The 104,060-nt window shown below is 39.6% G+C and overlaps 9 protein-coding genes, 1 long non-coding RNA gene and 1 pseudogene across 11 annotated transcripts; 5 read left to right on the top strand and 6 right to left on the bottom strand.

The window, feature by feature from the left end:
* Positions 1-4,734: 4,734 nt before the first annotated feature.
* On the bottom strand, positions 4,735-5,646 carry LOC6041000 (antigen 5 like allergen Cul n 1). Its single transcript, XM_038265230.1, has 3 exons — positions 5,614-5,646; positions 5,039-5,545; positions 4,735-4,980 (listed from the first exon to the last, which is right to left on the bottom strand). Exons 2-3 carry the CDS (start codon positions 5,455-5,457, stop codon positions 4,740-4,742), a joined length of 660 nt encoding a protein of 219 aa, XP_038121158.1. The 5' UTR covers positions 5,458-5,545; positions 5,614-5,646; the 3' UTR covers positions 4,735-4,739.
* Positions 5,647-25,501: 19,855 nt separating this feature from the next.
* On the bottom strand, positions 25,502-27,618 carry LOC6041002 (annotated as a pseudogene).
* Positions 27,619-29,415: 1,797 nt separating this feature from the next.
* Positions 29,416-31,536, bottom strand: LOC6041003 (myrosinase 1). Its single transcript, XM_038259009.1, has 5 exons — positions 31,438-31,536; positions 31,178-31,376; positions 30,646-31,123; positions 30,494-30,588; positions 29,416-30,436 (listed from the first exon to the last, which is right to left on the bottom strand). Exons 1-5 carry the CDS (start codon positions 31,485-31,487, stop codon positions 29,654-29,656), a joined length of 1,605 nt encoding a protein of 534 aa, XP_038114937.1. The 5' UTR covers positions 31,488-31,536; the 3' UTR covers positions 29,416-29,653.
* Positions 31,537-31,630: 94 nt separating this feature from the next.
* Positions 31,631-33,596, bottom strand: LOC119768650 (myrosinase 1-like). The gene is made up of 5 exons (XM_038259010.1): positions 33,493-33,596; positions 33,230-33,428; positions 32,701-33,178; positions 32,546-32,640; positions 31,631-32,489 (listed from the first exon to the last, which is right to left on the bottom strand). Exons 1-5 carry the CDS (start codon positions 33,531-33,533, stop codon positions 31,701-31,703), a joined length of 1,602 nt encoding a protein of 533 aa, XP_038114938.1. The 5' UTR covers positions 33,534-33,596; the 3' UTR covers positions 31,631-31,700.
* Positions 33,597-43,857: 10,261 nt separating this feature from the next.
* On the top strand, positions 43,858-45,700 carry LOC6041004 (myrosinase 1). Its single transcript, XM_001850267.2, has 4 exons — positions 43,858-43,945; positions 44,004-44,202; positions 44,260-44,832; positions 44,891-45,700. Exons 1-4 carry the CDS (start codon positions 43,905-43,907, stop codon positions 45,680-45,682), a joined length of 1,605 nt encoding a protein of 534 aa, XP_001850319.2. The 5' UTR covers positions 43,858-43,904; the 3' UTR covers positions 45,683-45,700.
* Positions 45,701-46,337: 637 nt separating this feature from the next.
* On the top strand, positions 46,338-48,321 carry LOC6041005 (lactase-like protein). Of its 2 annotated transcripts, XM_038259011.1 has the most exons (4): positions 46,338-46,470; positions 46,525-46,713; positions 46,769-47,341; positions 47,398-48,320. In XM_038259011.1, exons 3-4 carry the CDS (start codon positions 46,787-46,789, stop codon positions 48,181-48,183), a joined length of 1,341 nt encoding a protein of 446 aa, XP_038114939.1. In that variant the 5' UTR covers positions 46,338-46,470; positions 46,525-46,713; positions 46,769-46,786; the 3' UTR covers positions 48,184-48,320. The 2 variants fall into 2 exon arrangements, with proteins under 2 accessions (XP_038114939.1, XP_001850320.2); XM_001850268.2 differs by lacking the exon at positions 46,338-46,470 and having other exon boundaries at positions 46,526-46,713; positions 47,398-48,321.
* A 1,884-nt stretch (positions 48,322-50,205) lies between these two features.
* On the bottom strand, positions 50,206-74,006 carry LOC6041006 (myrosinase 1). Its single transcript, XM_001850269.2, has 6 exons — positions 73,537-74,006; positions 52,164-52,401; positions 51,463-52,035; positions 51,081-51,392; positions 50,680-50,918; positions 50,206-50,622 (listed from the first exon to the last, which is right to left on the bottom strand). The coding sequence occupies exons 1-6, from the start codon at positions 73,638-73,640 to the stop codon at positions 50,376-50,378; spliced, it is 1,713 nt and encodes a 570-aa protein (XP_001850321.1). The 5' UTR covers positions 73,641-74,006; the 3' UTR covers positions 50,206-50,375.
* On the top strand, positions 55,884-59,223 carry LOC119768652. The gene is made up of 2 exons (XM_038259013.1): positions 55,884-56,857; positions 57,911-59,223. Exons 1-2 carry the CDS (start codon positions 56,208-56,210, stop codon positions 58,044-58,046), a joined length of 786 nt encoding a protein of 261 aa, XP_038114941.1. The 5' UTR covers positions 55,884-56,207; the 3' UTR covers positions 58,047-59,223.
* LOC119768653 lies at positions 56,972-57,687 on the bottom strand. The gene is made up of 2 exons (XM_038259014.1): positions 57,536-57,687; positions 56,972-57,480 (listed from the first exon to the last, which is right to left on the bottom strand). Exon 2 carries the CDS (start codon positions 57,398-57,400, stop codon positions 57,077-57,079), a length of 324 nt encoding a protein of 107 aa, XP_038114942.1. The 5' UTR covers positions 57,401-57,480; positions 57,536-57,687; the 3' UTR covers positions 56,972-57,076.
* Positions 62,996-66,392, top strand: LOC119768651. Its single transcript, XM_038259012.1, has 2 exons — positions 62,996-63,687; positions 65,071-66,392. The coding sequence occupies exons 1-2, from the start codon at positions 63,129-63,131 to the stop codon at positions 65,685-65,687; spliced, it is 1,176 nt and encodes a 391-aa protein (XP_038114940.1). The 5' UTR covers positions 62,996-63,128; the 3' UTR covers positions 65,688-66,392.
* A 12,561-nt stretch (positions 74,007-86,567) lies between the features above and the next one.
* On the top strand, positions 86,568-87,285 carry LOC119770271. Its single transcript, XR_005278743.1, has 3 exons — positions 86,568-86,657; positions 86,735-86,846; positions 86,924-87,285. It is a non-coding gene; the product is annotated as an uncharacterized LOC119770271 (long non-coding RNA).
* Positions 87,286-104,060: the final 16,775 nt, after the last annotated feature.

Genomic DNA, 104,060 nt, shown 5'->3' with positions numbered 1-104,060 from the left:
TTTATTCTGCAAACTCTTTTTCTCTGGTCCGCAACGAACATTCACACCCAGGAAATTATGAGCAAACATTTCACATTACGTGACTGAAAAGTTGGCCCTTTGTGATGTCTGGACAAGATTTTCGGGGTTTTTTGTGTTCGGTCTGATCTGATTCACAATCTTTCCTTAAAATAACTGCAGACGTGTCAATATAGTGCACCATTCGACCGCACGCCATCTATCGTCGTCGCAGGGACACAAAGAAAAGTTTCGTTTTTGGAAAATAGACTAGACAAATAAAGTACCTCCGCACGTCAGTTCCACGAGAAAGGAAATTCGAGCTCGTAAAGAAGCAAAACTTCAATAATTGTCTTCTGGTCGGGGAGGGTCATCTCGTGTCTGCTGGCTTCACGATGGCAATGTGCGCATTCGAATTCGATTGTTTGTGGACGGAATAATTTTCCGGTCAGTTGGGTTTATCGATTGTTTGGCATTTATTCCGGAGCACGCGAGCGAGCTGCGGTTTTGGTCAGCGTCCGTCTGCACATCTTAAACTGCTGGGAATGGCTTCTTCTGGACTGGTTTACTAGCTTAGTGCTTGCAATGAATTGGCATATTAACTACTTTTTGGAATGTAGTCCTCAGACACGAAAGTAATGCTAAACGTGTTGAACGTTTTGTTATTCTACGAACTTTATTAAAATAGAAGTTTATGCAACAAGTTGCAAAAAGAAGATTTTTTCAGCACGAGTCGTACATTTATCCAACGAGGTTCACCGAGTTGGATAAATACGAAGAGTGCTGAAAAAATCAAGTTTAGCAACGAGTTCCATACAACATTTTTTGCAATTCCAAAAACACACACTGAGTGAAATTTTATGTCAAATTTTCATGTATTTTGTCAATAAATCGTTTAAATCAAAAAAATGTTGAAAAGTGTTACTTTTCGAAACAAGTGCTGAAAAGTTCAACTTTTCAGCACACATTTGAGTGCTGAAAAGTAGAACTTTTTAGCATTTATTTTGAAAAGGCTTTTTTGTCGTTCAAGAACGACAGGAAAAGTAAATAGTTTCACGACGGAATTGCAAAAAGGTTTTTTTCACGTAAAAGTTGATAGGATTGTAATAGTAGTTATGCAACAAGTTGCAAAAAGAGGATTTTTCAGCACGAGTCGTACACTTATCCAACGAGGTTCACCGAATTGGATAAATACGAAGAGTGCTGAAAAAATCAAGTTTTGCAACAAGTTCCATACAACATTTTTTGCAATTCCAAAAAATACACAATGAGTGAAATTTTAGGTGAAATTTTCATGTATTTTGTCAATAAATCGTTTAAATCAAAAAAATGTTGAAAAGTGTTAGTTTTCGAAACTAGTGCTGAAAAGTTCATCTTTTCAGCACCCATTTCAGTGCTGAAAAGTAGAACTTTTCAGCATTTATTCTGAAAAGTGTTGCTATTCGATGCTGTTATTTTTGGTACAGAAAAGTAGGCTATTTTGTCGTTCAAGAATGTCAGGAAAAGTAAATAGTTTCACGACGGAATTGCAAAAAGGTTTTTTTCACGTAAAAGTTGATAGGATTGTAGTTTAGTTGTTTTTAGTTTTTAGTTTTTAGTTTTTAGTTTTTAGTTTTTAGTTTTTAGTTTTTAGTTTTTAGTTTTTAGTTTTTAGTTTTTAGTTTTTAGTTTTTAGTTTTTAGTTTTTAGTTTTTAGTTTTTAGTTTTTAGTTTTTAGTTTTTAGTTTTTAGTTTTTAGTTTTTAGTTTTTAGTTTTTAGTTTTTAGTTTTTAGTTTTTAGTTTTTAGTTTTTAGTTTTTAGTTTTTAGTTTTTAGTTTTTAGTTTTTAGTTTTTAGTTTTTAGTTTTTAGTTTTTAGTTTTTAGTTTTTAGTTTTTAGTTTTTAGTTTTTAGTTTATTTTTAGTTTTTAGTTTTTAGTTTTAGTTTTTAGTTTTTAGTTTTTAGTTTTTAGTTTTTAGTTTTTAGTTTTTAGTTTTAGTTTTTAGTTTTTAGTTTTTAGTTTTTAGTTTTTAGTTTTTAGTTTTTAGTTTTTAGTTTTTAGTTTTTAGTTTTTAGTTTTTAGTTTTTAGTTTTTAGTTTTTAGTTTTTAGTTTTTAGTTTTTAGTTTTTAGTTTTTAGTTTTTAGTTTTTAGTTTTTAGTTTTTAGTTTTTAGTTTTTAGTTTTTAGTTTTTAGTTTTTAGTTTTTAGTTTTTAGTTTTTAGTTTTTAGTTTTTAGTTTTTAGTTTTTAGTTTTTAGTTTTTAGTTTTTAGTTTTTAGTTTTTAGTTTTAGTTTTTAGTTTTTAGTTTTTAGTTTTTAGTTTTTAGTTTTTAGTTTTTAGTTTTTAGTTTTTAGTTTTTAGTTTTTAGTTTTTAGTTTTTAGTTTTTAGTTTTTAGTTTTTAGTTTTAGTTTTTAGTTTTTAGTTTTTAGTTTTTAGTTTTTAGTTTTTAGTTTTTAGTTTTTAGTTTTTAGTTTTTAGTTTTTAGTTTTTAGTTTTTAGTTTTTAGTTTTTAGTTTTTAGTTTTTAGTTTTTAGTTTTTAGTTTTTAGTTTTTAGTTTTTAGTTTTTAGTTTTTAGTTTTTAGTTTTTAGTTTTTAGTTTTTAGTTTTTAGTTTTAGTTTTTAGTTTTTAGTTTTTAGTTTTTAGTTTTTAGTTTTAGTTTTTAGTTTTTAGTTTTTAGTTTTTAGTTTTTAGTTTTTAGTTTTTAGTTTTTAGTTTTTAGTTTTTAGTTTTTAGTTTTTAGTTTTAGTTTTTAGTTTTTAGTTTTTAGTTTTTAGTTTTTAGTTTTTAGTTTTAGTTTTTAGTTTTTAGTTTTTAGTTTTTAGTTTTTAGTTTTTAGTTTTTAGTTTTTAGTTTTTAGTTTTTAGTTTTTAGTTTTTAGTTTTTAGTTTTAGTTTTTAGTTTTAGTTTTTAGTTTTTAGTTTTTAGTTTTTAGTTTTTAGTTTTTAGTTTTTAGTTTTTAGTTTTTAGTTTTTAGTTTTTAGTTTTTAGTTTTTAGTTTTTAGTTTTAGTTTTTAGTTTTTAGTTTTTAGTTTTTAGTTTTTAGTTTTTAGTTTTTAGTTTTTAGTTTTTAGTTTTTAGTTTTTAGTTTTTAGTTTTTAGTTTTAGTTTTTAGTTTTTAGTTTTTAGTTTTAGTTTTTAGTTTTTAGTTTTTAGTTTTAGTTTTTAGTTTTTAGTTTTTAGTTTTTAGTTTTTAGTTTTTAGTTTTTAGTTTTTAGTTTTTAGTTTTTAGTTTTTAGTTTTTAGTTTTTAGTTTTTAGTTTTTAGTTTTTAGTTTTTAGTTTTTAGTTTTTAGTTTTTAGTTTTTAGTTTTTAGTTTTTAGTTTTTAGTTTTTAGTTTTTAGTTTTTAGTTTTTAGTTTTTAGTTTTTAGTTTTTAGTTTTTAGTTTTTAGTTTTTAGTTTTTAGTTTTTAGTTTTTAGTTTTTAGTTTTTAGTTTTTAGTTTTAGTTTTTAGTTTTTAGTTTTTAGTTTTAGTTTTTAGTTTTTAGTTTTTAGTTTTAGTTTTTAGTTTTTAGTTTTTAGTTTTTAGTTTTTAGTTTTTAGTTTTTAGTTTTTAGTTTTTAGTTTTAGTTTTTAGTTTTTAGTTTTTAGTTTTAGTTTTTAGTTTTTAGTTTTTAGTTTTTAGTTTTTAGTTTTTAGTTTTAGTTTTTAGTTTTTAGTTTTTAGTTTTTAGTTTTTAGTTTTTAGTTTTTAGTTTTTAGTTTTTAGTTTTTAGTTTTTAGTTTTTAGTTTTTAGTTTTTAGTTTTTAGTTTTTAGTTTTTAGTTTTTAGTTTTTAGTTTTTAGTTTTTAGTTTTTAGTTTTTAGTTTTTAGTTTTTAGTTTTTAGTTTTTAGTTTTTAGTTTTAGTTTTTAGTTTTTAGTTTTTAGTTTTTAGTTTTTAGTTTTTAGTTTTTAGTTTTTAGTTTTTAGTTTTTAGTTTTTAGTTTTTAGTTTTTAGTTTTTAGTTTTTAGTTTTTAGTTTTTAGTTTTTAGTTTTTAGTTTTTAGTTTTTAGTTTTTAGTTTTAGTTTTTAGTTTTTAGTTTTTAGTTTTTAGTTTTTAGTTTTTAGTTTTTAGTTTTTAGTTTTTAGTTTTTAGTTTTTAGTTTTTAGTTTTTAGTTTTTAGTTTTTAGTTTTTAGTTTTTAGTTTTTAGTTTTTAGTTTTTAGTTTTTAGTTTTTAGTTTTTAGTTTTTAGTTTTTAGTTTTTAGTTTTTAGTTTTTAGTTTTTAGTTTTTAGTTTTTAGTTTTTAGTTTTTAGTTTTTAGTTTTTAGTTTTTAGTTTTTAGTTTTTAGTTTTTAGTTTTTAGTTTTTAGTTTTTAGTTTTTAGTTTTTAGTTTTTAGTTTTTAGTTTTTAGTTTTTAGTTTTTAGTTTTTAGTTTTTAGTTTTTAGTTTTTAGTTTTTAGTTTTTAGTTTTTAGTTTTTAGTTTTTAGTTTTTAGTTTTTAGTTTTTAGTTTTTAGTTTTTAGTTTTTAGAGAGTTTTTAGAGATTTTTCTAGCCAAAAAAGCAATCAAAGCTTGAGGATAAACTTCTTCTTGTCAACAAAATTTGGCACAAACACATATTACGAGTTTCACATATTGGTGCTTATCCGTCTTTCAGAGAAGGATATCAAATTTCCGATGGCACCTTACTTTGCATTTCCCGAGCTTGCAGTTTAGCTTTCCAAAAGTCGAAGAAATGTGTATTTGAACAGCAAAGTTTATTGAAAATCAAAAGTACATGACGGCAGCAAAATTGCATTCTTACGTCGAGGCACAAAAACTGTTTGCGGAAATTCTTCACGGCTTCGATGCAATCTTCTCGCCCACCTTGCAGAGGGCCGGATACTTTCTGTTGCACTTGAGTTGGCAACGGGAACACGGCTTACCTTTTACGTAAATCGGCTGGTCCACGATGTTGATGAAGGAATAATTGCACACCAGGTAGTAATGGATGGCCCGGTCGGAGAAACGAACCATGGCACAACCCACCTTCCACGTCCTGTCGCTAACGAGCTGCGTAAAGTGGCCAATGTCCGGGCTGAAATGGGAAGTCGTTATTGCCCACCCCCAGGAATGGCAAAATGGCGCCCACAAACCCTTTGTATTTCGCCGGAAAACGGTCAATAATCGCCTGATTTGCGTCTTTGTGCTCGGCGAACCAGCCCCGCACGAATTCCTGCAGCATCTGATTAACTCGAACCGAGCGCCAACGGCCAAACAGCGACTTCATGGCCAAATTCTGGCCGGCCCACCGAAACTGGGCCGTACTGCGACACTTGTCATGCTCGAACCGGCACAACCGGGCATTACAGCCGGCCACAAACTGCAACTGGCCGTCCCAGGTTAGGGTGGGCATGCGACTTGCCGAAGAATACCCCGGAGGTCTCCGCTGGCCACCTGAGCACGGAGTCGGTTGTGTTCGTGCAGGAGAACCCGTTTCATGGAGTTTCGCATGGGAATCACTTTTGGTTTCTTGCCGGAACAGGATGGACCAAATTTGAGAGGGGCATTGCATGCGATGTGAGTTGTTCCACGCGAGCAAAGGTCTTTTCGGCAGTAATCGATGGTTGGGGTGCTCAGCAGGACCAACGAGATGCAGAGTACTGGGGAGGAATGAGGGTAGATTATGATACTGTTATCCCTAATGATGACATGTTTCGGAAATATTTACAAACGAAGGCTCCTACTGATGCAAACATTTTCAAAACTTTCTAAATTAATGTTATATCTCTGCTTACTGTGCTCTAATTTTCCTAATCTTCCGAGACTCAAAAAAAATGATTTGTTTATTCAACTCGCCAGCCAAAATAAATATTTGCAAAAAGTGATACACAGTTAAAAAATTATGGCAAGCCATTTCGAATGCAAACCTCTCACAGGTTCAATTTCGCGTTGATTAATCCTACTTACACCTTTGGCGAGCACATGTCTTATTTTGCATACATATTGAAAACAACCATGAATTAAACATGCTCAGACAGTTTTCCGCGCGGAGTTCCTGTCTCGCCACAATCCACAAAGCTCACAAATGAGGAAAGTTGTCAGACATTTCCCGAGAAACGCAAAAGAACGGAAACAGGCGTTATCACTTCGTATGTAGAAACCTGCCATCCGTGGCTTTTCTCTGACACCGGGCTTCGCTCAGAACAAAGCTGACGTTATCCAACTGTGGCTAATGATAAAGCCACGAACATGTTCCTAGAAACATGGTTGTACCTCATTGAGTGTGGGTGTGTGGAGTTCAGCATGCTTACCTTAACATGAACTCTACTGTTTTGTGCAAAGTTAGTCTTTTAAGAGAGAAAATACCATCTCTGCGTTACGAAATGGAGCATTCTAGATAACAAATTCTAGTGAACAAAGCAGTCACCAACTTTGGACATCTCGTTTGTCTGACTGTCAACTGTTTGATGATTTATGGTTTTAATTTGTAGACAATCCCATTTAATTCGGGACGCCCATAAAATTAATCTGCTGAGCGTTGGAAATTAATTCCGTCCAATAGCTGCTGCAGCGCGCTCATTCCAGCCGAATGAAGCAATAAACGAATCCATTTCTCAGATTTCGAAAAAAATGCAACCGTTCAGTCTCCAAAAGCTCACCCAGGACAATTTCTTTAAATCATGAACAATCAAACACTGTTGGTCCACCCCCAGGGCTCGGGAGTCCGGGGTTCCGTTTTCCAATTTTCCCATTATGGCCCATTTAGCACAGTTTATGGCAATCTGATGTCGTCTCATTCCACGGCGACCGGCCACTTGTGCCACGCCAAACGGAATCGTATTTCTGTCTCCTGGTCGATGCCGGCCGAAAAACCGGAAACCTCCAAACCTAGCCCAGCTCAGTTGTCGTCGTCGCGCGCTGTCCTTTAATTGGGCTGCTCTAGCCAAAGTGCCATTTTATCGCCATTTCTCCTGAGATCTGTTCTTTGGCAAAACGCAAATCAGAACGTTGTTTAAATTGCAATCTTTAAGATAACTTCATATGAAATCAAATCAAACCATCCACATTAACGACCCCCGGGTCTTTTGTGGTCTCTATTGCAAGTTTCTGCTCGAACCTAGAAGGCCAAAGGCTTGAATGGGGAGAGCACCTAAACCTCTTTCTACTCCAAGGAACCTTCCACCCCAGTGTTTGAACTGACGACCTTTGGATTGCGAGTCCAACCGCCGCCAGCGATTCCACCGGAGTAGGCTTGGTTTGGTGTGTTGTTTGTGCTTATGGCATGGAGATGACTCCTACACCTGGAATGACTTAACGGCCTAACAACAACCAAGGCCGGGACCGACATTTTACTTCCTCATCCGATCGAAGGTTGGAGCAGATGGGAATCGAACCCAGAATCATCCGCTTACAAAGCGAACAGCGTAACCATTCGGCCATGCACCTTCATATGAAATTGCTACTGAATTATTTTCATCAAAATCTAAAAGTAAATAATTTGATAGGATGTTAGGTCGTAGCGTTGTAGTCCGGAAAAGATTCTTTGAAATATTTACTTTACTGTCATTGTTTAGCGACGAAATGTCATACTTTCCATCACCAAAAATAACAGTGCTGAAATGTTGATTAAAGCACTCCTTTGAGCGCTGAAAATTTTAAATTTTCACCGAAATTATTTACTGAACACTAAAATAACAAATCAATTACTTGCAGTTTACGATTTTTCTAGAGAACTGCTGCTGATGATGAAATTAGGTACCGCAGAGAGAAGACACAACTGCATCGACACACACACACACGGCTGTTGGCGTGACAAAGACCAAAAAACCCAGCGAGAAAGTGAAGGAAACCGTGCCCGGAAAGGACAGCCGGATTCCTTGTGCTGGTGGACATCAGCCACAGCATGCAGTCGTCGGTCGGACGTCTAGACTGGGTATGAAGAAGAAACAGGTTGGTTTTTATTTCCGTCGCATCACGGTGTGAAACTATGTTATGTGCAACGCGGCACGTGTAGGTGTTGAGCATACACACACACACAAATACATATTTATAAAGCGGAAGGAACTGGTGCGAATACAAGAAGCACTGGCAGTTAGCTTCTGCTAGTTTGACTGCCTGCCGGAACTTTATGCTATTAGAAAGACATGCTTCTGCTCTGGGAGAAGGCAAACGGATGGAGAAATAAATAGCGGAAAATACGCTAAAGTTCAAGACCAACGGTTCCCCGGGGAGTGCAATATGTACCGAGTCGAATAATACAAAGCGCATTCAATGGCGCTATTTTGAAATAGCTCAGTTCTATGATTTCAAGCGGTAAACTGAAAAAATGTATTGAAAAAAAGTTATTATGACTATTTTAAACTTATACCGAGATTTAAATAGCTTTTTTAATTCCACCCCATTTCCCTTGCAATTTTAGTAGGTATGTTCAGCGCCGTACACTGAAAAAAACAATTCTCGAAATCGTGAATTAAATTCACGAATGCGAGAACCACGAAGGAATATATTCACGTTTATGGTGCAAATGCACCATACTCATGAATAAATTCCTTCGTGGTTCTCACATTCGTGAACTTAATTCATGATTACGAGAATTGATTTTTTTCTGTGACCTAGGGCAAAAAGTTAAAAGAGTTCTAGAAGAGCTTCTCAAAATAATACACGTTAAAGTTTAGACCGTTTTATAATAAAGTTTAAGTCACTCCTTCCAGACTAAAAAAATGTCCAACTATATGTTATATTCACGTTAATTTAGCTGTGAATCACAATCAGCAAAATTTTGAAAAAATATGGTCATATTTTGAAGAATTATTTTAAAATTAAAACATATACCTTTCTTTTGAAATTGTCACATGCCCGAGTTAAAAAAATGGCCTCTGAAATATTTTTTGCTCGATTTCCTCTTTAATAATCAATTTTGTGCAATGAAATTTGCATACTTTTTTTTCATAATACTAGAGTTTTGAAATTGTAAAACTGCTGTAAATTTTCACCAATAAGACCAACATTATTTCTAGAGTATTTTTTTTATAAGGTCCAATAAACCAAATTTTCATTTTTTTGCTTTTTGGGTGTTTTTGATACCGCATTGAGTCAGGGGTATTAAAAAATACCCGAAAAGCAAATACTGAAAATTTGGTTTATTGGACATTTAAAAAAAAACTCCAAATTTGTATAGAGGATGACGATTCTCGAGATTTTCAATTTCCCGGGAATCGAGAGTTGAATTCGGCAATTTCCCGGGAATTCCCGGGACCCAGGAGTTTTTTTTAAATATGCCAATAGTGTCAATAATGTATAAAAAAAAGTTATAACTGTGTTTCTTTTCAATCCATTCAGTTACAATTTATTCATACTTATTCAATGAAACGTTAACTAGAAGCCTCATTTTTTTTTTTTTGAACAATGATCTACCATTCCTTTTTTTTTTTTTTTGAATCTGAAAATACAAGATCGTTGCTTGAGCTTTTAGGGAATCAAAATTGTATTTTAAAATGTTTACGAATCTTAATTCGCACTGAACCACTCAAAACAGCAATTTAAAGTTGTTTTTTTCCTTTTCAAGGTCAACTGTAAATATTCATTGAAGAAATAGTAATCAGGAAAACCCGAATATTCATATTTGGCGGACCTTAGCTTTGCAAAGATTGCCAGAAGATTTTTCTTCCAAAATATAATTTTATATTGAGGTTGAAGCGAAACACATAATGACTTGTTGACATCAAAATAGTAGTTTATGCAACAAGTTGCAAAAAGAGGATTTTTTCAGCTCGAGTCGTACATTTATCCAACGAGGTTCACCGAGTTGGATAAATACGAAGAGTGCTGAAAAAATCAAGTTTTGCAACGAGTTCCATACAACATTTTTTGCAATTCCAAAAACACACACACTGAGTGTAATTTTATGTCGAATTTTCATGTATTTTGTCAATAAATCGTTTAAATCAAAAAAATGTTGAAAAGTGTTACTTTTCGAAACAAGTGCTGAAAAGTTTAACTTTTCAGCATCCATTTGAGTGCTGAAAAGTAGAACTTTTCAGCATTTATTTTGAAATGTGTTGCTATTCGATTCTGTTATTTTTGGTACAGAAAAGTAGGCTATTTCGTCGTTCAAAAATGACAGGAAAAGTAAGTAGTTTCACGACGGAATTGCAAAAAATTAAATTACCTTAGTAAAAATTAAAAAAAAACAAGATTATGTGGATTGCTATGCTTGAAGAAGATATGGAAATTATACTTATCTTGAAAAGGCTTTTCCCTCTTAAAAATAATAAATAAACATTACAATTCCTTTCTGGGGTCTAACTGCTAAGTATTCTTTAAGGTATGTTTTGGGGTCCACATTATTTTGATCAAGTTATAAATAAGAGATGCATTTGGTTTATTCGAACTTGAACATCTTACGTTGAACATGAAATGTTCTAAATAATTTTGAATTTTACAAACATTTTTCTGATAAGTTTATATAATTTTGCTTCAATATTTAAAAAATTAAAATTTCCCGGGAGTCTCGACCAAATTTCCCGGGAATCAAGAGGTCTAAAAATTGTCGATTTCCCGGGAATTTTTTCCCGGGAATTCCCGCTCGTCCCCCTCTATTTACGATTGATGATTTTAAAGACACGAAAATAATTCTTCGTGTTTCTTAGAATTATTGGTGGTAATGAAAATATGTTTTTGCTCTTTAATGTTTTGACTCATTTTGAAATATTTTTTATATCTTAAAAATTTTTGCAGCGGTTTTTATTTCCAATATGATCAATTTGGTTTTTAAAGCTTTTTTCCAGTAAAATTTTATCACTGAAAAGCTGTTCTGAAAAATATCCTTATCCACTTATGAAAAATCATTTTTAATCAAAATCTTCAAAACACAATATTTTAATTAGAAGTGAAATCAGCCAAAACTTAAAGAAATTTTAATTTAGTATCTTTTTGCAATATTTTTGCAAGGATGACAAGAATAAAATTCAAAGAATTTTTAAATGTGAAATAAAATCATTCAACAAAATAAAAAGGCAAAATCCAAAAAAAAAACTTTGAATCGGCAACATTTTATGTCAAAAGTAAAACAAACAACAAAATGTTTTTTTTTTAATATCTAAAAGATTGATCTAAAGACTATTTTTAAAATTTTGACACTCAATTTATTTATTGAGTTTTTCATTATGAGCCGGCCGAGTATAGAACTATTTTGAAAAGCCGTCACGGGCCGGATGGAATGGCTTCACGGGCTGGATCCGGCCCGCGGGCCGGACTTTGGGCAGGCCTGCTTTAAGTGTTGCATAAGTTAATGCAATAACACTGACCAACAAAATCTCGCGCTGGTGAAGAACAGTATAGCTTCAGTTCCTTGCGAATGTCCTATTTTCTTAACTCCTCTTTGGCTTGGTTTCGTCATCATGATCATGACAACTGTAGCCAAGCTGGTGGCTTGTAAACCTTTGACCAGCCAGGGTAATAGTCGATACGGCTAAAAGAAAGGGGCAGTGCGTGGCCGAATGGTTACGCTGTCCGCTTTGTAAGCGGATGATTCTGGGTTCGATTCCCATCTGCTGCAACCTTCCATCGGATGAGGAAGTAAAATGTCGGTCCCGGCCTTGGTTGTTAGGCCGTTAAGTCATTCCAGGTATAGGAGTTGTCTCCATGCCATAAGTCCAAACAACACACCAAACCGAGCCTACTCTGGTGGAATCGCTGGCGGCGGTTGAACTCGCAATCCAAAGGTCGTCAGTTCAAACACTGGGGTGGAAGGTTCCTTGGAGTAAAAGAGGTTTGGGTGCTCTCCCCATTCAAGCCTTCGGACTCCTAGGTTCGAGCAGAAACTTGCAATAGAGACCACAAAAGACCCGGGGGTCGTTAATGTGGATGGTTTGATTTTTTGCGTCAATATGGGAAAGGGAAGTAACTTTTTTTTTGTAGACGGTATTGTTTTGATTCGCAGCATGTTGAGACAACTGTTGTGGATGTTCCGGAATCATCGTAGAAAGGGATTTCTCTTCTGTCCATTTTCAGGCTACCACCTTTCTTCTGATTTTATTTTGTTTCACTGATTTTCTAACACTACACGGCTTCTGTTTATTAGGGGCTTGGGCTACCCTTGGTTTTGCGCTTTAGAATGGATTTAGACCAACTATAAAGCAAGGGTCTTATGAATGATGTCAAATAACATCACCACACCGAAAACAACGTTTGAATTGCTTGTATTTTTTTGTTTATGAGCAAAAATTAGACTTTCTTTTCATTATCGCACAAATTGTTAATTTTGAGTTTCTTAAATATGCTTTCTGAAAAGTGAGATAGGTTCAAAATGTGTGATCAATGCTTAAAATGTTACTGGGAGCTATTCTCAATGTTAACAAGCAAAAGTTCCCATGCCCCTCATAGTTAGCGTCCCTGGATACTGCTGTAACAAACTGTCTTTCTTGAACTATTGATTCATAACAAAGTATATTTCAATGAACATGCTCTAAAACTTTTCCAAATAAAGTATGGTGCTACGGTGTTTACTAATGTTATCCAGGTTTTTAAGCGAAGATGGCGCTCAAATTGTGAACGTCCGAAATGTCAGAATCACTCAGTAGCACCAACATTAGAAAAAAAATGTGGCTGTCATGCCATGGCACACTTTTTTTGTAATGTTGGTACCACTGCATGACTTTGACATTTCGGGCGTTCACAATTCGAACGCCATCTTCGTTTAAAAATCTGGATTGAAAAAAAGAATGCAATTGGAAATGGACCTGTCGGAAAACGATAAATTTCAAATACAAAATATTATATCTGAATTGAGGAGTGAATGGAGTAATCGTTTCTCACGATTGATTGCAGTTTTGCTGCCTGCGCTCTCAGCTCAATTCAATCGATACAATTAAGACGTTTCAAATGACTGATTACTCTCTTCGCTAAAGTTTTACTGCACCAGCTGCACCATGCTGAATAAAGAGCACTTTTCTTCTACCAGAGTTTTCCCGCAAGTCAGCAAAAGCGAAACAAGACAAACAAACTTCCTCCCCGTTTTCACCTCCCAAGTCTTGGCTCGAGACGATAAAGAAAGCAAAATAGAATAAAATTTTCCCGTAAAGTTGTGCACTGCATCCTGCTCCATGAGTTGCTGCTTCTGTTGCAGCACTGCCTTGTCGTCGTCGATGTCGTGTCGAGGGATTATGGGTTGATTTTACGACGAAGGTGTCCGCCGCCGGTTTCCCTTGAACTTCAGCTTGGTCGGTTTTCCTTGTTCCCATGCATGTCAGCGTGGAAGTGAAGTGAAAGGGACCTATTTAATGTGCTTCCCGTGCAGCAGAGATGCTTTCTTGTTTCCTTTCTTTGTGAAAGGCAACCCCAACCAACAGCTTTCACATAAATCGTGAGCCACATGGATGTGTGCGAGAGAGCGGGTTTATTCCAGTTTATCGAAAGGAGATGAGTATTTGAACTAAGTTATCAGCTTAAGCTGTTTGGCTAGCAGGAGCTGCTGCCACCTCGCCGGAAAGACACAGGATGGCAGTAAATCTAGCCATAATATAAATTTGATGCAGTCTGCTTGCACACTGTTTTGGCCTTTGTGTCACACCAGAACGTCAGGATTATTATGAGTAAAAGTTTTATTGCTCCCGAGCGCAGGCAATGAATCTCAAAAGTGGAAGCTTTTAACGTGTGAGCCATTGAGCTTTTTGAGTTATGATCTAGGAGGCAATATTTTGTTTGTTTACTCAGCAGTCAAAAACAATCCGCTGTTTAAAAATCGGCTCTAACAGGAAGAAAGTATCGGCCATTTGGCGGCCATGTTTGTTTTAGAAAAACATTCAAATCTTGATTCAGAATGTTTCAATCAAAAAATGGGTTTCTTTGTGTTGTTTATAGAAGCAAAGAAGCTATTTTATTGCAGATTTTGGCAGCTGTACATACAAAATTTGGTGATTTTTTAATTTAAAAAAATCAATTTCAATCAGCATCTTTGAAGACATTCAGAAGTATGAACCAAAATTTTGTCGACGAGTAATTATTTTGTTTAACAGTGCCGTTGCAAATACTATTCAGGAGTAGGTGTGGCTGACTGGTTACGGTTTTCGCTTTGTAAGCGAATGGTTCTTGGTTCGATTCCCATCTACTGGAAGGAAGTTAGGAACACAGAAATTTAAAATGATGAATATGAACGAAAAATCCAAGTCGCATGAGGCGGGGTTCGATCCCCCGTCTTTTGGATTGGTAAGCATAAATGCTAACCACTAAGCCATGACTTCTTGGTGAACTTGGACTGGAATTGGGGAGAATACAGTTACAAAGAGCGAGTTGTGGCGCTATAACCATGGCAAATAGTGTCCAGGGCATTCGTGGAAAAACAATGTGCCATCCCAGAGGGTCCCGGAGTACCAAACCTTCCTAGCATGGCGCTCCCAACAAATACAACCAAAATCTTGGAGCGTATAGTGGTGTGTCCCCACGCTTCTTCCTCCCCTGTCGATTCAGAATTGTGTTGTTGGTCGAACACTCCGCGCTCAAACTCAACTCCTCAAATTTAAAATAATTTACAGAATCACATTTTTTCGTGAACCTATTTTTTCTAAAGAGTCTTCGTCAATCAATCAAATCAATCAAAAGATTCCTTGAATGGTTACAGATTTTCGAATATTTACGTACCATTTTTGTATGAACAACGTACCATTTTTGTATGGTGATAGGGAAGACCCCCACAAAGTTTGAGCCAAATAAAAAATTATGAGTAAATGAGTATCCATTTCCGGGTTTGGTAGAATGTATTCTCTTAACATTGTATTTTTTTATTCGCCAGCTTTAATAAAAATGATGCTACCAAATATCCCCCCCGGGACCGTGGTGTAGGGGTAAGCGTGATTGCCTCTCACCCAGTCGGCTTGGGTTCGATCCCAGACGGTCCCGGTGGCATTTTTCGAGACGAGATTTGTCTGATCACGCCTTCCGTCGGAAGGGAAGTAAATGTTGGTCCCGGACTAACCTACAAAGGTTAGGTCGTTAGCTCAGTGCAGGTGTAGGAGTCGTCTCCCTGGGTCCTGTCTCGGTGGAGTCGCTGGTAGGCAGTTGGACTAACAATCCAAAGGTCGTCAGTTGGAATCCCGGGGTAGATGGAAGCTAAGGTGTAAAAAGAGGTTTGCAATTGCCTCAACAATCAAGCCTTCGGACACCTAGTTTCGAGTAGGAATCTCGCAATCGAGAACGCCAAGGCAATGCTGTAGAGCGAATAATTTGATTTGATTTTTTTTTTTGCTGCCAAATATCCAGTTTTAGAATCATCTTGAAGTTATTCGGAACAAACTTGAGAAACGAGTTCTGTAACACCAAGTTTTTCTCTGTAATGGCAAGAAAATTGAGCTAGTTTAAACCCCTCTACTAACCACCATCATTATTTTCCTCAAATTGTTTCGTTTGATGCGTTAAACGAGTCTCAAATTGTTCTTCCATTAGGCTATCGGACGCTCATCAGCAACTGCACATCAGTTCGACCATAATCACAGGATTCAAAAGCTGTGCAATCCATTTCACTTCAAAGCTGCCGCCACCAGACCAGACGAATTCCATCGTTGAGCATAAAATTCACGCGGATTTTCACGGGATCAGACAGAGCCCTTCCATTTGGACAATTGTTTTCACAATCTCGCGCGATGTTGGCAGAATAGTTTTTCTCGCTGTCTGGTGCACTTTAACACCCACTCATACTGCTTCTGCACAATAGAGAAAAAGTGCATTGTTTGAGCCGCGTCTGACGAGCACAAACAATGTACAAAACAAGCGTTTAACTTGTAGTTTAGAGGTGCACCATTATTTCTTTAAGTGCATATTTATGTGTACAAGTTGTTCCTAGGAAAAGCTCGCTGGGAATATTCTGTTTGTTTTTCACTTCTTCCTTTCTTAACTTTCCCACAACCCTTGAAGGCCACTGAGGAAAATCCCCCCGGCGGGGCAGTAGACAATACACACAAAGGACCAACCCTCACACCATCAACCAGAACGATGAGGTGGTGGCACCACCACCGGCAGAACAAAATGCCGACAGCGGATGCACATTTCAGCCTGAGGAAACCGACCAGCGCCACAAAGAGTGGGGGAGAGAGAGAGCGAAAGGAAAAGTTTGACTCGAAGATTGCGCTCCAGGAAACGGATCTTTGTATACAGAAAAGGCACCTATTGTCATCGGCATCGTCTATTCTTGACACATTGAAAGTTTTTCATAGCTTGAAAAAAAAATATTTGCGGGTATTTTCCAAATTAAACCGCATTATGATGACAACAGAAATTGTACCTGGGTAATTGGGTACTAAAGCCCTATGTCAATTTTTATGTACAATGGTAAAAAACACGATTAAAAACCATTTCTGTTCACTTTTTTTTTCATTTTAATGCAAAAAAAAAATTGACAAGACAACATTTTTTCGATGGATCAACTATGGTCCCCTTGGAACGAGCTGTCAAGTAGGAACTTTTCTGTCAAGAAGGACCGCGGGGTTAATTTTTCAAAATTGATTTAAAAATACATTTTAAACTCTTTGTGGTCGTACAAAGGGTCATTGTACTCAAAAAAATAAGCTTTATCGCTGTAAACAATAATATCAGCAATCTAAGCTTCATTTTAGGACCCAATTCTCTACCAACTCACACGAAATCGGGAAAAGTTGCCCCGACCCTTCTTCGATTTGCGTGAAACTTTGTCCTAAGGGGTAACTTTTGTCCCTGATCACGAATCCGAGGTCCGTTTTTTGATATCTCGTGACGGAGGGGCGGTACGACCCCTTCCATTTTTGAACATGCGAAAAAAGAGGTGTTTTTCAATAATTTGCAGCCTGAAACGGTGACGAGATAGAAATTTGGTGTCAAAGGGACTTTTATGTAAAACTAGACGCCCGAGTTGATGGCGTACTCAGAATTCCGAAAAAATGTATTTTTCATCGACAAAAACACTAAAAAAGTTTTAAAAATTCTCCCATTTTCCGTTACTCGACTGTAAAAAGTTTTGGAACATGTTATTTTATGGGAAATTTAATGTTCTTTTCGAATCTACATTGAAGGAAGGGTCAATTTTTTCATTTAGAACAAAATTTTTCATTTTAAAATATCGTGTTTTTTCTAACTTTGCAGGGTTATTTTTAAGAGTGTAACAATGTTCTACAAAGTTGTAAAGCAGACAATTACAAAAAAATTAATATATAGACATAAGGGGTTTGCTTATAAACATCACGAGTTATCGCGATTTTACGAAAAAAAGTTTTGAAATATTAGTTTATGCAACAAGTTGCAAAAAGAGGATTTTTTCAGCACGAGTCGTACATTTATCCAACGAGGTTCACATACAACATTTTTTGCAATTCCAAAAAACACACACTGAGTGAAATTTTATGTCAAATGTTCATGTATTTTGTCAATAAATCGTTTAAATCAAAAAATGTTGAAAAGTGTTACTTTTCGAAACAAGTGCTAAAAAGTTCAACTTTTCAGCACCCATTTGAGTGCTGAAAAGTAGAACTTTTCGACATTCATTTTGAAAAGTGTTGCTATTCGATTCTGTTATTTTTGGTACAGAAAAGTAGGCTATTTCGTCGTTCAAGAATGACAGGAAAAGTAAATAGAGCAACTCTCTACGAAATCGGCCGATTTCGACCATTTTTATTTTTTGTATTTTTTTATTTGACTCAAACTTTGTGGGGGCCTTCCCTATGACCAAATATGCTATTTTGTGTCATTGGTTCACCCATACAAGTCTCCATACAATTTTGGCAGCTGTCCATACAAAAATGGTATGTAAATATTCAAACAGCTGTAACTTTTGAGTGAATTTTCTGATCAATTTGGTGTCTTCGGCAAAGTTGTAGGTATTGTTGAGGACTATTGAGAAAAAAATAGGTACACGGAAAAAAAATTGAAGATTTTTTCATCAACTTTTTTTTCACTAAAACTCAATTTCCCAAAATACGTATTTTTTGATTTTCGAGATTTTTTTATATGTTTTAGGGGACAAAAATCCGCAACTTTTGAGCCATAGAGAAACATGGTCAAAAAATCTACCGCCGAGTTATGAATATTTGAAAAAAATAGTGATTTTTGGAAAAAAATCGAAGTTTCATGCAAAAACAAGTTTTACATTATTTTTTAATGCAAAACTGAATTTGCAATCGAAAAAAAAAAGTTGATAAAAAAATCAACTTGGAAAAAATAATAAACATTAATTTTACCTACCACAAGCGAACAATTATTAAAAAATAATTTCAGGAAGTTGGCTAAAAGAATATTTATCCCCGCAAAGCAATTTTTCCATAAGCATCGTCCGTGGCCATCTTACTAGTGGAGAGTTTTTCGCCACTCGCATTCAAAAACCAAAACATTTAAATCTAACGTGTTTTTCACTTCAAAATCAAAGGAAATGTCAAATGGGGCAAATCGATATGAAATTCATTTGAATCTGAAGTGAATAGCAGGTGAAACAAGAATGAATGATTATTCGCTTATGATCAGCTGGTTTCAAATGATTTTCAAGTCCATTTGATATGTAAAACATGTGCGGGTCAAAGGAAAAGCAAGTGATTTTATTGTGTAGATTTTTGGAGACTCTCACGTGGAAAAACACTTGAGATTGCTATGTTGGTTTCTTTCAGTGTAGAACATTGTTACACTCTAAAAAATAACCCTGCAAAGTTAGAAAAAAACGAAATTTAAAAATGAAAAATTTTGTTCTAAATGAAAAAATGACCCTTCTGGGTCAATGTAGATTCGAAAAGTACATTAAATTGGGTACTAAAGCCAGCAAATTTTTTTTTGTCAAGACAACATTTTTTCGATGGATCAACTATGGTCCCCTTGGAAAGAGCTGTCAAGTAGGAGCTTTTCTGTCAAGAAGGACCGCGGGGTTAATTTTTCAAAATTGATTCAAAAATCCATTTTTAACTCTTTGTGGTCGTGCAATGGGTCATTGTACTCAGAAAAAAAGCTTTATCGCTGTAAACAATAATATCAGCAATCTAAGCTTCATTTTAGGACCCAATTTCCCATAAAATAACATGTTCCAAAAAATTTTACAGTCGAGTAGCGGAAAATGGGAGAATTTTTAAAACTTTTTTAGTGTTTTTTTCGATGAAAAATACGTTTTTTGGGAATTCTGAGTACGCCATCAAATCGGGCGTCTAATTTTACATAAAAGTCCCTTTGACACCAAATTTCTATCTCATCACCGTTTCAGTCTGCAAATTATTGAAAAACACCTCTTTTTTCGCATGTTCAAAAATGGAAGGGGTCGTACCGCCCCTCCGTCACGAGATATCAAAAAACGGACCTCGGATTCATGATCAGGGACAAAAGTTACCCCATAGGAAAAAGTTTCACGCAAATCGAAGAGGGGTCAGGGCAACTGCTGTGTGAGTTGGCGGAGAATTACCCACCTACATTATTTATAAAATTTACAATATTATCCAATTCCTTACACTGCAAATTCTGATGTTCATTTTCAGTTAACATTTACTGAAAACTGCACTACTGAATTTTTCTGTTTGTTTTTACTATAGTAAAATCAGTAGAGCAGATTTCAGTAAATTAAACTGAATTCAGTAATGAGAGTTTGGTACACCAAATTAAATTAAACTGTTACATTTACTGAAATCTGCACTACTGAAATTGTTAGTAAATGAAAATTTGCTGATATTTCAGCAAACTTTGACAGCTCCATACAAATTTTAACTGAAGTTCACCGAAAAACAAACTGATAATTTCAATAGTGCAGTTTTTAGTAAATATTAACTGAAAACGAACCTCTGAATTTGCCGTGAATGTCAGTTTAAGTTTTGGGTTCGTGAAGAGAGATTCTTCGTATTTTTTCATTTTGTTAAATCATATTGAAATAAAAAAAAAACACAAATAAAAATACGGGCTTTTGCCCTAGTTTAATTCATCATCTACGCCAAGCGTTGCACAATGCGCAAAGAAATGAAAAATTGAGCGCGTTTTAGATTTCTCCTACTTTTGTTTTTTTTTTTTCTCGAATTTAACAGAATCTTTGAAAAGGTAAACAAAAAACAATGTTGTCGAAAACATAACTCTTCGATCACATTGTGCTTCGCTGTGCGGCTAATGGAAGAAGACTGTTGGTCCTGTGGAAAACAGGAAAGTATTCATTTCTTTCTTCTTTCATCAGCTGACTGTTGTGGAAACGATGCCCAACATCAGAGCACGTACAGCAAAGGCTGAATTGTGAAACAAAGGATGGAGAAACTTTGTGAAATACTTTTGTTGCAACCTGCAGGCACTGCTGCTGTTGGCAGCCAAGTGCTCCTATACTGAGTGTTTACGACTTCTTAAGAGACACTAATTGATTCACCTAGAGGATTCTAGATTATGGAATGACTATCAACTAATAATTGTGTTAAGGTAAAGTATATGGTAATTTTTCGATGTATTTTTTTATAAATGACTACAAGTTTTTTTTTATAAATTCAAGAATTTCATTTAAAAAAAAACGATTTTTTACACGAGTACTACAGCCAAAAAAAACCATGAAACTGATGATAGTTACACAGCTAAAAAAGTAGTAATCCAGCTGCGTGTAAAAGGCCTGGGTGTAAAATAAATATTGCATTATTTTATGCAATTTTATGTGATTTTACACTCTGAAATATGTAGCCCATCTGTATGGGAAACCAACTTGACCGAAATGTCAAGAGCATATAAGTGTTTATCCTTTCCATTCTTCATCGGTCTGATGGTCGAGTGGGCTAAGGCGCCAGTCCTTACTGTTGGTGCTGGGTTTGAATCCCGTCGGTTGCAACTTTTTTTGTGTTTGCAAAAATCGTACATGCAGTGTGTAATATTAAGTGTTTATTTTGACGAAGGTGATGTGCATGCTTTTGCATGCGATTTTACCATCGGATTTTTTGCTGTGTATTGCGCATGCTATACTTTCACTCTTGCGGTATGCTCCATGACATGTCCGAAGAGGTAACAATAGAATGGAAAAGGAAAACTTTGCTGGCAATGGCTGACAACTGACGGTATTCTTTATGAATTTAAAAAAAAAGTGTAAGTGGAGGAGACAGTAGAGTTGACAGAAGTTGTTTTAAAATAGTTTTGTGGTTAAGGATTGTTATCGGACAAAGAATTTAATTTAAAAAAAAAGAAAATATCTTTAATACTTGAGTCATGAATTGACATTTTAAAAATTGAATTGAAGATTGTAAAATATAAATGCGCTGTGTTTTTTTCTGATTGTGATATTTGATAATCACAAAAAAATATTGATAGCTAAAGGGAACTCTTATATTCGTCACCGTCGTGCTAACTTGTCGTAGGTGCATTATAGGCCAAATTAATTTAAGAACGCCACCAAAGCTCACAATGCCTCACTTTTTGACCTTCATAGATCCCCAAAATTCGATTTCAATCTTGAGATATTCTACGAAATACAAAAAACTCCGTGCATTTTTGCCACATTACATATGAAAGTAGTTTCAATCTTGTCGTGCTGTCTGGTACCCCTTAAAATTGATGTAAGTGCGCAACTGGCCAGATTGATCTCAGGTCAGAACGCGTTTGACGCACGTACAAGTTAGACTACCGTAACCATTTGTAATTATAACTCGGGACTCCAGCAACCAACTTCAACCAAACTTCGGGGCAATGCACATAATGGTCTGCCAAACAAAACGTGTTTGTTATTGTTTACATTGCGTGCTTTTTTTTTTTTTGTTTATTCAAGGTCAAACATTAAAACACGTTTTTTCTCGGAACGTCGAAATGGCGGGTGCGACAAGATAGCACGACTACGTCGAAATACGAATCTTGATAGCTAATTTGATGTTCAATTTAAAGAAACTAACTCTAAAACACAGCACAAAAACTCGATGCAAAAAGTACGCAAAAGACCTTCTTGAGAAATGTCCTATAATATTATCTTACACAAAAAAAGCAATATTTCAAATCTGCGGGATTCAAAACCCACTCACGGAGAATACTGCGACTTAGCCCTCACGGCTATCAGGCCGTTGATGAGTAAGCTTAATATTTAATTCAATTAGGTTTTCCATATTGATGGACTACATATTTATGAGTGTTATATTACATCAAATTTCATTCAATAAATCAAAAATTTTCGTTACACTGAGGCCTTAAACATGCAGCTGGATTAATATTTTTATTTTGATCCTGAATGAAATCGCACCGTTTAATTAAAATTGAGTTCCACTTCCGCAACTCTCGCTACTTCACAGAAGCTGGACAGAGCGTTTAATCCTCAGCAACCCTATCTGGCGCTACGCTTTGTTGAGGAACCGTATGAAACTCCACCGAACTTCTAACGCTGGCAATTACAGCTTTTTGAAGGCGTTTTCAACTGTCATCGAGTTATAAATAATTTTCTGTAGGAAGTAAGCAAACAATTTACCATGCACTATTTTTGAAAACAAATGAGTTATTCAACGGTGCTTAAAAAAACGTTGAGCTGTAAATTTTTATTATGAATTTCGGGGTGACTTTGATAGCCATTGTTTGTTTTGTTAAAATCAAGTTTAAAGTGTTCAATTTTTACATCAAGTCACCATCACTAAAGTTGCTGACATATAAAAAATCCGCTTTTTTCAAGTTAACTAAGTTTTTTTTACAAAATACACTAACTTTTAGTAAAATTGTTGAAATTTATGAATTATAACTGAATTTCTTTGAAAATAATTTTATTCATAATGTATTTATAATAAACTGTATTGCTCTCTTTCATCAACGACATTATTTCTCAACGCATACAGTCAGCAGCATTATTTTCAGTAATACGCAATAGTATTCATGAACCAAGCCGTACTCTTAGACATTCACCACTTTTAGAATAACTGCATACACGACAAATTATTTAAAAAATCGCCATTAAATCAAATGATGCGCTTTTATAATGAAAATTCACAGTACATAAGTTACGGAAATTGCTTTCCGCATAATTGATCGACGCCACCAACATCGTCAGCACAGCCGACACCAGTAACCCAAACTGCGAACAAAGCTAAACTTCGTTTACCTCGCCGCGATTAAAGCAAATAGCTCGATTAATGCTCTGTAAGCAAAACCTCAGTACCTCGTGTGTGAGGCTCTGGGGGACTTTTCGATCACAATAAAATCAGAACGTTTTGGACAGTCTAACTAACCACATCGGTGTTATTAATTTGGTGAAATCTCCCCTTAGATAATGGACGTTCTATAACTGGCGCAATCGAGTCTTCGACGGAAGGTGACTGTGCCCAGTGATTGAAGTTGTCGTTCGCGAAAATCTCGGTAGTGAGACCGAAAGTGCAAGTTAATGCGAAAAACACGGCAGTTGTTCATTCAGCAGAAATTCGTCACCAACGGCTCTGGAGATCAGGAGTGAAGCAGCCAAGGAAATTACCTGGTGAAGCAGCCACCGACCGAAGAAGATGAACCAACGTTATCCGCTGGATACTTCGGCAAGAGGCATGATACCATCGTGTGCACATCGCGAAAAACTCGGTCAGAGCTCAGGAGCGCAGCACGACGTGGACTTCAACACCTTCGACGAGGAGGACAAAGGATCAGCGTTACCTGGATTTTCAACAAGCAACAAAATTTAAAGTGAAAAAAAAATCTAAATTCAAAAATATTTTTCCAAATTTGATAAGTTAAGTGAGTGTGTGTGTGAGTAGAAACAAAATCAGCAATTCGAAAATCAGATTAACTAATTTGACAAAAGGAAAAAAACACGATTCAAAACTTATTTTTTTAGAAGGTGTGTGAGTGATAAAAAAAAAAACAAAGAAAACCATTACAAAATAATGTAGCAAAAAAATTTTAAGTTAATCGAGTGTGTTTGAAATTGTTAAGAGGAAACATTACAATCAAATAATAGTTTGTTTGTAATAGCTAATTACAAGTCTCGATTTGTAATCCAGAGTTACAGAAATGTAACAAACAAAGATGTAATTAAGGATTACGTAATCTTTGATTACAAATATTTGTATCACTTAAGGCTGGTACAAATATTTTTAAAAGTTTTTGCAATAAACTTCAAAATTTCAATGAAAATTCAAGGGCAACCAGCTGAAATCAAATTAAAATACATTCTCCTGCGTTTAAAATCATTTTAGCATGTTTGGGTTTATTAAAAAATCTTAAGATTTTTTGAAAAATTTTGATGCAAAATCTTTTTTTTCGATACAATTTTTGTTTTTGTCAGACCTTAGATTTTTTGAAAACTAATGATTGCAAAACAACTGAACTAGTGTAAAATGCATTTTAAAACACTTTTTTCATTGAAATGTTAAGATTATGGCTTGTTATTTAAATTTTTATATTTTTTTTATTTTTTTGCTCCCCCCTTGACCTGGGACAAAAACTTTTTTAAATATTTGCATTGGCCTAATTACAAAACAGCAACAACTATAATGTTTCAAACATCACCAAAGAAGCTTCTGATATTTAAAACTCGCTGAGTGACCTGTTTAGTAGTTCTTTCCGATGGAAAAATGCAGTCGATACGGATCGAGACGATCCTTTCTTGGTGAGGGAGCAGTTACGGAAATTGCTTTCCGCATAATCATTCGACGCCACCAACATCGTCAGCACAGCCGACACCAGTAACCCAAACTGCGAACAAAGCTAAACTTCGTTTACCTCGCCGCGATTAAAGCAAGTAGCTCGATTAATGCTCTGTAAGCAAAACCTCAGTACCTCGTGTGTGAGGCTCTGGGGGACTTTTCGATCACAATAAAATCAGAACGTTTTGGACAGTCTAACTAACCACATCGGTGTTATTAATTTGGTGAAATCTCCCCTTCGATAATGGACGTTCTATAACTCATACATTTCGACATGTCTAAACCGGAACTACGAAAAAATCTGTACTATAGAAATAATATCTAGTATGTAAGAAAATTGACGAACAAACAATAAACTAATTTGTAGACAAAGCAATAATCAAAAGTTTTCACAATTTATATGCAATTTACTCTACTGGAAATGCCTATAAATTTGAAGATTTTTTCAAATTGAGTTTAAAAACCATATAAAAATGATAATTTACAAACTAATTTTACCTTCTCCTAGTGAAAAATTTCACATAAAAGAATTTGAAATCATTTTCAATGAAAAATCCCGACACTTTAGCAATATTGAAATAATCCTATTCCTATTATTATTCATCAACATGCCCTTATCAAAGTCAACTAACTTTTTAAACCATTCATAGTTTTCTGAAAACTTCTTCTTAAACACACTCTACCTCGGTCAGTATGATTCCACGCCATTCCACGCCATTATACTCACCCCGACTATCAATTTCACCCCGGTTTACGGTAGTTAAAATCGACAAATTGGTTGCAAATATCATAGAATCCACAACTTGCCAAACTTTTTTTTAAATCATTTTAAAGTAATTTGTAGATTAGAACACTGCTCTTAAAATTGTTGCGCAACATCATGCTTGATGTCATGCGACATGGGTTGCGCATCTCAGGCGTGCTCACTTACAGGTGGCAGCACAGTTAGATATTAAAGCGTTACCAACAACCACTGAATGGCCAATATTGTGCTGCCTGGGCAAAATTATGCCCTTTTTGTGCAATATTACTAACTTTTATTCAGATTTTGTGATTTTGAAACGATTTTTACTGAACTCAAATGTTAATTCCAAATTTATTGTTTACTTAAGAAGGACCAAGTTTATCAAAACATTCTTCTCGCTAAATACATTGCCACCAACGTTCCCACCAGAGCCACCGAATTGAAACAGCAGGACGATATGATTCCATCCGACGATCCAATCACAACATCCGGCATCGGTCGATAGGTTTCGTTGATGGTCCTGGTTTCAACAATCCTCCGGTACACTTTTGCAGACATTTTCGCGTGCCGCGTTCGGTTGGGACTCGTCAAATCCACATAATACAGTCCAAATTTTCCCTTGAGTTAAAATCGTATGAATTTTTGAACTTTTAAGTTAACCTCAACTCACGTGTATCCCGCGCGCCACTCGAAGTTGTCCATCAAACTCCACGCGAAATAGCCCCGAACGTCGCAACCGTCCTGCAGGGCATCCAGCACGGCGTTCATGTACCCATTGTAGTAGTCCACCCGTTGATGATCGACGGTGCCCGCTTCCGTTCCAACGCCATTTTCCGTCACCCAAGTTGGCGGATTGTCGTACTCTGTCTTGATCCAGTTGAGCAGCTTACGCAGTCCGAATGGAACGATCTGGAAGTTAAGTTTTTTGTAATGGCTGTTCTAAAAAAATGTTTTTGAACTGACCTTGAGCCAAGGTACTCCAGCAGTTGGCCAAGCTGGATCAAATGTCAACAAAATTCCAGTGTCATGCTCGTTGGAGGGAACTCTGTAATTACCCAAATTGTGTTCTCCATTTTTGCTTGCCAGTCGTGTAGTGTAAGTGTTCAATCCGAAGAAATCTGACGTCCCCCTGATTCTGATGATCTCATCTGGCGTGAAAGTAGGCAATCTGGATTTGGGGAATCCTTGCGATAGGCTGAGATTTTGGACGCGATCCTTCACGACCTGGGGATAGTCACCAGCTGCGGAAAATATGGGATGGCCGAACCAGCCTAGCTGTTGAGATATGTCATTATCAAGCTGTAAAACAATAGTTGAACATTCTTACGTGGAACTGCAGTCCCCACTCGGAAGCTTCCCGATCGTCAGAGGAATCCGTTGCTGGCTCATACCACCGTGCGTCCAGCGAGATTCCAATTTTCCCCTTTTGAACCGTTTGAAACTTGTTTCTGTACAAATGGACGACCTCAGCGTGGGCCTTGAGCAGATTGTGAGCACAGATGTAGTTTGCCACTCCAGCATAGTTTGTGGCCGGGGCCAGTCCGTCACGTCCGTACGAGTTTTCACAGATGTGCCACGGCTCGTTGATGGTAGTCCACATTTGGACTCGATCGCCGTAGCGATCAAAAATTAGTTCTGCGAACTGTACAAAGTAGTCTACAATGTCCGGAACTAGCCAGCCTCCCAAATCTTGCAGTTTTTGTGGCAAATCAAAATGGTACAGCGTCACTACTGGGGTGATTCCTTTCCTAATCAACTCGTCGATTAAATTGCTGTAATACTCAATTCCTTTCTCATTTATCTCATTCGAAAATCCACTTGGCAAAATCCGTGTCCAAGCAATCGAAAATCGGTACATATCGACGCCCAACTCCTTGACCATCTCAACGTCTCTTTTCCACTAGAAGTCAATACACTTATTAACTGACCATGATTCATCACTCAACAGCTCACCTGATGGTAACTATCGCAAGCAATGTCCCCCGTACTTCGATCTTCAATCATCTCCGGCCGGTGGTGCACAAAGTGGTCCCAAATGGACTCTCCTTGCCATCCTCATTCCAGGCACCTTCCACTTGGTACGAAGACGTTCCTACTCCAAATTTGAAGTCCTCCGGAAAGGCACGATTGCCTCCAGCTAATACGACAAATATTGCACAAATGGTAGCTCTAAAATATATTAAAACTAAGTCAATCCCCTCAATCTAGAACTAATCCTTGGCAGACTGACATAGTTACGAGCATCTCGAATCGCCCAATAAAATACAGCTTCTGCGACAGAAGAACACACTCGACGGCTTGGGAAGTGCAGCAACGACTGGAGCCAAATCGCGTCGTCAGCTCAGCTGGGCTATATTTTGTAACGCTATCAGTCGATGAATACACAAGTCATACCTCCTTCACGCAGAGCCGGCTAAACAACAACAAACCTCATCTTATCTGTTCGACTCGATTACGGCAGCGTTGACAAAATTTTGAAGTGATGAGGTTGGAGGAATGCCGGAAGGTTAACCTTGTACTGACAATACCTTGTTAAATTCATTTTATTTTTGGAGATTATTTCCAAACGGTTTATTTCAATAAATTTGAATGAAGAATTTTTTTTTCTGACCATAAAAAAAATAACTCAAAAACAAACAACAAGTTCCCGTATCCTGATAGGCAATGTAAAATATCAGGATTTTTAGCAGATAAAGTAAATCAAAAGTTAAATTCACTAGGCTTCGTTTGTTCACGATGACTTTGGTGGGTTGTTACTGAATACGCTTTGTTAGACTTGACAAGCCTTGCAGGATGCTTTAAACCGATTTTGGAATTTCACATGTAATGTATTCGCAACAAAATGATCGGGCTATCTAGGGACACGTCATACAAATTGTTGGAAAAATATGCCTTAATTAGCACAGAAATTTATGTTGATAGGTACTTATTTTTAAGAAGCAATTCCATCTTTTGTTTTTGGAATATACATTGATTAAGTCGGTAAAACTATTGATTTACGCTTATTTTATTATGTAGACATGGAAGATATTTGCACTTTTGGGACACGAAGAACATTTTTTACTATCAAAACCCTTTTGTGACACGTGCTTTTATGATTTTTGATTACATTATTTGCTGTAACTGATGGCAGTTCCTGACTCAACCGTTACTGTGACTCAGTTTGTATCGCGTTAAATAGAAGGGGAAAGTGGGGAGACTTGATCCTCTTTTTTGTATCGCACATAACTCTGTAAATTTCTAACAAAAACTATGAACTTTTTGCATGAATTGATAGCTTAAACATTCAACTATGTTTGACTTATAAGGGTATTTCATCAGATGAATTCTTCGAATCATGCCAAGCGCCAAATATTTTAAAACGGCATTTTCAAAATGTTAGTGGTAACTTGATCCCCCTTTCAACATTTTGCAGAAATCTTAAGCAAAATGTTACTTATTCACCCAAACTTATACGTTTGTGTTCAAAATATAACATCTTTAGTATGTAAAATATTTAAAAACATAAAATATTCTTTTTTAGACCAAAATTGAGCATGTTTACAAAAGCTGGTAATTTTTGATTACAAAAATAAATCATTCCCAGTTCCTGAGGGGAACACCCGTGAAGAGTATCGGGGCCGGCATTTACAAAGCGGATTCAGTGGCAGTTGCATTCTATACTTAATGTTAACATGTTAAGGTTAATGTTAACATTCCATAGGTAGCCTTCCTAAGGTGTCGTGGTAAGGTCCAGTTTGTGACGATACACTACCTTCCCTTTACTAAGCAATCGATTCCAGAAGAGAAAAGATCACCAGTTGTGTTGGTCCGAGCCGGGATTTGAACCCCGATCTACCGCTTACGAGGCGGATTTTTGATTACAAAACATTTGAATAATGGTTTAAACTGCAGTAAGTTATGTAACTATCCAAGTTTTTAAGCGAAGATGGCGTTCGAATGGTGAACGCCCGAAATGTCAAAATCGCACAGTGGTACCAACATTGCGAGAAAAAAGTGTAACATGGCATGACCGCCACATTTTTTTCTAATGTTTGTGCTACTGCGCGATTTTGACATTTTGAACGTTCACCATTCGAACGCCATCTTCGCTTAAAAACCTGGATACTAATGGAAGTTAAGTAGAAGGAGAAAAATCTTAAAAATGTGGTTTCTTCGGAAAAGTTCTTTCAGATTTGATGAAAACCCTACATTCGAGAAATGATAAGGATTGAACAACTTTTACGTCCACCACAAATATTAAACTGAAACAGTAACTTTTCTCCATATATTTTGACGATTTTCCCCATACAAACTTCAAGGGCTTACAGGGACGGGTCCTCGTGGTCATATCGAGCTCAAATTTTGAATTTAGCTTAGTGATGGGTCAATCTTTGATTCCAGGGTGTAACCGGATTTTAACCTCCCTACCGTATTTGTTTTTATGTTAACAATCATGACTTTTTTTTAATAAGGTTTTACAATCTATACAACTTTATATTTTTTCAAACTAAAGTTTTAAACAAAGCAAAAGCTAAAGAAACAATCATCAGCATTCTCGACACCAGCACGCTCATCGCTGCTCCTGGCTGCGGGATGAACACCTCCGGCTCGGGCAAATACTCCAGGTCGATCTCCCTCGTCTCGATGATCTTGGCCAGAACCTTCGCCGACGTTTTCGCCGACCGCTTCCGCGTCGGATCCTCGTAGTCCACGTAGAACAGCCCGAAACGCTCCGTCAGCCCAGCTCTCCACTCGAAGTTGTCCATCAAACTCCACGCGACATAACCTCGCACATCGGATCCCTCCGCCATGGCGTCCAGAACTGCGCCCAGATATTGGTTGTAATAGTTGACGCGAGCAACGTCCTTGGTACCGCCGCGATCACTGACACCGTTTTCCGTTACGTAAACCGGAGGATTGTCGTACTCGTTGCGAATCCAGTTGAGCAGCTGATGCATTCCTTTGGGGTAGACTTTGAGCCAGCCCGAGCCGGATCCCGGCCAGGTTGGGTCCTGATAGCCGATGGTGTTGCGGTCGTGATCGAAGGAGGGGATTCGGAAGTTGCCGGAATTTTGGGCGTCATTTTTGTATACGATAGAGGTGGTGTAGGTGTTAATGCCGAAAAAGTCCGATGATCCCTTGAGTTTTTCGATTTCTGCGGGAGTGAATACGGGCAAGCGCGAGCTGGCAAATCCTTGCTGCTGACTGAGGGCGTTGATCCGGTTGATCATAACTTGCGGGTAGTTTCCAGTTTTGGAGAAGATTGGATGCATGTACCAACCAATCTAGAAGGAGGATGATTTGAGTATGGTGTTGTTGTACATTGTGTATTTAAATCTTACATGGAACTGCATTGCAAGTTCGGACGCCTCACGATCGTCAGCAGATTCGCTGCGTGGTTCAGCCCATGAAGAATCTACCGTGATACCGATAATGCCTGCAATTGATAACATTGTGTAACGTGACTCTTCCAATCTATATTACGAAATGATACCATTCTGAGTTGGTTGATATTGTTGCCTATACAGTGATACAGCTTCAGCGTGCGATAGGAGAAGATTATGAGTGCACTGGTAGCACGGAACCCCAGGGAAGTCGTACCCAGGGGCCATCGAGTCATACTCGTAGGAGAACATGCAAGTTTGCAGTGGTTCGTTGAATGTGGTCCACCATTTAACGCGATCTCCGAAAGCATTGAACGCCACTCGCGCGTACTCCCTGAAGTGGTCCACGATTTCACGGTTAGTCCAGCCTCCGATTTCCTGCAGCCGCTGAGGTAGATCCCAGTGGTACAACGTGACCATCGGCTCAATATTATTCTTGATCAACTCATTTATCAGCTTGTTGTAGTAATCGATGCCAGCCTGGTTGATGTTGTTGCTGAACCCTGTTGGCATGATTCGACTCCAGGCAATCGAGAAGCGGTACATGTTGACTCCTAGTTCTTTCAGCATTTGGACATCCCGTTGCCACTAAGTCAGAGGAAACTTGTTAAGTATGCTACCTCACATGAAATCAGCACTTACATTATGATAACTATCGCACGCGATATCCCCGTTGGTGCGATCGGCAATCTTGTCCGGGTAGTTGTGCGTCAGGTGGTCCCAGATGGATTCACCCTTGCCGTCCACATTCCACGCTCCCTCGATCTGGTACGCGGACGTTCCGACACCAAATTTGAACCCCGGGGGAAACTTCTTCTGCCCATTCGCAGCAGCGAGGATTCTGAGAAAGGAAGGCTAGGATTAATTGCTGATAGGAGGATGTTCGAGCCAACCTAACTTACAGACAGAAGAGCAAAGATGTTCGAGCTAATACACGCATGTTGTACCACATGAGCTCACCTTCCGTGAGCTACTAAAATCAAACTGTTGAACTCAATAAATAATGTATTATCACTTGTTGGGTATTCACGACTTATCCCAGATAAATCCGTATCATATAATCTAACCAATTCAAAGCTTACACAGGCATAAATAAAAATCGATTATGGGTTGTAGTCGAAATGAATCAGGGATGCCAACTTTTATTCGTTGTTAGAAGAACTGTTTACAACTGATCACAAGCAATTCTAAAAAATGACGCCACAGCCTTAGCTGCAGCAGAGCAAATTAAATCATTTTTACGAACATTCTCAGTGGGACCCGGGATCAGCAGATCAGGTTCAGGCAAGTAGTCCGGATCAATCGTCCTCGTCTTGATGATGTGAGCGAATACTTTAGCTGAGCTTTTCGCGATCCTAGTCCTTTTCGAATCCTCATAGTCTACGTAGTACATTCCGAAACGCTCCGTCAGCCCAGCTCTCCACTCGAAGTTGTCCATCAAACTCCACGCCACATAGCCTCGAACGTCACATCCGTCTTCCATGGCGTCTAAAACGGCTTCCAGGTACGAATTGTAGTACTCCACTCGAGCTACGTCCTTCGTTCCACCTAGATCGCTGACTCCATTCTCCGTAACGTAGATCGGAGGGCTGTCGTACTCTTCGCGAATCCAGTTCAGCAGGTAGTACAGCCCCTTCGGGTACACCTTTAACCAACCTGATCCAGACGAGGGCCAACTTGGATCTTGATATCCCAGCGTATTGCGATCGTGATCAAATGAAGGAACTCTGAAGTTTGCGGTATTGTTATCATTCTTATAGACAATACTGGTCGTGTACGTGTTGATACCGAAGAAGTCCGACGAACCCTTGAGTTTTTCGATTTCTTCCTCGGTGAACACCGGCAGGCGCGAGTTGGCAAACCCTTGCTCTTTACTAAGTGCGTTGATGCGATCGATCATAACTTGAGGATAGTTTCCAGTCTTGGAGTAGATCGGATGCATGTACCAGCCAAGCTACGATCAAATAAGCCTTCATTACAAACCACTTTGCCATAGAAAATTGAACTTACGTGAAACTGTAGAGACAGCTCAGAAGCCTCCAGATCCTCGGCCGAGTCACTTCTTGGAGCAGACCAGGACGAGTCAACAGTTATTCCGATTATTCCTGAAAAATGGCAATGTTTTATCGTACCCTTGTAATCTTCAATATCAAACTTCGTCATACCTTCCTGTTTTGTATTGAACTGCTTCCTGTACAATTCGACAGCTTCCGCATGGGCCAACAACACGTTATGGGTACACAAGTAGCACGGAATCCCAGGAAATTCATATCCCGGAGCCATGGCATCGTACTCGTACGAAAACATGCAGGTCTGGCTTGGTTCGTTGAAGGTGGTCCACCACTTGACGCGATCTCCGAATGCTTTGAAAACGACTCGCGCGTACTCTCGGAAGTGTCCGACCACTTCACGGTTCGTCCAGCCTCCGATTTCCTGCAGTCGCTGGGGCAGATCCCAGTGGTACAACGTGATCATGGGTTCGATGTTGTATTTCAGCAACTCGTTGATTAGCTTGTTGTAGTAATCGATTCCGGCTTGGTTAACATTGTTGCTGATTCCCGAGGGCATGATTCTGGTCCACGACAGTGAGAATCGATACATGTTGACTCCTAGCTCGCGAACCATCTCCACGTCACGTTTCCACTATAAAAGACATTTTTCATTGCGTATCTTTACAGAACCATCGAAACTCACATTATTGTAGCTATCGCAAGCAACATCTCCGTTCGTTCTATCGGCAATTTTGTCTGGATAGTTGTGCGTCAGATGATCCCAGATCGATTCTCCTTTGCCGTCAGCGTCCCATGCTCCTTCAATTTGGTAAGCGGATGTTCCGACACCAAATTTAAACTCCGGTGGGAAGCTTCTTTGCGACTTACCTGAAGTCACGATCCTGTTTTAAATAATGACTGCTTAATCGAATCATACATTAGCCGAATCTTGAAGTAGATACTAACCAGCAACATGCCGAAAAAAACACAAATTGAGCAAACCTCATGGTTTCACACAACCTCCATGCACTAATATTAAAATTCAAATGATCTTAAAATTCACCCTTTTCTCCTCTCGAGGAAGGCTTTTTTATCTGCTGTGGTCATTACATTAGAACAGACGTTATCTAATGTCCGATTTTGAAATGGTCATCAATTTTCAACACAATAACATGCCAGTCAAGCTCGTATGCTTGGTAAGTATTTGTTAGAAAATAAATGATCCAAGGTATACGTTTTTTTTTTATATCTAGATTACTTTTTTCAAAACAACCAATGCTCCATGGGTTTCCTATGTACATAGGACCTTTTGAAGAAGTAAGTGAGATATACAGTATGTACACTAGGATGTAACAAAAATGACTTTTTGGCGGGCATTCAAGGGTTTGTTCCGGTGGGCATACTAAGCCCAAATCCAAAATATGAGCTTGATTGGACGTAACAGAGCAATTCTCTACGAAATCGGTCTTTTTTCTTCATTTTTAATTTTTGTATTTTTTAATCCGACTGAAACTTTTTTGGTGGCTTCGGTATGCCCAAAGAAGCCATTTTGCATCATTAGTTTGTCCATATAATTTTCCATACAAATTTGGCAGCTGTCCATACAAAAATGATATGTGAAAATTCAAAAATCTGTATCTTTTGAAGGAATTTTTTGATCGATTTGGTGTCTTCGGCAAAGTTGTAGGTATGGATACGGACTACACTGGAAAAAATGATACACGGTAAAAAATTTGGTGATTTTTTATTTAACTTTTATCACTAAAACTTGATTTGCAAAAACACTATTTTTAATTTTTATTTTTTGATATGTTTTAGAGGACATAAAATGCCAACTTTTCAGAAATTTTCAGGTTGTGCAAAAATCTTTGAGCGAGTTATGATTTTTTAATCAATACTGATTTTTCAAAAATCGAAATATTGGTCGCAAAATTTTTCAACTTCATTTTCGATGTAAAATCAAATTTGCAATCGAAAAGTACTTTAGTAAAATTTTGATAAAGTGCACCGTTTTCAAGTTAAATCCATTTTAGGTGACTTTTTGAAAATAGTCGCAGTTTTCATTTTTAAATTAGTGCACATGTTTGCACACTTTTGGAAAAATATTTTGAAAAGCTGAGAAAATTCTCTATATTTTGCTTCTTCGGACTTTGTTGATACGACCTTTAGTTGCTGAGATATTGCAATGCAAAGGTTTAAAAACAGGAAAATTGATGTTTTCTAAGTCTCACCCAAACAACCCACCATTTTCTAATGTCGATATCTCAGCAACTAATGGTCCGATTTTCAATGTTAATATATGAAACATTTGTGAAATTTTCCGATCTTTTCGAAAAAAATATTTTCAAAAATTTCAAATCAAGACTAACATTTCAAAAGGGCCAAACATTCAATATTACGCCCTTGTAAAATGTTAGTCTTGAATTGAAAATTTTGAAAATATTGTTTTCGAAAAGATCGGAAAATTTTACAAATGTTTCATATATTAACATTGAAAATCGGACCATTAGTTGCTGAGATATCGACATTGAAAAATGGTGGGCTGTTTGGGTGAGACTTAAAAAACATCAATTTTCCTGTTTTTAAACCTTTGCATTGCAATATCTCAGCAACTAAAGATCGTATCAACAAAGTCCGAAGAAGCAAAATATAGAGAATTTTCTCAGCTTTTCAAAAATATTTTTTCCAAAAGTGTGCAAACATGTGCACTAATTTAAAAAAATGAAAAACTGCGACTATTTTCAAAAAAGTCACCTAAATATGGATTTATCTTGAAAACGGTGCACTTTATCAAAATTTTACTAGAGTACTTTTCGATTGCAAATTTGATTTTTCATCGGAAAATGAAGTTGAAAAATTTTTGCGACCAATTTTCGATTTTTTGAAAAAATCAGTATTGATTAAAAAATTCATAACTCGTTCAAAGATTTTTTGCACAACCTGAAAATTTCTGAAAAGTTGGCATTTTATGTCCTCTAAAACATATCAAAAAATAAAAAAAATTAAAAATAGTGTTTTTTTGCAAATCAAGTTTTAGTGATAAAAAGTTAAATAAAAAAATCACCAAATTTTTTTTACCGTGTATCATTTTTTTCCAGTGTAGTCCATATCAATACCTACAACTTTGCCGAAGACACCAAATCGATCAAAAAAATCCTTTAAAAGATACAGATTTTTGAATTTTCACATATCATTTTTGTATGGACAGCTGCCAAATTTGTATGGAAAATTATATGGACAAACTAATGATGCAAAATGGCTTCTTTGGGCATACCGAAGCCACCAAAAAAGTTTCGGTCGGATTAAAAAATACAAAAAAAATCGAATGACCGAAATCCTAGAGAACTGCTCAACAGGAGCTGGCGCTCCGCCCTTCAATTTTAAATGGGATTTAACCCGTAAAAAAAGATTTTTTCAAAAATGTCACTTTTTGAGGCATTTTGGCCACCAATGCGTTTACCAAAAACATCACTGGCGTGTAGGCCAGACCCTTGCGCATCTTTTGGTATAAATAACATTGACATTTGGAGCACCCTAGAGCTCGATACAGGCCTTAAAAGTTTGGCATTTTTTCGAAAAATCGGCCCCGGCAAAATCAAATGGCGTCTAGGGCGTCGCGAGGCGCGACGCATATCTTTTTTGCCGGGACCGATTTTTCGAAAAAATGCCAAACTTTGAAGGCTTGTATCGAGCTCCAGGGTGCTCCAAATGTCAATGTTATATATACCAAAAGATGCGCAAGGATCTGGCCTACACGCCAGTGATGTTTTTGGTAAACGGATTGGTGGCCAAAATGCCTCAAAAAGTGACATTTTTGAAAAAATCTTTTTTTACGGGTTAAATCCCATTTAAAATTGAAGGGCGGAGCGCCAGCTCCTGTTACGTCCAATCAAGCTCATATTTTGGATTTGGGCTTAGTATGCCCACCGGAACAAACCCTTGAATGCCCGCCAAAAAGTCATTTTTGTTACACTCTAATGTACACCCAAAACCGGCAGCGCTAGTCCGAGAGAATGATGGTCTCGAGTCGAGAGAATAGTGGTACCATTCACGGACGCAGAGAACACAGCTCGAGATGGGCGATAGAACTATTCTCTCGAGGTTCATTTGCAAAAAAAGTTCATCCGTCAAACAAAAAACCAAAAGTGTCGACAACGGGAATCGAACCAGAGACCTTTGACAAACCAATCCAATGACTTAGCTGCCTCGGCCACCACAGCTTGGTGACCATGGAGAAGTCAGAAGTCGATGTATGACACTTGTTGGAGATTTATTGATTCAACTAACGAATGAACTCATTTGTTAGGATGGTGTGAGTTGGTACCATTATTCTATCGATTTTGGCACTGAGCCCTCAATAAATTTTGAGAGAACGATTATCTCGATTCTGAATTTTGGGTGTAAAAAAAGTATTTACACCCCTTGGGCACTATGCACATTTTGTGATGAAACTTGTAAAAAATTCAAAGTTTGACAGGAACCTAGTAGTACGTTTTGTTCAGAAACTCATGCCAAACATTTTGCTACAAAAAGCTCATGAAAAGATGATTTCTATAAAAAGTTATATTACAAATACTATTACGAAAATAAAAAAGGTGCAAAAAAAGTTTGTACACCTTTCGAAAAATTAACATAAATAATGTTATTTGTTGACAAATCACCATAAATCCAGTCTCCCAACTCCAAATAGGCATTGTGGGATTTAGCCAGCCACCAGCGAGAATCCCCAACGCGGGAGTTGCATCCGCACGCTGCGACTGCGGAAATGGACTTGCCGCTACTCGGTTGTTTACTGAGCTGACAGCTAGACCAAGCTTTGTGCGCAGTGTGTTCAGCCCTATGTTCAGCCCCAACCATTACAGCGACAGACATTACAAAGGGTCTATCTCATTATGGTAATCTAGTACCTCACATCCTCCTTCCTCTCTTAAAACTACCACTTAGGAGATTTACTAATGTATTAGATGAAAAAAAGTAGAAGGAACCAACGTCAAGTTTAAACTAGCATTCTCGAGAATCAAGTACAGCTCAACCCGTAAACAAACTCTAAGAACCCCACCGAAAGAATTTAACGGTTGGAAACGGGCACCATGATTGAAATGAACACAAACTCACTCATTTCACAATTTAATAAGTGAACCTGCTATCTAGACAAATTGATACCCGTGTACTAACCCAGCAAGATTAGTACAAAAGAGCACACCCCGAAATAGCATTCTTTTAAAATCCATGATACACCTATCTATCATCTTTCTATCTTTTCTTTTTATCTCCCAACTTAACACTCAAAACAGTGTCCCTGATATAAGGTCTAACTAACAGATATAGTTACCAAATAAAATTACTATTACTAATGTTATTGTATTGCTTATTGCGAGATAAAATCGCATTTCTCCTTCTCTGTGAGTGACAGGAGGTTAAAGACGCCGAACTACCGCGGTGTAAAAATCGGCAAGTTGAACTGAAATTCCGCGCTGATTTGGCTGTCAAGTTGATTTGTTTTCAATATTTTCTAAAAAGCGAGCTGAAAACTCAAGGCAACCTTTGACAACAGCCGAAAATTTGTTCTGCGGCTGGCATGCGGCCATTCTTCTGCGGTAATATCAGCGCGCCTGGACTCTAATTATTGACGCCCGCGATAATACTTTCTTTTATCCTGTGATTTTTGTTTATAAAAAAAAACCTATCTTACAAATGACCATACAAATGTTGCATTATGTGTAACAGTGCGAATTCCGGAAGGCTCGAGAAATTATACCAAATGCATCCTACGAGGTATAATAAGTCACCTTGGCACTAGGACACCGTTCTCTCAAGCCATTCATCGCTTCTCAATTCTTTTATTCGGACTCATACCAAAACAGCTAACTGTAGCAACGCTGGTGACAAACTCGAAGACTGTGCACAGCCTGTGCTGTGTTTTTTTGCGGACATATCACCAGAACCTTTGTCCAACCTGACGTATTCAACCCACCTCCGAGCACGCAATATTTTTTGTGGTTAGTAAGAACCATGCTGACACAGTTCCGACAGCTATCACGTAACGGCTTTTATGTCGGTGCCTACTTGCGGGAGTACACCTCGTATTCACCTCATTCATGTTGTCCTGCAACTGGTTAATACAGTAATTTTCCACCCAAGACTTTTAAAAAACCCTGAAATTTCGAAATTTCTTTTCTACATATTGGACACAACGCAATTTTCCGGTCCGATTCGCAAACAGACATTTTCAAGTGACCTTTCCGATCGATTTGTTAACGAACATTGAATTTGCCAACATAAACTTTAACTACACAATCAGTCAAACTCGTAACGTAACTTGGCATTTATTGTACGATCAGTTCCTAGCTGGACTCGCAGGCCAAGTGCGAATGATGCTGATGATACCTCTTCAGTTGACGCTCAGGCGAGGAACATCCTGGAAGGAGCGTCACTGACTACGTCCGTAGTCCTGTTAGATCATACTTGATCAAGACAGTATAGCTCTGGTTCCTTGCAAGTGTCCTATTTTCTTACCTCCACGTTGGCTTGGTTTTCATGATGACCTAGCTGGTGGCCTGTGGAAACGGATCGTAAACCTTTGACCACCGTGGGTCAAAGTCGAGACGGCTAAAAGAAAGGGGCGCGACAATGTGGGAAAGGGAAGTAATTTGTGATTGTAGACGGTATTGTTTTGATTCGCAGTATGTTGAGTCAACTGCTGTGGATGTACCTGAACGTTGCAGAACGGGGTTTCCTCTCTCCTTTCCATTTCCAGTTACCACCTATCTTCTGTTTATTTTGTTTCACTGATTTTCTTACGCGGCTCTGTTTACTATCCTCCATTCCTCCATTTGATTTCGATTTTACTCATTTGATTCTCTTATTTCTCAACGCTTTTTCACTCTATTTTACCAATTGATGCTGCTGTAACATACTTTCTGCTTTCCCTGCTTTCCCCCTTCCCAATCAATCAATCAATCAATCCTTAATTTGGCAGTCAATTTTGTTTATCATGTGCCTTTTCTTTATTTGTCTATTTGAATAATTCAATATTCTTTTTGGGCCAATATTCAAATTTGGGCCTATAAATTGCCCTCAATACAATCTAAGCTTGTTTTTTTACCTCTATTTATTAATTATTGTTAATTTCTTTATCTACTTCATAAATTACTATCTTTCTTTTACTATTGATTCTTCAAATAGTATATTTCTTTCACTGTCCATTGTTTTCAATCTTTACCCTTTTCTTCAAACAAATGAGGTTCGAGCCCTTACTCATTTTTGGAGTGATCAAAGAATTAACACAAATATTACTATTGTACTTTTGACAAACTTTTATAAAATGCTTAGGACCAAAATTGTAACAAAACACCGCGACAAAAGAAATAGCAACATAAAAACACGACTCAACACTAGGAAAGATTTCAGGAGAAAACAAAACACAGTAAAATAACAACTAGTTTTTGAATTCAAACTAAAAATAAAACAGTTTTTGCTTTAATGAAAGTTGTTAGGCACACTATAAATGGTTAGGCGCTTATACTTACATCAAACCCTACGTAATGTACCACCCCCGGCCGAGTTAAAATGCGTAACCGGAAAAGAAGGTGTGCATGCCTGGCACGAACACTCAAAGCGTGTTCTAGCGTGCTGCTCGTACTGACTCAGAGCAAGGGTGAGATGTAGGTGTAAGGGCAGTGCGTGTTCGTCGGGAACCTAGTGCATAAGATCGGTCAAGGCCCGTTCTTACACTGAAAATTGCGAAATTGCGAATTGCGATCAGTTCCTAGCTGGACTCGGTCACTGGAAACGACCGGCGACTCAGTGACCGACGAAATAGGCGGCGGGTCAGATGCGGGCATAAAAATGTCAAAATCTCTTCCCCCCTCACTTCGTCTCACCATCCAGCTGCAGCTTTGTTGACAAACAAACGGAGTACGCGGTCGCATGATGGCGGCATCGAGCCAGAATTAGGGGTGATCATGTGATTAAGAATGCAAGTTTTTTCAAGAAAAATAATATTTTTCCGACCGAATAAATAAATTGCGAGCATGCTCAAACAATTATTCCTGATGTCGGAGAAGTGATAAAAAAGCAAAATTTTAATCCAAAATTTTTCTATAAATTGATTTTTTTCACTCCAACTGGGAACCCCTAGGTCCTATACACGACCGTTTCCAATGACCGTGAGAAGATGCCAGAAAATCCAGCTACGAGCTAAATCCACAATAACAGTTCTGTTCAAACATTCTCATAGCGGCAGTTCCGGCCCGCAACCAGCATGATTCGTAAACACACATTTCTTAGCTGTCTTCCCAGTTCGTCTCATAAACGAACATTTACAAGTGGCCTTCCCAGTTTGATTCGGAAACGAACACTTCCTTGCAACCTCTCCATTCCACAATCAGTTCGATTCTTAAACAGACATATTCTAGTGGCCGTCCCAATTCGATTCGTCATCGAACATTTCCGTCTGATTCGTAAACAGGCTTCTCCTAGTGGCCGTTCCAGTTCGATTCGTTAACGAACATTTCCGTCTGATTCGTAAACATACATTTCCTAGTGGCCGTCCCAGTTCGATTCGTTAACGAACATTTCCGTCTGATTCGTAAACAGACATTTCCTAGTGGCCGTCCCAGTTCGATTCGCAAACGAACATTTCCATGCAGCCATTCTGATCCGCTGCCCGTCTGATTCGTAAACAGACATTTCCTAGTGGCCGTCCCAGTTCGATTCGCAAACGAACATTTCCATGCAGCCATTCTGATCCGCTGCCCGTCTGATCCGTAAACAGACATTTCCTAGTGGCCGTCCCAGTCCGATTCGTTAACGAACATTTCCGTCTGATTCGTAAACAGACATTTCCTAGTGGCCGTCCTAGTTCGACTCGCAAACGAACATTTCTAGCAGCCATTCTGATCCGCTGCCAGTCTGATTCGTAAACAGACATTTCCTAGTGGCCGTCCCAGTTCGATTCGTTAACGAACATTTCCGTCTGATTCGTAAACAGACATTTCCTAGAGGCCGTCCTAGTTCGACTCGCAAACGAACATTTCCATGCAGCCATCCTGATCCGCTGCCCGTCTGATTCGTAAACAGACATTTCCTAGTGGCCGTCCTAGTTCGACTCGCAAACGAACATTTCCATGCAGCCATTCTGATCCGCTGCCAGTCTGATTCGTAAACAGACATTTCCTAGTGGCCGTCCCAGTTCGATTCGCAAACGAACATTTCCATGCAGCCATTCTGATCCGCTGCCCGTCTGATCCGTAAACAGACATTTCCTAGTGGCCGTCCCAGTTCGATTCGTTAACGAACATTTCCGTCTGATTCGTAAACAGACATTTCCTAGTGGCCGTCCTAGTTCGACTCGCAAACGAACATTTCCATGCAGCCATTCTGATCCGCTGCCAGTCTGATTCGTAAACAGACATTTCCTAATGGCCGTCCCAGATCGATTCGTAAACGAATATTCCACGCCACAATCCTTCGGACCTTTCACATGTGATCGAAGGAGAATGGTAGGAGTGCTAGTCGACCGTGCGTGAGTGCAAAGGTCTCGCAAACCGGTGGCAGCAAAGCGTGTTTGTATTCGGACATAGGCGAACCTGCTGCACTCTTGCTCGGTATGACGATTTCGACTGACCAACCTATCTCCTCTGTAAGTACTGTGCACACTCGAATGGCGAGTACGCGCTGATGCTACCGAAGTAGACGACAACGTTGGTGCACTCAACGGGCGACACTGAAAGTACTTCCTCCTTCCGTCACACCTCGCAGTAATTTTCCTCATTTTTCAATGGGCGCACCACTACAAAGTTCAACGAATGACACTGACAGTGTTTGCTAACCCCCTGCGGGGGTCCCTTCACGCAAAAAAAACATTTACCTTTAAAGTATTCTGTCATTTCACCATTTTTATTCAGCACATGGCCTTACCCAGATCCCCCTTTCTTGCAAGCCCATGTTTAGAAAATAAAAACAAAATTTTAATCTCATGCTTCGCAAATTCAAACAAGATCTTCAAAAAATGATCGATTTCAACCTGCTGGATCGTCAAGGATTAGCCAGATATTTTATAAAAAAATATCGTGAGCCATCCAGGGTTAGCTGCGCCTTTTTGGAATATTCGATAAGAAATATCCATTGTGGACCTGCCTCCCTCGTCTTTTCCCAGTCCGCTCCAAACTTTTCGTCGATGCAGAACACCAACACCACCAGAACACAACACCCACAAACTTACCACCACCAAGACGACGACAGAAAACTCTCCGTTTCCTCCCTGATGCAAAAATAATAAAAACCGTAGGTTGAAGCAGGTTCCGTACTTTATCGCCGGGGTCCCGGAGATAATCCTGGCAGGATCGCCAATGTGGGATTTAGCCAGCCACCAGCGAGAATCCCCAACGCGGGAGTTGCATCCGCACGCTGCGACTGCGGAAATGGACTTGCCGCTACTCGGTTGTTTACTGAGCTGACAGCTAGACCAAGCTTTGTGCGCAGTGTGTTCAGCCCTATGTTCAGCCCCAACCATTACAGCGACAGACATTACAAAGGGTCTATCTCATTATGGTAATCTAGTACCTCACAGGCATCATTGACTGATTAAAAAAATAATTTGGATTGAATATAAAGTTTACTAACTACTTAGTATAAAAGTTTATATAACTCTGGAAATTCTATATAAAAGTTATCTAAACTTAATTTTGCAAACTTTTAATTCAACTAAATGTCAATATATTACCATAGAATTGCTAAATAAACATTTTGGGGTGGGTATAACACCGTTTTGGGGGTATTTGTATCGATAGAATAGATTTTTCGTTGGAATTTCGTACCAACCCGGAATTACGTCGTCGGAAAATCCGCCGGCATCTGAACCGGTCCACAATTCACAAGTCAACCTATGTGGCATCAGAAAGGGCATGAAATTTCCGATCTTTTGAGGGGTGTAAATACTTTTTTTACATACTGTATTTTTTCACTAAAACTTAAGCTTACATTACTTCTGAAAGAAATCATATCAACATTAATTTGAAGAAAACATAAAAACAATTTAAACATTGACAAAATTTTTATGTAAGATCTGCCTCAACAACTTTTTTGTGGGCCACGTTAAAAATTACCCAATCAATACAACAAATTAGTATAATTTTAATCTACAGGGGACCATTGTTATCAATTGAATGGAACGATGCTGTAATGCTATCTGTTTTCCACCAAATTGAATAAGAGAAAGTAGAATAACCAAATTCTTATCTCAAATATGATGATATGAGATGCTGGAATCTATTTTTAACCTTATTGTCCCCGGGATATCAACTGAGCTTCCAGATGGTCCTTATTATAAAAAGCAATATCTACTGCATACAATCAGTCGACTTTCAGCTCTCAAAATGGGTAGAAGAACTTTTGCGATACTTTTATCGTGTTGCCTGTAAGTATTCTTTACAAAATAATGTTACCTTCTCTATCTAACAATATCTCACTTCAAGCCTCTCGGTGATTTTTGCCAAGGATCGGAGTTTCCCGCCAGGATTCAAATTCGGTGTTGGTACTTCCGCTTATCAGATCGAAGGAGGATGGGATGCAGACGGCAAGGGAGAATCGATCTGGGATCATCTGACGCATAACTATCCGGAAAAGATCGCTGACAGAACGAATGGAGACGTCGCTTGCGATAGCTACAATAACGTAAGAAATTGATACGTCAGAGTTTAGCCGTGAAAATTCATTACCTCAAATTTTCAGTGGGAGCGCGATGTTGAGATGATCCGCGAGCTGGGAGTTGACATGTATCGATTCTCCCTGTCGTGGAGTCGAATCATGCCCTCGGGAATCAGCAACGATGTAAACCAAGCCGGAATCGACTACTACAACAACTTGATCAACGGGTTGCTAAAGTACAACATTGAGCCAATGGTCACGTTGTACCACTGGGATCTACCCCAGCGGCTGCAAGAAATCGGAGGCTGGACGAACCGTGAGGTAGTCGGACACTTCCGAGAGTACGCGCGGGTCGTTTACGAAGCATTCGGAGATCGCGTCAAGTGGTGGACCACCTTCAACGAACCCATCCAAACCTGCCTGCTCTCGTACGAGTACGACCAAATGGCCCCCGGATACGACTTCCCTGGAGTGCCGTGCTATTTGTGTACCCATAATGTGCTGCTGTCCCACGCTGAAGCCGTTGAACTGTACCGGAAGCAATACCAACCAGCTCAGCAAGGTATCATTGGAATCACTGTTGATTCTTCATGGGCACTACCAAGAAGTGATTCAGTCGAAGATCAGGAGGCTTCCGAACTTGTGATGCAGTTCCACGTAAGATAATACTTTCAAGACATCAAGACTCGTTGTATTTCACCTTCACTCGTTACAGATTGGCTGGTACATGCATCCGATTTACTCCAAAACTGGAAACTACCCACAAGTTATGATCGACCGGATCAACGCCCTCAGTCAGGAGCAAGGTTTCGCCAACTCACGCCTGCCGGTGTTCACCGAGGAAGAAATCGAAAAACTCAAAGGTTCATCGGACTTTTTCGGTATCAACGCTTACACGACCAACATCGTGTACAAGAATGACGCGGAAAACTCGGCCAATCTGAGAGTGCCTTCCTTCGATCACGATCGCAACACGCTGGGATATCAGGATCCGAGCTGGCCCGCGTCTGGATCAGGTTGGTTAAAGGTGTACCCGAAGGGTCTGTATTACCTGCTAAACTGGATTCGTGAAGAGTACGACAGTCCTCCGATCTACGTTACGGAGAATGGAGTCAGCGATCTGGGTGGAACGAAGGATGTAGCACGTGTGGAGTTCTACAATTCCTATCTGAATGCCGTTTTGGACGCCATGGAAGACGGATGTGACGTACGAGGCTATGTGGCGTGGAGTTTGATGGACAACTTCGAGTGGAGAGCTGGGCTGACGGAACGCTTCGGAATGTACTACGTAGACTATGAAGATTCGAAGAGGACCAGGATCGCCAAGAGCTCTGCCAAGGTGTTTGCGAATATCATCAAGACCAGGACGATTGATCCGGACTACTTGCCTGAGCCAGATTTGCTGATCCCGGGTCCCGCTGAGAACGTTCGTCAAAATGATTCAATTTGCTCTGTTGCAGCTAAGGCAGTGGCGCCGTTTCTGAGAATTGCCTGTGAACAACTGTAATAAATTTTCAAATATTAGGTATTTCTGTTTGCTTTAAAGATTATTTGTGCATTTCAATAAAAAAATCTGATTTCTTTCAAAAATTTGATTTCTTTCTCTCAGAAAAAGGTGTATAGGAGTCCAACGTACTAACACTTGATTATCCAGATTTAAAAGAATGGCAGAAGTTACATATTATATGTATTATGTCCGCCTGAAAAGTCAACACGTCTACGTGGTGGTTCCAACATCACAAAAAGCCATAATTACTGAAAGTTGTCCCATCGGGATGCCTTCGGAGCAGAAACGTCATGAAAATATATATTCATCCTCACTTCCCCTGTCAAACTAATTAACCGCATGACCAACGAGTAAGCCCTGTTATCAAAATGCAACCCATCTGACTCACGTTTGATTTTGCATTGCAAAATCCCGTCCAAAAGGCACACATTGTGAGTCCCAAAAGCATTCATTTTGATAAATATGTTTGGACATTTCAAACGCGCCCATTATCATCGGAGCTGAGATAAACGACCCCCGGTAACCACAAACAATTCAACGGATTTATAGAACCAATTAAGCAATCAGTCACCGTGGGCGCAGAGGCGTCATGTGAGAGTCAGGTATAAGATAATGCATGTGTGAATAGGATTATGGGTCGATAGATAACCGTTTCGATAAGTTATGGTGAGGAATGGGTGGTTGTCCAAAGTATTGATCATCAGTATTACCCGAGATCTCGTCGGGGCAGGAGTGCTCTTCAGCAGAATGAAGTGCTTTATAGTCGTAGTACTGCTTTTCGCAGTTAGGTGAGTTTAAATTGATTTTTTATACAAAGTTTGAATAAATTTAAGTCCATACAGCTTGGTGAACGGCCAGAACGAGTTCCCAGCAGACTTTAAGTTTGGCGTAGGTACGTCCGCCTACCAGATCGAGGTGCATGGAACGAGGATGGAAAGGGGGAATCCATATGGGATTATCTGGTGCACAATCACCCCGAGAAGATTGCCGATAAAACGAATGGTGATGTGGCATGTGACAGCTATCGACTTGTAAGGCACAAAGCTGTTTTTTATACAACTGGTATTACAATGCGAATATTTCCAGTGGCGTCGAGATGTAGAGATGCTGAAGGAGCTGGGTGTGGACATCTATCGGTTCTCAATCGCGTGGACTCGCATCATGCCCACTGGACTCAGCAACCAGATAAACCAAAAGGGTGTTGAGTACTACAACAATCTGATCGACGCACTTCTCGAAAATGGTATCACGCCAATTGTGGTCCTTTACCACTGGGATTTGCCCCAACGGCTGCAGGAAATGGGAGGTTGGACCAACCGGGAAATCGTCGGGCACTTCCGCGAGTACGCCAAGTTTGCGTTTGAAACGTTCGGCGATCGTGTCAAGTGGTGGACTACGTTCAACGAACCTCTGCAGACCTGCCGGCAGTCATACGAATGGGACGCCATGGCTCCGGGAACCGATTTTCCAGGAATTCCGAGCTATCTATGCGCCCACCACCTTCTGCTATCGCACGCTGAAGCTGTTGAGGTGTATCGTCAACAGTTTCAAACCCTTCAACAGGGCAAGATCGGAATAACGGTCGATTCGTCCTGGGCTGAACCACGCAGTCAATCGGCGGATGACATCGAAGCTTCCAATGTGAATCTACGATTCTTCGTAAGTTATTATCTTACTACTATGCTCAAATGTTTAAACATCTTTCAACCCCCTAGATCGGTTGGTACATGCACCCCATCTACATCGGAAACTACCCCGCGGAGATGATCGAACGGGTCGACCGTTTCAGTCAGCAGCAAGGATTTGCCAAGTCACGCCTCCCCACGTTCACGGCAGAAGAAATCAACAAACTCCGCGGCTCGTCCGATTTCTTCGGTTTCAACACGTACACGACGTACATGGTGCGCAAAAATGACGATCAAAACTCTCAAGGCTTCCCGGTGCCCTCCTTCGATCACGATCGTGGTGTCGTCGAGTATCAGGACGAAACCTGGCCCGAAACCGGATCCAGCTGGTTCCGGGTGTACCCCAAAGGTATTTACAACCTCCTGATGTGGATCAAGAACGAGTACAACAACCCCGAGGTGTACATCACCGAAAACGGCTACTCGGACCGTGGTGGCACCAAGGACGAGGGTCGCGTACAGTACTTCAAGGACTACATGAGCAACGTGCTGGATGCCGTCAACGAGGGTTGCAACGTGAAGGGATACGTCGCGTGGAGCCTGATGGACAACTTCGAGTGGCGAGCGGGACTCACCGAACGATTCGGACTGTACTATGTGGACTACAACCATCCGAACAAGACGCGGGTGCAAAAATCTTCGGCCAAGTTCTACGCCAGCGTGATTAAGACGCGCAAGATCGATATGGAGCTGATGCCGGAACCGGAGGAGTACACGCCGTATTCGCCCCCGGATCCGGATGCGGGAGCGTCGGTTCTGCCCACCGCTTCGTTGATCGCGGTGGCAATGGCTATGCTGCTGAGAAATTTGTTCTAGGATCAGTGGTGTTTGCGGTCAACTGAAAATCAAACAAAAATTAAGATAAAATAAATTCATTTCAAATCATCATTATCTTGGAAAACGGTTCTCCAACAGTTTCCAAAAAGTTTAAAATCAGCAAAAGTTAAGTTTTATTGCACATTTGTCAACATGACATGTTCCACTTCAACTGTGCGGAAAAATCGATAATGGGGTACAGTCATCCCACATATTCGGAACACCCACAAAATTGGAACACTTTTGTGATAATTTGTCAATTGTCATGCCAAATGAATCTTATCTGGCGACCCTTCTATTTTTAGGACCTTTATTTGGACATTCTCTTGCTATTTCACTAGCAAAAAGAGTTCTTTTTGAATAAAAAACTGCATTTCGAGACTGTTTTCTTCAGAGCTGCAAAACACTGCCTCCAAATTTCCTGTTCCGTAATTGTGGGATGTTATTGTGTCTCCCACAATTGTGGAACACCTAAATTTAACAGATATTTTCACAAAACAAATTATCAGACCATTTATAAAACATTATTAAGCTTGAGTTTCATTGGTTCCAATGTGTGAAGTCATTATTTTGTAGAAAATATGTACTCCTGGAGAGAATCAAAGTTTGTTTACATCCGTAATAAAAAAAAGTGTTCCGAATTTGCGGATTTCAAGATTTCTACAAAAACTTGATATAAAAGTTAAAATTTGCAGTTGTTCGATACAGCACTCGAAAGATCGCAAGAAAAGCTTTCATATGAATGTAAATGCGAATCATTAAGTTCAATTATCGATTTTCTATGATTTTTTGAACATTGGCCGATCTGTAAACTGCTTCAAATCCCAGACACTGTTAAAAGCTGATTCGAAATCTGGACACTTTGCTTCGAATTCCGGACACTCGATTTTGCTTATGAATCGCACAAATTTGGACTGAAATGTTAGTGAATGGCATTCTTTAGGTCTCAAATAAGCTGTTAACATCAAAACAATCAATAGTTTATATAAAAAATAGAATTTAAGAAAATCAAAAACATAAATTTTTGCTTTGCCTTCCCGGTGCTTCGGACGCCTATGAAATATTTCCGTTGAAATGTTTCGCATTTTTGGTGACTAATAATTTAATTTAATTTAATTAATGCGAACTTTTTTCCAAATAATTGATGAAACAAGTTGAAGTGTCCGGGTTCCGAAGCGTCCGGGAATTCGAATCATGACGTTAGCACAATCTGTTCGAAACTATCGTCATCAGGGGTGACATTGGGCCTGAGGGTTGGTATTGGTGACAGTACATTTCATATGGGGCGTGTCAAAATTGCACGGAGTTTTAAATTATTTATTTGTTGACTATCTCAGAATTGTAATTAAATTTTGGTGATCTTTGAAGGTAAAACAAATTGGGACTACACAAAATGGGGTCCTGAACCCAATTTAGCAATGTACATGCGGCAAGACAGCATTTGAATTGAAGTAAAAATGGTATTAAGCCTATTTGCTATGTTCACGCAGAAAAATAAGGCATATTTGAATCAACAAAACGTTTTGTTGATTTGAACAACAAGAATTTTGTTGAATCAACGTCAATGCAACTTTTTCAAAACAACAAAATATTTTTGTAGAATTGAGAAAATCAAGGTTTGTTTCAACGCAAAATCGGCGTTGATTATATTCAACAAAATTTTTGTTGAATCAAACCTCATACAGGCTGATTCTACAAAATATTTTTCTGTGTGTTTTATAATTTACTGATATACTCAAACCCCGATGGTTTGATACCAACTGTTGTCAAACGAACGGGGTCACATTTTAGTTTGACACCCCTTTTACACGGAGTTCACACTCATTACCAAACGTTTGTTTTGATAGTGTACTTGAACGCCGTGTAAAAAGTGACAGTTCGTCACTTTTTAGTTTAACCTTGACCAACCAACGGGGTACAAACTAAATTAGTGTCAAACGAAAAAGTGACCAATCACCGGGGGTTGAGTGTACATTATTTGTATAAGAAGTGTTCTTTTGACATTAACAACATAAATACTGATCAAAGTTCATTAATCACATGTTCAAATTATATTTACAATACACTCTTATCCTAATTCACTCATTTTCTTTAAAAAAAACGCTTTAAATACTTTGACGGCACATTGAGATTCACTGATCACTGAGCAAAATCTGCTTCCCCGCGGCGGTGGAAGACAGCTCTGCCTGGCTTCAGCTGCTGTAGACCAGCTTGAGCACAATCGCCAGCGCCGCCACAAACAGGTACGTAACGGGCAGGCGCACGCTGCTGTCGGACCGGTACGGCGCCGGCGGTTTGATCATCTTCTCCGGCGCCGGTCGATAGCTCCAGTCGATCCGGTGCGTTTTGACGATGTTGGCGTACACCTTGGCGGAGGCCTTTGGCGTGCGGGTCCGGTTCGGGGAGGTAAAGTCCACGTGGTACAGACCGAACTTTTCACTGGAAGAAGGCGGGAGGTTAGTTGATTCGGTTTTTGGAGGAAGTTCTGAAACTCACGTGAACCCGGCCTTCCACTCGTAGCTGTCCATCAGGCTCCAGGCGATGTACATCTGCACGTTGCATCCGTCTTCGATGGCATCCAGGACGGCCTCCAGGTACGAGTTGAAGTAGTCGATCCGCTTGACATCGTTGGTGCCTCCGCGATCGCTGACGCCATTTTCCGTTACGTAGACTGGCGGGTTGTTGTACTCCTTGCGGATCCAGTTCAGCAGCTTGTTCATACCTTTTGGCACAACCTAGAACGAGTACGGAAGTCGATTAATCTCGCGCTTACATTAATGTGCAAGTGAAATTAGTTTAAGCTATATTCAAATAAGTTTCAACCTCGCACGAATTGATACCGAAACAAGTTCTACATCCCATTAGCTATCTTGTCCCCACCAACCTCCAACACTTACGTGCAACCACACGGAACCGCTCGTTGGCCAGTCGGGATCGCTCGATTCGATCACCCCCATGTCATGGTTAAACGACGGCACCGGATAGCCGACCGAGTTGTTCCGGTCGTTCTTGCGCACTAGCACCGACGTGTACGAGTTGATGCCGAAGAAATCGGACGTCCCTTTGATCATTTCGATCTCGGCCGGGCTGAACGTGGGCAGTCGCGATCTGGAGTATCCTTGCTGTTTGCTTAGCGCTGCGACGCGATCGATCATGGCCTGGGGGTAGTTTCCACTCTCGGAGAAGATGGGATGCGCGAACCAGCCAATCTGGAAGATGTTTTAAGAATCAGTTATTGTATGGAATAAAAAAATAACATAGTCTTGAGCCAGAACTTACATAAAACTGCAAGCTCAGCTCCGACGCCGCCCGATCATCCTCACTGCTAGTCATCGGTTCCGGCCACGAGATGTCCGTTGTAATCCCAATCGACCCGTGCTGCTTCGGCTGGAACCTTCTCCGGTACATGTGCACCACTTCAGCGTGAGCCTTAAGTAAATTATGCCCACAAAGATAGCTCGCAATGCCGGGGTAATCCAGCGCCGGTGCCATAAAATCTATTCCGTACGCTTGCTCACACACGTGCCACGGCTCGTTGAAAGTGGTCCAAATGTGAACACGATCACCAAACTGCTCGAACGCGACCCGCGCGTAATCTTTAAAGTACTCGATCAGCTCAGGATTTGTCCAACCACCCAGGTCTTGCAGGCGCTGTGGTAGATCCCAGTGGTACAGCGTCACCATTGGCGTTATGTTGTACCTCAACAGCTCATCGATCAACCTGCTGTAGTACCGGATGCCGGTTTTGCTGGCACTGTTCACAAACCCACTTGGCAAAATCCGAGGCCAAGACAGCGAGAATCGGTACACATCAACACCGAGCTCTCGTATCATCTCGACGTCACGTAACCACTGGAAATTGTTGATAAACCAAGAATAAACTAATTTAATTAAGCACCTAATTAAGCATCGTGTGCGTGCATCGCCACTAGATAAACGGCCAAGGTAACCAAGTATCTCCGCACTTCACTTCAACTCACATTGTGATAACTATCCGAGCTGACATCGCCATTGCTACCGTCGGCGATCTTCTCCGGGTGCCGGTGGGTCATACGATCCCAGATGGACTCGCCCTTGCCACCCTCATTCCAACCACCCTCGATCTGGTACGCGGACGAGCCAACGCCGAAGCGAAAGTCCGTCGGGAAGCGCCGCGTATTCTGACCGCTCACTCCGCTGCTACTCGCCACCAGGAGGAGCACCGCTAGTGAGAGCAATCTGTAACGAAAATCAAGGAGACACTCCTTCAGAATCAATCAACAACAATCTACAGAACAAACATCCGGCCGCAGCAGGGATCACTTAAATCAACAATCTTTAATGGGACAAGTTCTAGTGGAAAATCTGCATTTAGTTAGCTACTAGCTCCGCAATTAACTACGAAGTGACAACTTCATGTAGAGTTAGCCTCCGGGGATTTTTAGTAGGGTAAGTCATATTGTGCACTTATTTGTTAGACACTTCGTTTTAAAGTTCACATACATTAATCAAATTCATATCAAATCAATCACAAACTACCACAAATGTGTCTCGCAATTGACACATTACCCGAAAATGCGAATCAAATTTCAAATTTATTGCACCTGGGCGCACACCGGTCAGCCAATTATGACATACATAGTGCAAATTTGAAATATCCACAACCTTATCGACGACCACCAGGTGGGACTGGTACAGGTGTTGAACCAGCAGTGGTGCACCACCGGCTAATATATTAATTTAATCACGAGTGAAACCAGGAATATGAAATACTAAGAAAAATATCCATATTTAACATATTTGCATGGGCAATTAATTGGTGCACGCAGCAGCACGCGTTGGAAGGTTGTGAATTTATGAAGTTCCCATGCGGTTATCTGCTGGAAATAAATCTCAATGGTAATTGCTAAGATTTATGAAGGTGCACAACGAATTCAAGTTTGTAATAAATTCAATCAACTCTTTCATGTAAGTGAGACATTTTATTACAGATTTCAGCATTTGTTGCGATGAGTTTATTACAGCACAAAACAAACTAGATTGATTGGCCTTGGCTTTCTCCAAATACAATTGAGGGATAATTTCTATCATTCATAAATAAGTCATGTTTTAAAAACAATGTTCAAGAAACACATGCAAAATTAATCAATTGATGAATTAATTATTTTTCGAGAGAACTGAAAGTTGGGTCTTTATATGACAACAGAAGCAAATTCACATGATTACACAGTAGACAGTTAAAGTTCAGTTAAACATATTCTTGGGTGTCCAATCACAAATCATAAATACTAGCAATTTCAATTTATTACAAACATTGTAGCCTTCGCTATTCAATGATTTCAAATGCAGTACATTAATAAAAGGGAAAAGGGATACCTGAGCAGTTCTCTCAGATTTCGGTCATTCGATTTTTTTCTGTACTTTTTAATCCGACTGAAACTTTTTTGATGCCTTCGGTATGTCCAATGAAGCCATTTTGCATCATTAGTTTGTCCATATATTTTTCTATACAAATTTCTGTTGCTGTCTATACAAAAATGATTTATAAAAATTCAAAAATCTGTATCTTTTGAAGGATTTTTTTGATCGATTTGGTGTCTTGGGCAAAGTTGTAGGTATGGATACGGACTACACTAGAAAAATATTATGCACGGTAAAAATTTTTTGGTGATTTTTTATTTAACTTAAAGACACTAAAACTTGATTTGTAAAAAAAGACTTTTTTTATATATATTTTAGAGGACATCAAATGCCAACTTTTCAGAAACCTTTAGGTTGTGCAAAAAATCTTTGACCGAGTTATGAATTTTCGAATTAACACGATTTTTTCAAAAAATCGAAATTTGGTCGCAAAATTTTTCAACTTCATTTTTCGATGTGCACCGTTTTCAAGTTGAAGCCATTTTAGGTAACTTTTTTGAAAATAGTCTCAGTTATTCATTTTTTAAACTAGTGCCCATGTTTGCCTACTTTTAAAAAAAATATTTTTGAAGAGCTGAGAAAATTATCTATATTTTGCTTTTTTGAACTTTGTTGATACGACCCTTAATTGCTTAGATAATGCCATGCAAAGGTTTAAAAACAGGAAAATTTATGTTTTCTAAGTCTCACCTAAACAACCAACCATTTTCTAATGTCGATATCTCAGCAACTAATGGTTCGATTTACAATGTTAAAATATGAAACATTCGTGAAATTTTCCGCTCCGAAAACATTTTTTTTTAATCAAGACTAACATTTCAAAAGGGCTAAATATTCATTATCACGTTCTTTTAAAATGTTAGTCTTGATTTAAAAATTTTGAAAATATTTTTTTCGAAAAGATCGGAAATCGGAAATTTTACAAATGTTTCATATTTTAACATTGTAAATCGGACCGTTAGTTGCTGAGATATCGACATTAGAAAATGGTGGGTTGTTTAGGTGAGACTAAGAAAACATAAATTTTCCTGTTCTGCATGGCACTATCTCAGCAACTTAGGGTCGTATCAACAGAGTTCAAAAAAGCAACATATAGAGAATTTTCTCAGCTCTTCAAAAATATTTTTTCAAAGGTGGGCAAACATGTGCACTTATTTAAAAAAAGAAAAAAGAAAAACTGCGACTATTGTTCATAAAGCCACCTAAAAATAGGTTTAACTTGAAAACGATGCACTTTATCAAAATTTCACTGATGTACTTTTTGATTGCAAATTAGATTTTACATCGAAAAATGAAGTTGAAAATTTTTTGCGACCTATATTTCGATTTTTTGAAAAAATCAGTATTGATTCAAAAATCATAACAAGGTCAAAGATTTTTTGCACAACCTGGAAATTTCTGAAAAGTTGGCATTTGATGTCCTCTAAAACATATCAGAAAATGAAAAAGTTCAAGATGGTATGTCAGAGACATAACCGAAAGACATAGGACCAAACAATTTGAATGTGTTGTTGGATTGCTAGTGAAATCTGGAATAAGATTATTTTATTTTGTTTCATAGATTTGTCGGCAAAATTGTCATAAATGTTCTCCCAAGGTGAACCTTCCATGAGGGCACCGGCAACTCCAGGTTGTGGCCACTACTGTCGAAATGTCAATTTTCATGTTCAGTATCAAAAAACCATGAATTTTGATACCCATATTGCCACAACTCGTATGGTTCTGTAAAAGACCCTCGCGGCCCCGGGGGAACCTGCTTTGAGATCACCGGCCACTCCAGGTTGTGGCCACTACTCTCGGAATGTCAATTTTCATGTACAGTGTCAAAAATCATGCATTTTGATACCCATATTGCAACAACTCGTTCTGTAAATGTCCCCCCAGGCCCCGAGGGAACCTTCTTTGAGGGCACCGGCCACTCCAGGTTGTGGCCACTACTGTCGAAATGGCCATTATTATGTTCAGTATCAAAAAGCATGAATTTTGATACCCATATTGCCACAACTCGTATGTTTCTGTAAATGTCCCCCAAGCCCGGGGAACCTTCTTTGAGGGCACCGGCCACTCCAGGTTGTGGCCACTACTGTCGAAATGGCCATTATTATGTTCAGTATCAAAAACCATGAATTTTGATACCCATATTGCCACAACTCGTATGGTTCTGTAAATGTCCCCCCAGGCCCCGGGGGAACCTTCTTTGAGGGCACCGGCCACTCCAGGTTGTGGCCACTACTGTCGAAATGTCGAAATGGCCATTATTATGTTCTGTTTCAAAAAGCATGAATTTTGATACCAATATTGCCACAACTCGTATGGATTGATTCTGAAGGGATGGCAAGTGACGAGTAAACGGTGTCGCGTGGTCATAAACAAATCGGCCTTTTTTCTTGCTAAGAGCTGCGCGTTTCGCTAAAAGTTGTGCATTCGGTCCGCCAAACGTGTTTCAACCTGAGGATAATCAAGCTTTTTGAGTGCACCTGTTTTCAAGCCACTAAACTGGAGAAATAATTTGGCTTTCTGCACATTGCCACGGCTTCCATCGCACCCTTCAGTATCGTCCAATCTACCGTTGCTTCCCACTATTCTTGGCAGTCAAACACCTGGAAACGTCAGGTTTGTTTACGATGTCAAACAAAACAAAAACACGCTCTGCCTCTGCAGTGGACGGTGATGGCCAGACTCTGAAGCGCTCGAGAGAGGATCTTACTGTTGTAGATTATCCGGACGAAGTGGAGAACATTACCGACCTGTGGCGCAACATGAAGAAGCTGCTGTTTAATTCGAACTCACGTCTGGAAGGAAAAATCGATGCGTGCAAAACGAGTATTGATGATTTGGAAGAGGAATTCGTCGCTCTCAGGAAGGAATGTGGTGAGCAAATGGAGGCTGTTCACCACCGGGTGAACTCCGTCGAGTTCGGATTACAACAAACTGCTGAAGATGTTGCTAGGCTGGAACGGGCGTCGAAGCTAATAATCTCTGGGATTCCTTATCAACAGACCGAGAACCTTCCTCAGTTCTTCCAAAACATTGCTACTGTGCTCGGTTATGACCAACCTCCGATTGTTGACCTGCAACGACTGGCCAAGTTACCCATTGCAGCCGGATCTGCTCCACCAATACTGTGCCAATTTGCACTGCGAAACGTACGTAACGATTTCTACCGTCGCTACATGACCAACCGGGACCTGACGTTACGACACATTGGTTTTGATGCTGACAAAAGGATTTTCATGAACGAGAACCTCACGAAGCTGGCCCGGGAGATTCGCAGTTGTAACTACTGGTTAGCCGAGACCTTTCTCGATGCAGGGACTCTACAAAAATACCTCAAGTTCGGCACGCTTATCCACACTAGACTAATCGGACACAGGAAAAACACTTGAGCTACCAAACGAAACACCACTTTTATTATCTTTTGTGCACACTTTTATTCTCCCACTTCTTCCTACTAACTTCCTTCACCTTTCCTAACCTCAATTTTCCCACTTTCTTATTGTCTATCTGACCTGTTCCTTCTGGTTTCTTGGGGCCCCAGCAGCTCGACGATCTTCCAGCTTCTCCTTCTTTCGGCAATCTCCTCCGGATGACGGTTACGCGACCTCCGGTCGCTTACACGGATCACGGTTCCCGATCCTGGAACTCGGTAGCGGTTGATGTGCGCGGCTTCTGGTGGACCCGTCCGAACGTCCTGTGCTCCTCCCAATATGGTGACGGATTGGGACTTCGGCCGGTGTTGACTGTTGGCCGGAACATTGCCCGTAATCGAGCACCAAGGACGTGGACTCATCGAGGTTGTTGGGTTCCACAGGGACATCACGGAAGCGTCCGAAACGTCCGGCTCCGACGGCACTCCGTCGGCCAAGGATGACACTAAGGGTCAAACATTGAGGGGTCCTTTTCACAGGACACATTAGTACTGGGTCACACTTTGTTTTACGGCGGCAATTACCTGCTGTCCGACAGACTTCTAGGCCGGTCTGTCTGGTTACGGGTCCTTCGGGCAAATAGACCGATTCCCGGTTCTTGACTTCGCAAGTCATCTACGGTATTGCCGCCAACCAGACTTCTGTCAATCCTTGCTACCAATCGGCTACCATCCAGTTACCAACGTCGGTTTCCTTTGAAGACTCCTTCTTGTGGGTAGCAATCGTGTGGGTATGGAACTGGCTGCGTACTGCTAGGGTGTCTTGGCTTTTGTTTGCCCTAGCCAGTGGGAGTAGTGAAGCTCTGCCCAATAACTCAAGTATTTTCCTGCATGCTATTTAACGCGATACAAACAGAGTCACAGTAACGATCGGGTAAGGAACTGCCATCGGTTACACAGTCAAGCTCTGAGGATGAAAAAAGCTGGAATCTTTGCTCAAGTGTTCACAAGGAATGGTGCTGTGTACGTGAAACGCCAGGGTCAACCAACATCGGAGCTGGTGCAGTGTGTTCAACAATTGTCGCTGCAAAAGTAAACCCTTTCCTCAAAGTTCTTCATCTCCTTCCCAAGCTTATCCTTTGATTCCATTCCTTTTCTCCTTTGATTCCTTCCCCTCCTGAAAGTCAACAACATCAAAGATAAACCCTTTCCAAAAAGTTATTCTTTATCCCTCCACGATCATCCTTTGATTCCGATCCCTTTCGATCCTGTGTCTCCTCCATCCGTCCTGAAAATCATGCTGGTTCGTGTCGATGATGCCTTCTGCTGGACTGTAACGCTGTCGATGCTGATTTGGTTGCTGAAGTTGCTGTTATGGAAATGCTGTTGGTGCTGTTCGTGCCATGGGATGGCAGTGGTCAGGTCGAGACTGGAACATGGTACAAATAGAAACGTGTGTGCTTGCTAACTTTACTGCTGCCGATATTTGTTTTGATCAAATTATGATTTTTTTTTTGACAAAGAACTTTGTCCTTTGGCCGGAATACGGTCCACCGAAAGATCCAAATTTGTTAAGAAATTTGACTCCATTTTGATTTCATTTCTTTTAACACGAAATCTCATGCAAAACAATCAGAACAGCAAAAAAACAAAAAAAAAATATGAGACTGGAATATCAGAACCGGTTCCATGACCTTCGGTGTCCACATCCAGAACCGTATTTAAGAAACAGCGTTAACTCGTCGGTTAACTGGTCATGTGACGTATAATACTGGTTAATTTTGAATGAAGAGTGTCTTTAGTGTATAAATTCGTCTACTGGCCGATTCCCATATTCCCCGGTAGTCACATCCGGAATCCGGTTTTGGCAAACAAAAATGTAACAAAGTCTCAAACACATCCCCCTATCTGCGTTTCATAATAAAATAACGCTGTTGCGAAGAAGCCTCTGGATGAATATACAATTTCGTATCAAGCATGATCCCTGCAATAGAAGGAAGAAGTTATATTTTAAATATAAAATATTATTTCCATTAAAAACGCTCACCATCTGAAAAAAGCATCCAAACGAAAAAATAGCATAAACAGTTGAGTTGAACTGACAGCGATGTACAGTGAAAATCAAAACGATTGCTGCGATTAATTGAAAAACTCCTTGCGCTCCTATATTTCAGACCCCCTCAAGATAATCACCAAAACTGATTATTTCTCAATACGCGCAATACGTGGTGTCAATCCAAAATTTTCGCGAAGCGAAAACGTTACGTGACGAATTCCCCTCTCGGCAAATTTCCCCTCTTTTTGGTGCATGGTTGGATGAACGAACATTTCTCAATCAGTCAATCGAGAGACGTGAGATTGATGTATCTAAAAGCACCCCCACTCCACCTCATAATTTTCGGATCGTCGACGAGCCAACAAAACTCGGCTCGGTCGGTCCCGAAAATTCATTCTATTGCTGGACGTCGACGAGAACACATCAGAAGCTGATGGCCTGTTGGCCCGGTAGCAGACGGCCTGGAGGTCTGGGAGCAGATGGCTTGGAGGCAAGGACCAGCTCAGACATGGCAGTCGCGGGAGTCGATCATTGGAACTGGCCACCACCTGGACTGGAGTGGCCGGAGGCCCCAGAGATGTTCCGATGGGGGGACATTTGCCGGACCGTAAGAGTTGGGGCAATATGGGTATCAAACTTTATGGTTTTTGATATTGGATATGAAATTTGACATTTCGGCAGTAGTGGCCACAATCCGGAGTGGCCGGAGGCCCCGCGAATGTTCCGATGGGGGGACATTTGCTGGACCGTAAGAGTTGGGGCAATATGGGTATCAAACTTTATGGTTTTTGATATTGGATATGAAATTTGACATTTCGGCAGTAGTGGCCACAATCCGGAGTGGCCGGAGGCCCCGCGGATGTTCCGATGGGGGGACATTTGCTGGACCGTAAGAGTTGGGGCAATATGGGTATCAAACTTTATGGTTTTTGATACTGGACATGAAATTTGACATTTTGGCAGTAGTGGCCACAATCCGGAGTGGCCGGAGGCCCCGCGGATGTTCCGATGGGGGGACATTTGCTGGACCGTAAGAGTTGGGGCAATATGAGTATCAAACTTTATGGTTTTTGATATTGGATATGAAATTTGACATTTCGGCAGTAGTGGCCACAATCCGGAGTGGCCGGAGGCCCCGCGAATGTTCCGATGGGGGGACATTTGCTGGACCGTAAGAGTTGGGGCAATATGGGTATCAAACTTTATGGTTTTTGATACTGGATATGAAATTTGACATTTCGGCAGTAGTGGCCACAATCCGGAGTGGCCGGAGGCCCCGGGGATGTTCCGATGGGGGGACATTTGCCGAACCATAAGAGTAGGGGCAATATGGGTATCAAACTTTATGGTTTTTGATACTGGATATGAAATTTGACATTTCGGCAGTAGTGGCCACAATCCGGAGTGGCCGGAGGCCCCGCGGATGTTCCGAGGGGGGGACATTTGCCGAACCATCAGAGTTGGGGCAATATGGGTATCAAACTTTATGGTTTTTGATACTGGATATGAAATTTGACATTTCGGCAGTATTGTCCACAATCCGGAGTGGCCGGAGGACCCGGGGATGTTCCGATGGGGGGACATTTGCCGAACCATAAGAGTAGGGGCAATATGGGTATCAAACTTTATGGTTTTTGATACTGAATATGAAATTTGACATTTCGGCAGTAGTGGCCACAATCCGGAGGCCCCGGGGATGTTCCGATGGGGGGATATATGCCGAACCATCAGAGTTGGGGCAATATGGGTATCAAACTTTATGGTTTTTGATACTGGATATGAAATTTGACATTTCGGCAGTAGTGGCCACAATCTGGAGCGGCCGGAGGCCCCACGGATGTTCCGATGGGGGGACATTTGTCGGACCGTAAGAGTAGGGGCAATATGGGTATCAAACTTTATGGTTTTTGATACTGGATATGAAATTTGACATTTCGGCAGTAGTGGCCACAAACCGGAGTGGCCGGAGGCCCCGGGGATGTTCCGATGGGGGGACATTAGCCGGACCGTAAGAGTTGGGGCAATATGGGTATCAAACTTTATGGTTTTTGATATTGGATATGAAATTTGACATTTCGGCAGTAGTGGCCACAATCCGGAGTGGCCGGAGGCCCCGCGAATGTTCCGATGGGGGGACATTTGCTGGACCGTAAGAGTTGGGGCAATATGGGTATCAAACTTTATGGTTTTTGATACTGGATATGAAATTTGACATTTCGGCAGTAGTGGCCACAATCCGGAGTGGCCGGAGGCCCCGGGGATGTTCCGATGGGGGGACATTTGCCGAACCATAAGAGTAGGGGCAATATGGGTATCAAACTTTATGGTTTTTGATACTGGATATGAAATTTGACATTTCGGCAGTAGTGGCCACAATCCGGAGTGGCCGGAGGCCCCGCGAATGTTCCGATGGGGGGACATTTGCTGGACCGTAAGAGTTGGGGCAATATGGGTATCAAACTTTATGGTTTTTGATACTGGATATGAAATTTGACATTTCGGCAGTAGTGGCCACAATCCGGAGTGGCCGGAGGCCCCGGGGATGTTCCGATGGGGGGACATTTGCCGAACCATAAGAGTAGGGGCAATATGGGTATCAAACTTTATGGTTTTTGATACTGGATATGAAATTTGACATTTCGGCAGTAGTGGCCACAATCCGGAGTGGCCGGAGGCCCCGCGGATGTTCCGAGGGGGGGACATTTGCCGAACCATCAGAGTTGGGGCAATATGGGTATCAAACTTTATGGTTTTTGATACTGGATATGAAATTTGACATTTCGGCAGTATTGTCCACAATCCGGAGTGGCCGGAGGACCCGGGGATGTTCCGATGGGGGGACATTTGCCGAACCATAAGAGTAGGGGCAATATGGGTATCAAACTTTATGGTTTTTGATACTGAATATGAAATTTGACATTTCGGCAGTAGTGGCCACAATCCGGAGGCCCCGGGGATGTTCCGATGGGGGGATATATGCCGAACCATCAGAGTTGGGGCAATATGGGTATCAAACTTTATGGTTTTTGATACTGGATATGAAATTTGACATTTCGGCAGTAGTGGCCACAATCCGGAGTGGCCGGAGGACCCGGGGATGTTCCGATGGGGGGACATTTGCCGAACCATAAGAGTAGGGGCAATATGGGTATCAAACTTTATGTTTTTTTTTTTTTTTTTTCATAAAATTATTTTTATTAGGTCCTTTTCGGTACTGGGACCTGGTTAGGACCGAGTCGGCTTTTGTAATTACAAAAAACTTAATAATTACAGAGGATCTTGTGTGTAAATGTTAGTGGGAGGGGAGCCGATTACCCGCGGCCTACTCGGGGTTAGTAGGGAAGGGATTTATGTTAAAGACAAGGCATGGGGTGGGAAGGGGGATTGTGTAGGGGTCTTGGTTGGCTCTGCTGGCCTTTGCGTTTTGTCCTCAGCCGCAACTCGGTGTCCAGCTGCTGGGGCGATCTTGCTTTGCTTCCGGTGCAACCAGAAACGACGGCTTTGTGTGAAGGCGAGTTATACTAACTGGAGGAAAACTAACTGAAGGAAAACTAACTGGAAGAAAACTAAATAGATATTTTGGAATCTGAGAGGAACTGATAGATAGGATAGAGAACATCAAGGTCTAAACTTTATGGTTTTTGATACTGAATATGAAATTTGACATTTCGCCAGTAAGAGTAGGGGCAATATGGGTACCAAACTTTATGATTTTTGATACTGGATATGAAATTTGACATTTCAGCAGCAGTGGCCACAATCCGAAGTGGCCGGAGGCCCCGGGGATGTTCCGATGGGGGGACATTTGCCGAACCATAAGAGTAGGGGCAATATGGGTATCAAACTTTATGGTAATTATGAATCTAGTAAATCTTGGGAAATTTGGACTAGACAATGTAATCGAAAATTTCAACAACCATCTTGCAAAGTTCTTTGTCATACTGGTCATGTGTAACATAACCACCTGCACCTTTTTTTCCTATATTATGGCTCGTACAAAAAAGTTTTCTAAAACCTATTTAGTTAGTTTTAAGTTATGGTTCTCTTTATTAAGCTATGGTTCAATTGGTGTAGGTTTGGTGGGCGGCTTTTGTTTGAAATTTAGCGCGTTCCCCACTAATAATGTTTGATTCTTCTAATGACGACGCCTCTGCAAATTACTTGATTCCAAGAGCTGTAATGAATGCTTGTTTGGTGAATGACAAGCTGAATATATGCCATATCAACGTTCAGAGCCTCTGTGCTCGCCGTTTTTCCAAATTTGAAGAACTCAAACTAAACTTTATTACAAGCAAAGTGGATATTATCTGTTTAACAGAAACCTGGTTGGATGATTCCATAACTGATGCAACTATTGAAATACAAGGTTACAACTTAGTTAGACAAAACCGTAATCGGCACGGTGGGGGTGTATGTGTATACTTTAAGCAAAATATTAGCTGTAAAATTCTTAAGAAATCTCTTGGTGCAATTTCTACCAATGGTCGTTATGAAACTGATTTTCTGTTACTTGAAATGCAATTTAATGGAAATCGTTTTGTTTTAGCTGTGTACTACAACCCGCCACAAAGTGATTGTTCTTACCTACTTCGCACCCACATTGAACAATTTTGTTTAAAATATGAAAATTCATTTTTTATTGGCGATTTTAACACTGATATTCGGAAAAATACTAGAAAAAGTCAAAGTAGTTATGTCACAGACATAACCGGAATGGCGTAGACTACGTAAAGTTTTGATATGTGAACCATTTCTTAATTTTGATGAATTAGCTAGACACTTGAAATACATTAACGGAATAAGATCGTGAATGCGATCGGTAAATTCAGTCGGACCATGTACGTACCGGTTGTTGAAACAGAATTTATATACGATTCGAATTGACTTTTACTAGAAAGAGATGGCAAATCTAATGCGAACAAAACCGCAGCTACCATGTAAACATACTTTTAATGTGTTGATAAATCTTTGACTAGACAACATCGAATGGAGGAAGGAAAGAGAAGAACGAAAAACGATTTTTTCGCGAACCGAGTAAATGTTTGGTAGCAGAATGAGGGGGAGGGCAGCCTCAGAAAGCTGTGCAATCCGTCACCCCAGAAGTAAATCGTGTCAATTCAATTAGAGGAAGGAAGATATAAGCGTTTGACGGATGACGCAGTATTCCAGGGCCTTCGGCCCGGGTTTTAGGAGTTGGGGGCGAGAGCAGCCTCAGAAAGCTGTGCAGACCGTCGCCCCGAAAACCAAAATTTGTTCCTGAAATTTAAACTGTAATTATTCATTGCGCTGCCTCGCCCCGGGTGGGACGAGGGATGGGAAGTGAGGGAACTCCGAAGAGTTGGAAAGTTTAACAACTAGAATATGGAAGTTTCACAGCCACGGCTTGACCCACGAGAGGCAACTTTTCGGCGAGAAGGAGCAAGCGCGCGCCCCATCTTGTTGCTGCCTCGTCCCGGGTGGGACGATCCAAACGGTCCGGCCATCGAGAGGCAACTGGCTGACGGTGACGACGAGAAGGCGATGCGCACTTCTTTTGCAGTTCTGGTCCCTCTCTCTCCTGCTGCTGCTGCTCTGGTCTCTCTCCTGCTGCTGCTGCTCTGGGCTGAGCTTTCCTGCTGCTGCTGCCGGTCCGACGTCTGAGACGTGAATGATAGAATGGGCTGAGCGCGCGTTCTTATATATGATTCCGGTCTGCTACTTCCCCTCCTTTTTCGCGACCGACACTCGGTCGCGTTGTTCGGATGATTTTCCCCTCAAAATAGGTACTTGACATTCCCGTCCGTGAGTGGGAAGCGCTCATTTTGCTTGCAAAATCTCTGCTTTTTGAAAACATTTTAAAACATTCAATTGTTTCAATAGTAAAACTATTTTGCCAACAATGAAAGTTTTATAGCAAATTGCTGAATAATTTTCGAATCGAATGGAACCAAAATCGTGCCGATTCGATGTGAGGGAAGGAAGATATAAGCGATTGACGGATGACGTAATATTCCAGGGCCTTCGGCCCGGGTTTTTTGGAATGACACCCCAGTACCTTCGACAAAGACGTAAGTCTACGTCAAAACTAATGATTTTATAGATACAATCGCTAGCATGTCGTTTTCTTGTGTCAATTTTGAACCTACTTTTTTCTACAATGATGGTTGCTCTCTTCTTGATCTTTTATTGACAAATTCACCAGAATTGATACTCAAATTTAATCAAGTATCCATGCCCGGAATATCGGCTCATGATCTAGTGTTTGCTACTTTGGATTTTGAAAAACGTGTTGACCTAGACGGTTATTGGTATCGTGATTACAATAATTTTAACAATCATGCTTTCGAAAATGCATTATCGCGTCTTAGCATTAATGAATTTCTTAGCATCGATGATTCTGACATTCTTCTCAATACTTTGAACAATCATATGTTTATCTTACATGAACAAGCTTTTCCAGTAAAATTCAAGAAGTCATTTTATAAATCTTGGTTTAACCCAGATATTGAAAGAGCTATAATCAACAGAGACATTGCTTATAATGCTTACAAAAGATCAAAATCACCAGAACATCGCACCAATTACAACCGTCTTAGAAATGTTGTGAATTATTTAACTAAAACTGCCAAACGTGATCACGATCGACAACGTATCAACTTAAATGTTCCAGTTAGACAAATGTGGAAAAACATAAAAAAATAGGAGTCTCTAAAAGTAAAAACAATAACATTGATAGCACCCATTCAGCGGAAGAAGTTAACAATTATTTTGCGTCTAATTATAGTGAAAGAAGATCGTCTAGTATTCACTATTCTCATTCAACAGATAGTTTCCATTTTAGGCAAATCCACAGTTATGAAATAGTAGATGCAGTTTACTCAATCAAGTCTAATGCTGCTGGTCTTGACAATCTTCCGATTTCATTTCTAAAAGTTGTTCTTCCCTTTCTACTGCCATTTTTTGAACATCTCTTTAATACTATCGTAAAAACATCCAATTTTCCAGCACTTTGGAAACGTGTTAAAGTGATTCCAATATACAAAAAGAGTGGATCTTCAGAAATTACCAATTTAAGACCAACAAGTTTGCTATGCACCCTCTCAAAAATTTTCGAAAAAGTAATAAAAGACCAAATTTCACATTACATTACTGAAATGAATTTCTTACATGCCTTGCAATCTGGGTTTAGAAAAAATCATAGCACAGAAACAGCACTAATGAAAGTTCACGATGATATTGCGTTATCTGTTGATAAAAAATGTGTCGCTGTTCTTCTGCTGATTGATTTTGCCAAAGCATTCGATCGCGTTTCTCATGTTAAGCTTTTGAATAAACTTATTTCTTTGTACAATTTCTCAAATGCTGCTACGAAATTGTTAAAAAGTTACTTAACAGAACGTTACCAGGCAGTTTTTTGAACGGTATTTTATCATCATTTATCCTTTGTGAGTCTGGAGTTCCACAGGGCTCTATTCTTGGACCATTACTATTTTCTCTGTTTATAAATGATTTGCCAAACGTTTTAAAATATTGCTCAGTACATCTTTTTGCGGATGATGTGCAAATTTATTTCTGTTCTGATCAAAACTTTAACATTCCTGATATTTGTTCGAAGATAAATTTCGACTTGAATCAAATTTATACTTGGTCTGAGTCTAATTTATTATCAATAAATCCTGCTAAAACTAAAGCGTTACTAATTACTAAACTTAAAACGAAACCTGATTTTCCTAACTTGATCATGAATGGCGCACAAATCTGTTTCGTCAACGAAGCAAACAATCTTGGCCTGATTTTCAGAGATAATTTAGAATGGGATCTTCAAATCAAATCTCAATGCCGAAAAATATACATATCTTTGAAGCAACTTACTCTAACAACGAAACATCTTGATGTTAATACTAAACTTATTTAGATCGCTGATTTTTCCACACTTTATCTATGCCGATTTTATTTACTCTAATGCCAACGGTATGCATATTGATAGGCTACGTATTGCTTTGAATGCTTGTGTAAGATATGTTTTCAACTTAAATAGAATGTCTAGGGTTTCGCATTTACAAAAACACCTTATTGGATGTAGTTTTTCAAACTTCTATAAATTTAGATCATGTGTTGTCTTACACAGAATTATTAACACCAAAAAACCCACATACCTTTATGAAAAATTAGTACCGTTTCGTAACACCAGAACTTACAGCTTTCTAATACCCAACCATAGCTCATTTTATTACAGTCAATCGTTTTTTGCTAGGGGCATTGTAAATTGGAACAGCCTTCCGACAACATTGAAACAAAATACTTCCAAATATAATTTCAAGCAGAGTTTACTCGCCAACCTCAACATTAACCACTAGTAAAATAAGAGAACCAAATAAATTAAAGTTAGTTAATTTAAATTGAAGCAGAACTCAGCAGAACACACACTGTAACATAAAAAAGACTATGTCTTAAGTTACTATATGGAATAAAACAAATAAATAAATAAAATAAATAAATGTCCCCCCGGGCCCCGAGGGAACCTTCTTTGAGGGCACCGGCCACACCAGGTTGTGGCCACTACTGTCGAAATGGCCATTATTATGTTCAGTATCAAAAAGCATGAATTTTGATACCCATATTGCCACAACTCGTATGTTTCTGTAAATGTCCCCCCCAAGCCCCGGGGGAACCTTCTTTGAGGGCACCGGCCACTCCAGTTTGTGGCCACTACTTTCGAAATGGCCATTATTATGTTCTGTATCAAAAGGATGAATTTTGATACCCATATTGCCACAACTCGTATGGTTCTGTAAATGTCCCCCCGGGCCCCGAGGGAACCTTCTTTGAGGGCACCGGCCACTCCAGGTTGTGGCCACTACTGTCGAAATGGCCATTATTATGTTCAGTATCAAAAAGCATGAGTTTTGATACCCATATTGCCACAACTCGTATGGTTCTGTAAATGTCCCCCCAGGCCCCGGGGGAAACTTCTTTGAGGGTACCGGCCACTCCAGGTTGTGGCCACTACTGTCGAAATGGCCATTATTATGTTCAGTATCAAAAAGCATGAATTTTGATACCCATATTGCCACAACTCGTATGTTTCTGTAAATGTCTCCCCGGGCCCCGAGGGAACCTTCTTTGAGGGCACCGGCCACTCCAGGTTGTGGCCACTACTGTTGAAATGGCCATTATTATGTTCAGTATCAAAAACCATGAATTTTGATACCCATATTGCCACAACTCGTAAGGTTCTGTAAATGTCCCCCCGGGCCCCGAGGGAACCTTCTTTGAGGGCACCGGCCACACTGTCGAAATGGCCATTATTATGTTCAGTATCAAAAAGCATGAGTTTTGATACCCATATTGCCACAACTCGTATGGTTCTGTAAAAGTTCCCCCAGGCCCCGGGGGAACCTACTTCGAGGGTACCGGCCACTCCAGGTTTTTTCCACCACCAATTCGAAATTTTTCATGAGAACCGCCGCATCATAGTGGCTTCAACGCGGTCCGCTTCGCTCGAATTTCCTCCTTCTGCTGCTGGTGGTTCTTCCTTCTGGTTGCTGGTCCTCTTCTTCTATTGGCCGCTGCTGCTGCTGCTGCTCCGCGCCTGCCCGACGTGCACAGTTCGAGTGCTCGTTCCAAAGTGACTTGCTTTTGCGAAATTTTCTGCTTAAATAGCGGCAGAGCGGAGAACGGCACAAAAGGGCGCGGTCTCGAATGCATACGCTCGCTCTGATTGGTCATCTGTCCGATTTGTACTGAAAAATTACTCATTTTGATTGCATGTTTTAAGTGCTTTAACTATGTTTAGTCAAACTATCTATGTAGTTAAACAATAGCTGAAGACTTCCTCTTTCGATTGGTGGTCCAACCGTCCGTATTGATTCACAGGGAAAAAAGATATAAGCGTTCAAAATGTCCCCTTTTTTAACGCTTAAATGTGACGCTTTGGATCGAATTTCTGAACTGCCCCCCCAATATAGTAAGTAGAGACATAGTCCTATGTCAAAAAAATAAAAATTATATTTTTTTTTGCAAATCAAATTTTAGTGACAAAAAGTTAACCTTCCTACGGTATTGGGGTCTTTTTCGGCCTTTTTGAAAATTAAATTTGCCATAACTTTTGCTATATACATGCTAAAGCCTTGAAATTTTCTGACATTAAATTTATAGTATAAATACACATTTCACAAAACAAACAAACCTTGGACGACCCCTAGGGGAGCGTCCATAAAAAAAGTTACTTTAAAGGTATTGGGGTCCTTTTCGACCCCAAACTTTAAAAATGTCAAAAATCCAGTTTTTGACCGATTCCGGTTCTTTTGGTCACAAATGAAAGCTTAGAACGTCCCCTTTCCGAAACCGACCTGGAAACCCGGATTTGGTCACTGTGGCCACCGGGAATCGGCTACAACCGAAAAATGGCCTTTTGAGACCCCAACTTTGACGACCTGTATCTCCGGCAAATGTCAACCAATCAGGATGCTCTGGGTTGCATTGGACAGGTATTGACCTGTACTTTGACCACAAATATTAATATCAGGGCCAGGTGACCTACCGGTTCCGGAAATCCGGAACATCCGAAAAGTTCATGTTTTACTGTTTTCACATATATGTGATACCAATACTCTCATGATAGTTGAAATTGATCCATAAAACTTACTAAAAACACAATACACGATTGCCAGAACCACTCTGGAGTGTTGGTGGCCACTTCCGGGTAACCTGGAACCTGTTCCCGGGTACCCGATGAACGGCCAACTTGACTTTTTTGGTGAAAACCCATCATGTTGCACATCAAACTCCATGAAATTGAAAGATATGTCCATCTTTGGTAATACCGTTGTTCGCTGAGCCATCCTGGCCAATCTGGAACCGGTTACCGGTGACCCCTTGGGGACACTTCCGGAATATGAGAGAAACCCTATCATCCGACATATCAAACTTCATGGAATTGAAAGGTATGTCAATCTACGGTCATGCCGTTGTTCACTGACCTATTCTGGCCAATCTGGAGCCGGTTACCGGTGGCCCCTCGAGGACACTTCCGGAATATGAGAGAAACCCTATCATCCGACATATCAAACTTCATGAAATTGAAAGATATGTCAATCTACGGTCATGCCGTTGTTCCTGATCCATTCTGGCCATTCTGGAACTGGTTCCCGGTGGCCCCTTGGGGACATTCCCGAATATGAGAGAAACCCTATCATCCGACATATCAAACTTCATGAAATTGAAAGATATGTCAATCTACAGTCATGCCGTTGTTCCCTGATCCATTCTGGCCATTCTGGAACTGGTTCCCGGTGGCCCCTTGGGACTTCCGGAATATGAGAAACCCTATCATACGACATATCAAACTTCATGAAATTGAAAGGTATGTCAATCTACGGTCATGCCGATGATCACCGCCCATTCGGCCATCATGGAACCGGTTACCGGTGGCCTTGGGGACACTTCCAGAATATGAGACAAACCCTATCATCCGACATATCAAACTTCATGAAAATAAAAGATATGTCAATCTACGGTCATGCCATTGATCGCTTATCCATTCTGGCAGTTCTAGAACTGGTTCTCGGTAGCCCTTGGGGACATTCCCGGAATGAGAGAAACACTATCATCCGACATATCAAGCTTCATGAAATTGAAAGATATGTCAATCTACGGTTATGCTATTGTTAGCTGACCCATCCTGGCCAATTTGGAACCGGTTACCAGTGGCCCCTTGGGACACTTCTGGAATATGAAAGTAACCCTACCATCAGACATATCAAACTTCATGAAATTGAAAACTACGTCAACCTACGGTCATGCAATTGTTCGCTGACCTTTGGTTGACATATCCATGAATTTCATGAAGTTTGATTCGTCGAATAGTAGGGTTTCTCTCATTTTCGGAAGTGTCACCAAGGGGCCACCGAACCAGTTCCAGAATTGCCAGAATGCATAAGCGAAAACTGGCATGACCGTTTATTGACACATTTTTCAATTTCATGAAGTGATATATGTCGGATGATGGGGTTTCTCTCATATTCCGAGAGTGTCCCCAAGGGGCTACCGGTAACCAGTTCCAGAATGGGTCAGCGAACAACGGCATGACCGTAACTTGACATATCTAACAATTTCATTAAGTTTGATATGTCGGATGATAGGGTTTATCTCATATTCCGGAAGTGTTCCAAGGGGCCACCGGTAACCGGTTCCAGATTGGCCGGAATGGATCAGCGAGCAACGGCATGACCGTAGATTGACATATCTTTCAATTTCATGAAGTTTGATATGTCGGATGATATGGTTTATCTCATATTCCGGAAATGTCCCCAAGGGACCACTGGTAACCGGCTCCAGATTGGCCAGGATGGGTCAGTGAACAACGGCATGACCGAAGATTGACATATCTTTCAATTTCATGAAGTTTGATATGTCGGATGATAGGGTTTCTCTCATATTCCGGAAGTGTCCCAAGGGGCCACCGGGAACCGGTTCCAGATTGGAGAATGGATCGGCGAGCAACGGCATGTAGATTGACATATCTTTCAATTTCATGAAGTTTGATATGTCGGATGATAGGTTTCTCTCATATTCCGGAATGTCCCCAAGGGGCCACCGGGAACCAGTTCCAGAATGGTCAGAATGGATCGGGGAACAACGGCATGACCGAAGATTGACATATCTTTCAATTTCATGAAGTTTGATATGTCGGATGATAGGGTTCTCTCATATTCCGGAAGTGTCCCAAAGCCACCGGAACCGGTTCCAGATTGGCCAGAATGGATCAGCGAGCAACGGCATGACTAGATTGACATATCTTTCAATTTCATGAAGTTTGATATGTCGGATGATAGGGTTTCTCTCATATTCCGGGAATGTCCCCAAGGGGCCACCGGGAACCAGTTCCAGAATGGCCAGAATGGATCAGGGAACAACGGTATTACTAAAAATGGACATATCTTTCAATTTCATGAAGTTTGATATGCAACATGATGGGTTTTCACCAAAAAAGTCAAGTTCGCCGTTCATCGGGTACCCGGGAACCGGTTCCAGGTTACCCGGAAGTGGCCACTAACACTCCAGAGTGGTTCTGGCAATCGTGTATTGTGTTTTTAGTTAGTTTTATGGATCAATTTCAACTATCATGAGAGTATTGGTATCACTTATATGTGAAAAACAGTAAAACATGAACTTTTCGGATGTTCCGGATTTCCGGAACCGGTAGGTCACCTCGCCCTGATATTAATATTTGTGGTCAAAGTACAGTAAATACCTGTCCAATGCAACAAGAGCATCTTGATTGGGAAATTTGCCGGAGATACAGGTCGTCAAAGTTGGGGTCTCAAAAAGTCATTTTTCGGTTGCCGATTCCCGGTGGCCACAGTAACCAAATCCGGGTTTCAGGTCGGTTTCGAAAGGACGTTCTAAGCTTTCATTTGTGACCAAAAGAACCGGAATCGGTCAAAAACTGGATTTTTGACCATTTTTTTAAGTTTGGGGTCGAAAAGGACCCCAATACCTTATGTGTGATTTTTTTTTAATACCAAGGGAAGGTTAAGACACTAAATCGATCAAAAAAATCCATCAAAAGATACAAAAAGCGATTAAATTTTCTATGGGAATTTGTATGGGAAAACCCATTTTATTTTATTTAAAAAAAAAATCACGTTTGAAGCTATACTGAAACCGGATTCATATTCAGGTACTCCGGAAGTTGCTCTACAACTTTCCCGAAGAGAGCATCGTGCTAGCTTGCCCCTAAAAAAAGATATAGCGTCCTCAAAACTGGTCTAAAACGTGATGTTTTATATAGCGTTAAACGTGAATTTTCTAAATTTCAAAATAAAAAAATGTTTTCCCATACAAATTCCCATAGCAAATTGAATTGCTTTGCGCAAAATGAGGACTACCCAAATCGTTCCCAAACTTTGGGGAGTTGCTTAGGACCCCAAAAGGAACTGATAAGTTGCTGTGCTCACTAAATTTGGAAAACTTTATTTTTTTCCACCCTAATGGTAAAAAGAATAGATTTCCCCACTTCAAGAAATAACACTTCACTCGCGGCTACCAAGTATTAACCCTGACACATTTTGACTCAAAACAAAGCACCCAACTTGAAATCTTACACCTCTATCGCAACGCATCAACCGAAATGCGCATTGCGACATGGAAATCCCAGCGCAACCTGTTCAGCTACAACCCACGGGAAATCACTGATCACCGAAACTCGATAGTGTGTCACGCATCATCCCCTGATGATCACCATCAAAACAAAACGTAAACACCGAGCTGCCCGAACCCGACCAACTTCCACTCAGCGCTTCAAGTTCACGACCAATTGGTTATTTAATAGCTCATTCACACACGCTGATCACCGCCGCTTAACCATTCAACCCCATGCACACAACACTGTATCTACTAGTAGCGCCACTAGGCCAAGTCCAGCGGTTCTCTCGGGCATCCGTAAGCAGAGCCATCGATCACCAACCCCGGAGCGAGTTTTATGCTGGCATGTGTGCTCGATTACACCAAGTTCAAGCAAAACTTGCGAGTCAGTCTCGTTACTCACATCGTGTCACTGCTGCTGCTGATCGTCACCCTCGTTGATGTTGATCGATGGTCTATCGACCTCTGACGTTGACGTTTGACCACGCACTTCATTGAGCTTTTCATGGTTGGCTCTTCACTGGTTCTAATGTTATTCACACCCTGACTTCGCCGATTTGGTGCACGATCGCTGAATATCTTAGTCGGTTGCAACCACTTCTTCAATTGAGTTGTATAACACTTGTTCACACATTACTCAGCAAGATCACACCTGCAAAGTTTCCGCCCATTCGATTGATACCGGTTAAACCTTGAAATTTCACACACCGCAGTTCGTATAGTCGTAATCAAGTCACGCACGAAAAACTAAACCGCGAGCACAGAAAGCTCCCGAAATTCACGACCCGCAAACCCTCGTCAGCAAGCACCTGTTCAACAACAGCAACAGCTGTCGACAGGTCGATCTCTGATGAACTAAACGCTGCTGCCCGTCGTGGTCGGGGTTTTATACTGCGGCGAGCCCATTCGGGCAGCCTCCCTGCAGATCGTCGGCGCGAACTCCGCGAAGACGCGTTTGACGATTCGGAGGCTTCTCGTGCAGCGTTATTCTTTTGGGCGTGTGAATGTTTGGGCTTGGTAAGGAGACAAGTTTAGGCTCCAAAAGGGGCTGATAGGTGAATTCATCGAAAGGGGTTGGTACAGTTTTCCGGTTATTCTGAGACATTCTAGATCCGTAAGGTACTGGTACTGACGGTGTTTATTTTGATCGATACAAAGTTAACTGCGTATAAAAACCGGTGAAATATTGAGTTCTGTTGATCAACAAAGTGATCCAAATGTGCTGGTAAGCTGTTATGAAAAAAGCGTTTCTGAAATATGCATTTTCAAAAAGGATTTCTTCTGTTTTAAGCTCAAGATATTCGCATTGTGTTAAGCAGGTCAGAAAGAAAATTTCCAGACATCAGGGAATTCCCTGATCTGTTCGTGCGAGCGTCAGATGATAATGAGGAGAAGTCTTCCATAGCGAACCAGATTAGATCGTACACTTGTGTACTCGATAAAAGTTAGGAAAGTATGAATTTATTACTAACTTGCATGCCTCGATGCTTTTATGTTGAGGTTATTTAATAATGTTGGCGTTTATCTAATCAATTAACCTTTTTTGCCAACTTATTGCTTTTAATAGATACTACATACTACCATATCTTTAGGTCATGTAAATCAGTATATTCTTTTTTATGTGAGTTTTTCATAAATCTAATGCAGATGCAAGTTTTAAACTATTGATAATGTAATGGGGTAATTCTCTACCAACTCACACGAAATCTCCTTTTCGATTTGCGTGAAACTTTGTTTTAAAGCGTAACTTTTGTCCCTAATCACGAATCCAAGGTCCATTTTTTGATATCTCGTGACGAAGGGACGGTACGACCCCTTTAATTTTTGAACATGCGAAAAAAGAGGTGTTTTTCAATAATTTGCAGTCTGAAACGGTCATGCGATAGAAATTTGGTGTCAAAGAGATTTTTATGTAAAATAGGACGCCCGATTTGATGGCGTACTCAAAATTCCAAAAAACAACGTAATTTTCATTGTGGTTTGGTTGAGCGTTTTAGCAGAATGCATTACTGTGAATACAAAGAGACGAGTTGTTCCTTTTAATTCCGCTATATATTTTAATATCTTGACAGATACGTATTTCGTCTACTACTTGCAGACTTCATCAGTGTTCTGTTCTCGACTGAAGGTTCATCGCTGGTGTATCCATATTTGTAGTTACTGTAGGTACTACCTCCTCGTTCTTCTTTTGTGCCTGTATAGGTAACAGCTTAAATAGCCACGTTGAGCCGTTACCTGAATCCTTGTTGAGTAAACGTTTGTTGCCTGCCTTGAAGATTTCCAAACTTTCAGCGACAGCCAGCTTCGATGGGTTAGTGATGTGTCTTAAGATGACCGCGTCGCTAGCTGTGATGTTATGTTTTTCCTCGATGATGTGTTCGGTTACTGCTGACTTGAAATGGGGACAAATCCTTTCCGTTTTTCCTCCATGGCAATTTTGACATATGTGTGTATATGCTCATCCAACCTGGTTTGCAGCAATCTCTTAGTTTGTCCAATGTAGCTCATATCACAGTGGCCGCAGGATACCTCGTAGATGCCGGGTTTGCCTAAAGTCGGTATGGGGTCTTTCGTTGAACCTAAGATGGATTCCAACTGGCTGTTTCTACTGCTGAACACTAAATCGATGCCAAATTTAGCCAGTTTTTGTCGTAATGGGCGTGTTATCCTGTAGTCGAATTCTACTGCTGCTCTTCGCAGTGGCTCTGCTGATGGCGTAAGGGTTGTGAGTGAAGTTCTGTGCAGTTTTCTTTCCTTCTTATCGATGATTGCTTGGATAGTTGTTCTGCTGTAACCGTTGATTTCCGCTGTTTCAAATATGTACTCCAATTCTTTCTGTTTTCCTGCTTCGCTGAGAGGGTAAAGTTGTCATCCTATGTATAAAATAATGATATGCTGCCATCTTATGTTGGAATGAATGGTTTGACGTGGCTGGGATTGTTCTTCTGGTGTTTGTTGGCTTCCTGTAGATCTCGAAAGAAAACGAAGATGGGCAACCTGGTTCTCTTAGGATCAGGATGTCTAAGAAAGGTAACTTTCCTTCGACTTCCATTTCGTAAGTGAACTTGATGCTCCTGCGTGCACTGTTTATGGTGTCCAGTACCGTTGTTAGTGAGTCCCTTTTGATGATGCAGAAGATGTCATCTACGTACCTCCACCAACGTTCTGGTAGTAGGTTTTTGGTTTGTAGTTCGTGTTCCAAAGCTGCCATATAAACATCGCTCATGAACGGTGACAGTGGGTTACCCATCGATGCTCCCATCCTCTGTTGGTAGATGCAATCCCTGAACTGGAAGTAGCTCTGTTCCATGCATAATTTGACGAATGTTATATACTGGATCGTTTTTGTCTCCATGGTTCTCCCTCGTATTGTGATTGCAGCCAATCCCGTAGAGTTCCTATTGCGTTTTTACTGGTATGCTTGGGAACAGTGCTGTTACGTCGAAGGAAACCATTATTTCATCCTCAGCTATCGGTCCCGACTCTAAGAGCTCCCTTGTGAACACCTGCGAACTGATGATCGAACGGCTCGGGAAGGGTTTCGGCATACTCTTGAATTCCTCGACAAGCCACTTTGCGATCCGACTGGTTGGGGCATCCACTGCTGAAATGATTTCTCGCATCTCGTTGCCTGGTTTATGCACTTTAGGTAGTGCTTTAATCCTTGGTAGAGTTGGGTTCGGTACTCTCAACGATTTTGCAGTTTTCCCAACCGATTTCAAAAGGCCTGCACATTCTTTGATGGTGTTCTCTACTTTTTGACCATATCGATTAGCGTGTATCCTCGTTGTAGTGAATATTTTCCCTGTTTCCCAGTTTCTCAAGAAGTTCCTTGTCGTATTCGTCCCGGTCCATGATTACTACCCGGTTTCCCTTGTCCGCTTTTAGGTAGTACACGGGTTTTCCTTGAGTTCCTTCACTACTCGTACTTCGGCGTTGTCCTGGTGTTTTGTTGTTGCTTCTCGTATTAATTTGGATACCGTCATCCTGACGCTGTTGATTTGTGCTGGAAGGAGCGGGGAGGTTTTGTCTGTTTTTCGTCGATGCTGTTAGCATTGATAACAGTTTCGATGTCGATAACAATGTTTTCCAGGTTTGGTTTTGATGATACCGCGTACTTAAGACCTTTGTTGAGTAAAGTTAACTGTTCTTCTGAAAAAGTTTCAGAAGAACGATTAACAACGAACTCTTCTAAGGGTTTAACTACTGGTTTCATTGTAGGGGCAATGTGGGAAATCAGTTGTCGGAATTTGTTGTCCAGTATCTTGCGTTTCCTTTCTGATTCGCACTGGTCATTTCAGCAGTGGATGCCCCAACCAGTCGGATCGCAAAGTGGCTTGTCGAGGAATTCAAGAGTATGCCGAAACCCTTCCCGAGCCGTTCGATCATCAGTTCGCAGGTGTTCACAAGGGAGCTCTTAGAGTCGGGACCGATAGCTGAGGATGAAATAATGGTTTCCTTCGACGTAACAGCACTGTTCCCAAGCATACCAGTAAAAACGCAATAGGAACTCTACGGGATTGGCTGCAATCACAATACGAGGGAGAACCATGGAGACAAAAAACGATCCAGTATATAACATTCGTCAAATTATGCATGGAACAGAGCTACTTCCAGTTCAGGGATTGCATCTACCAACAGAGGATGGGAGCATCGATGGGTAACCCACTGTCACCGTTCATGAGCGATGTTTATATGGCAGCTTTGGAACACGAACTACAAACCAAAACCTACTACCAGAACGTTGGTGGAGGTACGTAGATGACATCTTCTGCATCATCAAAAGGGACTCACTAACAACGGTACTGGACACCATAAACAGTGCACGCAGGAGCATCAAGTTCACTTACGAAATGGAAGTCGAAGGAAAGTTACCTTTCTTAGACATCCTGATCCTAAGAGAACCAGGTTGCCCATCTTCGTTTTCTTTCGAGATCTACAGGAAGCCAACAAACACCAGAAGAACAATCCCAGCCACGTCAAACCATTCATTCCAACATAAGATGGCAGCATATCATTATTTTATACATAGGATGACAACTTTACCCCTCAGCGAAGCAGGAAAACAGAAAGAATTGGAGTACATATTTGAAACAGCGGAAATCAACGGTTACAGCAGAACAACTATCCAAGCAATCATCGATAAGAAGGAAGAAAACTGCACAGAACTTCACTCACAACCCTTACGCCATCAGCAGAGCCACTGCGAAGAGCAGCAGTAGAATTCGACTACAGGATAACACGCCCATTACGACAAAAACTGGCTAAATTTGGCATCGATTTAGTGTTCAGCAGTAGAAACAGCCAGTTGGAATCCATCTTAGGTTCAACGAAAGACCCCATACCGACTTTAGGCAAACCCGGCATCTACGAGGTATCCTGCGGCCACTGTGATATGAGCTACATTGGACAAACTAAGAGATTGCTGCAAACCAGGTTGGATGAGCATATACACACATATGTCAAAATTGCCATGGAGGAAAAACGGAAAGGATTTGTCCCCATTTCAAGTCAGCAGTAACCGAACACATCATCGAGGAAAAACATAACATCACAGCTAGCGACGCGGTCATCTTAAGACACATCACTAACCCATCGAAGCTGGCTGTCGCTGAAAGTTTGGAAATCTTCAAGGCAGGCAACAAACGTTTACTCAACAAGGATTCAGGTAACGGCTCAACGTGGCTATTTAAGCTGTTACCTATACAGGCACAAAAGAAGAACGAGGAGGTAGTACCTACAGTAACTACAAATATGGATACACCAGCGATGAACCTTCAGTCGAGAACAGAACACTGATGAAGTCTGCAAGTAGTAGACGAAATACGTATCTGTCAAGATATTAAAATATATAGCGGAATTAAAAGGAACAACTCGTCTCTTTGTATTCACCGTAATTTTCATTGAAAAAAAAACACTTAAACAAGTTTTTAAAACTCTGCCACTTTCAGTTACTTAACCATATTTTTTTATTGAACATGTCATTTTAAGGGAAATTTAATGTACTTTTTGAATCTACATTAAGCCAGAAGGGTCGTTTTTAATTTAGAACGATCTTTTTCATTTAAAAATATCGTGTTTTTTTGTAAATTTGCAGGGATATACTTTAGAGTTCTAAATCATTAACGGCTATGATCAATAACGACCAACTTTTCCAAACTTGTTTTCGTAAAAACAAGCAAAAAAAAACAAATTATTCGCTCTTCAGCATTGCCTTGTCGTTCTCGATTGCGAGATTCCTACTCGAAACTAAGTGTCCGAAGGCTTGATTGTTGAGGCAATTGCAAACCTCTTTTTACACCATAGCTTCCATCCACCCCGGGATTCGAACTGACGACCTTTTAATTGTTAGTCCAACTGCCTACCAGCGACTCCACCGAGGCAGGGCCCAGGGAGACGACTCCTACACCTGGATTGAGCTAACGACCTAACCTCTAGGTTAGACCGGGGCCAACATTTACTTCCCCATCCGACGGAAGGCGTGGTCAGACAAATCTCGTCTCGAAAAATGCCACCTGGACCGTCTGGGATCGAACCCAAGCCGACTGGGTGAGAGGCAACCACGCTTACCCCTACACCACGGCAGTGAACTTAACCCAATGCCCATTGTGCAACAAAAGATTATTTGTTATATCAATTTTTTTGTAATTGTCTGCTCTACAACTTTGTGGAATATTGTTACACTCTAAAAAATAACCCTGCAAAGTTACAAAAACACACGAAATTTTAAAATGAAAACATTTCGTCGCCGTCGTGCTATCTTGTCGTACATGCATTTTGGGTCAAATTGAGTTAAGAACGCCATTTTTTGCAGCTCACAATGCCTCACCTTTTGACCTTCACAGATCCCCAAAATTCGATTTGAATCCTGAGATATTCAATAGAGTCAATCTTGTCGTGCTATCCTGACACAGCCTGAAAATTGTAAGTGCAACAATTACCCAAAGGGATTTCCGTCCCTCCGTCACGAGATATCAAAAAACGGACCTCGGATTCGTGATCAGGGACAAAAGTTACCCCGTAAGACAAAGTTGCACGCAAATCGAAGAGGGGTCGGGTATTTTATAATTTTTCAAAACAATATTTTCAAATGGAAAATTATCAATCCGAGATAAAAAAAATAATTGAAGAGTTACTGATTTTATAAAACCTATGTAAGTCCCCTAGTTTTGAAAATAGGTGTTTGAGCCAATTTTGGGCAAACGAGATATTAATCTCAAAAATCTGGTCCCTCTTTCTCATTTTAATTGTACACAAACACTCGGTGAATTGACACCATCTAGTTTGAAACATTATGGTTCACTTCTTTATGGATCTCAAAAAAAATTATAGAGAATAACTCGGTTCAGAATCAAAACATAAAAATGACATCTGAAGGTATGGTCAAATTTTGCGCTACTTTAGGGGATCAGTTTCACTAGAACCAGCGATTTTTTCCGTTGGATAAGAAAGAGTTGCCGAGTTCCAAAATAATGCTGCTGGTTTTGTTTTCTGGGCAGCCACTGATTTAAGGAAAAAAAACTAACTTAATCCACCTATGTGGTTGGTGCCTTTTTCACTCTTTTCCAACAATGGGTGATATGTGATATGATGGGTTTGGACACAAATTTCGTCTGACTTCGTTAAGTTCCGGAATACAAAAAACACACATATCACTCAAGGGCGCATTAGTGGCATCTTAAGTGGTCATAGCTTGAGACAGGGTTGCTAGATCTTCAATGTTTTTGACACGTTGGAAAGGTCTTTCGATTACCGATGGGTCGGATGATGGATCCGGACATTGTTTACATACATTTAAGTGAGATCCGGCTAAAAATAAGTACATAATTATCACTTAAGTGGTTATAACTCGAGACAGGGTTGCCAGATTATCAATGTTTTGGACTCGTTGGAAAGGTCTTTCAATTACCTAACTAACGATGTATAACATGATGATGTTTGGTTCAGTTTACTGCCATTTATTCAACTTCCGAAAATATGCTAAAACACATTTTTATACATAACTTTTGAACTACTTATCGAAAATTCAAACAATTCAATAGCACCGTATGGGACCCTAAACCAAGTCGAATGCAACTGGTTTGGTCAAAATCGGTTTAGCCAGTGCTGAGAAAACTGCGTGACATTATTGGTCACATGCACACACACATACACACAGACATTTGTTCAGTTTTCGATTCTGAGACGACATGTATACATCAAGGTGGGTTTTAGAGCTTTAAATAAAAAGTTCAATTTTAGAGCAGGATTATAGCCTTACCTCAGTGAGGAAGGCAAAATCGCTGATTTAACGAAATTTTTGGCAAATATTGACCGAGTTCCTGTAGCCTGTAGCAATTGTTTTATTGAATTTTAAATCTACTATAAACCAAAAATGTTACAAAAGCTTTGATTTTGCATTAACTGTTGCAACTTAAATTGGGTCAGAAATTAAAACAACCTTTCTTGGAATTTAAACCCCAAAAAACAAACAATACATCATTTCTATAGATTTCGTTTTAGATTCCTATGACGTTTTTTCTTAACCACTAAGGGTGTAGAATTTCCTAGTGCTCTTTCTGTGGTCAGCCCTTAACGCTATGTCAATGTCACACTTGATGCCGCAAGTGCCCGCGTGCTGTGGTATGCAAATCCGTGTTCATAAACGCTAGAAAGCAGCAAAGTTTTATTCCGAAACATAACCTTCATTGGCTTCCTTTTATTCTTGGGAACATTTGGACCAACCCACAACATAGCGCGAACCCGTTTCCATCGTCGTTACTCATCACAACTCTGCACTCAAAAGCAAACAGCACAGAAGGATATGCTTGGATTCGTTCTACACCTCAACCAGCACGTAACGTCTTCTTGGTGTCACTGATCATTCTGACTAGCACTTTCAGGCCAGAGGGACGGAAAACTTGTTTTTAGAGGCGAATGTCTTCAAGTAAATAAGCGGATTTCCAATCAAAAACATGATTTATTTGAATAGTTCTTACGACCAAATGTTGTTTTTCTCTAAACGTTTTTGATTTTATGAAATCTTGTTCTAAAATGTTTTTTTCCATGGTGACCTGCATGATCAGTGATCATTGATCATTCAACATACACCAGCCGATCTTGAACTTATGTTAAGATCAAACATTCATTAGACGGGTTCTACAGAACGCCTACGGAAAAAATATGTCAATTGGATTTCATGATTTGACTAAATTCAAAATTATAAGTTTATCACCAACCGCAATCGTAGATTCCTAATAGACTATCGATGTTATGATCAGCGAGATCGAAATGATTAAATCGATTAAATTGTTACTTTACCACCACGAACCTCCTATCAAAAACACACCACACGAGGTCCTTCACCTGTAAAGTGCGCCAATTGTCAGGGCTTGGAATTACACGGATCAGCAAAATTTTTGCGCATGTTTACCAACAGTTCTAATTACCATTCTGTCAACGCGCAGCTTATGTATACGAACAAATTTGGCTTGCTTTTTTCTCAGCTTGCTGTTTGTGCTTTTAGGACATTCATGCGTAAATCCGTCTAGTTCCCAACAACCTTAATGCCACCCAAAGAATTAAATACATTTTCCCCATTATTGTTGGACGGTGTCATTCCTGGCCGCAGTGCAACAATCCTGCACCGTACCTGTTCATTTAAAATTATCTTCTACTTAGGCATAACAAGTTTCTCAACCATGACAGTCATCTCCGGCGTACCTTCCAAGGACGACTTCGAGAAGCTGGTACGGGCTAGGCAAAATCGCAAATAAAATTATTACCCGCCAAAGTGTGACCGGCAAAAAAGCAGATCAAGTCCCAGAACCAACGCGATCAGAGAACCAACGACAATGCGTATCATAGTCGTAAATTTAGAAATCTCGATCCCGCAATTATCTTCGCCAAAGCCGGGACAAAACAAACCTCGGGGAGGTAGCTGAACCCTAGATCTCAGCGTAGTTTGTTGTGGCTCAAGTCACATTGACTGGACTTAGTTAGTACAAGCTCATCGCGTTTAGTGAAGGCCACCATCACCACCAACAAAGTGCACAAAAACTGACAAAAAGATTCAAACGCGCGAAACCCGTTCGGACACTTCCGCCAAAGAGCGCCAGGAACAAATATTGAGCAATTGTAATTATTTCACCGGAAGAGGGGCGAAAAAGTCTAATTACCGTCGTTAAGAATAACCGGTTCAAAACGAGATTGTCGCTGGGAACTCAAGTCTGGGGAGACCTACCCAAATGGCAAAATCAAAACAAAGCGACGAACCCCCAAGCTGGTCAAGAATTGACGGTTTTTTGCTGCATGCCATAAACAGAGTGATTATTTTTGTCGACAAAGCATGTTCACACCCTTAACACTTGGATTTGATAATTAACATGATTATTTATAGCAGTTTGCTCTGGATATGAATATTATTTGCTGGAAAATGAAAGTGACTTGTATCAAATTAAGTTCGATCGTAAAATTCACATAAAATCCGAGCGAATGTTAAAGTTCCTGGAGCAGACTGAACTCTGTTTTGTTCTCGATAGAATTTGTTGTGGTAGCAAATGCAGTACTCAACCCCCAGTGATTGGTCACTGCTTCGTTTGACACTTTTTTAGTTAGTACCGCGTTGGTTGGTCAAAGTCAAACTAAAAAGTGACGAACTGTCACTTTTTCACGGCGCTCACGCATCTTATCAAAACAAACGTTTGGTAGTATGTGTGAACTCCTTTGTAAAAGGGGTGCCAAACTAAAAAGTGACCCCGTTCGTTTGACAACAGTTGGTGTCAAACCAACGGGGTTTGAGTGCACATAATATGTTTTTTACACATTCAGGGTGGTCTTGGTAAATGACTTGAAATCTAAATTTATGACGTTTCAAGAAAAAATTGTATATCTGCGTCTAAAGATTTTTTTATTTTTTCGCTTTCAGAAATTTTTATGAATGAATAGTTTAAGATATACTTTTGCTTTGACCAGACCTATGGAATTCGAGTCAGAAAAGTCGCTTCTTCTTGAGGTCTCGCAGTAGGAATAGGAATTGATCAATTTTGAGTAGCTGGAGTCAGAGTTGAAGTCGCTAAATTTTCAGAAACCTTTGTATAAAATTTGTTGTTGGAGTCGGAGTCTGTAGAGTCTTTTTGGGGAGCTGAAGTCAAAGTCACTGAATCTCAAGAAAGAGCAGTTGTAATTGCTGATAAATCAATGCATAACACAAAGAAACGATCAGATCAATGTTGACAAGCTTAATAAATTTTCATCATTGATTTAATAGCTTCACGGCACTCAAACAAAGATAACCTAAAATTAACTGGTTCATCTGACAACTCAAAGCCAACAAATCAATATCAAATATTTACCCAAAAAATACGGCACAGTTGAGCCGTAAGTCTGGAGCCTCACCTAGAATTCGCGATTTATTCTTGCTGATAATCTTGATTCTTTCGGGTTCAACTGCCCATATCGTCGGTGGCACGTGTATCAGATGGCGATCAAACAGCATTTAACTTTTGGGAAGCGAGCGTCAAACCGCGAAATATTAGCGAGAGTAAAAAAATGGACACGATTCTACCTGAATGACGTCACTGCGCCGGCGGGTCTAAATATTCGCAGTACTGTGATTTATTATGGTTTAAAAGCTCTTGATCTTGACGATTCCGGAGCAAGGATGCTGACGTTGGGCTTGGGCCTCATACTTAAGCATAAAAAGTGAAGACCAGAAAGAATCAATTGTAAACTTTTGACAATGCGGGGATTTTTGCGATTATCCCACGGGTTGTTCACACGGGATTTCTGGGATATATATAAATCTCGATGAAAGAAGTACGTGATATCACCAAATGTTTAATCTGCAGATCAAAGGCGGTTGTCTGATTCACTACCTTTTATATTTTCAATTGCATCGTTAAATATTTGTTTATGGTGAAAGAGAATATCATGAGCTTTCTATTTTTTTAATGTTATTTTGTTCAATAATATTATATCAATTATTATAAATCACTTTAAATTAAATAACTAGAAATAAGATACCAGCTCCATCCCGTAATTAATATTCTAGTTCGTGGAACAACCGCGTCACACGAACTCACTTAAAAATGTAATCAAACAAGTCATTACCCGTGCTCTGCATCTGCGTTACATAAAAGTTTACTGGACTTTTAATTCGATATGCATCAACACGCCCGTTGACCTACACTGAGCGTTCCACACCGTCACCAGACGGATCCCATATTCAGTAGTGATCATCGATTAACTGGGAGTGGGGTTTGATGGGGTTGGTTTTCAATAGATTTACTTAGATTTTGAATTTTTAGTTACTTATTTTTTTATTGCTGTCAGATAATGGTTTTAAAATATCATGTTATAACGTTATTAGCTTTGATGTCTTTTTCTAATCTTTAATCCCATAAATAAAAACAATAACATAAAAAAATCAATTTAGCAAATAGAAAAGTAATTCATTAGAAATCTAAACTTTTTGTGATAAAAAGTTAAAATAAAAATATGCAAGATACAATTTATACGAAGAAAAACATAACATAACATTTCACAAGTTCCCTGCTTCCGCTTTTATGACCCAAAATTCATCAAACTTTAACCGGAGCTCAATCAATATAATCACCCCATTCTTCCCACAAATCTGTATCAAAACATCACGACCGGTACAACACCTTCACGGCATGAGCAACGGGGGGCAAACATTTTAAGTATCCGTTACACCTGCCTCAAAATGCCCCCTTCGCTCTCCTTTGTCGGTGTTATAATAAATTATAATTGCATCAGGGCGACGATTAGCGGAGTTGCACCAGAAGTTAATTGAAATGCACCGTCACTGGTCAATAAATAAATAAGATTGACAAAAAGGTTCAAATCATTTCGTCTACCTGTCGAAGACATTGATTTGGGAGTGAAAAAATACTCAAAAGGACATTTCCTTCTGTTCTGATTTGACCCCACTTCAAATTCAGCAACTACGGCAACTTCAATTGAACAAACTGACGAAAGATGCAATAAGGATTGCATCATCCAGATCGTTTCCGTTCCTTACGCTCAGAACTCACACCTGGCCAGAACCTGTTGGGGATTTATTCAAACGTATTCATTCAGGAGACCTGCAACCCTGCCAGCAGTCCTTTCACACCGTGTGTCACTTTTCCGGGATACATTTTCAAGCTTGTCGCACACGCATAATCCTATCGTCGCGCAACGTATTAGCACCAGCAGGAAAGATATGTTGCATGCAACAAAGGTAAGCGTTTGCCATAGGAACGTGTTATGCTGGCAACGTCCCTGTTTGAAAAATGTCGCACGTCGTACGAGTTGTCGCACGCTTTTGATTTTACCGTTTCGATATCGATTGGTCGAAAGTACGACAAACGGACGACAAACGCTCGACATGCATGACATCTTTTTTCGCATCAATTTTTTGACAGATTGACGATTTGGCGATGTCGACGAAAGTACTCTGACAAGCAAAAACATGTTCTGACTGGATCCAAGAATTAGTTAAAAGTGTTGAAAAAATACAAAATCAAATAGGAGCAAAACAAAGTAAGTTTGTTTGAGTAGTTAGTTGTTTTCTATTTTAATTCAAGAGCATTGGGCACTGTTCATTGTTTATTTTTCAGATGCCATACGCCGAGTACCGGCCCAGCAATGGAAACATGGTTCGATCGGTTCGATGCCAGGCATGGCACCGATCTTGTCATTGTAAATACTAGCAATCACATTTATCATCCGGTCAGTGCCATTAGTCCACGTCATCCGATTACGGCCGGAATGAGCAAGGGATCTAATCAAAGTTTCTGCTGTTCCAGATTTCGGTGGGTGGATTAGAAGGCGGACGGAAAATGTCATGAACCCGGCGGGCTATGCCGGAAAATGGAGGGCAAGTAACCGGTGAGCGATCGTGGAAGCAATCCTCCTTGCAGAAGAGAATGAAACGTCAAGTAATAAAAAGGTGGAGGAGGACGAAAAAAAACTCCCGGCAGCGATCCTGATCCGCCAAAAATTGTTTTCAATGGAACTGGTGAGTAGTGTTTTTTGGCGGAGTTGTGCCAGGAGTGATTTGGATGACGAAATTTCAAGAATTCTAAGCATCCAATATGTCATAAATCAAAAATTCTTTAATTTCTAAAATGCTACAGTTATAAGATTGTACAATCCTCAAATTCTTCACTTTCTAAAATTTTAACATTGTCAAGTTCTAAAAGTTTAAAATTTAAAATAAGTAATATTAACATTTGAATGTTTATAAAACAATCTTAAATTATTCAAATCCTACATTCTAAAATTCTAATATTCCAAAATTCTAAAATTATAAAATTCTAAAATCCTAAAATTCTAAAATTCTAAAATTTTAGAAATTTTTAGATTTTTTAAGAATTTTAGGATTAATTTTTTTTAATTTTAGAATTTTGTGATCTTAAAATTTTAGAATTAAAGATTTATAGAAATTAAGAATTTTAGTATTTCAGAATCTTAAAGTTTTAAAACTCTAAATTCTAAAAAAAAAAATCAATAATTTTGAATTCTTAGGTTCTACAATTTTTAATCTCTTAAATTTTATGTTGTATTACACTCAGCCCCGGTGGTTGGTCACTTTTCGTTTGTAAAATGGGTGTCAAACTAAAAAGTGACCCCTTTCGTTTGACAACAGTTTGTGTCAAACCATCGGGTTTTGAGTGTATTCTTTTAATTCTTGATATTTGTAAATTTCAAAAATATCAAACATTAAATTTCATTTTTAAATTATTCAGATATTTTGAATTTTTACGATTAATTTAAACATTCGAACATTTTAAAATTATTTAAAGTCTTTTAAGTTCTTAGCTTCTTCAAAGCATGGACTTTGGGGTCTTCAGAAACACATGCATTTTAATTTAAAAAAATCAAAAATATTTAAACAGGTCCAGATGGGGTTTCTCCATAAAACTTGCGTTAATGTTGATTTTTAATTTGAAATTTAAAATGTTAGAATATTTTGTTGTTAAATTTGCTTTAATCTTTATTTTCTGAAAAAATAAGGTTTAATTAACTACTTTTTTAATTAATTTGTTTTCAAAATTTTACATTGAAAGTTAAACTTTTCAATATTCCACAATTAATTATTTTATGAATTTTCACAGATTTTTTGAGTATGATATCTGTCATGAGATTTCCTTTGTTTCAACAACAAAACTCTAGATATGATTTGGATATGATTATTCAGCCGAATGACGTTATCTTTTTTCAGGTAACCAAACATATTCCAATCTGATCCTGCTAACAACCCAGCGTCTCCGTGTTGTTCCACGCAGCTTGTTGAACGGAAGCTGTAACGACCGCAAAACACCTGCTCCAGAAGTTCGTAAACCGACGTTGTCCCGTACTCCGGTGGCCATCAATCCATGGGACATAAACGGTGGCGCCGCACCCCGCCGTATCTGCGGCTAGTCGAGGAGCAATAGTCCTTCTTGATCAAGATGCTGCCCCGCACGCTGGCGTCGGCTCGAAAAGATGGCTGACAAAATCCGGACCCGGAAGACAACGCCAAAAAATTCCGGCCAAGATGCCGAGCGACGAGGAGAACTGGAAGACCAACCGGAAGACGACACCAAGATGTACGTGAAGATCCGCGACACAACAAGTATAATGAAATAATTGATTTTTACTGTGGGGAAATGTGCAAATTACATGAAAAATAAAATAAATTAAAAATAAACAATCATCTATTTTTTAACTGCAACATAACCTAAAAACCTGAAAAACAGCACACGACAAAGGCACGACAACCTAAATAACAAAACCGTGCGACGTCGGTCGAATGTCGTACGACAATGTCGAACAATTTCGATGATCGATCGCACGACAAATACGACATTTTGGTGCAAAAACGTATGACATTCGTACGAATGTCGCACGACATTGTCGTGCGACGTCGTACGGTTGCACGGACGACAAACGACGGACGTCCGACGGACTTTTCAGTCAGGGGTAAACTGTGGCGGTGTTATGCGTTAGTTAAGCGTTTGACTTGAAGGAACGCTATAAAGTGGACACTTTTAAATTTAGACTTTAATAACAAAATAACAATATAAAGTTTTTTCAAAAAATCTTAAAATAATAAAATGATCAAAATAATAATTAAATTCATATTCTTCATATGTAACAATTTTTTTTTTCAATTACAAAGCTTTTTCGGCAATTTAAAAATATTTATATGCTTTTAATCATTGAGCAACATCATGTTAATTTGGAATTTATTTTGCATCTATTGAAAATAATGAAAAAAGGTTAATATTACTCACGTAAAAACATACAAAAGTAGACAGTAATATTATCTCCATTTTCTCACTTAACTCTATCTCTATCAATCTGTCTCACTTGTTCTATCTTTCTTTTAAAATCTGTTTTTTAATGACAATGTATCAGAATAAATTAAATCGTTATAGTTTTATGTTTTTCAAGGTTCATTCCCAATTACTTTTTGTTTAAAAACGAGGCAACTATGTAACGTTGAAATATTTTGACGTGATGACCACCGATTGACATAAGTACCAAAAATTCTATGAAACCTAAACAAGAATAATAATTTTACCAATCAACTTTGACATCGCACACCACACACAACTAACAAACGCAATCCAGGCTGCATGCGGCGACTCGTCATCGCGTCATTCCCTGATCCTTTCATGAGCATGTTTTTTTGTCTAGCCTTTGGCACACGGCACATCTGATCCTTTCCCTCTCCTCCCCTCGCACATTACTTTGTTGAAACTTCCTTTTGCGGCACAAAGAGAGAGAGAGAGTGAACTCAAAAAAAAACATCTGCTGCTACCGTGAGCCATATCAATTTGACACCGGTGCCGCAAATAAATATATGATTCAACAAACATACAACCTGGCCTGGAGGTCGGGAATCTGGCGAATTATTATTTGAAAATGTTAGAAGGAATAAAATCATTCCTTCAGCCTACAATTCGAAGGCATCCTTCCCACGATACACAATCGAACCTCAAATAGTGACTCCTTTTGCAACTTATTATACAATTTTCAAACGAGCATTCCTCTTGAATATCTGAATAAACAATGAACCCTGCGCTTTTGACACCCCTTTTCGGGACGGGACTCAGCGATAAAAGGGATTCCAACCTTCAGAAGTGCACTTTGACTGGAGGATTTGCTTTTTTCTGGCCAGTGTCAAGGCTTGAAGAGGGTTTTGGGTTGTCAACGGTTGGTAGTATCGTTACATCGTTAGACTGTTTATGCGATTCTATGAGATTTTTATTTCAACGGAATCCGCGTCACCATGCGTCTCTATGCCCTAAAAATTAAATGCATTTGGATGCAATTTCATTGAGAAAAATGAGATTTTTATTATCCGAAATTTAGGGCATACAACTGAACAGAAAAGGTCCTTGAAATAAATAATTGATAAATTACTTAATTGTTAATTGTATATTAGACTTTATAAAAAAAACTCCAGAGATTGTCTTGAAGGTTGTTGATCTCATTCGCGAGTCAAACGTCAGGCGCCGTTGGATTTTTTTTTTCACTTATCACACACGACCAATGTTTGTAAACAATGTAGAAATAGCCAAATTTTTTTACGGCTATTACATTCATCATTAACATGTTCTTTTTGCCCAAGATATGTTTTTTGAAAATTCTGCAACCGGCTCCGTGGCTTAATGGTTACGGCTTCTGTCTCACAAGCAGAAGTTTCAGGGATCAAATCCCGGTCGGTACCTTTGAAATTTGGAAACAGGAATTTGAACTTTGAATATGAACACAAAAAACGAATTAGGTGGGATTTGAACTCTCACAACTTTGGATTGGTAGTCTGGAACGCTAAGCAGTCGGCCATCAGAAGGTTTACACTCTAGCAGTGAATTGATCCGTAGTGTTGAAACATGTTATCTTCTCATATTTAAATACGCGCTGGTCCCTGATTTGCCTGAGGGGATTGGAAGTCTAAATATAGATCGAGTTTCCTTCAGATGCTTGCTTCTATTTTTAGGCGGGGCCGACCAATAGGGACGTGGCGTTACATCGTGCTGCCATCTGGTTATTTTAAGTGCAAGAGTTTAAAAGTGCTGAGTCATCGTCTAAAAATAGACGGCGTCCTATTTCGCCCAGCAAAATGAAGTCGATAAAGTAGTCGGTTTCGATGAGAAAAAGTGGAAAACGTGGTCTAAAAATAGCGACGCCATCCCCCTATGCCCAGCGACCTCGGAATTGGACCGCAAAGAGCTCTGTCATTCTGAAATGGGTCGTTGGAAGCAGCGCGAGGGCTATCACCACCTAATACCCGGGACTGAGGTAAGTTGTAGGGGAGAGTGGGGAGACTTGATCCCCGGGGAGACTTGATCCTAAGCCTGTATCTCGTCAGCATGTGGGTAAAACAATTAGCTTTGTTCTAGAAAGTTGAGCGAAATTGAGTAAAACTCATTGTAGAAAACAAAGAAAAAAATTTAAAAATGTTTAGATTGAGTAACACAAATTTTTCTAAAAAGTGCTGCATAAAACTTCCAAGAGATCCTTTTTCTTTGTTTTTGTATGTGTAGAAAACACTCAAAAATTATTCAAAAAAATATTTTTTATACATGAATTGTTTGATAAACATATCAACTCCAAAACCCTTACGCATATGACGTTAAATTTATCGTCACACTATTTTTACAATCAATTGTTTAGAAAAGTGCGTTTAGAGAGACTTGATCCCTGCATTTTTACAGTCACTGGAATCAGCCTCAAGATTAAATAATTGGGTTGGGTTTTCGTACATAGTTTCCTTTAGTATAGTTATACATAACTTACTGCAGTTTGAACCATTTTTCAAAAGTTTTGTAAACAAAAATTACCAGCTTTTGTAAACATGCCCAATTTTTGTCTAAAAAAGAAAATTTTAAGTTTTTAAATATTTTGCATGAGTACATGTTTAATGTGAAATTGCTGTAACTTATAGAAAATTAAAAGTTTGGATGAATAAGAAACATTTTGGAAGTCTCCCCACTCTCCCCTATCAGCATTCGGCATATACAAAGTCTGATACAAATTATACTTTCCCATAATATCGCTACCAGTTAGCGGGTATTGGATTGGACACACATACATTCAGATATGTTTTTTTAATTCTTTTCAGAATATCAAAACTAGACTTTTGCGACCTGTATTTCGATTAAAAAAGAAACAATATTGATTCAACAATTCATTACCCGGTCGAAAATTTTTTGCCCATTCTGGAAGTTTCTGAAAAGTTGGCATTTAAAAAAATAAAAATAGTGTTTTTTTGCAAATCAAGTTTTAGTAACAAAAAGTGAAATTAAAAATCACCAAAAAAATTTTACCGTGTCATTTTTTTTTCACTGTAATCCTTATTACAACATTGTCGAAGATACCAAATCGATCATAAAATTTCTTCAAAAGATACAGATTGTTGAATTTTCACATATCATTTTTGTATGGACAGCTGCCAAAATTGTATGGAAAATTATATGGACAAACTAATAGTGCAAAATTGGTTCTTTGGGCATACCAAAGGCACCAAAAAAGTTTCAGCCGGATTAAATAATACAAAAAAATCGAATGACCGAAATCTCAGAGAATTGCTCAATTTTACTTATTGGCAGAGAATCCTCTTAAATTCAATTCCTGGCGAAAGAAGCGTGTTCAGGGAGTCCAAATCCATCATACCTTGTCAAAACTGAAGTGTAAACCGACATCAACTTAAAAATGTCGAGTCATAATATCCCAAGTTACTTTTTTTCCGTGGACTTTGGATTATCGAATCTGGACTGCACTTACAACTTTGTCGAATACATTAAATCATTCAGAAAATTTCTCCTCGAGATACACGCATTATTGAATGACCTTTTCTCAAATTAGCAGAACTTGTTTAAACAAAATAAAAATAATAATAAAACACTCACCATTTATCAAAGTTCTGAGGCATTACCAGTCGATTAAAAATTATGCTAAAATTTTCTTCACATTTTTTTAATGATTATGTTTTATTTCATTCTAGCAATTCAACAAACTGTTGCATTCAAACAATCCATTCAATTTTTAAACACCGGAAATCTTACCTCTATTCGGCTCATTTGCGATTCAGCCAAGTTTCACAGATAACAATCTCCGCAAATAAACGTATTATTATTTTGATTTAGCTCAAAACATCAAAGTGCAGATTTCCGATCCGATTCGATGAATCGAGCTCGGATAGTTGACAATGGATCATCATGGATGTGGAATATCAATGACGCGTTCCACCGCATCATACAAATGTCACGTTATCGATCCACGTAGTTTCATAGAAATCCATCGGAATCGGTCCACAGAAGAAGAATATGAATTGAAAAAGGGAATCAAAACATTGCAGGTCTGGTTCGCCCGTACGTGTCAATATGCAATTTACGGGCCAAGCCATCGGTAATAGATTCGATACGATCCCTAGGAGGTCACTACTGGGGAATGGACCGTCGTTACTGGGCTTAAGTTCCATTGGCTTTAAATGTGCTGGATGATGGTGGTACTTTTTTATACTCTATACTCGGAGTGGTAAGGGTCTACGGGTGACAATAATTGCAGTTCTTTACTCTCTCGTGTGGAAGTACTTTTATGTGCAATGTCATTACCACTCTATCCAGGGGCAATGATCGGTTAAAATAATTATTTTATCTGCTACATCGTCTGTACATTTTTCTTGCAATATTGAGTTCGACCTGAGATTATCGAATCTCCATTACAGTTCATTGCTACTGTTTCAACCGAGTTCTGGATTACTGTTACCTCGTTCCCCTCTTCATCGTTCTGGTTGACAAATTTCCTCCCGAACAATGACCAATGGCCTAATGTGTGATGTTAAACCGGATTTGTGTCCCCTATAACAAAGTTCCACCATGTTTAAACGGACGAATGCACCACTCGCAGCCGGGATGGGTGACAAGTTTCACGGTCAACACTTTGAAAAACGAGGGTACAATTTGTTCACAGCCGTCATTACCATCATCGTCGTTATCCTACGTGAAAAGACTCAAAACTCAGAGGAAAACTCCCCCTCAACCAAAGTTGACGGAATTGTAGACAACTAGAGATATCACACTCTATATTCCAACAAATCAGTGTCAGCTTGAGCATCGTTACGTGGTGTTGAGCTTTCGTTAGAACGTGTGAAGAAATATGACCGAAATGATAAAAAGGTAAGCAGAACATGAACCTTAAAAAGAGGTTTATAAAATAAAAAAAATCATCTCAATATCTTGAATGCTGAACCCAACCCAAAGGGCTTCACAAACTATAAATTCAAAGTTCAATCAACTGTCACAGGTCCCAAAACAAACATCGTCTTCTGCAACTCTTCTGCTCTACCACATCCACTATTGAGTTTAAATTTCCCACTCGAACGGAAAAGGTAACACGAAAGTGTAACATCCGCCAAGGAGAGAACAAAAAAGAACGTCCATCCAAACCGCACCAAACTGAAAACACTCCACAGCACGCTTCATTGGCCAAGAACAATATCATCCGGGGCAGCTTAGAACGTTCTGCCGGTCGAGCTGAGCAGTCAACCGGTTTCAAACGGAACACTCTGCCGGACTGTCTATTGGTGGCCTTCGGGGGAAAGATCCCATCGATGTCAATGGGCTGCAACGGATTTTGATAGTTTTAGAATTTTTAACAAGCATAGAATAAAATAAACTAACTAATTCAGAAATAGACTTCTTACAAAATATATTTGATAACAATTTTTGTTGCTCAGGACTTAATTATAGAACAAATTATTTCAAAATCTGATTTTTTAATAGTATTTTAAAATTCTTAAGATGAATTTCTTGTCTGGTATTCTATGTAAACAACTTTCAAAAAATCAGTTTAAAATGCAGTCAGTTACCTGCACCTCACTCTATCAGTTCCCGCTTCACTGAAATCAATCAGCAACCCTCAATCTGCATGATTAGCGATTTCATATTTCCCCATTCATCCGCATATTTCACAGCAGCAGCACCTCTAACTCCCACCTTCTGCACTCACATTCTGCTGGCTCTTTAAAATTTAAATAGAGAAAAAAGGCTTCGCGTTCAAAAACAAACCAAGTAAAAATCGATATTACTCTGTGCGATACCATCTGTACTGCGGAGTGAAAAAAAAATATGTAAAATAAAACTACATGCCGGCATCAAGCAATTGTGCCTTTGATGGTGATTCACAGCGAAGAAAACTCTACTTTGCATATTAGAAAGAAGATTGAAAAACAGCTCATCACTGAAGAGACCCAACTGCATTGAAAGTGATACCCATCGTAAGAGAAAGAGAGTGTGTGGGATCATACTTTATGTTTTTGGAAGCAGTTAAGCACAACAAACACAAGATTCTCTTTCTCTTTTGAATAGAGTCCATTGGCAAAAAAAATGAAACCCAAAATCAACGGCGTCTAGCCTGAAGAGTAGAGTTTGTCTAAAAACCGTCTGGTGAACCCAACCAAATCCGTCAAAATATACCCATTCCCCAGCCAGGACAACGATTTTTCAAACCTCATCCCAACACTCTTCCAACAGTGAGTTATGCTTCTCATTGGACATTTCCAAGTTTCCGAAGCACCCTGTGCCAAAACATTACTCCGACCCAAACACAAAAAAGGGAGGGCGAGATTCTTGCCTACCCGAGCACCCGAGAGAATCCAAATAGAAAATAAAAGAATGCCTCCGTTTTTTCCATCGCACATATACTCATTTTCCCTACTACACAAAATATGCTCATTATGCTTATGCTCGCAGGTAGAGTGGTACGTGCATGCTGCGTAACTGTGTTGGTGCGTCCTTTTTCCGCTGATTGTCCGTTATGCTGAGCTGTATGTTTTGTACGGGCGCAAACAGCAACCAAGAGCAACCACGCGGACACAAACACAGACGCGAACGGAATCGAAAGCCGGTTAGTGGAACTTCTCGGGAGAGAAAAGTAGAGAGAGATTGAAGGGAAAACGAGAGATGAGCATAAGAGAGGTGCTGAAATTTATCTCGTGAGTGACTTGAAGAAAAGGCTTCGTTTTCAGAGTTTTTCATCGTTGAGATAAATCATGGCACGTGTTTAGTTAATTTTAGTCAACTTTACACAAAAATAAATCATAGCGTCACAGAATAATTATTCTATCAATAAAAAATCATTCTATTATTAGAGCCTCATAATACAACTGATCAAATTCTAAAAATTATTCAAATAAACAAAAACTCTAAGGTTTCAATTTAATGGTAAACTTTGATCTAAAAACGGAATCGTACTAACACCCAAATCTCCCGGGTTTTGAATTTACCGGGAAACAGGAAAAATATTTTTGAAATCCCGGGAATTCCCGGGATCCCGGGAAATTTTTTAAACTGTCATAAAATCTATGTTTTCATTATATGTGTTATATTTTCAATCTTTAAATCATAGAATTAGCTCAATCATATTAATTGGTGAGGCTTAGTGATTTTTCACGCTCAAAAATTGCAAATTTTACGGGGACCTCAATTTCAAAACACCAAATTTCACGCAAATTTCGAGGAACGTGAAAAATGGTATATAATAGCTCTGAAAAACTTATGTTTAAATTACAGAAACTCATTTTATGCTTCATTATATATTATTGTAATAAACTTAAAAAAAAATCAATAAATTTGAACATGACACAAAAAATTCTCCTAATTTTCAAAGAGATTCCACCTGGTTTATGGATGGGATCTATATATATTTAGAAACAAAATATAGGGCATGCGTATTCTCATTTATTGAATTACTTTTTTTTAGATTGGACACAAAAAGTTTTCCCGGATTTGCTTCATTTTATTTTATTGAATTTCATATCAAAGCAAGATTGAACAATCTTGTCCAGCGTAAATGAGTAAAATTATTAGTTTTTTTACGACATTTAGAACATTAAAAATAATTTTCAATGTTTTCATCTCTCTATTAAAAATGTTTAATCAATAGGCAAACATAATATATATGTAATGAAATCAAAAATTTTATTCAAAATGAAAACAAAATACTCAAATAATCAAATATTGTTGAAATTAAACAGGACTCAGGAATCTGAAATGTTTTTAAATATTGATTTGAAAGATAAAAATACCTTTTATTTTAATTTGAATAAAACAACGCTTTTGATTTCTTATAAAACTATAGTTTTCAAATAATATAGCAGTATTTTTTTATAACAACGAATTACGAATTCTTTGTTGTGCTTTAAATTTTAAATGAACTACAATGTGAATTTAATTAAATAAATCTTATATAAATATTTTTTTCATTTTTATATGACATGACCAGAAAAGCTTGGAAAATTTCTTTGAGAATATCTTCAAAAAAACAAGAGGCAACAACAAATAAAATGACACCAGTCAATGTAAAATTTAAGATAAGTTTTGAAAGTTTTTTCAGCACGAGTCGTACATTTATCGGATGAATCTCGATTACTTTTTCAAAATGTCCTTTGTACATATGAATGTCTTGGTGCATTGGTTGTTTTGAAAAAGTAATCTAGAAATACGACAAGTCCTGGAAAAAACAAGTTTTACAACAAGCTGCTTACAATATTTTTTTTCAATACCGGATAAACGCCTTTCGAATGGATTTTTTGCAAACATTCATATGTTAAATAAATTCACCGATAAAATAAATAAATGTTAGAGCTGAAAAGTTCAACATTCACAACAAAAAACTTTTGCACAAAAACATATTTTACAAATTATCTTAAAGTTAATACCGCCAACTAGGAAAAAAACAGGAATACATTTTGAATACTATTAAAATTTTAGTTGACCGATCTGCAAAATGTCTAGCACTTTAAATATTTCTTATTATATATAGATCCTATTTTAACCAAAGTCATTTAAAACTTCTTACTGTCTTAATTCGTTTCATTTGTCCTGATTTGTCCCACATGCCGGTGTTTGAGCCGAGGTCCGGTGGTGTAGTGACTAGCGTGGTAGCCTCTCACCCCAGTATGGCCTGGGTTCAATCCCAGACGGACTCGGTGGCATTTTTCGAGACGATATTTGCCTGACCACGCCTTCTATCGGATGGGGAAGTAAAACGTCTGTCCATTTTGCGTAAAAGAGGTTTTGGGTGACTCACCACACATAACCTTCGGACGCCTAGAAATGAGCAGAAACTTGCAACAGACCCGGGGGTCGTTAAAGTGGATTACTTTGCTTTGCTTTTTTGCCGGTGTTTGATAAAAATAATTTGATTTGACTTTTTCCAAATTTTAAATTAGAAATATACGTAGAAACCTCAATCTTTTAAAAATATATATAATCAAATAAGAAATATTTAAAGCGCAAGGCAATTTGCAGATCGGTCAGCTAAAATTTTACCAGTTTTCCCTGATGAACCAAATTAATGTTGATATATGCTGAGTACAAATTATAATGCTTTAAAATTAATCTCGATTATGAGGTATTCATCTATTCATCCATTTCCACAAACAAATCTGAATTTCTAGACCAAAATTTGACTTTTTTTAATTTCGGGAATTCCCGGGACAAATTATAAAAAAATCCCGGGATTCGGAAATTCCCGGTTTTGTAAAAATCCCGGGAATTCCCGGGATGGACGCACTAGTGGCCCTCTTAAAACCTTGCGGTTTCGTCAACGGATTCACAGGCGTTATCGTTCTTTTTGCGACAAGACTCCGCCTCCCGGGTCTCCTAAGTGTGAAAGTATGGCACGGGGAGAGGGCACCGAAAACCTATATTTACACTTAGAATTTTTTGCGTCCTACTCGGGATTCGAACCAGCGACCTCTGGATTGTGAGACCAGTGCGCGGTCCGATTGATCCACACAGACTTTGATCTCTTCTTCTTTTCACAGATATCAAACTTAACAATTTAACAGTTTGGAACAAATCAAAATTTAAAAGGAAGTCGAATTGTAATCAACTGTAAACAATGTGAATTGCATTTAAGGTAAATCAGAGATATGATTAGTCAATGCTTAGATATTTGGAAAGCGAATTAGTGCAAAACACATGAACAAAAAAACTCTTTTTCCATTCAAATGTCAAAATCAGTTACGACGTTTTAAGATTACAATTTGAAAATTACAAAAATCTTTTTTCTGCAAAATTAATAAAATCGTTTTAAAGTTTGTAATCAATGAATATTATTTTTGCTCCCAGTGTTTTTGAATATGTGCAGGGAGGAGAGTGCACAACAAAAAATTGCGTTAGTATTCAATTTAATGTTAATGTGAAATTATCATCTGAAATTATATTTTCGCATAGAGTGACACTTAAAAACTAAAAATCTTAATTAAAGCATTGTTTGTTTCAGCTTATTGATTATAATTTATCTTTTTACTTTGTTAAATTCAGAGAAGAATCATAATGATTGTATTGCATTGTAATGTATTGTATTTTTGTATTGTATTGTATTGTTGTTTGAAATGTATTCGAAGTATTTTCGTTCTGTCAAGAACTTTTTTTTTGTTTTTTTAAGAATGGCAAAATTGAATCAAACCTACTTTATAAACTAAACTCAATTTAGTAAATTGATTTTTTTTTTGATAAGTTAAAAAATATATATTTGAAGATTTTGTCCTTCTACCCGCGCAGACGGTAATAACAAAATTAATAATATTTCAATAACAAATCCTGTAAAAATAACAAAAAGTGTTATTATTTTATCTTGAAGTTCAACTTCAAGAAGAAAAAATAATAACAGTTTCTGATAAAATAACAAAATTTGGTATTGAAGTGACATTATATTGAAAATGTTTAATAACACGCTAATAAGAGGAAATATTATACATTTCAAAAACTCTCCTTATAACAAAAATTTGTTATTCGTTCGGTATACTGACTTAAAAAAATAAAATTACCATAAATCGCACAAATGGAACAGTTTTTAGGTGTCCATAACACAATCTGTTATTATTTTTTCTTTTGTTAAATATGTTTGGATCTTTGGGATAATTTTGTCTAATTTCGTCGGGGTCACTATTTTGGCCATGAAATGGGTTTCCTTAAGCTAAAAATATTCTAAAAAGTTGAAATTTTGAATTTTTTTTTTATTATTTGATATACCCCCAAGGTATATTGGTGCGTGGCCGAATGGTTACGCTGTCCGCTTTGTAAGCGGATGATGCTGGGTTCGATTCCCATCTGCTGCAACCTTCCATCGGATGAGGAAGTAAAATGTCGGTCCCGGCCTTGGTTGTTAGGCCGTTAAGTCATTCCAGGTGTAGGAGTTGTCTCTATGCCATAAGTACAAACAACACACCAAACCAAGCCTACTCCGGTGGAATCGCTGGCGGCGGTTGGACTCGCAATCCAAAGGTCGTCAGTTCAAACACTGGGGTGGAAGGTTCCTTGGAGTAGAAAGAGGTTTGGGTGCTCTCCCCATTCAAGCCTTCGGACTTCTAGGTTCGAGCAGAAACTTGCAATAGAGACCACAAAAGACCCGGGGGTCGTTAATGTGAATGGTTTGATTGATACTCCCAAGGGACTCTGCTAAAATTGGCTAGAACTATGAAATTATTTTGACCAATTTCATCGGGGTCAGTTAATTCACCATTAAATGGGGTTTCAAGCTAAAATTAATCCGATAAAATTAACTTTTTAGAGTTCATTTTTTTTATTTTGTTATGTTCCCTAACGGAATTGATTTATTTATTGAGAATTTTTGAAGTGTGGACAAAAACTGTTATTATTTTCACAGAGCCAGGAAGTCGGAGCTGACGTTGAAGTTCGAGCTGGAGTGAGACCTCGGAGACTGCATCAGATTCAGCAAATTTTCAGCAACTTTTACTTGGAGTCGGAATCTGTGAAGTCGGGTATTTTTGGAGAGCTGAAGTCGTCGTTGACGTCATATCCTGCATCCACAGTCGGAGTTGTCTTCAAAGTATGGATTCAAAGTCGCTTGGAGGTACCCGACTCTGCAGCCCTGACTAGTACAGAGGAGTTATGGCAACTGCAGGTTTATTTGCAAATTACAAATAAACCAAAACAATAACTTTTTTTGTTATGGAAACATACCAGTTCAATAACATTTTTTGTTATTATGCTGCTCCACCTCTCCGCACAAAATAACAAATCTTGTTATTCTTTCATGATTCCTTCTGTGTTATTGGTTTGTTATTGCAATAACAACATATAACAGTTTAAGTTATTCTTCGAACAAATCTTTGTTATTGATTTTTGTTATTTTAACAACTAATCCAATTATCCCAACAACATATTTCGATCTTCTCACAATATCAAAAACTGACCTTCCCAAGTTATTTCCGTCTGCTCGGGTACGGCAGTGTATATAAAGAATAAAAATTGATAAAGTTTGGTTTAAAAATTTAATCAAATGTTGCGATTTTACTTTTCCACATTTTTTTTTATTTTAGTTTCATTTGCGTCATCAACATTATATTTTTTTACGACAGAGTGATATCATTATCATTTAAATTGAAAAATAATGCGTATATGCATAGTCTGTGATAATAAAAAAAACTGAATATATGATTTCACATAACAAATGAACACTTACTGTTCGGTGTCACCGAAGTGCTAACCCCATCGCGCGCACACCCCTGCGCCCACTGTGAAGTGACAGCAGCTGCCAACGTCAAAACGTCAAACGAAACGTCATCCACGAAACGCGAGCGCAAGGCGCTCGCGTCAGAACACGTCCGACCATCGAAGCGACAACACGCAATCGTCGCAGCTGTGAGTAAAGAAGAAGAAGAAGTGTAGTGTAGTGTAGTGAGAAGTAGGAGAGGAAGCAGAAGGAGAAAATAAAACAAGAAAATCCAAGTTTCCCGGTGTTTTCGCCCCTCCTGCGGTCCCGCTGCAAATCCGCCACCTAACCCGAAGTACAGTCCACTACCCACAATCGGCCAGCCCCGAACATGGTCCGTACCGAACCGGATGCGTGAACGCCGTTCCCGCTCAAGGCCAGGATCTGAAGTTGCCGGAAACCGCCGGAACTTTCCAGATCAAGCGCTGCAGTTCAACGTCACCCTCCGCTACCTCTTCAGCCAACCGATTCCGAGCGTTTGTCCAGCCGCGGACTTACGCCGTCGGAAGCCGGATTCCGGAAGTGTCCGCTCCAGGAGCTTCCACCAAGTGGTTCAACCGAACTACTTTTGGGCTGTGGAGAGCAGGTAAGTTGAATTCCCGTTCAATTGTTCCCCTCTACCCGTCAATTGCGTGTCCGGACGTGTTATCCCGGAGAAACACCGCGCAACAACCTGTGTGCGTGTGTGTGAGCGTGTGTCACAGACGCCAGAAGTGACAGCAACAAAGCGTCGTCGTCCAACCGGCCGACGAGCAATCCACCCACCAGTGCTGCAGCCAAGCAGCAGAACCTGCCCAACCGGTGCCAGGTGTCAAACGTGGACTTTCCCAGACCAGTGGCCATGTCCCCAACCCGAAACGTTACGGATGCGATCCGACAGTTCCAGCAGGCGGAGCAGAAGGTCGTTTTCGTCTAGGCAACGATTCTGTCCCTGCAGGAGCCGACGCTGGCGCAAGTAGCGGTGCTTCGAAACTTCCAGCGAAACACGTACAGCGAGAATCTCGAAACCGTCGGAATGTTCCGGGAAGAAGATCTCAAACAACATGAGATGGACTACGAAGATTTTGATCAGCTGTACAACGAAGTGCAGTACGCTATGGCCAAGAAGTACGCTGCCGCCAATACGAGATCAGCTCAATCACCCGGCGAGGCGGACCAGATCGCCGCCGAAGAATGGCTGATTCAGCAGTACAGTGCTTGGGAGTCCATCCAAGCGGACATCCCGGAGCAAACCGTCGAAACCCAGAAGACCAGGTCTCAAACCCTTGATTACGAGGAGGCAGTTCCCCGAGACTACTCTCCACCGACCGCCTCGAACCAACCGAGCACAAGCGACTCCCGGCCGAGGGAGAAGCCTGCCAAGAACGCGCGTGCGGACACCACGTCCGACGCTCTCGAAGGGGCCAACCACGGGCCACAAGAACCAGCCTAGGCGGTTGATCCGGAGGACCATCCAGCTTCTGTTGGAAGCCCGAAAGACGTCATCGACCAGCTGCTGCCAGCAGTGATCCAGTGCTTTGGCCACCTGGAAGCTAGATCCGGGTGGAAATCTGATCCAGATCCAGCACATGAACCCGAAGCCAAGATTCGAACCCGTCCAGGTCGTATCCATCCGGACAACGGCCAAGAAGTGAGAATCGTCACGGAGCATACACCGATGCTGCTGCCGACGGTTAAAGCCCCTGCCAAGCGCAGTCAACCTCGTTCCTGCCGCATTCATCCGGATGACGGCGCTCACCAGGATCGCCAACCGAGCTGCTGTCGTCCAGCTCACGAACACCAGCGCAAAGGCTGGTTTCCAACTGTACCGCCGGACAAGGACGTCCCAGGTGAGTTTACACGAACTATTCGGAGTGGTCAACCCGACCGCTCTGAGCCGCTGATCCAGTGTCGGCGTCAAGGCTGGCATCCAAACGTTCCACCTGAGAGTCCTCCACCGAACGAGAAGGGATTTGTTGAGCTTCCTCAACCGGGGGGAGTATGTTCGGTGTCACCGAAGTGCTAACCCCATCGCGCGCACACCCCTACGCCCAGTGTGAAGTGACAGCAGCTGCCAACGTCAAAACGTCAAACGAAACGTCATCCACGAAACGCGCGCGCAAGGCGCTCGCGTCAGAACACGTCCGACCATCGAAGCGACAACACGCAATCGTCGTAGCTGTGAGTAAAGAAGAAGAAGAAGAAGTGTAGTGTAGTGAGAAGTAGGAGAGGAAGCAGAAGGAGAAAATAAAACAAGAAAATCCAAGTTTCCCGGTGTTTTCGTCCCTCCTGCGGTCCCGCTGCAAATCCGCCACCTAACCCGAAATACAGTCCACTACCCACAATCGGCCAGCCCCGAACACTTACTGATGAACACTACCACCACATGGATCAAGTAATCGTTATCATCAATGATAGGCCAGAATCAGCTTCTTCTACCCCTCG

This window comes from Culex quinquefasciatus, chromosome 3 (assembly GCF_015732765.1).
Source record: "Culex quinquefasciatus strain JHB chromosome 3, VPISU_Cqui_1.0_pri_paternal, whole genome shotgun sequence".
In the NCBI taxonomy this organism is placed as follows: domain Eukaryota; kingdom Metazoa; phylum Arthropoda; class Insecta; order Diptera; family Culicidae; genus Culex; species Culex quinquefasciatus.
Note: the sequence above shows the minus strand (reverse complement) of the source record. Positions and strands in the feature narration are given on the sequence as shown.

What these genes read in the sequence shown, in the direction of transcription:
- LOC6041000 (XM_038265230.1), bottom strand. Translation starts at nt 5,457, where the DNA reads ATGCAATGCCCCTCTCAAATTTGGTCCATCCTGTTCCGGCAAGAAACC. An exon ending in TTTCCGGCGAAATACAAAGG is followed by an intron (nt 4,981 to 5,038) that starts GTTTGTGGGCGC and finishes TTCCCATTTCAG; the next exon opens with CCCGGACATTGGCCACTTTA.
- LOC6041003 (XM_038259009.1), bottom strand. Translation starts at nt 31,487, where the DNA reads ATGTGGTACAACATGCGTGTATTAGCTCGAACATCTTTGCTCTTCTGT. An exon ending in CGTGCGATAGTTATCATAAT is followed by an intron (nt 31,124 to 31,177) that starts GTAAGTGCTGAT and finishes CCTCTGACTTAG; the next exon opens with TGGCAACGGGATGTCCAAAT. An exon ending in ATATCAACCAACTCAGAATG is followed by an intron (nt 30,589 to 30,645) that starts GTATCATTTCGT and finishes TATCAATTGCAG; the next exon opens with GCATTATCGGTATCACGGTA.
- LOC119768650 (XM_038259010.1), bottom strand. Translation starts at nt 33,533, where the DNA reads ATGAGGTTTGCTCAATTTGTGTTTTTTTCGGCATGTTGCTG. An exon ending in CTTGCGATAGCTACAATAAT is followed by an intron (nt 33,179 to 33,229) that starts GTGAGTTTCGAT and finishes TGTCTTTTATAG; the next exon opens with TGGAAACGTGACGTGGAGAT. An exon ending in GTTCAATACAAAACAGGAAG is followed by an intron (nt 32,641 to 32,700) that starts GTATGACGAAGT and finishes GCCATTTTTCAG; the next exon opens with GAATAATCGGAATAACTGTT.
- LOC6041004 (XM_001850267.2), top strand. Translation starts at nt 43,905, where the DNA reads ATGGGTAGAAGAACTTTTGCGATACTTTTATCGTGTTGCCT. An exon ending in ATACTTTTATCGTGTTGCCT is followed by an intron (nt 43,946 to 44,003) that starts GTAAGTATTCTT and finishes TCTCACTTCAAG; the next exon opens with CCTCTCGGTGATTTTTGCCA. An exon ending in CTTGCGATAGCTACAATAAC is followed by an intron (nt 44,203 to 44,259) that starts GTAAGAAATTGA and finishes TCAAATTTTCAG; the next exon opens with TGGGAGCGCGATGTTGAGAT.
- LOC6041005 (XM_001850268.2), top strand. Translation starts at nt 46,787, where the DNA reads ATGCTGAAGGAGCTGGGTGTGGACATCTATCGGTTCTCAATCGCGTGG. An exon ending in ATGTGAATCTACGATTCTTC is followed by an intron (nt 47,342 to 47,397) that starts GTAAGTTATTAT and finishes TCAACCCCCTAG; the next exon opens with ATCGGTTGGTACATGCACCC.
- LOC119768652 (XM_038259013.1), top strand. Translation starts at nt 56,208, where the DNA reads ATGTCAAACAAAACAAAAACACGCTCTGCCTCTGCAGTGGACGGTGAT. An exon ending in CTGGCCCGGGAGATTCGCAG is followed by an intron (nt 56,858 to 57,910) that starts TTGTAACTACTG and finishes TCGGTTACACAG; the next exon opens with TCAAGCTCTGAGGATGAAAA.
- LOC119768653 (XM_038259014.1), bottom strand. Translation starts at nt 57,400, where the DNA reads ATGTCCCTGTGGAACCCAACAACCTCGATGAGTCCACGTCCTTGGTGC.
- LOC119768651 (XM_038259012.1), top strand. Translation starts at nt 63,129, where the DNA reads ATGTTTGATTCTTCTAATGACGACGCCTCTGCAAATTACTTGATTCCA. An exon ending in TCGGAAAAATACTAGAAAAA is followed by an intron (nt 63,688 to 65,070) that starts GTCAAAGTAGTT and finishes TCTACGTCAAAA; the next exon opens with CTAATGATTTTATAGATACA.
- LOC6041006 (XM_001850269.2), bottom strand. Translation starts at nt 73,640, where the DNA reads ATGAAAAGCTCAATGAAGTGCGTGGTCAAACGTCAACGTCAGAGGTCG. An exon ending in GCTCGGATAGTTATCACAAT is followed by an intron (nt 52,036 to 52,163) that starts GTGAGTTGAAGT and finishes AACAATTTCCAG; the next exon opens with TGGTTACGTGACGTCGAGAT. An exon ending in AGCTGAGCTTGCAGTTTTAT is followed by an intron (nt 51,393 to 51,462) that starts GTAAGTTCTGGC and finishes AACATCTTCCAG; the next exon opens with ATTGGCTGGTTCGCGCATCC.